Source organism: Lygodium microphyllum, chromosome 3, assembly GCF_053477565.2.
Source record: "Lygodium microphyllum isolate KBCC chromosome 3, Lygodium_microphyllum_v1.1.10, whole genome shotgun sequence".
In the NCBI taxonomy this organism is placed as follows: domain Eukaryota; kingdom Viridiplantae; phylum Streptophyta; class Polypodiopsida; order Schizaeales; family Lygodiaceae; genus Lygodium; species Lygodium microphyllum.
In genome coordinates, this window is record NC_141137.1 from 81,597,300 (window position 1) to 81,741,478 (window position 144,179).

Genomic DNA, 144,179 nt, shown 5'->3' on the forward strand with positions numbered 1-144,179 from the left:
TTGTCAAAGTCACCAAGGGCAATGTTACCAATGTCACCTATGGATCGTACTTGTGTGCCTTCTTGACCTACTCAGGTTTACAGAAGAGTATACCTCCACCTCCTCCATCTGATCCAGTACCTCCTCCTCCACCTTTAGATGAGTGAGAACCAATTGATATAGAGGATTTGGATTCTCCGCCTCCCCTGGTCATACAACGCAAACGCTTGAAGCGGGTAGCAGATAAAGCTCCTTCAGTTCTTCCTTCAGTGCCCATTCCTGCTACCTCTGGCAGTGATCTCCCTGGTTATCTCACATGTAATAACATGTTCAGAGCACATCGAGAAGGTTCATTGGATATATCAATCCCCTCACTGAACAGTCTAGTCTCAGGAGATGCCATTCCTTTCTTATGTAAAGACATTTAGAGTTCCATTGAACTGTCAGTGACAGCCTATGTTCAACAGCTGTACTCTTCCTTTTATGAAGAACTGATGCAGTCTAAGGACCAGTTGCATAAGGCAACATCCGAGTTAGCCTCTGCTAAGGATACCCTGTTGATGTCATATATGTATCTACGAGGAGACTTATTGATTCTAGATGAAGTGGATATGGCTTGGTATGTGGGAGACGTGGTTTTACAAGCTGTTTTGTATGTCAACCATTTGGAGTTGCGAACAGATGACATGTTTCAGAGTTAATCCTCCAAAGTGGCTACTTGCCCTGATAATTCCTGGCATACTATGATTGATTCTGTGGTCCTGAATCAAAGACAGAACATAGCCCCTACCTATGTCCAGAGCACTAACCAACTGAGGGTGGATCTCTTAGCTTATCTTTCCAAACATAATCCATTTGATTCTACCTTTTTTTATGCCTATCAGAGAATATCTCTCTTAGGTCCTTCTGTTCCTACCCTACTGTATTACCAACAAATGGCTCACCGTTATGATATATATCTTTCCCTCTATCAAACCAATTCCACAACCATCTTATCCCTTCTTTTCCAACCTCAATCTTTTCCTCAAATTCCCATATTTACATATTGTTCTTTTATCGAGGATAGAGTATTTTCCCCTTCTCCACCGTGTCCTTCTCCATCCATTCATGTACCTTCTACCTTTCCTATTTATGAGTTAACACCCTTCCTAAGTGATTCCCTACAATTTTCAGCCACTCCTTCCTTAAATCATTCCTCATTTTATGATTTTTCCTATCCATCTCTTCATCCACTTTTCCTTATTCCATTTCCATCTCCTGTCACTTCTATATCTCAACCACCTCAGTTGGTTAGTGACTCTGACGAGTTTGATCATCAGATTTCCAGAAGAAGGGGATGGAGCTCGAATGATTCTCTTATAGGACCTCAGATAAACTGGCCATTAATTCCAGGAGAATGGATAACTGCCAGTCACGCATATCATAACTATATTTATTTTGCTCAGCAGTATTTACAGTCTCTCGATCCTTCTGTGAGATTAACAGCTCATTTTGCTTGGTATCTAGCGTATATGCATAGGCATTCTCATAATGATTCAAAGCCTATTCCAAAGTTGTGCATGAATGTCAATGTGAGCATTGATTCCCAACAGCTGGATATATTGTATTTTCATGCCCTGTGTTTGCCTAGCAGATACCTTGTCTTGTTGGAAAGGATGTGCTGTCTTCAGTTTTTTCAGAATCCTCCCAAGACATTTGTAGATGAATCCTTGTCTATGGATCGTTTTCAAAATCACCAATCTTTCAAGAGGGATCATCTTCATTGATACCTTTCCAATGTATGGTGGATGATTTTTAATGATCAAATCTCTCTTTTTGGAGGAGTCATTCAGATGGTTGTGTTGTGTGTAGTATTTGTGTTGTGGGTTAATTTATGTAATAAGATCGTGGTGGTTGCCTATTCACTTGGCTTTCGTGCGAGCTACATTTTTGGAGATTTGTGGTGATGGGGTCGTGGTTGGATAGTTGAAGATGCTGATGCGAAAAAAGAAGAAACCTCTTATATCCTTTACAAGTTTGTTGTGATTTTCAATTGGATAAGAAGTGTTAATGTATAAAGGGTTTTCCTTTCGTTGTATTTTTATATCAGATACAGGTGATAAGTTGGGGTCGTGGTTGGATGGACTATTTTTGAAGATATATTGAAAATTAAAGTTGAGCTTTTGAATGAACTTGTATTCCCTTTTTCCTGGGTCACGAGGACGCTTCCTTATTAAGTGTGGGGATATGTTGAGTGTTGAAATGACTTGTTTTTTGGCTGATTTTTGTTGTTTTTGAGAGCTGAATGGTTGATTTTATGAGATGATTGATTGGTTTGAAAGTGGTTTGAGAGTGTTTTGGATGATATTGATTATGTTTTGGAAGTTCATGATATTTATTAGTAGAGATGTGAAGTTCTGATGAGGTTCTGTGATATTCTGATAGGTTCTGATTGGTTCTGTATACCTTCTGTATAGCTTCTGTTTTGTTCTGATTGTCTTCTGTATGAAACATGGATTGATGATTGATGAAGATTGAGATCTTGTGAAAGCTTATTGAATAGTTTTTGAGAGTTTGGAATGGTTTGAGTATGAGTTATGAGGTTTTGATGACCTTCTGTGACCTTCTGTAGATCTTCTGTAGAGCTTCTGTCTCTGTACTGTAGCTGTTCTGGTACTGTACTGTGACTATTCTGTATGCTTCTGTATGTGTTCTGTTGAATGAGTGTAGCTTGGAAAATTTTTCTAGCTTTGGAAAGAGGTGAATACAAGTGCAAAAGAGCTAAAAAGAGGTGGAAGAAGTAGTTGCTGAAGACTCAAGTAAAGACTGGAGTGAAGTGATAGTGGTGAGCTATGAAAGGACACTGTAGTGGCTCTGGTGACTCTTCATATCAGACATACCTCTTGGGAGGGGTATCCACGACCTAAGAAGGATTATTGTGAGTGATTATGGGAGATTGTAGTGAGAATATGATGTATTATTGATGGAGAGAGAGAGAGAGAGAGTCAGAGATAGCCAATTCTACTAAAATAGAGTGATTGTATATGAGAGATTGAGAGAGAAGACTATGAAGATATTGAAGATGAATACTATGTGATGTATTTCCATTCAAAGATGGTGTATTCCTTTGATTTCTTTGTTATATTGATGGATTTTGTGAAGATATTGAATAATATGGTTGATTCTATCAAATCTGTGGGAGATCTACATGATGTTGCATGAAGATTTGTTGTGCCTGGTGTTCTTTTCTTCATTATGATCATATAAAACCTAATAAAAAATCTTGTTGATGTTACAAGATAGATTTTCTTGCAAGAGAATTCCCTTTTCCTTGGTGTTCCTCTTGGGGCTCCACCATATCATACAAACAATATCAAAATGGCCCATTTTGTGGACCCCTTGATATCTACAAAGGAAAGTCCAATAGATTTAAATTTTTTCTTACACAGATTGAGCCATGATGATTTATAATATGTTATCATTGCATATCATGAAGGATAATTAAAATATTTTTGTTTTTATTTTATATAACTAAATGGAAAGTCTTTTGGAAATTTCAAACCAAGCATAGTTTTTGTTAACAATAGATCACACTAGAGTGGTGTCATCCTTGACATAAAATTCAAGAAAATCTACTTTATGAATTCACTCCATGGTTTTCATGGAGTAGTGATGTAAATCTTGAAGTACTTAGCCTTAGCAGTTTTTGAGTAGCTTGATGCATGTGAGTGGTCTATTACTATATTTTTTTCAACAAGTTTTCCAAAAGGGTACTTGTTGCCTTAAAGGAGATATATACATCCTTGAAAAGGGACAATGAGCTTGTTTTGTACAACCTTCAAGTGCCTCAAACGCCTCCTTTATGGAAAGAGGGAAATCGCCAACAAATAGAGCTTTTTAGAGGAAAATTTTATGCTTGAAGACAAGAGAATAACTATAAGTTGTAGACTCACTTCTTTCACACAAAAGAATATACCTTTCAATGTTTCTAACAACATGTACACATTCATTCTTGTAATTTAATGAAGATGGCTACAATGATGCGTACATTTGGCGAGTAAGGCCTCAAGCTAATAAAATTATCATTAAAAGTATACTAACTTGCCACTAATTCTAGATTCTTCTAAGAGTGGGGGAGTGCCTATGCCTACAAGGAATGGAATTGTAGCTAAGAAAGCAACTACAACCAAGAATAGCACATTCCAAAAAGCTTATTACTTCCAAGAAGCTAACTGCTTGCTGCTACCAAGAAGCCTATTGCTGCAAAAATCATACTACTATCAAGAAGGGCACTTGATGGGACCTAAAATGGGCCGGCACTGGCTATAGCACTAGCCGGACCTCTAACATGCACAAGACAACCCCATGGCCTTGCGGTCAGGAGCGTCTACAAGACACATTGCCCTTCCATCGTACATACATTTTACGTTTGTATCGTGTTTATAGTCCAACCCTTCACCTTCTCAGACTCCTCAAAGGGAGACCCTACACATTTTGGTATAATTCACCACATAGAACAACATAGGAGGCACCCCTCGGCTAATTACCGTGGCCCCACTACGACCCTCCTACACCTTGGGGATTGGCCCCTTGATGTGTCCCAAATACATATAACACATACGAAATAGACTCCGCACTTGGTACCAACATTATATCATTCCAGGAATGTACTAGTCCTCACTTACTTGTCCCCTTGGACCCACCGTCTAGACCTACAGCTTGGGTGTCTTACTCTCTCCAGCGTGGGTCATTTATCATTCAACCAAGTGCTATGCATGCCATGAATAGATACCATGTGTATATGATTCATGCAATGGTGTATGATTTATTATGCACAAACAATTATGGTTTTAAATTAGCCTATGTGTCGTGCAAAAATAGCCATTTTAATGAATTTTTGCTAATACGCAATACTTCATTGTAGGAACCTAGCACCAAGGCTAATCTCATGCTGCTAAATCAATTATTTCTAAATAAACTGCATCCCAAATGTTATGCATAAAGAGATCAATCAGACTTTTTTTTATTTCAGCATTTAAACTATGGTATAACATCATCCTCCCCCTCACCGTTTAAATTTACTACGGTGCATAGGTATATAGGGTTTTTAATGTCATTTTTTCTAATGTAAAAGCAATAAATACGTACTTTAACATAAAGGACAAGGGCCAAACTGAGGCTTAATCTCATGCTTCACCCTCATCAGACATTCACATACATAGATCTTATTTTTCGATTTTTTTCCAACGTAAAAAATACTTTTTTCTGTTTCTCTATTTATTTTTAATATAAAATAGATATTTTCTGGTTTTTTTTTAATGACTGATCATTGAAATTGAAACTCAGCATTTTCCTCCATTTTATCCCATGTCCACTCATTTTTCCCTACTCAAAATCAAAGAAACTATCAATTTCCATCAAAATTAGTGGTTTTTTGGGTTTTAAAATTTATAATTGTTTTAAATCAATACGGGTTCTGCATAATAGTGATTGCAGCCCTAAACATAATGCAAGGAACTTTCAAATAAAATTTCAGCCCATGTACACACCATTTAGACCATGAACGATCAAAAACAAGCAAATTTCTTTCATAAAATAGAGCATACTGCCTTCTTGCGTGTTTTGGGTTTTTTAAATAATTAATTGGGACTGTGTATCGACCAACCAACCATGGATTTCAGCATAGATCTTTAGCCTTCATCCTCCTTAGCCTCTTGGAACAATCCAGTGCCTCCCGGACAAGCATCCATCTCCCGATTCTCTTCTTGATTCTTGCCACATGAAGTGTCTCTATGCAGGAGAGAGAGGGAGGCGAGAGAAAGACTGGTTTTTTATCTCTTTGCTTAGTGCATCAATTCTTGATCAGATTCTGGCGATGGAGGGCGAAGAATAGAGGCATCTCAAGCCCAAGAGGATTCTCTCTCTCTCTATAGATCAGAAAATGGCCTGGCCAATCATTGCCAAGATGGGAGGCGCCAAAAAAAATGCGCCTCCCCCCCCCCCCCCATGGCGTTTCATTTCTTGTCATTAAGCTCTTTGTTAAGAGCTTTTAAGCTTTAAACCAAATATCTAGTTCATGGCTTGTTGGTTTCACACTTCCGGCAAGTGGTTTTTTCAGTTTTGAGGGGGTAAACGACATCAAAATCGAGATCTATCTGGATGGGTCGTTCCATGACATCAAAATATATAAAGCCGGGGCCCGTCACTCTCTTTCCGGCTTCCAAATCCAGTAGCCACTTTACAACCTCGAACCTTGTGGGGATTAAATGGGGGATCAAACGACCTCAGAATGGAGATCCGAGACTTGCATTGGATTCCTGCATAATCTGACAAAAAGCCCAAGCTAGTCACTAACCAACTACTCCAACACAACCAAGCTAAAAAGAACTATCAAAGAGGTCATCCTAAGTGGTGGTCTGAACTACCTACCTAACTAAGGACAACTCAACTAGGAGCTTCTACAAGGCAAGAACTCCTATAGCCTGATCAAGAAATAGTTTCTTTTAGCACATTGGGTCTTTAGCCTCTTATTTTCCATACTCGGGCGTGTAAAAAGGAGGGAGATGAGAGTAGTGACCCAAGGAGAACAGGGCATCGGCCTCAGGTCATGTCTCGGTACCCAAGAACCTACCAAGCCCTTGCAAGGCGACACTATTCATTTTCCTTTTGTATCTTCTGCTCACTTTTATTTTCACTCCAACCTTCTTGTATTCTTTGTTTTTCAACTAGATGCCACCCCTCGAAAGACAAGGCATCAGCCCTGAGGCTTTTCTCGTCCCTAGGAACCTACCAGGCCTTCGCAAGGCGATAAACAACAGCTCAAGGATTTTTCTTTCTTTCCTTTTCTAGTTTTATAGGGGTTAGAACCCCTTTTTACACACCTCTGTATATTCATATATTGTCTTTCAGATATTGAGGGTTTTGCCTCTTTTCATCATTATTTTAGTAGGCTTCTCTAACTGCCTCACAACTAACAGGAACTCCTAGAACAGCCGCCTAGCAGGTCAACAGAACACGGTCACTAGAATTGCCTTCTAAAACAGGTCTTCCAATGCCTAACAATGCCTTGGTAGGAGGCAATGACTACTTAGGCCTCCCCCAAACATATAGAGCCTAAACCTGGGACTTCATACCTCAATTTTCGGTCCCCAACAAAGAAAAGAAAGTAACCCTTACATGCACATATATCATTAATTGCTTAAGGGAAAAGACTTGAAAGGGGACGAAACCACCTGGAATGACCACAAGAAGCTCCTTCATAGAAAAGGCTCCCTCTAGCAACTTCGTTAACCTGTATGATGCAATCACTACAACAAAAAACCATTAACTGTACCTGCACTAAACAGACGAATGGCCCTCTTGGCCTAAAGAAATAGCACATTTCACTGCAAAACTAGCTGGCCCTCTTGGCCTAAAGATGGATAGGTCATTCTTATCCATGCAATACAGGGTCAACTTGACATATACATCACATCCTATCAAACTAACCAGGATACCAAGGATAGCAACAATTGGACGGCGAGCCCCATGCTACTCATGCCACACAGCTCAAGGCTTGATCTTAGGCTTTTGTAAATCCACTAGCCCAAGTCTTTCTACTGATATAACCTCGATATGGCCTATCCTTCCTTGGATACCATTGGCTAGGTGAATGACATCATTGGGCTTGCATGTCCCACATTTATTGCCATCCAAATGAACTGGCCGTTCAAGCGGCTTAGAGGCTCCTTCGTCAGAAAGAATCACAACTTGGTGCTCATTCGAACCTTCCCTATTTGGGTTTTGACATAAGTCAGTGTTGCAACCAAAACTAGGTAGGGTTTGGATCCGAGACCCATCACATGGCTATATCCTAGGATGGTACATATTGTCAGACGTATCATTATGGCCTTTTATCACACCTACATGGGAATTGATCACAATATATCCGCATGGTGTTATTGACCTTGTATCTAACACACCAGCCACATTTTTAGAGATCTTGGGTTTCCAAACCCATCTCACATCCCTTCTTGCATTCTTAGGCTACCTTGACTGCCCACATTGGTCCAATGGACTCACTGTGGATTTATTGCTATAGCCAGATGGCCTCACATCCTTATGACTTCTATTTAGTACAGTTGGACCTTTGTCATCATGCATCTTCTTCATACGAGAGGTCTTTACTTGCTTTTGTCCACTCTACAACTACTTAGCCATAGGAACCATGCTTTTACTAAAAGGAATAGCATCTACTCGAAAGCATGATTCATCACTAAACTGAAAAGGTTTCTTAAGAGCCTTACTAGTAGCACAACTAGGACCACTCACAACACACTTATTCATACTCATAGGCCTGATGGTCCTATCAATGCCGCCATCGCAACTACCTCTCATGGGAGCATTACAAGCCTTGATGGGACTTACTGGGATTGGAATATTTTTATCCCCAAGGGGTATATTATCCCTACTATTGCCATTCTCTACTTGGAGATTTTGGCTACCAAGGTTCCCCTCATAGACTGCCATGGTATCAACAAGTGAGCTATCTCCTTATAGAAATGGTTGTACTGAGCATGGAAAACTCTAAAAGTTTTCCCAACATCTCTGAATATGTCCCTCATAATCAATGGCATGCATCTTTGCTTCCCTTAACAACATAGGATTCCACATTCCCACTTGGATTTGCACGTTAATCTCTAAGCCACTCAAAAAGAGCTCACATAGCACATCACTTGGCAATGCAGAAGCTCTTCTTGGCCAAAACCTCAGAAGATCATCAAAGGCTCTAGCGTATTCTTTAACAAAAGGATAGGACTCGTACCTAATCTACATCAGCTGCCCTAAAACTTGGGTCATAGGCACCTTCTTCTCATATTCATCTAAAATTTTATCACATAGCTCATCAAAGGATTTAACCGACCCTCTTGGGAGGCTCCAGTACCATTTCCTAGCTTCTCCCTTCAGGGTACTTGAGAATACGAGCACCTGATGAATATCATTGAACCCACTTGCAAGGCAAGTTAGGCTGTATTCTCGTAAATGCACCATCGAATCCTCATTAATCAGCCCATGAAACACTGGGAGATCTCTATAAGGAGGAGGGCATTTAGTCCTTTCCTTCAGGATTAGCACTGGGCCATTGAAATCCTCGTATTCCTCTTAACCTAGTACCAGTGCATTAGGGTCTTTAATTTTGTCCACTTCCACCTTTACTGGTGTTGAAAGGTCATTGCCTCCATGAACTTCCCTTTTCGCCAACTCATAAAGTGGTTTAGGGAGATATATAGCTCCTAGCATGTCATTCTGATCCTTTCTCAAAGGATCATCCATATCTTGCCCCTTCCTAGGCAGTTCCATGATGACTCTATCTAGGAGCTTCTGCCCCTCATCAAAAGAAAACTTATCCCTAGCACTTAGGACCTGGGGACCGTGCCTTTTAAGCAACGACTTTCGCTTTACAGCTAGGACTTCTAACATCCTTGTGATACCTGAAATTTTGGCACGATGCCCCACCACATGGGATGTTTCATCCATAAATGCACTCCACTGTATGTCGATTTTTTCCCATGGCACTACGGTTTTAGCATAATCACTTGTTGATGCCATGACCACCATAGCTTCCAACATGTCAGTTCCATGCCCTCTAGGTTGATGGATGGTTATACATGATTTCTCTTGGGTAGAGACCACACCAAGGTGAACCTCGGCCCATGCCATCGCATTAGAGGATGGGGTAACCACTAATTGGTTACTCTTCTCATCACCTAGATCATCTTCTGTAGAGGACTCATGCTCCACATAACTAACTAAGTCCATCAGTACGTTTTGTATAGGGAAAGCCAAGGTTTTCCATCCTTGAACAAACCCCATTTTATGGTTAGCTTAGCACACTCCTAATGAAAATTATAAACATAGGTCCCTTCACGACCTAGATTCAAAGACCGCCACTTATAGGCAGCTCCCAACAGACGCACCACTGATGGGACCTAAAATGGGCCGGCACTGGCTATAGCACTAGCCGGACCTCTAACATGCACAAGACAACCCCACGGCCTCGCAGTCAGGAGCGTCTACAGGAGACATTGCCCTTTCAACGTATACACATTTTACGTTTGTGTCGTGTTTATACTCCAACCCTTCCTTCTCAAACTCCTCAGAGGGAGACCCTACACATTTTGGTATAATTTACCACGTTGAACAACATAGAAGGCACCCCTCGACTGATTGTTGCGGCCCCACTGTGACCCTCTTACACCTTGGGGATTGGCCCCTCGATGCGTCCCAGACACATATAACACATACGAAATAGACTCCGCTCTTGGTACCAACATTATATCATTCCAGGAATGTACTAGTCCACACTTACTTGTTCCCTTGGACCCACCGTCTAGACCTACAGCTTGGGTGCCTTACTCTCTCCAGCGTGGGTCATTTATCATTCAACCAAGTGCTATGCATGCCAGGAATAGATACCATGTGTTTATGATTCATGCAATGGTGTATGATTTATTGTGCACAAACAATCATGGTTTAAAATCAACCTATGTGTCATCCAAAAACAACCTTTTTAATGAATTTTCGCTAATACGCAATGCTTCGTTGTAGGAACCTAGCACCAAGGCTAACCTCGTGCTGTCAGATCTATTATTTCTAAATAAACCGCATCCCAAATGTTATGCATAAAGAGAACAATCAAATTTTTTATTATTTCAGCGTTTAAACTATGGTATAACATCATCCTCCCTCTCACCGTTTAAATTTTGTTGTAGTGCATAGGTGGAGAACAATCAAAATTTTTATTATTTCAGCGTTTAAACTATGGTATAACATCATCCTCCCTCTCATCGTTTAAATTTTGCTGTAGTGCATAAGTGGAGGGTTTTTTATGTCATTTTTTTGTATGTAAAAGCCATAAATACGCACTTTAACACAAAGGACAAGGGACAAACTGAGGCTTAACCTCATGCTTCAGTCCCGTCAAATATTCATATACATAGATCTTATTTTTTCTTTTTTTTCCAACGTAAGAAACCCTTTTTTTCTATTTTTTTCATATTTGTTCTATTTATTTTTAATAGAAAATAGATATTTTTTGGGTTTTTTTTATGACTAATCATTGGAACTAAAACTCGGCATTTTCTCCCATTTTATCCCATGTCCACTCACTTTTCCCCACTCAAAATCAAAGAAACTATCAATTTCCATCAAAATTAGTGGTTTTTCGGGTTTTGAAAATTTATAATTGTTGTAAATCAATACGGGTTCTACATAATAGTGATTGCAACCCTCAAACATATAGCAAGGAACATTCAAATAAAATTTCAGCCCATGTACACAGCATTTAGACCATGAACGATCAAAAACAAGCAAAATTTCTTTTATAAAATAGAGCATACCACTTTTTTGCGTGTTTCAGGTTTTTTGAATAATTAATTGGGACTGTGTATCGACCAACCAACCATGGATTTCAACATAGATCTTCAGCCTTTAGCCTCCTCAGCCTCTTAGAACAATCCAGTGCCTCCCGGACAAGCATCCATCTCTCGATTCTCTTCTTAATTCTTGCCACATGAAGTGCCTCTATGGAGGAGAGGGAGGGAGGAGAGAGAAATACTAGTTTTTTATCTCTTTGCTCAGTGCATCAATTCTTGATCGGATTCTGGTGATGGAGGATGAAGAATAGAGACATCTCAGACCCAAGAGGATTCTCTCTCTCTGTAGATCATAAAATGGCCAATCATTGCCAAGATGGGAGGCACCAAAAAAATGCGCCCCCCCCCCCCCCCCCCCCCGCCCCCCCCCATGGCATTTCATTTCTTGTCATTAAGCTCTTTGTTAAGAGCTTTTAAGCTTTAAACCAAATATTTAGTTCATGGCTTGTTGGTTTCACACTTCTGGCAAGTGGTTTTTTCAGTTTTGAGGGGGTAAACGACATCGAAATCCAGATCTGTCTAGACGGGTGGTTCCGTGACGTTGAAATCTACAAAGCTGGGGGCCGTCATGCTCTTCCAGCTTCCAAATGTAGTAGCCACTTCACAACCCCGAACCTAGCGGGGATTAAATGGGGAATCAAACGACCTCGAAATGGAGATCTGAGACTTGCGTTGGATTCCTGACATTGTTTTGCATCTAGGAAAACTCCAGCTTGGCCATCCACCATCATTTGATTTTCCATGAAAATAAGCACTAGCACTCTAGGGACTTGCCACTTAAAATCGTATTGATTGCAACCACCGCCTTCGATGAAGTCTATTTTTTCCCTAAAATTCGAAATTTTTGGCTATTTGTAAGCACTTCTCAGCATCAAAAATCATCTGTCACCATTGCTGCTAAAAAGCCATCTGTTGCCACCACAAACTAGGCCCCTGAAAATGACAAAGGGGAAAAGGCCTATTATAGATGAGGGTGCACATCAAAAATCACCTAACAAGAAGCAAAAGAAAGCTTTAAAAAATAGTGCAAACGACAAGGATCAAGAGAGGAATGAAGGATAAGAGACTCTAGCTATGGTAGTCCAAAGGAGGATCCCAAGGAAGGGATAAGAAGGGTGGGAAACTCCAACTAGGGAAGACCAAAGAAATGGCCCAAAGAAGACCCAAGTGTGCAAAACACCCACAGCAAGCCACAGAAGACACCCCAAAGAAGGCCCTAGAAAAGACTCCCCAAAAGGCCTTAAAATAGAAACCCCACCAAGAGAGAGGATCCCAAGCAACCCCTAGAAGGACTCCTAGGACACCAAACAAACCCCAACTAGGGATAATTAGGCCAAACATGTAAACATTTCCTTGTATAAATATTACCTACTATTGATATAAAAATCAATGCAAGCCCAATGATTTTTGTTGATTGTCTCATTTGTCATTGTATTCCTTGTAAATGGTTGGTTCTATATGTTATCCATGTCTTTTATATAAGGGAAGCCACTTTCATATCCTCAAAATTTTGCTAGATATGTTAGCCTATGCAAAGAGAATGTTATAAATCCCACAAAATTGACAATTTTTACTAAGGCACATGAAAATTGATAAAATTGCTCAATTAGGGATTTGAAAATCTCTTACAATACCCTATTGGGGTGACTCATCACATGGATAAGATTTTCCTACCCTTATTCTAATAAATTCACTATTTATACTAAATCGAGATCTCATATCCATGATTGTAGATAGACTTTGAAGGGTCTCTCAAACATCAACTAACGTCCATTTCTTATTTGCTTGTAGATTCTTTGGAACATTATCCTTCAAATAAATAGTCAAAGTAAAGTTAGCATCGCTTTCCTCCGAGTCTAAAGGAGCCTATGCACTCTTAGTGTTAAAAGTATGGAGCTAGAATCAGTGCTACATGTGCAACAATGTAAAGGTTCAAAAGTGACAAGTGCTATCGGCAAAGAGAGTTGTATCCCATAAGTAAAGAGAGGAAAGAGTAATATAGTTGAAAAGATATAAAACAATGTACTAGCTTCACTATCAAATCAATCAAGTCTATGTCATATCATCATAATTCTCTACCTATTCTTCTTCTTTCCCCCATATCTCATCTTCTTGCTCCACCATGTTTTGTAACATAGCATCATAGCCTCTTTTCTAAAGGTTGCATGGTTGTGGACGTGTCCATAAAGCTGTGATTCAAGGTTTGGGAGTCCAAGTATTGGTGGTGCTATTATATACAAGAAGCTCTTAAAGTGGAGATTAAAGGTTGGGAGCTACAAACCCCATTAAGGAAGGTCATCATCATCAAGGTATAACTCATTTTGGTTATTTGGTTCAATTTGAAGGCATTCATTACCAAGAAAAGAGGAGTGGAAACAAGCTAGGAAATTTTTTATTATGCTAGAACGTTCATAAAAATACTTTGATATGTATAGCATGTATTTTCATTAAGAGATTTGGAAGTAGATAAAAATTGTTAACTTTTTAAAGAGCACCAAGTAGCATTATTGAGTGTTGTTTTGACAAATTTTGATGCACTTTTGAAAATTCAATTTTTATAGAAAATGAATTTCCACTTGAAACTTGCTCCAAATCTTTTACTCTACGATCTCTTATAATGTTGGTAAAGTCACATCCCATTTTGATGATGATATCATATGCACATGTTATTTCAAGTATAGTGAAATAGGACCTAAGCCATTAAAGTATCTTGCAACCACTTTTGTGGAAAATTACTAGTGTTAAAGACCCAACCTTTTTAAAAGTCGTATCATGATGTTGAAAGAAAGAAAATGGTTTTAAAATATCAATATAAATGGCAAACATTTTGGTTGGAATTACCTCATGAGAATATGTTTAGAGGCTCCTTTTACACTTTTTGCTAAAGGTAAATGAGGTTTTTCCAAATTAGTAGAAAGTCAAATGTTACATCAGATTGCACATGGCAATGTCCTATTGGCCTATGTGCTAACCTTGTCATTAGTGAATCCTAATTAAAGGGCCCTTTTTGGCTCAAATTTTTCCCTAATGTTAAGAGCAATCCAATTGATCAAGGCTGACCCTAAGGATCAATCAACTATACCACTGGTGTATGTTAGAGTTAAGTCATAAACAAGAGAGAGTTTCCATTTATCAACCCTCTCAGTAGTAGCAAAGGAGATAACCACGACACCCTAATGTATGAGACTTGGACTAAAATAGAACAACTCAAACTTTATTATCAATCCATATGGTGCCATATCATACTCATTGTTAGAAAAGTGTATAACTATGAGAATTGTTCAAACCAAAATGTGTGTTTATACTTTCTTCATTTTGCACAACCATTGAGGATGTTTGGAAAGAGGTATGGCTTATTCTATGTTTTTCCTCATGATGAGGATATTGAAAACAAGATGATGCTTATCAAAAATTTCAAAATGTGAATAAGCTACAATGTGGATAACATAGGGTAAAGAGGCCAATAGAGTGTCATCTAACAATTCCCCATTATAACTTCTTTTTCAAAGTGAGTTACATAAATGTTTCTAAATAGTCCAACTATATGTATCATATGGATCTCATAATAAATAGTCCAACTATATGTATCAAATAGCCCTAGTTATAAATGAAAGGTTCACAAAAGATTGACGATGCATGCCAATAAAGTGACACTCAAGTATGCATTGTTTCAAGGTTTTATAAAATCCAAAATATTAAAAAATCTACATGGCTCAATTGTTTACGTAACATTAAGCTTATATGTAGTATGAAAAAGTTTGTATCATAATGTTGAACTACTAAAAAAATATGTATCTTTTTTGCAAAATTGTCACTCAATTGGGGTAGGGTGTATCTTGCTTTTGGGGGCATCACTTTATTGGCCCCTTTACCCTAGCAATGAGGATTCACTTGAACCTACTAGGAGCTAAGATTATTGCATCCTTCAGCCAAGGGAACCGTGAACAACCACAAGGATAGAACATCAAAAAGATCCCTCATACTAGTGCTTCTACTTATCAACTAAAGAAAGTGAAAAGGAAAATTATGCAAGTAAATTATGGTTTTCTCTTCCTTCTTACATCCCAAGGGCAATACATTCTCCTATGATAGAAATAGAGCTCAAGCTAACCAGCATCACATGGATGTTGCCACTCACTATCATATTACTCTATTTAGCTATATTACTCTTTACTCTCACTCTTGTTTGGTACAGGATGTTGAGGATTTAACATGAAATCATTTTTTATCAATTGAATATTGTGTCTTACATTGATATTTGTGTTTAAGGGATGCCCAAACCCTAACCATGCATTTTAGAAATAATCACAGCACAACCTCCATCTTGGTGACCAACCAAGTGAAGCCATATTCAAATTCTTGCATCATACATTATACAAGGTGCCGCATTGCTCCTTGCAAGAATGGAACCCATGACCTTAGGTTTACACCATTTTACTATCACTTGAGCTAGCGATTCTTGGCACAAGATGTTGAGGATTACCTTAAGTCTCAAGAAAGATATCGTATTGATGGTGTTAAAACTCGAATGAAGGCCAAGTTACATGTGGAAGAAGAGGCAAACTACCCTTTTTCTTTCCCCTCTAAACCCTATGGTAGAAATTGAGCTCAAGCTAATAAGCATCACATGGATGTAGCCACTTAGTGTTGCAATACTCTCTACTTAGTTGTGTTACTCTTCACCCTAATGATCTCACTCTCATTTAGCTCATACAGCATGTTGAGGGTTACCTTAAGGCTCAAGAAAGATACAAAGTTGATGGTGTTCAAACTTATCTAAAGGCCGTGTTTGATCTGGAAAGAGAGGAAAAATACCCCAATTTTGTGCCAATTGGTGTAAAAAAGAGAAAGAAGGAGACTATCTCTAAGATATAGAATGGAGATATGAGTGCTCCATAGGGATGACTTTAGCATTGCGTAGGCCTTTGTCAAATACCTCTCTTCCATTATGCATCACAGCCATAGCAATAGCATGTGCATAGGATATCATGAGGTTGTTGATCAAGTTCTTTCACCACATGTAAATAAGGTGCCCCAAGACACTACCACTCTAATTGCATGTCCATTTAGTAAAAACGAACTCAAATTTGTGATCAAGAAGATGAAGAGCAGTAAATCCCCTAGCCACCATGATAAGCTTCCAATGTAATTATACAAGTCTATTTGGGATCCTTGCAATCAAGACTTATGCAACTTTACCAATCACTTCAAAAGGAGGGGCTACTTCTCAAAACCCATTAATCATGGACTAATTAAACTTATCCCCAAATACCTTGATTGGTTGTTACTTCTCATAATGGCACCCTCTCACCATGTTGAATGTGTGCTATAAAATTGTCACAAAATCCTTAGCTCTTTAGATCAAATTTCTCTTGCACACAATCCTCCACAAGAACCCATATGGACTTCTATGGCAGGCACCACATCCATAATGCAATCCTATATCTAGCTCTATCATTAGATTTGGCACTTGAGAAGGATATCAAGTTTGTTCTTATAAACATGGATATGGATAAGGCTTACAATAGAATCGGGTGGGATTGTATCCTTGCAAATTTAGGATGGATGCGCTTTTGGGGCCCCATGCTGCAAGATGATAGAGGATCTATTTACTAATGCTACAATAGGTGTAGGAGTGAATGGCTTGGTTTCACATAGTTTTCAACTTAGAAGATCAATGAGACAAGGGTTTCTCCTTGCCCCTTTGCTTTTTTTTATCATTACTAATCCCCTTCTCAAACTAATTGACTCCAAGGTGAAACAAGGGACCTTAAAGGGGCAACCAATAGTACTAAATGGAACAAACCTTTGCACTCAAATATTTGTAGATGACAATTCGAACATTGCTGAGGCCAGCAAACAAACATAGATTCATTAATGAATGCTTATAATCTTTTTGTTTTTCCTTAGTTATGTTCTAAGATCAAAGAAGATAGAACTATTGCTTATCTCTATTGATAAAGAAGGAGATTGGATTAAAAATTATGGCATTAGGGGAGTTTTGAGGTCTTGAAACTCTCTTTTAGGATATAGAGAGAGAGTGCTCTAGACCAATGAGCGCAAAGCCTCTGTAATAGAAGTTCTATTTTTGAAAAAGTAAAAGATCATTTTGTAAATAGATATAGATACAATATTACTATGAGTTTTTATTAGGAATATATTGTGATTATGACATCATTTACATTCATGGTATACAATCTCGATCACTTTGTATTAATAACATATCTGGGATTGTATGACAATGACAATTAAAACTAAATTCAAATTACTAAAAATCTTAGTGTTTATCTCTTTTCTCTCCCTTGTTTTGTTACTCTCATCTCTTTCATTCCTTGTTGTAGCTTTTTTCTCTCTCCCCCTCTCTTTGCCATCATGGATACAGAAATTCGACCTTCGACAAGGCACCCAAGCTCTGAAATCAAAACCATATCTATGTTTAATTCATTCCATAGATGGAAGGTTGATTCCTTCCATTATTAGCAAATGTATTTGGATTACTACACAACAAGCAAAATGTAAGGAAAGGACGCACATGTGAGAGCTCCATCATCCCTACTTGGAAGGGTAGGATCAAAGATTTTAGACTTGGAGCAAACAAGAAAAGCATAAAAGAGATTTTACTACAACATGTATTTATGTATAGAGAGTTGCACTTGAAACTTGGATCTTCAAGTCTTCCATTGCATAGACTGAATTATAAGTATTTAATTATTAATGACTTTATTTTATTAAACTTGATATTCAGTATTATTATGAATTTTTTTACTTTTATTTGTAGATGTCTATATTTCTAAGAATGGTAGTCTATCAAGTCTATTATTGATGTTATTGATGCTACACATGGTTTGATTGGAAATATATATATACAAAAACAAGATAGAAACATAGATCATAGAGAATGGATTTTTTTTAATGACCATTATTGTATTATCCATATCCATAATGGTGAATGGAGAGTAATATCACTACTTCCTTTGCCTGATTTCTGAAGCCTTGAGTGATCTTTACTAAGTTTGCCACTAGCAAGAGCTATAGATATGAAAAAAAATTTAAGATATAGAGAATATTAAAACCTAATATCTCAAGTAGGCTAAGTAAGATTACTTTTAAATGCCTATTAATGTATTTATTGATTTCTTTTCCAATGTTGAGATAAGAATATGAAAGGCTATGGTGTTAGCCAGCATATGGTCATGTCTTATAATTTGTTGATGAGGGATGGGATAGCAAGGTAGAAGATAAGATTACTTGTAAGATAGATCAACACTCTATTGCTTGCAAATTCATACTTGCTACTCAAAATTTCATCCTTGGATTTTATTACAGTAGATGGCATTATGTTGGTGGTAGTCTAGTTGCTTTGGATTAGAATCCTCAAATCATATCCTTATCCATAAGTATCACCCTATGTGCCTGGGTAGCACATATGTATATATCCTGAAAATTTTCAATCAAGAAATCCTCTATAGCCTCATGGATGCAAGTAAGGATACTCCTTATCCATTTGTAACTATTGAGACTATGCTTGTCACATATCTCCCTAACCACCCTTTGGAATGGCAACTTCAGAACTACATTATTAAAAGCTTTCATTGCCTTCCGTATCTCCCTAAGACATCTCACACCCTATGAGGATCTCCTTTTATACTTCTTTGGTGGCTTGGATGGTTTAGAATAATAATGGATCTTCTCAACAATATTCATAGGATCAATCTTATGCTTCCTTCTTTTAGTTATAGCTCAACAAAATCAACTGCAAGACAATGGTAGGACAATATAGTTATCAACCACAAAATTGTGTCATATTGTATGAAATGCAAAAATGTTACCATGCAACAAAAAGAAGCACTTAAGTTTTTGTTTCATCTAATAGTAGACAAACACAAACCAATCAATGTATGAAACGTGAAAATAAAGCAGTGTGAGAATGAACTAGGCAAGCAAATTCATATTTCACACGATAGGAGAAAATCAAGTAAATATGAGGACTAAGACCTATTAAATGCGAGTATTCTGCTACAAGATGAAGACTAACTACTACATCGTGTTCCATTTGACAATTTCACATCAAAATATCAAAAAAAGTAGATTTCTATATGCATAGCTAATGGATTGCTGAAAATTTTACCTTGGAGAATTAAGGCATGCCTGTAGAGGGGGTTGATCTTACTTGAATACTCTTGCTACTATAGATGGAAATCTTACTATATCCGAAATTAGCTTCTCTAAGAATAGCGCGATGAAAATGAGTCTCTTTACTAGAAAGGATGGGGTAAAATCTCGAGTTTATCCCAAGTAAAAATAAATAAAATTGTAATTACTAATTAGGATGGTACTTCTAGTAAGACGTGATCTCATTAATCACTTTTTGTAGGCCCAAAAAAGAGTCTCACATGTGAAAGTTGCCTTAAAAATAGTCAAAAAAGTTAGAGCCCTCTTTTCGAGTGAGAAAATGTCATTTTTAACACAATTCCAAGAACAATTGCTCTATTATTAAATGCCTTTTTTGGAGTCTTTTTAAATACAATATCTCCCAATCATCAACCATTTTGACCTATAATATTTTCTATCTCCATCAAACTAAAGCTAAGCCCTCCTATGCTCTATTGAAGGAAAAGGCAACCATCCATTATTAATTAAATCAAACAATATAAGTGGTCAAATGAACTCATTTTTCATCTTAGTGTTGAATGAAATGCAATTTTTTCAAGCCTTGCCATGGATGCACTTTAGTGACTTCCAATTGCATTTTATCCAAAGTTTTAGTTCCTTAAGGTTCCTAGGATTGTCATATGAAAGGCAAATTCAATGGTGTTGTTATCTGTTGGTTGCAACTAATCTCATGTCTCATATCTAAGCCTTGGTTCTGTGCGTACTTGATTTTTCAATTTTTATTGCTCATAAGGATATGCTTTGCATTTTTTGACTTTTTCAGGGTTATGATGTCAAAGAGAAAGCTATCTCTTGAGAGAATGGAGTAGGAGGAGTTGAAGGACAATTGTAATAACATGCTTTTTGATTTTCTTTAAAATATAGGAAACTCATCCAAATTTACATACATTAGGGATAAGCTCAATGTCCCTTTTGACTTGTAAGAGCTCATGGGAGATCTTGATGAGAAACTTAAGTACTACAAAAAATTCTATGCTAAACATGCAAAGCCTCTCACAATTGACAATTATATTCATTTTAATTATCTGATCCAAGTAAGCAATGCTCCCAAGATAACTTTGATTACCATGTATTATCTTATAGCCTTTTGAGGATCTTAGAAGGCTTAAAATTAAGTATCTTTTTAATAGGGATCAACAATATTGTCTTTTGATTCAAAAAGACATCGGTTTTCTTATGTTTCTCCAATATATGGAGGGCTTTTCTTTAAAGAAAGTGAAAGAGAATAAGATAGAAGCTAGTGCATGTATAAGTAAGGAGATTGAAGAGAAGACAGAGATATTTCAAGAGGATGTTGAGAGCCAATTGGTGCAAGGTTTTGATCTTGTTGTGTTTAAGAGTTAGAACATTCCAAAAGTAGAAGAAGATGAAATGGAATTTAATATAGAGATTGAAGTAGGCCCTTTGGATTGTATCCTCACATTTCATACCTACCTTATCAACAAAAAAAGATATATATTGCTCAATGATATTCAACCTCTTTTTTATCTTAGAGAAGATGATTACTTAAACATCCTAAAGCATGGGCCTAGATTGAGATGGATTCATAAGTTCTAAACCATGCCCATTGGGAGCTCTAGATATTGAGGGGGAGAATTTTCAAGATTGATCCATGGCCATACACATACGTATTAATCAGATTGTGGAATATGAAAAGAAGTGGCCACCCTCACAGAATAAGAGTGCCTAGATATCCAAGAAATACTTAACATTTAGGGCATGGGATAGATCAATGCACTAAAGCAGCCATCAAAAGAGAAGCCAAAGAACTTAATAAATCTTTATGATGAGAACCTTCTTGAGGATATTGAAAACCCAAAGGTATAAAAGATATTTCCAAGGCCTTCATGCGCTTAACACTAGAGTTTTGTTTGTGCTTAATGCATAAAAGACTTAGTATTTTCATCTATTGACAGGAAAACCTTTTTTTTTCTTATACAGACTGAAATTGATGATCTTGATAACTTTCTTGAAAGAAGAGTCAAGGGTTCTAGACCACTAAAGCTTGGGACTTGGCCACTATATTGGAAGCTTAAATAATCAAACTATTGCAATTTATTACAACAAATTCTCAAGCTCTCCAAGTTTGCCAATGATGGCTTAAAAATTTATTTGTGAAGTCATTGGATCTAATGTTTTCAACAGAGGAATAGAGAATATAATTTTGGTGGAGAAGGAAAAAGCCATAAGGGTTTTTGTCTACATGCCTAGTTACAATGGATCTAAAATTGGATACTTTGGAGTTCTAGGCTTCTATTTGCTCTCCCATGTAGGAAACACACAAGATTTAAAGCTTCTCCCAAGTTATAGAAAGCAAGATTTTTTGAAATGAAAAATCCTTATTAAGTGAGATAAAGCCAAAGATTCATCTACAATCAGCAAAGAAAGATTGAGGGATCTTAAAGAATCAAGGGTTACTTGAAACCCATCTTTTGCATTCTCTTTGTTTAGTTTGTAACCATTTTTTAAAGTCTCCACTTTGCACAAGAATTTAAATATCCCTCTTTTCTTTTTTGGGTAACCATTGTATGGTTTTTACCAAAGATGATGTATCACATAATGTGCTTGTATCTTTATGCTTGAATTTAGATCAAAAGTATGTGTAAATTCATTGAAAGACCTCTAATAAATTGTTTGCTTTGACTCTTCCTCCTCCATGTCTTATGTGTCTAAAGTATTTTGTCCTTTCTTGATAATGTGATATTTCCACGCCTTGGGTTGGCCAGATAGATATGCTTCCATATTGTTTGATTAAATATGAAGCATGGTTATATAAAATATATTGCATAGTTAAAAAATACAGAGAGTTAGTTAAAAATCTTATATGAGTTAAACAATGTAGAAACATAACAACTTCTTACCATAGACACATAACTTCTTACCATATATAGTGAGTGAAGTGTTGATTACTCCAAGCTTCTATCATTGACACATAACTTCTTACCATATATAGTGAGTGAAGTGTTGATTACTCCAAGCTTCTATCTATTGGTCATTGAAGTCTTTGAGATCATCATCTTTCCAATCAATTTTATCACAATAAAAAAATATTTATCTACTATTTTTCAAACTTTAGCTTTTCTATTCCAAGCTTGTCCGTTATTAGCATGATCCTTAACTACATTATGTAGGGATTTTCCTTTAATATATTTAATGCTTGAACTCCCATTTTTAGAGTTAATCTTGCCCAGCTTTCCATGAAATCCTAGAATCCTTCTAGCCTTTACCCCTTCAATAGATGGCTTTTGGGAAACACAATTTCTATTATTTCACTTTTGAACATTTGATTTAATAACAACATTAACCCGATGAGAACCAATTTTGTAGATAAAACTTACTTGATCTTTGTTATAGCATCTTGTCTAGTTGATAAGAGTTTTAGCTTTCAAGAAAACCCTATATGAAGATGAATGAGCATTTGAATTATTCTGCAGAGTGCATTGTGTACATATGTGAGCATTAGCCAAAGAAATATCTAAAACTAGCTTGAAGTGTGGGTCTTTGATATACTTGGAAGGGGCTCTATTCTAGTTGCTTGAGCTCAAGTGTGCAGTTAGAGACATGCAATATAGGAAGGGACATCTAGAATTTTCTCTGTTAGATACATTGTGCATGGATGTAAGTGTCTTTAAGTCACTAGCTATGTGCCATTTTACCTTGTAGTTTCCAAAATCCCTCGACAAATAGCTCTTCTCCTGCTTATTGGCTCTTAATCGCATCATGCATTGAAGTTTGATGGAAAACCCAATACAATATACTAAAATCCTCTATGTCTACTTCAAAAGCTCTTAATCATTGGACATTGTGTTTAGATTGAATACTAAATGACATTGAATCACTATAATGACTTGATGAGAGTGCTCTATTCATCAAGATGATGGAGATCCTTTCTAATTTTGTACACTTTAAAATCTCACTTTCATCAAGTTCAATTACAAACATGGCTACTGCTTGTGTCTCTTTTAAAGACAAGTTATAGAATCTAATCATCAAACATTGCAGGGTAGGCAAATCAAGGAAAATTTTGTTAAATTCATCATGAAGAACCTCTTTTTTCTTGCTCTTGAAGCTAGCCTTGATATGGAAAGGCTCATGCAAAAATTCAATCAACTTTCCATTAACTCTTCATCTTATAGTCTTCACTATAGATGGCCTTAGAAGTAAACAATTGTATACCTGACCTTGTTTCATATTTGATTATGTTAGCTAGCAAATTCATATATATCTATCTCAACTAATACCAATGCTAGTCAAAGCCTTCTACATTAGCTCAGAATCCAAAGAATTATGCTCAATAAAAGATTCCAAGCATTGTCTCTTTACTTTTTTGAACTTCTTCTTCTTAAGAATATCCTTTGGGATTCCTAAGGGCAAGAGATGATAGTAAAACTGAGATATCTTTGAATTATCTCTCTCACTTATATTTGGCTAAAGAAGGAAGCTAAACAAGATCAACATCATAAGTCAAATACTATTATAAGCAAAGTTATATTCAACATTTCTTAAGTAAAAAGATATGCACTACTACTTGGATTCTTTTACTACAACCATCTCCTCTTCATTTGAGATGCTTAATATTCTTGAGAGTTCTTTGTTGATTTTGAATATCTAAAATAGTTTGTTTTTAATAATATACTTTGATATGCTTTTCCAATGAATGATTCTTCCACTGATAATCTTGTAATTTTTACAGCAACTTATCTCTTTGTTTTGTTAACAAGTGATTCTCCAATCTAAAAACATCCTTCTTTTCAATAAGATTAAGTGTATATAGCCTAAATCTCCCATTATGGCCATCACCAATAAACCGCATCAGCCATCATAGCTATTATAAAAATGAGAATTACTGTTTTTGATAGGATCTCTGGGGTATAACCTTTCATCCAACCAAAGATCACAAAAATTTTTCTTTAAATCAAAACACATGTTCCCATGGACTCTAAAACAGTATTTTGTTTTGTTCTTTTCTTGATTAATACTCACATTCTATCTCAACATGAAGATGATAGAGAGCTCTTTTATTAGCGTTACAAGGATCATTGGATAATTAATCCACAACTAAAGATGTGGTTTGTATCTTTGAGTAGTAGGAAAATTGTGTGAATTCCAAAAAACAAAAGAATGAGTAAGTAACTAACAAGGAGAAGAAGAAGGAAAAGAGAGAATAAGGATGGAGAGAGGTAACCAAATGTTGAAAAATTGAAATTGAATTGTTCAATTTCACTTTTATCAAGACAAGATAGAATCTTCATTAAGCCAATCATCATCATCTTTACAACAGCCTACATTTCTAGATTTGATGTAAGCCACAAGAGTATTATGATAATAACCTTTTAATTGTTTTTTTATTTACTAAAAAACTCTAAAATAATTTTTATTTCTTAAAATATTTTCTCTCTCTAAGATCTCTTACATGGTATTTTTGAGACCTCAAATCTACCCTAATGCTTTAAAGAGATTCATTCATTATGAAAATTTTAGATTCAAAAATGGGCCCTTAAAAATAATACACTTTAAGATGAGGACCTTTTGGATTATCCAATAGAAAGGCTAGATGTTGATATCTAGAGGGTAAATCTTTTCTCTCCAAATCTTGGGTTTTTTATTTTAAAATGGGTAGTGTGAGATTTATAAAATGGGTGAATGAATAGTACACAAAATTCAACTTTCTCTCACCTTTTGTTTACTTTTTAAGTTTACTTTTTTCTCTCTCACAAAATCATTTTGATCCAAAAGTTTAATAGCAAACTACTTTCCCTCTCTTTTCCATTCAGGTAAATTTTCATCTCGATTAAAGCTCTCTAGTGAGAGTAATTAGGGTTTTGATCGTTCTACTTACCTCTCCACTTTCTTCTCCTTGCAGCTCTAGAATTGGGCAAGACGTAGGTCTCTCTTTCCATTTTCTAATGCTTGTTGTTTTTTAGTAGGCTTTGATATCATTTCTTACTATTATTATTGTTTTGTTGCACAAGTTATTTTGGATAGGAGGCACATGTGCTCTCTCTCTCTCTCTCTCTCTCTCTCTCTCTCTCTCTCTCTCTCTCTCTCTCTCTCTCTCTCTCTCTCTCTCTCTCTCTCTCTCTCTCTCTCTCTCTCTCTCTCTCTCTCTCTCTCTCTCTCTCTCTCTCTTGCTACTATCTTTTCAATACGTCATAATATTGATTCTAACCCTTGTTGTTTTATTGTAGAGATCATTTTGGGTGAGTTTGCATAATTGCTCATCTCTCTCTTCCTCTTTTTTCTCTCTCTATGTTTTCTCCTTTTCTATTTTTTTCAATATACATTTATGTAAATACAAACTCTTGCTATTATCTTTTTGTAGACACCAATTTGGGCAAGATTGGATCGATTCTTATTGCATCTTTTCTCCTATTCACTCACACAAACATTTCTTTCCTCCTCTTTGTGTTTTTCCCTTTTCTGCTATCTTTACAATAAGGTTTGATTCTAGCTCTAACTTTCAAATCAATTGTTGTTGCAACACTTAACAAAAGGTAAGGCAAAGATTTTGTGGCTCTAGGTTTTTTTCAACAACGACTCAATCTTATCTTCAATAAATCAACTTATAGGTAAATTCGCCCAATTTTAAGTTACTTTTATTCATGCAACTATCTCGATATTTTTTGTTAAAATAGATTCATCAATTGAAAAATCTAATCATAGTTTGCTCACGTCTATAATTTTAATAGATTTTGATTATCATAAGTTTCAAGTCTATTGTTGTTACTACAATCAACAAAGTAGTGTAGATATTCTACCTTATAGATAAATTCACTCTTTTATATTACAAAAACTCATGAATAAATTAGTTATTTTGGTTGTTATTGAAGTGCTATGTTTCACTGACATGTAGGTATTGTGCAAGGTTTAGGTGAAGCACAAAACTCTTAATCAACTATTTTGTTGTAGTGACCGATTCCTTTGTGTTGGACGATATAGATCTATTGGAAGTTGAGGCTCAATAATCCTTTGATTTGTTGATACTGCATGTCCATTTGGATCTCCATGCCAATTGGCTATTATCCTTGAATCTCTTGTATCATATCATCCATATAATGCACAATTTGTTGAGTCATAGAATATATTAGGTGTCAACCCAATGTGCCTATTCAAATTCGCATGTCACCATATGGCTGCCACCCTTGTATCAACTACTCATTAATACTTATGTTTTTATGCAATGTATTGAGTCACATAGGACTTTTATTCATTATAATGCAATTTCTTTTTGTGAAATTCTATTTGTACTACTCTTTTCATTCTGTTTCATGTAAATGGTATGATTAAAGTGATGCCTTGAAATTGAATCTTTACTTTTGTTGGTGTACATACCTATATATGTTTTGATGTCAATGTTTGTGTCTATTACCAAAGTGCAAACATCTCTCAATGCCATGTTGATCTGTACAGCATATTGGTGATTACTAGTTGGACCCAAGATGCTTACTATTTAGGGCTTAACACATACTTCTTTACATCTACTGCCTAAGTTATAATACCTGAGAGAAGAATAAGCATTCTCTCAATAGAAGCATGTAGAAAGAAAGATGAAGAAGGAAGTTGGAATAGGGATACATATCATTGCTTATCTTGGATACCTATGAGTCCACGTATCACGGATGCTTTCATGGTGAAAGCATTTGCAATTGCAAATATATCAAAGTCCTAGAAGGGTAAAATGTTAGCTCTTAGACAAATGAAGGTTGATTCTCACCTTGTAACAAAGGTATTAGTACAACATCTATTCATGCAAAAGTAAATACATATTGCACTCGTTGTAACCATTTAATGAAACATTGTAAATAGTAAGTCTTTGCAACATATGAATGAGAATTTTCATGGTATCTATATAACTAATTATCTTGTATTTACAAAAGTATATGCTTTAGATTGTTGTGAGTGGAAAAATGTTGTAAGCTTCACAAGTTCTTTTAAGTGCTACCACCTCAAAATTGGTAGAATGCTCTTTGAGAGACATATATCCAAGTAGCTCGTAGAGAACCTTGTATTTTTCTATGACTCCAAGTACATATTGCCCAAGGGGGGTCAACAATATGGAACCCTTAAGTCTATACGCATACCGAATCTTAATAGCATAGAATGGCCATTGTGTAGTAGCGGCATTTTGCACATATATAGCGCAAAAATTTTGGCAAACATATTGAGCTCTATGAAGACAAGCACTAGCTCAAAAAATATATACCTAAGTTGGTTCATACCAATTGCAATTTTTGCACATATGTTTAAGAAACATGAGGGTTTGAGACATACCAAAAGCATGTACATCATAAAAAGTGCATTAGAGGATTATGTAACAAGTATTATAGGCAAAACTTGGACGTTGAAAATCACTCTAGTCTTGGCACGGTAGAGTGTCAAGTTAAAACAAGGGATACGGCTTTTCAAGGAAAATTTTACTCTCTTGGTTGACTATTTTCTTACTTTGGGATGAATTAGCTAACTTTCCTTCCCAATTGTCGGTACTTTGTTATATGATAGACTTTATGCCTAGTGTTCATAGATGGAGGATGCTCAAGGTTGAATGATTGCACCCTTGATCAAGATATACATAAAAGTACAGTTGTGGATATTATTATTATCTTTGAGCTGTGAGGGTTGCGACCCCCAAGTGTTATAGATGGTGGATGATTGGCCCTTAAGTAAAATGCACCACAAAATCACAATGTTAATTGAGAATCCACTTACTAGCTTCTATTTTAAATTAGATGGTAGAAAGATTCGAAGCTCAGTTGAGGATACTATTCCCAATGGAAAGTGTGTGGCTCCACATATTTTAGAATTGTAGAGTCTTCTTAAAATTCCAACTCCATAAGTTGTAATATCCAACACTTGTAATCTTTCGGATTTTTTTGGCTAATGAAATATTATCACTTTGCAAAACCATACACTTGTAATATTTTAAATTTTTGTTATTTTTTAAGTTATCGTGTGTTTATGTAATAATATTCAAAACTATTTGAACATATGTAATGTGTAAATGTACTTTAAATTTTGAGATAAGATGCATACACCCAATTGCACGCCAAGGGAGAGAAATGTCTACTCTAACCTTGATTCTTTTGAAAACATATACGCATTTTTGGAATCGAGATAGGACGCATACATCTAAGCATCCACTTGTGGATGAGGAGAAGGCGCTCCTTTCCATGTTAATTGGCAAAGTGCATGTGTATTCTTGAAATTTACAATAAATTTTTTGAGCATATATAACATCGTTTTATTGACATCTTATATACACGTGTACACCTACATAATGAGGAGGGGGGGTTCCTTCCAGATCATAGCTGACACAACGTGCAATTGTCACATCGACACGTTTACATATGCATGTGAACTTTACAAATATATTAAGTAAAGCTATAACTAAACATTGTATGTGAGCAGTCCTTTAATGATTTAAACCTTAGGGTTTTTAAGGTGGATTTTAGTTCTTGTTTCTTTGTTTCATTTCACACATTCTCCCTTCATCTCTCTACATTCACCACTTCCCTCCTCCTTGCTACTGTAATGGATGCTCGCATACACTCTAACACATGAATCCATGAGACTCTCTTTGCCAACCAAGGTGACAAGATCTTTGAGGTCTTCTCAAAGAACATCTTAAACATGTACTCTCACTACTGGATCCCCCCCCTTCAAGTCTTGGAAGACTTTGTGACTACAATTATCACATGTATAGACTACATCAAGGGATCTAACATGACTTGGGTGCCTTTGGAATAGGTCATGGTATTTCGCGCAAGGAAGAACTACCAAAAAGTGGTGAATAGGTGTATATTCCATGTGGATCCTTTGCATAGAGTATGCATTGTTCCCATGGGCAATGCACCAGATACAACACCTTTGAAGCTCTTGGAGCATGATTGTGCATTGTCAATTCACCTCATTGCATTGGATATAGCCAAAGAGGAGGAGAGCGATAAAGATAGAACTTCATAGGTTGTTTCTATCACATACAAGGGAGAAGAGACGATTGAAGAGCTAATAAATATTCAAGAGGAACGTTGGGTGATGGCGGAGCAAGAATTAGCTCTCATGATGTTATCCTCTTTAGAAGAGCCACAAGCTAACAAACCCAACTTCACCCCCTTGACACCCACCATTGAAGTAGATGGTGCAATACTTGCTTCTACCGAATGTGAAATAATACTTGAAATTGAAGGAAGAAGAGTTGTACTTTGTCCTAGCCACAATTTAATGGAAGACCTCATCGATTATGATTATATGGATATGCATCCAATGATGGCAAAGTCTAGAAGATATGGTGGCACAAGTTAAGATACAATGAGTGCCAACATAGCAACACATGAGCAAATTTCCTTAGCTAAAGAATATTATATTGTGCCAGATGCTGATTTTGAAGCACTACAACACTATCTATTCAGACCAAGGCCCCCACTTCCTACCGAGGAGTTTGTGGATTCCTCTATCCAAAGAGGTGCCTCGTTGATACACAAGGAAACTAAGATATAAGATTATCTAGAAAATGTGAGATTTCTAACTATCATACATTTTTACATGATGAAACTTGACCGTAGGGGTGCATTGGGTCCCCTAGAGTCCATCGCTGAAATCTTGGAAAAAATGATGCATACAGCTACCATGTTCAAATGGCACAAAAGTGGCTCCAAACACCAAACTTCGAACAGGGCAGCTCCATGCATCATTTTTTTCCAAGATTTCATCGATGGACTCTTGAGGACCCAATGCACCCTATGGTCAAGTTTTGTCACATTCGTATAATATGTATAATATGTAACATCTATACTCTTGGAAAAACCTATAGAGGAGTCTCCTTGTTGAAGCTGAATAATAGAGTTCATATCTTTATCTATGATTGTGACGTGCTTTGCATGGATGGTTGCTAGCTATGTATCATCACATAGGTCAATGAGAAATTCTTCTGTGGCTGTTTACAGGGCCTCCATGGCTACAGCACTCCACTCGCATAGCAATGGGCAATTAGCCACTCGTGCCCAAAACCTCCCCAACCCTTCCAACTATATATCTTGCAAAAATTATTGAACGGCCTTTTGGAATGAACTTTTTGGGATGAGAAGCTCATACCCACATTGTATTCTCCTTATCTCTCGAGGAGAAACAGTCCCTAGTCTCCATCTCCTCTTCTTCTATGGTAGTCTTTGTGGTTGAGGGGGAGAACCTACTACTGTACTAGAGGAGAATCCACCTACTACTCTACTAGAGGCCATAGCGTCGAGGCAAAAGAATGAGTAGCTTGCTTGGTGCATGCCATGCAAGCTCAAGGAGGGTGGGATGGAGAAGAGACAAGGGTTGGGATGTGAGAACGGAGAAAGAAATGAAAACAAGATGTGAAATTGAGAAGAAGAATGAACTTTTAATCCATTTCAACATAAAAATCAAGTTAATATAACTGTATACATATAGTACATCATGTGATCATGAATCTGTAGCCTTTTATTGGAATGTGATGAAACTTCATATGCATACATGTTAGGTGGCCAAGAGCCCTTTTTTTCTACCCAAAAAAGCTAGGAGACCCCCTGTTTGAAGTTTGGCACATCTAGAGTCACTTTCCTATCTCCTCGTATTTTTTGTCGAAAAAATATATTGGGCTATTGGCCACCTAATGGATATGCATGTGAAGTTTCATCATATTCCAATATAGTTTGATATTCTTAAAATTATCTTGTGCCAATATTATGGATGTATTGATAATTGAGAAATTAACATTGTGATTAGGAACCCTTAGAAACTTTGCACCACATAGACTATACAAAGGTATCAGGAATACAGTCTGCAATGAGAAACGGTAAATTTTCACATGTTTTTTGTATTTAAATCAACAATGCTAGCAAAAACTATAGCAAATACATATATTGAAGTTGAGAGTGAAGGACGAGAGTAAAAACTTAATTCATATTTTTAGGTGAGTACAACAGTTTTGCATTGGAACATAGTCACGTGTCCAGTGCACAAGGAGAACACTATTCCAAAAAAAATAACATTACAAACTATGTTCATTCCATTTGAAAGAACACATCCTTCCCAACTCGAAGATTTCTTACAAGTTGAAAGTCCTTGGGAGTTACAGTTTACATACATTGCACAACACTAAGCATCAATCATCAAGTCTACCAAAAAGATCTCTATAACACATTACAAAGCATGAAGACATTCTATTGTGAAGCAATCTGATATGTTCTAACCCTATGTCAAAAGTCACCTCTTGCTTTTTGTGTGGTAGAGGTCTTGCACAATCTCGCAAACAAGTCTTGAGAAACTTGCCTTCAAAATGACGAGATTAAAGGAAAGCTTATACTTCCTAATTTCTCTCAGGGCCACTATACCTAGCTTCCACTTGTGTTTCTTGTGGTGATGTTGAGAATGACCCCTCTCATGGTGGCTTGAGAAAGCTAGGTTAGGATGAGAAGGAGGTGATCCATTCTCATAGGCTATGAAGTGCCATTGTCCAAGACTATATCTGAGCTAGTAAATACTCTATAAAGCTAAATGTAATGCAGGGCTCTTTGTGGCTACCTTAGACCTAGTCATCTTTCATACACATCAAGAGATTTTAAATCTCAATTAATAAGATAGAAAGTAAAGCCCTCTTATATAGTGCTTAAACTTTAAGAATCATTCACATAGATGCACTCTCTCTTTCTCTCTTAAATACTATATTGCATTCACATTGAACGCATTCTTCATCTTACTATCTTAGCTCTTTTTAAATCCAATTACCGCTTTCTTGAAGTATTGTTTCTAGCCACTTGGCATGGTTTTCTTTGGCAGATGAGGCATTATAACATGCTCTTTTAATGACACGAAGCGGTTCAATCACATCTGCAACAATTGATACATCGACACTTCTATTTGCTCTCTTCTGCAAGAGTTGAGCTTCATTTGCTACTATGATCTTGTACCACCAAGATAGCAATTGGATTATTGGATTGCTATAATTCACCCCTCCACCATGATCAATTTTTCTTTGGTATACACCACGCACTATCCAATGTGAATTTTCCATCCCTTGCGTGGACCAAAACTTTCATTTTCTGCAAAATATGGCCCATGTGCCTCAAGGATATGCTACAAATGCACATATCACACATGAGTAAAAATATGCTCAATAATTTATACAATTCGTATAGATTTAAAATATTGACTTAGTACATACCATGTAATGTGTGATAGAACTTTTGCCCCATGCTTCCACCATGTTTTCATAGAAGCTATACATAACATCGATAAACTCTTACTTATCTCCATTATCAAATACCATCTTTTAAAGCAAGGGGGCCAATTTATTGAGACTAATCCAAACCTTGGCTTTAGTCAACTATTTTTTACCTCTGTTACTTTAATCAAGAACTGCAGTATGCAACTTTTTTCACCTTTTGTAATCTTGTGGCCTACAAATTATGGCATTTCCTTCCTCACTAATGAGTTCTGAAAGAAACTTCCTAGCCTTTGCTCCTCCAAAGCAAGGCTTTTTTGGCAAGTTACCATTTTTTTCTAATTCTTCTCATCTTTTTTAATCATTACTTGCTGCTTATGTAGCCTAATTTTTTATAACACTCGCTCCACATTCCTACACATTACAATGGCTTCTTTTTTCGATTGCATCCTGTAAGCAAAAAATGTATACTCTTTCATCATTTTCTCTATGATTCTAACAAAAGCATGCAATAAACAAATATGAACATGATCTAATGGATATTGATGATGGGCTTCCAAGTGGGATCTTCTTTATCGTGCATCAGTGCAACACTTGTCACCCTCTGCTAGTTCTTCTTCCTATCATTCCTTCCACCCTGTCTGTCAAGCAATATAAGCATGGATACTTTGCATTTGTACCATTGGAGATTCCACACATGCATTTTAAAGTTTTCAAGTCTCTTACTATTGTCATTCTACCAAATATTGACCATACCCTTCAATTGAGAGCATCTCGCCATGTTCCTAACAATGGATGATGTTTGGAATACTATATGTATAAAGAACAAGTGTAGCACCTCAATTGTTTCCTTAGGAACCTCAAGTGCATCAAGCCACCACACATGGCTCTTTGATTGAATACTAAAGTTCCACAGGTTGCTCTTGTCAAATTATAAAGCTGTGTTCATCAAAGTTACACTAACTCTTTCAAGCTTTATTCCTTTAATGACTTCCCTTTCATCTTATTTTATGATAAATTGCAATTACATTCCTCAACACATATATTTTAGTACATTACCATTGTCATCTACAACTTTTATAGATCTAGATAATAATTGTTGAGTTCGGTGAACTTCACCTCATATGCATTTTTGGTCCCAACCTTGAGTGTTTTCATACCTTAAACATGGATCGGATCTTCTATCAACTCCAAAACCTTTGCATTAAGTTTTCATTTGGTCTCTATTAACTTTTATAGTCTGGGAAGTGGCATGATTATATTTCTCTTTAGCACATGACCAAACCTACCCTTCACACACTTAAATATTTTTTAGTAAGTCATCATACTATTACCAGCCCTGTCACAAATGGATTGTGCATCCAGAGCTAGTCAACACATCTTTCAATGTGGACTCAATCACCTTCTCCTTCACAACCTTGAACTTTGGATTGCTCAAAGTGTTTTACAATGTACTCTCCTTTAGCAATCTTTTAATAGATGATCGAAGCTCACTCTCACCTAGGTTTTCATTATGAGCTTCTTTGCATGCTTTAATAAATCACTTACACTAGCCATGATTCACAATTAACTCATTGATTGGCTTCTTCTATCATTTGCACTCCTGCATTAGCTTGCTAATGATCTTTCTAAGGTCATCCAATTGTGCCTTTGCCTCTTCATATGAGATACCAATGTCATGGATAGTGTCCTGCATTGTGACAATCTGATTATTTTGTTGAATTATAGTCTCATTTAGTTGTGTCACTTGTCCCATGAGCTATTGTATATGAAGTTGATGTGCAGTGCTCACATCATGATAATTTTTTATGGTTTCTTGGCAAGTTGTAAACACTTTGAATGCTTGATCATCATGCCGCTTAGTGCAACCGAGCAACCCATTATTATCCTCACACACATACTTCAAAAAAGGTTTATTGGTTAGGGGATCAATTGGGAAGATTCCCCTATCAACCCACAAGTCCATGTGCTTCAAACCTATTTGCCTATAACTTTGTAGAACCTAGGATTTTCACCGGTGTGCTAGTCCTTTAAAACGATGGCATGTATTTGGCTTCTACTGCAATATGCAGCTCCTATTTTAAGGAGGAGAAGGGGGGGGGGGGGGGGGGGGGGGGGGGCGGCTAAAAGGCCCATTTCTAAGTTCAATTTTTTCCTAATGCTTGCCAAATCTTCAAGTACGTAGGTTTCCCCTCTTGGAAATAGCCTTAACTAAGAAACAAAGTTTAATTAGCTTTTAAGCAAGGTCAAAGGCATGGGGTGCTTGGAGTTGAAGCTATGAAAGACAGAGTAGCTAATATGATTTTAAAGTAACTATGAGCCTAGACTAGAGAATTCTATGGGTGTCAATTATGAAGAATTAGGTCTTTCCAAGGGAACATTTAAAAATATGTTATCAAAGAATAAGAAGAGCATGGACAAGCATGCCATTCAACAAGTTTAACGTGCTAAAGTGGAAGCTTTGTGTAAAAAAAGATAAGCACTAAAGACAGGTTAGTGAAATTGAAGAATTTTCTGCAATTGTTTCATATGTGTTTCTAGGGGAATGAATATTTTCCCCATGTCTTTCCACATTGTGCTACAAGTTGAATCAATATGAAAGGTGATCAAAACATGACTAGCAAGAGCCAAAGTGAATGGTGGCATTAGACTAAAAGGAGCCCTTTTTGGGGATGGGGGGAAACAAATGAGGAGATAATGAAGGTCTAGAATTTAATCCAAGTCATGAACATTAGGGCTCTGTGGACCACAGAATTGAGGTGGTCATAAAAAGGGAGTGAGTTTGAAGACTCAAGTAGTATGTGGCCAAATTGTTAGAGAAGTTTTGGGCCTAATCATTGTTGGTTGAAGGAGGAGTAAATTTTTGAGATAAGCCTTAGGCTACTTAGAAAGATTGTGTTTTGAGTCAATTAGGGCATCCTCTTTTTTTTACCCCTAAAAGCATCTAAAGGGTGCATTTGTAAATCTTTTTGAGAGCAACATCAATATAATTCATACGCTTTTTTTAAAAATGTGTTTTCTTTTTCTTTTTTCTTTTTGGTGGGGGGATATAGGCAATGATGCAATTAGTACTTTAGTTGGGAGGGTTGAAAGCATGGGACCTCCACAGTAGCCTATAGAAGATAAGAAAACCACCACAAAGATGGCAAATCAAGCAAAGAAAGTAGCACAAAGGCGGCAATCATGCGAACACTTAAAACAGGATCAAGATTGCCACTAGCAAGGACTATTACTTCAAAATCACCAAGTGAAATCAAATGCTACAATTTTCCTCAATTTTTCCTTTTACAATGTTGTGGCAACTTGCACACTCAGACTGGCCCCTCATTCTCAACTTTCTCATGGTGAGGCTATTGTCCCATCCACTTCTACAATGGCTGAGAGAGAGAGAGAGAGAGAGAGAGAGAGAGAGAGAGAGAGAGAGAGAGAGAGAGAGAGAGAGAGAGAGAGAGAGAGAGAGAGAGAGTGTGTGTGTGTGTGTGTGTGTGTGTGTGTGTGTGTGTGTGATATTAAATACCTCTAAGATGCCTCATGGGGTAGTCCGTGGTGCATGGGATGGTGAACTAACCTTGACAACTCGCACAAAATTTGTTCTTTCTCAAATGACTCCTCATGCACTTACTTTAATGTAATTGGCTCCTACTCTTATCCTTCTATTTTAACAAGGTATCTACTTCTCTTGAAAAAGAAGAGAAGCATTCAAGTAATACAATTTGATTATCTTTTTTGGTAAATGGCTTCTGCTTTTATGCTATAGTTTAACAAGGTATCTACTTCTCTTGAAAAAGAAGAAAAGCATTCAAGTAATATAATTTGAGCATTTGTTATCTTACATTTGTGCATAGCCTCCTTTTCTATTTGGATAGTATCCCCTTGTGCTCACATATATATGTGTTAACACATGCATGTTGTTCATAAAACCATGGCAAACAAACATTACAACATGGTCTACTAGTCATACATCTCGCCATGTTGCATCATTGTGAAGTTCACAAGGCTTTGATTTGCTTGCTTCGTGTTTTTTTTTTGTGAGCACAGAGAATTAGCAATACTTCTTCCCTTGCTCATAGAAAATAAAGCGTCCTTTGCATGGTAAAAATTACAACCCTCACATAATAATGTGTAATCAATCACACCAATCTAACAATAAAAAGGAGATTATGCTTGCAGCAAGGTCAGGTAACAATACTTCCAAGTAGAATAGATGGCTCATTTTGTATGCTATGATATAGTCCTATTGTAGCTCTATGTGTGTGTCTACGTTTGTGTGCGCGTGCATGGGTGGAGAGAGGAGAGAGAAAGAAAGAAAGTTGTACCTCACAGTAAATAGATACTCCATATGCTATAATTCACTTTGGAATGATGCCCAGCATCCAAAGTAAGTTAATCAAATTTCCTATTTGTATGAGAGAGAGAGAGAGAGAGAGAGAGAGAGAGAGAGAGAGAGAGAGATCTCCCAAGCAAGAGGCCTATGCAACACATCACACAACAATTTAAAAGGGAGGCCAAGGACAAGGAGAAATCACATGAGACAACGACCTCCTTCCCAACTCGCATGCCAAAATGTACTTCAAACCATCAATGTTAAAAGGCACCACCATCTTCTATAGCACACAATCATCACCAACCTCTTTACCATCTCCATCCAAGTAAGATGTAATGTTGTTATACTCAATCAATCTCATGCACAACTCTACATCACAACGATATAAATGACTACACAACACTCAAGGTGTTGTTAAGTCTAGTGTTTTGGTTCCCAAAAATGACAAGAAAGTGCCACAAAAGAAGGCAGGGCTACTCTTTTTCATGAGAAGCAAACCAAGCTTGTCACCCTCAAGAGCTACAGATTGACCACAAATGGCAAGGAACCTAATCATGTCCACAATTTGTTTGCCAAGTGGTCATCAATCTCCAAGATACGGTAAAGGGGCCATCAGTGGAATAGATAAGACTTGGTAGCTTGATCTTCATAATCATGATGAAGTTTGTCACCATACCAAGAGCCATATCGATCTACACCACCAAAACAAATATGAGCTCGCCTTGATTGGCAATCCATAGTCAAAATATAACTTACTAATTTTCTTTGATAAAAATAGAGCCACCTAATTCATAACAATTGTGTGTCAATGCCAAAAATTGGCAAGAGCCAGTAATAGAACAATATTTGAACCCTCAACCCTCCAATCTAAAGATGTCATAATATGTTACAAAACCATTTCTCCATCTCAATTGTGCTGTAAATTCTATAGAAATGTCTCTCCCCCCCCAATAGTGCAAAGAAGTGTACCATTATTGGGCATGTTCACTAATTGATCCCTTTACCCTAGCTATGCTATGGGCAAAATTCATCATGCCTCTCCTCTTTGTTATTGCATAACCAAGAGCTATGCAAGTCTCAAAACTACATTTGTACTCATTGCACGTGCACAAAGCAATTAAGGAAAATACAAGGGGTGGATTACCAAGAGCTATGCAAGTCTCAAAACTACATTTGTACTCATTGCGTGTGCACAAAGCAACTAAGGAAACTACAGGAGGTGGGCTACCAATGGCCTTTAAGGAGGCACACATGAGAGCTATAAACATGACGATGTTGTTGCAAGTCATAAGCATGATTGCTCTCACCATACAAAGTATTGTAGCTAACGGTATTAATGGTTCCACAAAACACTACTTCTAGCACGTAATCCAAATTTAGCACACTTGCAAGGAAATTCCCTAATTTTAACCGAAACACATTTTTCATCTAAATGGCTTGAGGTTTGGATTCATCCTCTGCTTGCTTCATATATTTTATGTGACTCAATCTCTCTTTTCATTATAACGTCTAATAGATGATAAGTAGATAAATGCACACATACAAAGATGCCCTGTTTTATACAACGATAATGCATACAAATAAGAGCATGCATACGTGTACACAAACATGCAAACATGCAAAAAGTTTTCATTAATGCATCATATTACTGCTGGAAAATACCAAAAGGAGTGTAAGACTGCAACCAAGCATTATCCAAGAACTGTAAAAACGAATGTAGCAAAGTTTCAATGAAGGTGATTGTTTATATGTTGTTAGGTCAACAGTCCAAAAATCCTCAGATAATTGTGCTAATGGTTGATCTTACAATGTTCTGACCATCTACTCCACGTCCAATGACAGGCTGCTAGGGACCCTTTATTGTAGTTTTCCTGGGAGGAACTTTCCCTTTATTTAGCCCCCTTCCCTTCTTTCTTACTTTCGGAGCAGGCATGGTTTAGTTTCTGTGCTGCAGTTCTGCAAGTTACGTACAGAAGAGAACCGACTTCTAAGTATGTTTCACAACTTACAACCTTCAAAAAGGGATGAGAAGGTGTTAACAATGACTCAAAGAAGAAAACAAAAGTTGAAGGTTGATACAGAAGACATCACCCAGTAGAGTAGCAGTATTTGAAGATAAACAAGCATGCAAATTATTGCTACAAAAGGAATATTGATATCAGTCTCTTCAATTCTCTCTGCTTTGTACATAGTAATGACAAGATCCCATGTTGGGATGTATAGATCATGATACAGGTCTGTTCAAACTTCGGTCAAAATTTGTCAAACTTGTACATCACAGCTTACAATATTTTCATTCAAAAGGGTATAACAAATACAACTCATCAGAAAACACAAGGCAAGAAACCCTCCAAGCCCGTAGCATTGTATGAAAACCAGTGACACTGTATACTTGATGTGTGGATCAATTAACCGCAAGGTACTCGCAGAAACAACGTGCCGGTAGAAGAATGGGGGAGCTGACGGTTATGTGTACTTTGATCAGCGGCACGTGCATTCACAGGCAGTGATTAACAGATGCATGGAGGAACTCAATAGCCTCTATTGAACTAAAAACATTTGCAGAAAAATAGATTTCAGTCACAAGAGGCCTGGATTGCCAAATGGGTTGTGTTGATACTGCTCTTGTGGTGTAGCTCCAACCCCATAAAGTGCATAAGGATTCATAAAAGGGTTTAATCCTGACTGCATTTGCTGCTGTTGGAGGAAACTCTGCTGCTGTTGTAGCATCAGCATTTGCTGTTTTTGTGCCATTGCAGCCAGCTGCACATTTGATGGTGGTGCTATTCCGTTTGATGCAATGAAAGGATCTTGAACTCCAACTGCCAGGCCAGGGCTTGTATCAAATGGGTTATTACTGCTTCCATAACTAGCATATGCAGCACGTCGCATCGCTTCATCTTCATACAGACTATCCAGAGTGAGCTGATCGAAGCCCCCACCCTATACGAACAAAAAAAAAATGAAATCAGACCCAATCGAGTTGCTTTACACACATACACATACATCAAAAACACACGCACGCACACGCAGATAAAATACTCAGGCTCAATGCTACACTTTTAACATCAGTTTCATACCATTCACCCATTCTGGAACGCATAGAGTAATCAAGGAACAAAGAGTGGTATTCAAAGCATATGAAGTATGAGTAATGCAAATAGGACTTCAAGTAACACAATTGCAATAATTTCAGCATTGTGCAGGTGTAGAATCTGAGTGTAAACTCACGAGAGACTATCCCCTCATTTTAAACAAACTAACTGCAACAGCATTCCCTCAACTTGCACATAGTAATAACAATCAGAATTTATATGTTCAATCCTAGAGCAGTGATGTACCTTCAAGATTCAGGGCAGTAAAAAAGTAGCAACAGATAAATAATACAGTAAAAAGGCTCCCCCAAGCGCCCCCCCTGGAGGAAATTTCACCCACTTGGTCAACTTACCTCACCAGTCAATGTACCTTCCACAGTTTGGTGGAGTCACCTATCCTCTCTGTATACCTTCCAAGCAAATAACACCCCAAAACTCATGCTATCAAATTAGTCAGAGTCTCATACTAGGTATAATGAGCCTCACATGCTCAGCACATTATGTCATGGTCCTTGCTCATGTGACCCCCCTTGTGTCCCCTTTCCCACCTCCATGATGTTATTAGAGCCCTGGCAAGAGTGCAACATATGAACTTTTCAGGAGATAAGTGCAGGGTGCCTATAGAATGTATATGCATTGCACAGAACACTCAGATACACTTGATTACCAGAGAGATTTGAGCTACAAAGCACTACTTCGATTATAGAGTAGGACAACAACCACACTTATAATGAAACTGACGTGTTCCTTAAATAGACTTGACTGCAACAAGATTCAACATTGTAGAGAAACTTATATACCTTCTTATAAACTCAGATGATTTTAATTTCTACACCTCTAATGTGCTCATACTACATAATGCATGAAGGGGCTCACTTGTAACTTGGCAATAGCCTGACTTAAAGATTGACTGTAGCCAATACAGCCCTGACAAATTTCCATGTGGCATTCAAGATGGCTTGTCAAAATGACAAGCAAAAAGCAAACAAACCACAAACTAGCAAAACACAAGTGTTTTGCAAGTAAGAAGTGCAGTCAAAAGATGCTGACCAAAATTATCGAATGCCTATATAGGTAGAGCAGTATACAGGTTGATAAAAGCAGCCAAAAGACCCAATAATTGAACAATTAACTGGCTAAGAACACAGCTACCGCTCCAAATGTCCATGACTGACTCAGTCATGAGAATAGCCATAATTCTGACAATGATGTGCACAGAATGGGTGGTTTAAAGAAGCCAAAAGACTCGGATCATTCAATGAAAGGGCAGAGCTGACTCGGTCATAAGGCCCATAAGCAGGAGAAGTCCATGCTCTTGACAATACCATGCACATGACCATCCTTCACATGTCAAATTGAAAAACAAGAAGTCCATAGATTTGACTTAATATTGTGCCCACATCTTAGCCGTTCAATAGTTTCCCTGATTTCAGATCATCAAAAATGAGGAACCTACCTCTGCTTGTTTCGTTTTAACGCTTCAACCACAATAAAAGGGCTTGGTAGTCAGGGAATTATGAAGCTTGTTTATTTATCTCAATACACCTTAAATATGAACACTTCTAGTCTCTGTGTTTAAGTTGCCCCTTTTCTAAAAACTCATGTGAGACGCAGATAAGCTATGAGTGTGTAATCATGTGACACAGATCATACATCTCAAAAGTACGGCTTCACCTTAACCATGTTGATATAGTGAATCACATCAGAATCAAACCAATGAAATGTTTGTAAGCCACTGAAGCGTGCCTCTCTTCCATTTTCAACAACCTTACCCATGTTAGTATAGGGAGTCACATCGCAATCGAATCAATGAAACATCTGTCAGCCACTGAAGTGTGCCTCTCTTCCATTTTCAACAACCTCCATTTTCAATCTTGCATTACCTAAGCATGTTCTTTTTCTAGCTTTCCAAAAATATATTTGTTTTCCCTTCCCCTATGCCTGCTTTCACTTCCACTAGAAAGCACAAAGGTCAGCTTTGGGAATCTCAACAGTCAACACAAAGAAACATTTCCAACTTGCCATTAAATTAGAGGACTAGAACTGGGCTTGATACTTTTATTCATTAACTTGCCTATGTATGAGACTTGTTTAAAAGTGTAAGTCTACAACTGTGACAATCATTTGCTTCATCTGCTTCCATAGCATTAGTCACTAATCACTGACCATTACATCATTAGGTCTGAATGCACTCTAACTCTAGGGCAGTTAAGCCTCTTGCGGAGTGAACGCTCAATTGTGCACTTTCATACATCAGGATAGTGTGGGTTGATGGTATGGGACATCAGCCCTTGCAATAGTGATTTGGCCTGATGTTGCTGATGATTGACCCCAAGCTCGGGGTTTGGCTCTATGCCCGGAAGGTGTGCCTTATGTCCATCCCTTTTATGTTTCTTACAATATTTGTATGGCTTGTGCCATGTCACATGTGCATGTTGGAGGCCTATGTGGCGTTTATTACTATGGAGTGCACAACTTAAATATTGGCTCGACAGTCGGTTCTCTGGAACTTTGCCTTTTTATGAGGCTTGTTTGGAAACAGAAATCAACAAATTTGTTCATCTTTCAATTTCATTTGAGCGGCAAAAGCACCTAACACTTCCAATTCACCAAGAAAGTTGACCTGCCTGAAATCCCTCCAGACAGTTAACGATTTATTTTGCCCTTTCTTTAGACATCATCTTTCTTTGCATTTCAGTCTGCTTTGTTAGTCAACTACCACTATAAATCCTCCAAGGCAAGTCGTCTTATACATTTTTGTCCAGTTTCTTCTTTTTTATTGAACAATATTTATTTGCATTTCACAGCTTGGTTACTATCACCAATATATTAAACCAGATTTGTTGTCGGCCACCTTTTCCACAAAGGCAGAGGCATTATTGACATCAAGTGCATAAACAGATGCTCACAGAAACCAAAACCTGCTTACATGCTATCATTGCGCTTTGTTGTTTTTCCTACAATAACCTCTTAGACTGTAAATCCACCAGAAACCAATGAAAGAGTCCACGTCCTTCAGCATCACTATTACACATGAAACCAGGATGTATGCAAATCTTAAAATACAACTCACCAATTTGCTGTTGCTTGAAGCAGTACTGCTACTGCTTGGGTTGGTAACCAATGCAAGCTCCCATCCAGTGGCCCCAGGATCACTTGAGCTGTAATTAACATTCCCATTTGAAGTCGTTCCTGTTAAAAGAACCAAGAACACAACCTGAGTCACATGTTATATAGAAAAAAATATACTGATCTTTGCAGCATGCTCTATCACAGTATTATAACCTGATGGTACTATGGCAAGGGCCAAGGCATTGCTCTCTTCTAGGGCAGAAGCATCAGCATGAAATTCGCCTAGACCCTGAGACCATGAACATATAATCTTATCCCTTTAAGGATCATATAAGGACTTATTATGATCATTAACAAACTGAACAGGACAATAAGCCATATTTCAAAGTAAACTTGCCAGAAGATCAATACTGCCAGGAGTTGTGGCTCCCTCTTTTAATGGAGGTGAGGGAGCTGCAGGTGCAGGTGTATGGGCGGTCATGTCTCCAACTGCTGGTGAAATCTCCAATTCTGGTTCTGGTTCTGGTTCCTCCCCTTTCTCATAATAGGTAATGCGCAATCTACCCATTGGGATTTCGTCATTGTAGTCCTGATTTGAAAACAGAGCCCACAAAAGCTTAACATCGGCATGCAAACACTTTTCAGCATATGACCTCACACCATTAGCACTCACCACGAAATCCCTTGGAATGGGCATGAGACGTGGTGCATCCTTCACGTAATCTTCCATAGTTGCAAGAAAAGATTGTGGTGGCTGTATATCAGCAGTAACATGGTTCAACTTTACTTGAGATGTGTCTGCAGTTTACATTCCAACTAGAGAAGACACCAAACATAGTTGACAAGTATTGCAAGCACTATAAAAAGACCTGAGCAAGCGAGGGGAACTGAAAATTCCGTGCCAGCTCCAGACTCTTGCAGACTTCATAAAATTCAGACAGCTTGTCGGCCTGCCACACAAGAAGAGCCAATCCTGAAAACCGAAAATTTTGATATTGCTAATACAACATCCAAAAAGACTGCTAACGCAACCTTGAAAAAGGGAATAAATCAAAGGATTTACTTCCAAACCTCATTGTTTTGACCACACTAGGGTATGTAACTTTAACTTTTCAAGGTTTCACATCATACCTGTTGTGATGCTCTCTTGTATATATCAAGTGCTTTCATTGCATCATGCCGTTGCATATCAAAAAACTGGCACGAGAACATCGTCAATGATAAGGGAATGATGCATTCATATACACTAACAGTTTATAAGAAGCAAAACCTTACCTTGTCTAGTAAATTAATTATCCCATCATTTATTGCACAGTACAGCTTAAAACTCTCCTTCAATACCTGTTCAAATAGATTTAAATTTCACTTCAGATTGGACTGACATAAAGTTTGTGATGACATATAATGAAAGAAGCAAAGTAAGACTCCCCATACCAAAGCAAGAGCATACTGAATAACATAATTTCTCCTGGCTGCCCCCTCAGGCTGTATATCACACAGAGCCTGTCAGAAACTTCCAAGTTCCATTCTGTGCTTAATTATTACTGCAGACATACTGCGGCTACTGGGAGGCTGGACTTCAATGTTCCGACATACCTGGCATCCTACCAGGCGGTAAAGTAACTGTTGCAGAGCTGGTAGCTGCTCCAGAAGATCTTCGGTCTCAAGATCCCTTGTTCTACTGTGACCCTGAACGAGCACATAAACTTAATTACATGGAGCTGTTTTAGAAGGAAAAAAAAGAGCAAAATAACGTTATAAACTCCAAACCTTCTAAAAACAGATAAACTTAAGACAGGGATTTTTCAGAACATAATGGGCTAAGACTCCAACCACTGCAGAAAGACATACACAATTGATTTGAAAATAAGATGCTCCAAATATGATTGCCCTCAAAAAGGATATGACATGATTGTCAGTCTACACAGAAAGAAGTAAGAGAATAAGCATTCAGCTTTCATTATCCAAAGGCCATAGACGGTCAACTCATACTTTCAACATAAAAAGTATTATTTGCAAGGAGCTGGCCACAGCTGGGAAAGCTGCTCTACACCTACCATGAAAAACAGAACGATCTGCCTGCCATGCTTGCTCATTACAATGGTGTCTGTTGGATCCAAGCTAGAGCTGGAAGACTCAACATGTGTGTGTGCACACACATGTGCATGCGTCTGAGAGGAAGAGAGATAAAATGAAATGATTTATTAGCATTTGTAGAAGGCCAAATTGACCTATGAGATCATGAGTTACAGTCATTTGTAGAGTGATACTATTAGCATTTCATGTATTTCATGCCGGTCATGTCGTAGATGTGAGCTCCATCAAATTTTGACACAGATATTGGAGCTCTAGCAGACTTTGCATTTTGTTTTCATTGTGTCACTTTTGTTTTGAGTGTGTTCACACGGTGTACAGTGGTCTGATTTCAATGCATTTCAAATTTTAGCAGGCTGCGTTCACTGGAGCTATTGAGCAGCTCAACCTCCCACTCCTCTTCCAAATGATTGGGACCAAGAAAACCATGAGGAAGTTGTGCTTACATGGGATTCTAATGATGCCCATGTGTATTCTGCTCTTCTCCAATGTCTCTCTAAAGAGGTTCTACTTGCAGTCACCTCTTGCAAGACAGCTTCAATAGTATGGGAGAAGCTTCAAATGTTGTACAAGGCTCCCTCAACTATGCGTGATGTGACCCTCTATAGCTAGCTGCAGCAGATGAAGTTTGAGCCTAAGGATACTATCCAGTCATTCTTACTTCATGTTACACACGTACAGGATCAACTTCGGCACATGCACTCTGCGTTTCCAAAGACTCGTCTAGTTGGGATTGTACTCTATAAGCTCTCTCCAGAGTTTGATAGAGTAGCCAATGTTTTGCCAGCCCAGACATCACCAACACCAATGAGCTTTATGCATATGTCCTCAATGTTGCTTAAGCATGACGCATCTTTGAGATTACAGGGGAGGCTTCCATCCTAGCATGGTGGCCAAGATGAGGCATTTGTAGCTTCAAAGAGAGGTGACAAAAAGAAGTTGAAGGCATAATGCTATCACTATGGTAAGAAGGGACATTTGCGCAATGATTATAAGGAGTTAGCAACTTCGAGGAAGAAAAAGAAGAGAAGAAGAAGCAGTTTACTAACTCCTCTAACAAGTCATCCTCCTCTTCCAACTCCAAATCGGATCCTTCGGCCAAGGCGTAAAGCAGTCATCTTTTTCATACCAAGGAAAGAGCTTGGTTGCTCCTTCTTGATGCTCCCTAGTGCATGTGATGCAATCATTCCTCACAACTCTCCAATGCCAAAGAGGGAGTGTGAGAGGGTAGTGAGGTGGGGCATGCGATCCTCATCTATACATGTATATAGGTGCAAAGGATCCAAAGAGAGACTTCTCATCCGTATCAACTAAGTTCGGCACGTTTTGAAATCCTAGAGCTAGAATTGAGTTCCAGGTTCATGATGGGCTGTTTTTTGACAGAGAGCAAAATTGACTCCTAGTCCAAGCTCACGTGTGGATATACTATGGCAATTTGGTCAAACGCAAGGAATTCATAGTCACGTATGCTCAAAGGCATTGTTAACACGATGGTCATGTATACTATTGCAAGTGTTGGGAATAAAGGCTCACCATCCCTTTTACAATGTTCGGGTATGCATGCACCCTTACACTTGCACCTTATATATATTATCAAAAACCTAAAGTGGTACTTGTCATTGTACCCACACATTGAGTGTCATGCCTTCACTCTCTACTCTGCACTCACTCACTCTCTCTCACACTGTGCACATCTCAGCTGTGCTCTGTCTCGATCCTCGTGCACTCTTGTCATCAAACTGGTATCAAAGCGGACAAGCGGCCGCTTAACAATTGGTCAATTGCTACAAGCGCCACAAGCCAGCAAGTGGGCAACAGGAGGTGCAAGTCCAGCAATCGACACATAGGACCAGCGAGCAACATGCAGCAAATCAAGTCGCATGCAACACGGCAGGTCAACACAACACCAATGGGTGACACGCAGTAAGTCACGTCGGAAGCGTCAGGACAGGTCAACACAAGCAGCATGCCAAACGAACCAGTTAACAAGGGCTGCGACGACCAAGCAACAAGGCACACACAAGGCGCAACGGGCAACGAGTGACACGCAATAGGTCAATGCCATCACAGCACTGATTCGACAAACAGTCTTCATCATTTTTTTTAATTATTTCCTGCAATTTTTTCTTCTCCCACTGACGGCCATTCGCATGTCCAAGCACGATGTGCAATTTTGACCCGGAATATTGGAGCTTTCCTCTAAATTGGGGACTTTGATGCAAAACAAGAGAATCTAACTCAAAATTTGCAAAATCAGTGCACATTTGACTGGGGAATTTTGAGGCTTTTCACACTTTAGTGAAATTTTTTCAATTTCACTAAATTTTGTGCACACCGGACCCAAGAAAATTGGGGCTTTTGCAGAATTTCATCAATTTGTGCAAGAATTGCCTAGTGTATGCACTTCGGTACATGTACTGATGCAATCTGGGCAGATTTCCTTTTGAGAGTTTGGGGCTTTTGATTGAAACTATCAAATTTGTGCCCGAGAATGTTTTTGGAGCAAAAATTGTAGTTGAATTTTGGGGATTTCACATGTAATTAGTGCATTGGTCTATAAATGTGGCTGTAATTGCTTGTGGAGTGCAGTAGCAAACACTCTAATTCTTGAAAACAATTTTGCAGATCTGAAATTTCTGTAATTTTTTTATTTTCACAGCTGATTGTACTTGTAATACACCATGGTCATTTAAGTGACATTTGGGCTTGCATTTGTTGACTTTTGAGTCAATTTAGTGCTACAAATCATAGCTGGAAACAGTAACAGCAACAACCTTTTGCATATCAAGAAGCTTGAGGGTGCACACAATTTTGCAATATGGCAAAAACAATGCTACAATGACTTGGTGCAAAAGAAACAGGTGAAGCCCATCAAAGCGAAGGGAATAAGACCAGCAGGTATAGAACAAGAAGAGTGGGATAATTTGGATGAGCTTGCACGCTCTACCGTTGAGCTGTCAGTGTCAGACAACTTGCTCTTTAATATTGAGAAGCTGAATTCAGCATATGCAATGTGGCAAAGACTTGAAGAATAACTCAAATGCTCAGTTGTTATATTCTAATGTTAAGAGTTCTTTGGTGATAGAAAAACTCAACAAGCAAAATAATTCAGCAAACAAGTCTTCTAATGCATTGCACACTAGGGACAGATTTCAGCAAAAGGGCAATTCTGAAAATAGAGCACGCAACAAGTCTCATGGCAAAAATGTAAAGTGTCATCATTGTGGCAAGAAAGGGCACTATCAACGGGACTGTTTTCAATTGAAGAAAGAGAGGGAAAACAAAAACACTGAAGACAACAAGGCTGAGAAAAAGAACAGCCACCTTGCAAAGAAGACCAATGTGAAGATTGAGGTAAATGTAGTCACTCATGAGAATGACAGTGACGGTGATGTACTTCTTGCTTCTTCTTTGAGTGCACATACATTGATTGCAGATTCTAAGGATGACATGCACACTTGGATACTTGATTCAAATGTGTCTTTTCATGTTACACCACATCATGAGAGGTTTTCTGACTACACTGGTTGTGCACGTGGTGTTGTCCACTTAGGGAATAACTATGCATGTAAAATTGCAAGTATTGGCAATGTGAAATTGGAATTTCAAAATGGCTCTGTGATTTGTTTTGCATGATGTTAGGCATGTACCTCAGCTCAAGAAGAGCTTAATAAGCACAGGGCAGCTAGATGATGAAGGCTATTACACCACCTTTGGAGACAGCAAATGGAAAATTTGTAAGGGCTCTCGCATTGTTGCTAGGGCTCCAAAAGTGATACTTTGTATCCTTTGCATGTATCTAGCGTGTGTGACTATGTAGCCGCCATAACCAAGCAACCAAGTGTTCCTTTGTGGCATAACCGGTTGAGACACGAGTCAAGCTGGAATGAAAGTGATTTCTCGTTTGTGTTATTTGCCATCTTTGAGGTATGTTGATGAACAATGTGATCATTGTGTTTATGGTAAGCATGCTCAAACGTCATTTCTTCTATTCTCTCTCCTCTTGTGTTGTGCAATCTATTACAATACTCTTTTGTGCTTTCATCGTTGCACCCACTTCTCACATATTGAAGTGATTGGACATGAGGAGCAACATTGCCCATCATATATGCAGGTATAAAGAGATGAGGGGGCTGAAAGGACATTGTGTGAACCTATATGCATGAAGTTAAGGGCAATAAATAAAAATAGGAAAAAAACATGATTTTTCAGTTGTTAGTGATCAGCACATGCAGTCGTGGACAGGGCAGTGTAACAATGCAATTTTGCACCACATTTTTTGGGCTGTTGATAAGCCTCTTCTTTTTTGCATTAGACAGGGCATACATGGCATACTTGACAGGCTGAATATTGAAGATTCGGGAGAGCTGTTTTGTGCATGAACAGGGCAGGTCTGAGGATGCTTCGCAGCCAAACATTGAAGCTGAATACATGGTATTATGGAGCTGAACTACAGCAGGCACTGCTGTCCTGAATCCTACTACTGCAATACATGTCCTGTTGTCTTGAATCAAGGGAGTTTGTGGGATAAATTGACATATATGCAGTTCACTGCTGTAGCTAAACCAAAGATTGATTTTTTGGCCTGATCAAGAGGCTTATTTATGATGGAGTGCAGGGGATTTCATGAATTTATGGGCTGAATAGATCCAAGGATGTTCCTATACATGTACAGGACAGATTTTGCTCCATAAAAGCATTGTTTGCTATCCATATTCATGTATGGTTGCTTATCTACATTCAAGGCTAATTATAGTCAAGTTAATGCTGTTCAAAAGTTTCAAAACTGATGTTTATGCAGACATATATGCTGAATATGTATCGGTTGCAAGCTTTGATGGAATATAGAGATGCTAAAGTATGCTTTGAACCCATCTATTTCCTTGTATACAATCTCTCAACTTTTCTCTTCTCTTTTCTTCTTTCTACCCCAAAAATCATTTCTCCCTAACCTGAACTCTCTATCTCAGACTTGGTGTCTTTTGGCCATACACAATAAGTCTCTCGACAACGCTCACCTTGAGGGCCAAGCTGGTGTCGTCTACTATGCAAAAGCATTATAGCTCTCATGTCCTTTGTGTCATTTACTTTCTATGCTGAACTGTTTCTTCAGACCTGAAGGGCTGCCTAACAGTAGCCTGTCTGCAGCCACTTACATGGAAAGACCATCATCAGATATTCTTGCGTTTTCTTCTCCAGCATATCCTTCATCTCTGACAGCTCTTGAGGAATGTGTTTCTCTCCCTCTACGGCTGGCTGTCCTTTCCCTCATGGCATTACCTTTTACACCCTACTGCCCAAAGGACTCTGTTTCGCTCCCTCTAAAGTGCAAGTTTCCTTCAGGTGCTACCGCCTGATCAAACAGGACAATGCAGTTATCTTCAAAGCTTTGGCTCCACTGTATCAGCTTGATTCACTTAGCATGATTCAGCGATTCATCATTCTTCTTCTTCTTCTTTGCTTTCAGTTGGCAGCCACTTCTCCACTATTGCCCAAACCCCATTTGGTGGATATCTCAGTTCATGGTATATTGTCCAGCCCTAAATCAGCCAGACGACCTCTCCAAACCTGTTTGGAGACTTCATGTGCTGATCACACCCGGCTGCCACCCTTCCCGGTTTTTCCAGCAGCTGTCACCTCTTCTGTAGGCTGCATTTGCAGCTTCTGCAGGCCACCCAACAGCTAGCATCATCATGTCAGCACTCGCCTTCATCATACAGCCTACAATTTGCTGCATGCACACCTCCGAGGCTGTTGTACATTGCCTTTACCGAGCCAGACTGGCCACTTTGCTGCCGCTCAATCTTCTGCTGCTACCAAGATCGGCTAGCATCATCATTGGACCAGGTAAACTTGCATTTTCAATAGTCTAGGCCGAAATTGTACTGCCATGTCTTCATTGACACCATCAGAGATTATCTACTACATTTCGGGATCTGTGGAGGTACAACACACTCTTAGAGTTGTCATCAATGTCTCTGACTCCTCTTCCAACTCACCCAAACACCAGTCCACCCAAGACACTAAGGTTTGAGGCTCACTATATTTATATCAACATAGTCTGTTTATTCATTCATTTTCTATTCATTGTAAGTCTCTTCACCTTGAGTTCTATTGTGTTCATGGTGTTCTTATGGTACATTTTTAAGTTTTCATTCTTTACTCAAACACTTCTTTATAATATCTCTACAAAAGACAATGCTTTGACACCTCCTATACATCATCTGCATACTGAGATACATCCTTTCCAACAGATCTCCAACCATCCAACAAAACCGACTTCTTTTGTTTGGCTAAGTTTAAGATTTAAGCCCTTACACTAGAGCAACTGGAAACTCATAAAATACAAACTAACAACAATGAAGCCATGAAATTTGCCATTAGTGAACCAAAGGGCAAATAGAATTTGACTTGCAAGCACTTAATCTTAAGAACTAAAATTCAGTAAGAAAAGAGCAAATAAATAGTGAAGCCTTGTGCCTGCTGCGATATTTCTTTATCATTCCTAAATTGTTGATACAACTATGTGCAAAGTCTTGCTCGTTGGATCTCCAATCTCAAGACAACTAATTTATCTGCTCAATGGACCTGCAGTGCCCAAGAGCCTATCTCCAACTACTCTCACTAACTAAGACCAAGAACACCATATTTGGGAGTAATTGGCATGAATCCACAAAGCACAAGAAAACCAAATCTGCCCGAACCCAAGATCTTACCAAATTCTCCTGTTGACCAACCAAATCCATTAAGTGCCTTAACAAATGATTTCACTATAGTAATCCTTATTTATGGTCTACAATTACATCCCCAAAAAGGCTTCCTATATTATTCAGACAATGACCTCATCCTCTTGCTGATCCTCACTGCACTTTTTGCTAGGCTAGTTAGTAGTAACTGCACCAAGCAGAATGTGACCAGTTTCAGCTGGTTTATGCCTATGCTTGCTTTCTAGGAGGACGTGCAACAGATGGTGAAATCATTTCCTAGTCTCTAGCTCATTGATCTTCCACAGCCTATCTATGTTAGCAATCATGTTTTTCATGCTTTGTCATCTCTTGCCTATGTGCCTCAGTCTGAATCAGAAGAGGATTTTAGGAGTTTTGACCTATCTATCACATGTTTTGACGAAGGAAGTAGCTCATTCTAGAGCACTCAAGTTATTTCCTTGTAGTGCATTTTCTTCTCTAGTCAAGAATTTGTGTGTATTTCCAAGGCAATTTTTGCATACGTCAATTTGTCTCACCTATCGGACACTGTCCACTATTTCCGGGATTTTTCTAAGTATTTCTTTACCAACATTAAATGCTGATCGGCCATATTTTGGCCCCAGATTTGGGGATATTTGGCTATTTATAGCCTCCCCTATAGAGAAATACCCTAACACAGAAACACAAATAACACCATACGACAAAGCACACACTGATAGAAAAACAAGTTAGGGTCAAGGTAGCTCAAGACAATGAAGACAAAGAATGAATGAAATGATATGACTATTGAATATACAATGCTCATGCAACAAACACACTGTAGTGAATGAATATTGTACCTCGAACTCCTGTATCTCAAGGATCAAGGCGGGCGGGGGTAATGAGCTAGAGAGTATGTCGTACTCTGAATGGATCCCAAATCACAGCAAGGCAACCTCCGGATATCGAACACTAGCAAACGCAGCCAAGGAAGGCTGGATTTGATGCAAATGGTAGTGCAAGAGAGAGAAAGACTAGAAATGCAAGTGAGGAGAGAGAAATACTAAAAACATTGGCTGTTGCAGGAGAGAGAAAACAGCAAACGTAGGCTGCAAGAGAGAGAAAGACTAAAAACGCAAGAAAAACCAGCAACAGCAGCAATCAACATGCTGAAATCAGCTCCAAAAAGTGTGTGGTAGGTTGAAAACAAGCGCCAAACTATTGTAGACAGCAATGACCAGCTTGGACCGCAATGTCCTCCGCGTCTAGAGTGTGGGCAGCAAGCTGAAATACCTGAAGTCTACAAAAACAAGATTAGGGCTAAATGGAGGGCAGCATACCTATTTATAGAAAGTTTGGGCCCTCCCAAGTGGGTTTGTGCTTATGGGATACAAACACTCTCAGGAACAAGTTTCTTTTTAAATAAACAAGGTTTCTTCCTTCAGCATGTTTTGGGGCTGATTAAGTGAAGCTAATGCATTTTTAGCTCAACATCCCCCACTCAATTGGCACGTCATTCATTCATCTTCCTCCTTCCTTGGCAGCACACTTCCAACTCTATCATCTTCCTCCATCTCCAATGCTACCGTCATCATCAACCTAATCCGGTGCCCTGACTAACAATGTGGGTTGGGTGCAAGGACTAATCAATCCTCCTTCTGTATTCAGCATTCTTTCTTTGTTCAGTGCAGATTTCTTCCTTCTTTTCTTGCAATCTCTCTCAGTTCCTTTATCTCAATGTTCATCTTTCTTCTTCCATTGTCCACTCTCACAGTCTACACCTACATTTATAGCCTATTAACTCCCCTGATAGCTGACAATATCACCCTCAACTTGCTCGTCCAATTTGCAACCCTTCTGCTGCTATGTTTAGTAGACAATTTGAAGAGATTTCAGCACCTCCTTTGTCACTGACAACACCAAAGGACTGTGTTTTGCTCCTGTAATAACACGATCCCCCTCCCCCCCGTGTTTGAAGAAGGAGGGGCGGGGGGGGGGGGGGGGGGGGGGGGGGGGGGGGGGGGGGGGGGGGGGGGGGGGGGGGGGGGGGGGGGTGGGGGAGGGGGGGTTGGTTGTTGGCGGGGGAACAGATCACAGCTGTCTATTGCACGTCGCCATCATCAATCTCATCGCCACCTACTCCACTACCGAGGCCTCCATGCCACCACCCGTTCAACCTGACACTCGACATTTGCAAGATGAGAGGAGGAGAAGAAATCAAACGACTATCAAAAGGCTTAATAATAAAAGAGAAAAAAAATCGCAGCTGCCAGCTACTGCACGTCGTCATCGTTGCCTTCATCGAGCTCATCGCCACCTACTCCACCATCACACAATCCTACCAAGGCCTCCATGCCACCACCTATTCAACCTGACACTCGGCATTCGCGGGATGAGAGGAGGAGGAGAAATCAAATGACTATCAAAAGGCTTGATACCTTAAACATTAAGCCTATATAGGCTAGAGATAGCCGATAGAAAGGCTAATACCATTCTGCGTGCCCGTTGCTAGGGGGCGAGAGAGAGAGAGAGAGAGAGAGAGAGAGAGAGAGAGAGAGAGAAGGAGAAGGAAGGAAAAGAAAGATGAAAGGAGGAGAGGAGAAGAGGAGAAGAGGAGAAGAGAAGAGAGGAAGAAATTGAGGAGAGTGAAGAGAAGAGAAGGGAGAGAGAGAGAAAAAAAAAGTGGAGAAGAGGAGAAAGGAAGAAGAGTAGCAGAAGTAGAGAAGAAGAGGAGGATGGAAGTAGAAGAGGTGAGGAGGAGGAGAGGAGAAAGGGAGTTGAAGAAGTGAAGGATAAAGAGAGAGGGGAAGTGAGAATAAAAAAGGCATCCCGAAGCACAAGAGGAGTACCACCGTGACATCTTCGATACAAATCCTTCCTACCTAGCAAGAATGCAACCCACAAGGAACCGCGAAAATCCGTTTGGAGCTCAAGACCATCAAAGTCGGAGCTAGTGCCGCAGACATCTTCTTGCGATGGCCCCAAAGAGGAGATATTGCGGAGCAAGGAGCGAGGGAGCTACCAACACGGTTGCGAACGTAGTCGACACGCCACTTCACGTGGCACAAGATCAAGTTCCTTCGTAAATTTAGCTCGTTCAATGAGTCAAATTTGCATAAACTAAAAGCTAGGATAATTTATATAATATCGCATTGGATAATTATCTTAAGATCCTTATAAACAAATATTTGCATCATGAATAAAACTATTTTTGTATTTATAAATCGTGTTAATAAAAATCATGGAAATATAAAGTCGCATTGAGATTATTATTTTTTTGCATAAAAACATTGAAAATGATAAAAGCCACATTGAGAAAGCAATTTTTTCTACGTTTATAAATTATGTAAAACTAGGATAATTGAAGCTACATTAGTTTTTACAAATCATATGAATATAAAGAATGGCAAAAATTGTATCAAAGATAATTCTTTTTATGCTTACAAACTTCTTAAATATTCCCTTAGTATTTATAAACAAGGAAAAATAACTTTAACTTGTAACAAGCAAATGAAGAAGGATAAAATAGATAATCAAGATCATCAATTAGGGATACTTCTTGAGAAAGAAGAATCCCACTATAAAATTTTTTAAAATCCGATAAATTTTCTCCCAAATTTAGGATAATCTCTATGATTCTTGATGGGATTAATGACCAATCCTTGACAAGAAATATGAACAAATGATCATACTTAAAGACCTGCAATAATCAAGAAAAACGATCAAGAAGAGGGAAGTTAATCGAGGGTTAAGAGAAAGGAAAGCTAGAAAAATCCAAGCCGAAAGGAAATTGGAAAAAACCTAAGAGTTAAAGGACAGTCAAGTTAGAAAGAATTGCCTCTAAGTTAAGACCTTGCTAAATTGCCTCTTGTTAAGAAATTGTTTGAAAGAAATTGCTTATGTTTGTAGCAATGCATACAAGCTTAACTCAATGCATTTAGGAAATTGATTGGATAATAGAAAATTCTTAATACTCTAGGTTTGCAACGGGATAAAAAAAAAGCGCACTAGACCTCCCCCAAGGCTAGTTGTGGGTTCCTTCCCTAGGGGAAAACAAATCACCGCCTCGAAGAGTTTTTGGACCAACCTTGATGGCAAGAGGTTACTCCATAAAAAGTCCTTGGGCAAGAGAAGTAAGGGTGCCAAGGGGGACTCTGGCCGATAAACTCTTAGACTCCTAGGAACTGCCCAAATTCCTATGTGACTCAGGATGGATTTCCTGAGGCCCCGGTATTGTGCTAAGAATTGCTCTTAGCCACTTAAACAGCCCCAAAACATGCTTATTTTAGGCTTATTTTAGCCAAAACCCTAAAACGGGGAGCGGATCGAGAGAGTTAAGTGGGAGAGGATCTAGAACCCTAATTTTCTATAAACTGGCAACCAGCCCTCCACTCTTCCTCCAATCTCGTTTTTGCAAGTTTCAAGTGTTATCAACTTGCTACCCACACCTCGTTCGCGAAGAACATCTCAACCCTTGCGATCCATCACTGTTCCCTACAATCTGACGCATGTTTCCAACCCTCCACACACTAATTGCTGTTGTTTCTGCCTGCCTGGCGACTGACTGCTGATCATATGCGCTGCTGTTGTACAGCCTGCCATGTCAACAAACTGCTGTGTTTGCAGGCCCCAGCTGCTGCCCTGACAGTTTTCTCTCCTGCTACAGTCGCTGCAGTTTTTCTCTCTCTTGCAGGCTGTCCTGCTTGCGTTTTTAGTCTTTCTCTCTACTGCAGGCTGTCCTGCCTACGTTTTTAGTCTTTCTCTCTCCTCACTGTTGTCTGCATCAGATCCAGCTTCTCAATGCTGCGTTTGCTAGTGTTCGACATCCGGAGGCTACCTTGCTGTGATTTGGGATCCGTTCGGAGTACGACACACTCTCCAACTCATTACCCCTGCCTAATCCTTGAGATACAGGAGTTTGAGGTACAGTATTCATTCACTGCATAGTGTGTTTGCTGCATGAGCATCGTATTATTAGTAGTCATATCATTTCATTTATTCATTGTATTCATTGTCTCTGAGTTACCCTAACCCTAACCCTAACTATATTATTTTATCAATTTGTGCTTTGTCGTACGGTTTCTGTTTATGCTTCTGTGTTAGGGTATTTTGTTTACATGGTAACAGAGCCAAGTCCCATAAACAAAAACCATACGACAAAGCACAAACTGATAAAAGAACACAGTTACGGTTAGGGTTAGGGTTAGGGTAGCTCAGAGACAATGAACACAGTGAATAAATGAAATGATATGACTACTAATAATACGATGCTCATGCAACAACACACTATGTAGTGAATGAATACTGTACCTTGAACTCTCGTATCTCAAGGATTAGGACAGGGATAATGAATTGGAGAGTGTGTCGCACTCCGAATGGATCCCGAATCGCAGCAAGGCAGCCTCCGGATATCAAACACCAGCAAACGTAGCAATGAGAAGCTGAATCTGATGCAGACAGCAGTGAGGAGAGAGAAATACTAAAAACGCACGCAATAGGTGAGAGAGACTAAAAACGCAGGCAGGACAGCCTGCAAGAGAGAGAAAAACTGCAGCAACTGCAACAGGAGAGAAAAAATTGTCAAGGCGGCAGCTAGGGCCTGCAAACGCAGCAGTTTGTTGATGTGGCAGGCTGTATGACAGCAATGTAGATGATCAGCAGTCAATCGCTAGGCAAAAACAACAGCAATCGGCGTGTGGAGGGCTGGAAACAATCGCCAGACTATAGGGAACAGTGATGGACAGCAAGGGCTGAGATGTCCTCCACGAACGGGATGTGGGCAGCAAGCTGATAACACCTGAAACCTGCAAAAGCGAGATTGGGAAAAGAGTGGAGGGCTAGCTACCAATTTATAGAAAATTAGGATTCTAGATCCTCTCCCACTTAACTCTCTCGATCTGCTCCCCGTTTCAGGGTTTTGGCTAAACTAAGCATGAAATAAGCATGTTTTGGGGCTGTTTAAGTGGCTAAGAGCAATTCTTAGCACAACACCTGGTACTCCTTAGAGACGGAAATCTTGGGTAAATAATGGCCATTGTGCCATTCTTCCATATGGGCGGAAGGTGAAGATTTGTATAAGGAATTTTATTAATAAAAGAATCTGTCTTTCAAAGAGTTGTTTTCTTTGTTTGTGTGTTGTGACTTTAAATTACATAAATGAACACTGTGATTCAAAAGGCTAATTAAGGAAGCTGATTTTATGTGTACAACTTAAATGTGTTAGATAAGTAGATAATTAAACCCTCGAATCAACTAGGACCCTTGACTCCGTATTGTTATAGGGGAACAAAGTGAAACTTTACCTTATGGGTAGAGAGGTAGACGTTTTCATAGTCCCCCTATTTTCTCACTCTCCTTGAACCAAGTGCAATATGAGTCAGCTTTGGCTCGAGTAATCTAGCACAAGTAGTTGTTTGAAAACTGATGCTAGTTAACTCCAAATAGGAGACTTTAATTTACATAGAAAAATGAAAAAATTCAGGTCGATTCTCGTAGGAACGGCTAGGACCTTCCGTTGCGAAGTGGACCTGAGAGAGTCTATGCAACAACCCTCGTCTTATTCAAAAGAGCATAGAGCAGCATTGCCTGGGACGAATCATCTCAAAGAACTACTAAATCGTGCCACCAAGGATACCTTAAGTAGACACGTCACAGCTCCGTTTAGTCCTATCTCTCGTCATTAGGTGTCTTCTCCAACATCCCTCTACCCACAAGAGAAGCCATATCATTCCGTACAGTTTTCCTTCTCCATTCCTATTTTTTGTTTCCGTTTCCAATCCCAAAAACGCTTTCTAGGGCCCTTTGAGAGAGTCGAGGAGCTGCTTGAGAGACTTTGATAGGCGGGACTCGAGACTATTCATGCCTATATATTCAGCATCTCCCATTCATTCTTCACCACTTCACACTTCTCTCACTCACTTTGTGAGACCATCTCTCTCTCTCTCTCTCTCTCTCTCTCTCTCTCCAGGTACCCTGTCTTCTTGGCATCAAGTTTGCATTTAAAACCCATCCTACTGGCATCAGCTTCTCCACCCTAGCAATAACTCATCTCAGGCTAGCATCAGCATCGCTAGCTTGGCGACAACTTCCTTCATCTTGGCGTCACCCAGCACACACATGGCATCATCCACAAAGTCCCTTGATTTGCATTTGCAACCTGTGGACACTCCCAACCATCTTCTTGCATTAGCATTTGGGCTGCTCTTCCTATGTTTATAGCTCACCTCTTCCAAGCGGCATCATCTATCTACGTTTTTGTAGCTTGGACCTCTCTTCTCTACCTGTTGTTTATATCCAACAGCTGATGTCAACTCATCAATCATGCGTTTGCAGGATCAAAGGCTCCTCACCCTTCGACAACAGTCTCCCTGCTCCAAGAGACACCTCATCATTCCTACATTTGCACACTCAAAGGCTTCAACAGCAGCAAACTCCTCGCTCTAGGGCATCTTTCATGCTACATCACCCTTGTATTAGATTCACTTCATTATTTTATTCATTCATATGAGTGTCTCTTCTCTTCTCAATGTTTGCCATAGACGCTTTGCGGTTCTCCTGCAAACTATCACGAGGACATATATTTTTGAAACCTCACTTGACATGTGGATTAATTTAATCACATGGTTAAGTAAATGTAGCACATGTGAGGTGTAACTCGGGTTAAATTTACGATGCCCGAGACTCGAGGAAATCACGGGATGTTAAAGGCAAAAGTCGCTATAAGTTATGCCATACAAGTACTTAATGGTATCTCGTATTAGTTGTTGGCTTAGGTCATTCAGTTGGCCATAAGTGTCAGTTGGTAACACTAGAGAAGTGGCATTTAATGGTACTTAACGCCAATCCGATAATCAAAGATGGCACAAAGACACTCAAGAATGGAAGTTGCCTAGCTAATTTAATTATTAGCCAATCAGATTATTTTTTAGGGTATCGAAATAATTATTAGATTAATTTTTAGTATTTAAAGATTGAAAATTAATATTTAATTATGGATAATGCTAGAAAAACCATTTGGGAATCTTGCCACTTGTCCAAAATGCCCATGCAAGACTAAAAAACGTCTTTAGAGGCTAGAGAGAGACATATTGAGTGTATTCAGCTTGGGAGAGAGAGGGAGGAGATGTTGCTGGTCCGATTTGCAGCCATTGCAGGATCTTTTGAGGCAGCCACGGGCACAAGAAGACCAATCAACAACAAGTGACAACATCTACAAGCTCTTGAGATAAGGCAGCAACAATAAATGATTGATTTTCTTCAATTCTTTATATCTACAAGCTATTGAAATAGAGCAGCAACAACAAATGATAGATTTTCTTCAATTCTTCGCGAAGAAAGTCTGAATTTTCTCTCTCCTCAGTATTCTCTCTCATCTCCCAACCTTTCTACAACCTTGCTTCAAAGATTACAGCATTGAGATCACCAGAGGCTGAGAATTTTCAGATTCTCTGCTGTAAACCCTAATTTGCAGCGGAAAGTAAGGTTTAGCAACAACCTCGGGAAGCGTGCCAAAAATTGGAAGCTCCAAGACTTGGATTCAACAGGGCTAAAGCTGTTTTTAGTCAAATTCAAGTGGAGGGACTAGCAAATCAATGAATTTGGGACATTTTTCATTTCCATCAAAGCCGGTGAAGGCCAATTGACTACCCAAATCACGGGGCAAATCAGATTGAAGACTTACTGGTCATTTTGGACAGCAAGGGGAGTTGGAATACCGAAAGAGATTGGGAGAATCCCAATGTGCATCAACTTCTTCTTCAATTAAGTTAAAGAAATACCGAAAGGGGTACTAGTTTTAGGGTAGTTTTAGGGCCAACAAGGTATCAATTGTCCAAGATTATATGGTAAAGTGTGCATTTCAGTTTTGTGAATTTGTTAATTGCTGTAAATAGTGCTTAATCAAGTTATTTACCACCCTATCCAAGGAGGAAGGCTGGTTACACACAAATCCTACTGCCTCTCTAGTTGCTCAATTATTTCTTGACATGGTAACAGAGCAAACAGCACTCAATGAGTTGTAAATATCCTTTGCATCAAAGAAGGCAAAGTCAGGTTGGAGATTCGGCATCAACATCTAATTATTCCTCTACTTCCGCTACATCGCTGTGGGAGGTATCCTTTTTCTCCCCCCCACGCTCCCTTTTAATAGGTTGCCACTCCCGTATCATGGCATCTCTACCAACAAATGGCCTATTTATTGGGTACTCCTATTGCGATAAGAATGGTCACACCCCTGAAGATTGTCAACATCGACCTTTGCTTCTTACCCCACCGAAGTATGTGCATCCTCCACCAAGCACTCCTTGTGCTACCTCTCCTTTCTGAGCCACAGAGATCATTCTACATCGGCTCTCAACTTACTATGCTCAAGGCCATAAGATGCATCCGATCCCACACTAAGTCCTCACGAGCAAACGGAGGCTCTAAGACTTCACGAGGCAATCAATCCTCCTGGAGGCCACCACACTGTATGGAGGTTTCTCCCACCCATTTTTGGATCGAGTGGTTACCATGGCCCACATCTCCTCCACAATCCACTCCTTTGAGAACCCACGACTGCTACCCGCCCTTGGCTCACCTTGAGCCTCATATCCACCCTCTTCTACTCAGGTTCAAGAAGACATCTCTAGGCAATCTCCGACTTTTGTTCCTTTCGAGCCCCAACTACCTTCTTCGGTATACTCGACGGCACTTCATCATCAGAAGTTTTGGAGTCTGTGTTCCTTGGGTTGGAGTCCCTCTCTCTCTCAAAGGGGGTTATAGAGAGGGATCATCTCCTTTTTCTTCAGTTTCAAAGGAGGACCCTACTACTCTCGAAGTTCTTCGCACACCATCTTTTACTTCTGAGGTTTGGCTCTCTTTCAAGTAGTTTTACCTCCACTGAAACCGGACATCTAGAGAATCTATCTTCGATCAAGGCCCTTGGATTTTTAGTAACAACTTTATGGCTAGGCCTTCATATTTCTTCCAGTATGGTGTTACGAGTAATGGAGCTAGTGGCTTCTCACCATAGGTTGTGTTTCAACTTCTACTACTCATACAATCTCCTGACTATCTTCACAAGTCTCCTTTAAGATGGCATTCTCAGATTACAGGGTGGAACTTCTTCTCTTCGCCTCACTCCTTTGTGCTCTTTTTTTGGAGCTTGAGAGGGGATGTTGAGAAACCACATCATTCCGTACACTTTCTCTTTTTCATTTCCATTTTTTGTTTCCATTTTCAACTCAAAAAAGGTGTTCTAGGGCCGTTCGAGAGTCAAAGTGCTGCTTGAGAGATCTCCATGGGCAAGACTTGAGATTATTTGTGCTTATACATTCAGCACCTCCCATTCATTATCACCACTTCACACTTCTTTCACTCACTTCATGAGATCATCATCTCTCTCTCTCTCTCTCCTCTCCTTCCATCATTTTCATCAGGCACCCTATCTCCTCAGCATCACGTTTGCGTTTGGAGCGGATCCTGCTGGCATCAACTTCTCCACCCTGGCAACAACTGATCTCAGCCTAGCGTCAGGATCCCTAGCTTGGCAACAACTTCCGCCATCTTGGCGTCACCTACCACACATTTGGCATCATCCACATAGTCCCTTGATGTGCATTTGCAACCTCTGGACTTGTAGCTTGAACCCCTCTTCTCCACCTGGTGTCACATCCAACAGTTGGCGTCAGCTCATCAGGCTTGCATTTGCAAACTCAGAGGATCCTCACCCTTAGACACCAATCTCCCTGCTTCATGAGACACCTTATCATTCCTACATTTGCACACTCAGAGGCTTCTTCAGTAGTGTCCTTGCTCAAGGGCATCTTTCGTGCTACAACACCCTTGTATTAGATTCACTTCATTACTTCATTCATTCATATGAGTTTCTCTTCTCTTCTCAATGTTTACCATATACACTCTGTGTTTCTCCCCGCAAACCCTATTGCCTCTCTACTTGTTAAGTGGTTTCTTGACAGCCACCTAATCAGCCAAGATAAGGATGTTGTCTCTGAACTCTAATTGGAGTCATTGACTCAACTCTGCTCGCCTCAATATTGATCCTAGAGGCACGGCACCCTAAGGCTCTCTTCCTCTCTCAAACCATTGTATCAACATTCAGCATGAGTCATATGAGAATTAATCAGTACTGCTTAACTCTTCTTCATCTCTGTTCCTAAGTTATTTGACAAAGTGTTTGCTATACACATTGTCCCCCCTACAAACACTACCATTTCTCAATATCTCCTTCTACACTATTGAGAAAGCCCAAACTAGACAGGATCTTCACTTACCGCGTACCCAGCACTCTACTTTGCATAGCAGATCAAAATCTTCCCAAATCCTTCACGATTAGAGTAAAAGAAAAGCCACTGACAAGATAATGAATCTAACCTTTTGAAGTTGGCTAATCGCCTCTTATCCATTTGCCAAGTCCCAATGAACTTGGCATACTTGCCACTTAGTAGTTGTGTGATATACAGTTGGAACTAAGATGATGTCACCACATTCTCAACTTTCTCAAAATGATCCCGATCCCATCTAGACAGCAGAAATTACACTTTGGGTTCTCCAATATATTTTTGGAATATGTGATGAGTATGATATGTGCAAAAGAATCAACACATGCAATGTGTTTGTTTCTCATATATGATTAATTGACTATTATGAAAGTATGATATTTAGTAATTATGTTTATTGGTTGCTTATTATTTTACAATAATGTTTTATCATGTTAGCTCTTGCTAAAAATAGGGTAAGGTGCAAAAGGTTAACCTAAATATACTAGAACATGAAAACTTAAAATTTTTCTTGTTTTATAAAGTGCATATAGATTCCTTGCAAGTCGCCACATTTAAAAACCTAAAAGGCACCGATAGTAAACTTGTGTAAAGCAGAGTCACCATCTCTCTTTGAGTTAGTTCGCTTGTTTTGTCACACTCTGTGAGCTGCTTTTGCAAAGCACACTTAAGAATGGCCACAAAGTATACACTATATTACTTCACATATGCTGCTGTAACTGCAGGACACCATCAAATCCTTCATTTCAAGTGCAGAGGCAATTACAGAGAACCATATTGCAAGTCTGCCAAATATCTCACATGGATATCAGCACAATGAGTTCGGCACCTTTAGTCTTTCCCTTCACCATCATTATAATGGTAGGACACCTATGGGTATCGAAATATCAAGGGAAGCAACTTGCAAGTACCAGAATAATGATGGCATGCATTGGCATGATACAATAGTAAAATCCTTTAGATCCCCCAAAGATCCCCCTTCTGGAATTATTTGGTATCCATTGTAGTTGTAAATCTGCCATAACAAGGATTATCCAGTCTCCAACATATAAATAGACATCAGTCTTCATGATGAACAGTTATCATCCAACAGTGCCAAAAAGTTGGTCTTCATGACAAAGTCAAATTATTGTCCAACACTGCTGAAAGGTAATTGACAAATATATGATCCTTACAGTTTTAACACTTTGAGCTTTACATCGGTCATTGAAAAGCCTTTCTTTGCCATAGGCAACCACAAGATGATGAAATTTCATATTGTTTTTGCCTTTATAAACCATCAAACCACATCTTTATGAACTGTCAAACCATTTACTGCACAGGGAATGGAACTGCAGGAACCAGAATGTCGTGTCTTCTCTAAATGCAAGCTTGTATTGATAAGATCACATACAAACTTAAGAGGACTTCTTATGCAATCAATAATGAGCACCTGTATACGCTCTGCTTCAACATCATATCTAAGAATACGGTAACACTCCAAGCGTTCCTCCAAATACAAAGCATAAGTCCTCACCCATGCAGAGTAATCCCAAGCTACAACACAAATCAAATCTATCAGCACAGGGGACACCCGTCCTGTTGAAGAGTTGCAAAACCTTAAAAGACTTGAGATTCACCGTTGGGACTTGAATCATCTTTAAAATTGGAAAGGTTTAGAATGTGTCCACGACTGTGTGTATAACCACTGATCTCATCCCTAAAGGTTGGATCACCTTCCCTTAAGATTCTGTGAACCACAATCAAAGCTTTTAAAGCAACCTGCAGCATTCAACAATCATAGATGAGATCAACAAACCAATGATGAAAATGCAATGCAAACAAACATTTTTGAAATGATGAGATTTTAATACATGGTATCATATTTATTATCCAAGAGCTGTACAAGAAGATCAAAACAAATTATGTATAGTGAGTCCAGCTTTAAATTGTTAGTAGAACATTAACTGAAAACCCAACTCGTCATCAGAAATTTAAAAATCCAAAATGTTGTCAAGGCAAACACTTTGATAGATTGTCTGAAACTTCAAAAGATTACCAATCAATATTTCATTATAGTACACACACACACATGTATCTATAGACATATACATGTATATGCATATACATACATACATATCTATATACATATAAATATGTACATGTATGCATGTGCACATGCGCGCGCATGCACAATGTATGTATGTAAAATAAGCTTTACAGTGAAAACCACGACAATAACTTACTGTCCAGTTGTGTGTCTTTGCAAGACGTCTGGCAAGAGCTTGCAAGCAGTAAGCAACATCCACGCGTGGCCTGGAAGCTGATGTTGCAGCAAATATGACTGCAAAGTACCAAAGATGGTCAGAATTCTCCCTCCATCCTTGTATCATGTCACAAAGATCCCAGCCTCTCTCTCTCTCTTTTTCTTTTTCGTAATCCTCTCTCTCTCTCTCTCTCTCTCTCTCAAACCAAAAAAAAAAAAAGAGCTGGTATGTTAAGTACAATAATACATGAACCTCATTACAGGAGGAGATTTCACTAGACATCAGACAGGTGAGGATGCTCTTTTGACGCCTAGTGCAAAGGAAGAAGTGTGAGCAGGCTTGAGTTAGAGATTTACCGCCTATTCTTGAAGCAGAACAGTAAAAATGCTAGAGCTTTTTATGATGTACTAGGACAGCCACATGTCACACCCACTGATGCCTAGGCCAGCTGATAGGGCTGAGAGAAAATGATTGCTAGTCTGAGCTCTAGTTAGGGTTTTTGGCAGTGAAGTCAAGTGAAGAAAAGAGCAAGTGTGTGCATGTGTGTAAAGTGTCCATTAAAATTTCTATCCCAATCAAAAACGATAATTTTTGGAAGGCCCTACAATCAGTATACATTTTCTATAAACAATCTAGCCAATCCTGAAGGTTTAAAATTTTATGAAGTTGGAATAAACCTAGCTATTCTGCTCAATCTGTTCATAATTACCCATGAAATCATAACCCCTCTCAGTCCTAGGTAATCAAACAATGAAATCCACGGAGATACTCTCCCATTTTCATAAAGGAAGGGTGGAGAAATCCACCCATATTTAATCATTCAGCTTTGTTGACCTAGCACTTATTACAAATGACTATATAGTCCAAGATGTCCTTAAAAATTCGAAGCCAATAAATTAACTCTTAACAGGACTATAAGTCTTTTAACTCCTAGGTGTCCGCACGAGAACTATCATGACACTCATAGAGTACTTGATGCCAAAATGATATTTTAGGACACGTACTCTACTTTTATAGAGTAAATATCCATCTCTATGGCAAAATTTTCACTTAAATGCCTTTTGAAAATCCCTCGATGTTCCTTTGTACAAAAAAATGGCCATTACATAAAAAGACAAGGGCAATTAAATGAGATGGAAACCAAATGGGCAACAAAGATTTCTTAAGAAAAAAACCATATAACGTCTTCATGGGTGAAGGCCCTTTCTAAACCCAACCTTCCTCCTCAGATAGGGTGCCAAATAACCTGATAAGCACTAATTATAGAAAGCACAAAATTCATGCAAACTGAAACGCACACTTTACCACTTTAATCTTGGACATTGGACACCCTATTGACCACAAAACTAGTGCTTCTTGTAGTATTTCTTTATCTTATATTGCAAATGGAAGGAGTACAACTGAGATCCTTTCATCTCTTCTACTAATCCAAGTGCCTCTTGCTGTGAAAACTAACCAACAAGACTCAAAACAAATTTGCTCCTTGGTTTGCTTGGGAATTGGCCTTCACCTTGCTCCTTGAAAGACAAATTCACCCCCAAATCTGATATTAGTTGGTTGGCCTTTTGAATCTCCCTAAAATTCGAGGGAATTCAAGACCTAGGCTCTCGATTCTAAGAGTGCATCCCGAGGTGGCTGTCAAACCCTAATTTCTGCCTGCAAATTAGGGTTTACAACAGAGATTAACTAAAATCTCTTCCTCTGATGGCTCAAATTGTTGGAAAACGCTGAGATAACTTGAGAGATGGTTAGGGGATGAGAAAGAATCCTGTAGAGAGCGAAATTTCAAAGTTTCATCGCGAGAAACGGTGAAATGCTATTGCTGCCCTTCTCAAACAACCATGGAAGCTGTCATCTATAACTTAGGACCGCCAAAAAGATTGCTACCTCCTCCTATATGCTGTCATCTGTACCATAAGGACCTTCGACTGTTGTCACCTGCTCTTAGAGTGCTCCAAGCTGCTGTCACATGTGTGGAACTAATCCCTAGTGGATGCAAATCACATCAGCAACCTCTCCTTGCTTTCTAACAGTCTCCTCATGTAACCAATCTATGACTCACATAAAGCGGTAGTTCCTTCAATTAACATATGGTCTTTACACACACACACACATAAAAACAGAGACCTCGCTCCCTCGCTCAACACCAGATTGGCCCAGAAGACCAGCGCCCCTCTTAGTATTTCTTTATCAATTTGGAAATTTACAAAAATGATAATTTTCCAAAATGCATAACCTGTGAACAGTTGATTTTCATCTCTTATGAGTAGATCCTAGCTGCATAAGAATAGTATAGCATGTCCAGATCAACATCCCTTTTAGGAAAGCATTTTTTATGAGATCAAAACTCAAAGATTCCTGTGCAGAATTGCAATCTGCAGATCTTTGAATTCGCTATTCTTAATGTCTAGCATGTCCAAAATTCACTCTTCTTACTATCCAACATGTGACCAAAACTCGATGATTCTTGTGCAGAATTACAGTCTGCAGATCTCTGAAGTCGCTGTTTTTACTGTCCAGAATTCACTGTTCCTACTGTCTAGCACACTGTTCTTACTTCGATGGAATCAGCCCATCATGAAAGCATTTCCTCCGAGAATAGAGAGACAGTTGATCAAAGGGAGTAAGCTCTACCTCCATACTTGAGTCAGAGACGTAGAAGTACTCTCCATGGCTGATTTTCTTGCAGCAATCTGCCCTCAGCTCCTCAAAACTTCATTCTCCCATCTCCTTATGCCTATTACGTTTCTTTAAAATGCTCTCTCTCTCTCTCTCTCTCTCTCTCTCTCTCTCTCTCTCTCTCTCTCTCTCTCTCATTTGTGCCACATGTCATACATATAACAATTTTCCCGTGTAAACCTTCTGGTCTAAATTTCTCCATGATCGGTGCAAAATTTGACCTCTGCACACCAGAGAATTAAACTTGGTGCAAAAACGAAGATAATGACGCGAACAAATTTTGGGATCCAAAAATAGTAACTCCCTAAATTTTAGGATTGTGACCCCTACATTCCTCAAGTTGTTCTGAGTAACTTTTACCATTGTGACCACATCAAAAAGTTTAATTGGCTCAGTTACAGTGACTTTTATTCCATGAGCATTCTCACGTATGCATCTTCTGTCTTGGCCAAGCTCATTGTTTTGCACCATCTTCAGTGGCTAAACACACAGTCCCAAACTACTAGCATTCTATTCTTCAATGCCCGTTTAATATGGAACCGGTCCTAAGGCTCAGACAAACCATTAGTCCAATTTGTCCCAATGGCTGCCTCTTCTAGCCATACAAAGATCCTGGCTTATTCCAAGAGAACTCTGGGAGTAAGAAGCAACAACAACAAAAGAAAAGAAAAATAAATATTTATATAAGTAAATAAGAAAAGCAATTGTAAAAAGTATCACCACCTGGTGACACCTCTCTCGCAATGGTTGATATAGACTTCCACCAGTCCCTAAAAACGTTTTTCCCTGTTGCATGGACAAGCTTTACCAAGTAGCAGCCTTCTAATCCTATTTTCCACCATTATCCAGTTTATTAAATAAATTTTTAGAATATCAATTCTAAAAATTAATTTAATAATTATTCTAGTGATCAAAAAATCAATTTCACCAATCAATAATTAAATTGGCTAGACCAATTTGTCTTCCAAGTATCCCTGAGCAATCATTGACCCTTAGACTGGCATTAATTAATTAATTAATGCCTAGTCTCTAATGTCACCATCGACATTAGTTTCTAATAAATTGGTCTAGGTCCAAATCAGACACCAAGTACTGCCTAGTACCTGTCAGGCATAACCTATTTGCCTTTGGCACCAACTGATATCTCGGGGTCTTAGGTCCCAAACTGTGAAATAATTGACTTGCATCCCACATGAGCAAGTGACATTAGCACATTTGATTAACTTTTAATTAAACGATTAGCAAAGCAATAAAATTTCACGTTCTCCTAATACTTTCATTTGGATCTCCTTGTTCAATGGTCTCCTATGCTTTGGAATATGTATAATCAATCTAATATTTTTCTCTAATGGATACAAATAGGACACCACAATGATGGTAAAATTCAAACGGTTAATTATAGGCATGCCCTTTATGCATCCCCTTTGCGTAGCATTTGTATACCATATTTCACTTTACCTCATTGAGAGGAGCATTATTAGCTTCCATTGCCCATCTTAGTATCCTAAGCAACTATTATACCCCTTGTAACATTCACTTTGACCTCATGATACCCTCTAGATTGACATTCTTGATGCTTGTTTTATACATTGGCTTTACTTTTGTACGACCCAATGAGCCAAACCATATATCAAAAATATATATATATATATATACAAGAAAAGAAAACAAGAAAGCTCAGTATCATAGGAGTATTCCATTGCCTTTGCAATCATTGCAAGCCCATAGTAGCCCTTTGTGGCACCCTTGGTCCAATGTCTTCATTTGACTAGGGGTCTCAAGTGGATCACATGGGCAACTCAAAATAAAATATCCATTGCCTCTATAGTGTTCTTAGGCCCCTAGGTAATCCTGAGTGACACCCTTGTTTCAATGTCTCAGTCTCTTTGTGAAATCTTTCAGGTTGAAGGATGTTAAGCCACCTAGAAATCACCATTGCTTGATCATATCTTTCTATCTTTCCTTTGGCTCTTAAAATAGTCCCAAAAATTTTAATATATTAGATGCAAGAATCTAGAATATTGTAGGACAATTCACTCAAAAAGTTCTATAAAGGGAATAATTATCATTCTACTTTTACTTTTTATACTCTCTTTGCATGCCAACTTTCCCTTATCTCATCATCATCATCAAGAGGTGTTGTCACCAACTACCATTGCCATCCCTTGGAGTGGCATCACCATCATTGGGAGGATTGTTAGTACAATTGTCATCTCCCATGGGCTAATGTCATCATTACTACTCCTGACATAACCATCCAACTAATGATGTCATTGACCTCAACTATGTTTCTTCATTAGACTTTTGTTGCCCACGTCGATAACTACATTTTGGCCCTACTTGTTGCCATATGCTTCCAATCTACTAGATTTGGTGTCTATAGCCATTGTGAGTGCTAGTCATCATCCCTTGAATGCTAGTCATCATCCCTGGAGACTCTCCCTTGACGTCGAACTGCCCATTATCAAAGTTGCTTCTGTGTTCTACAGTTTTGCACATCTCCACAGCCTCCACATCCCAAAAATTGTTGTTTCAGTTCCTCATCTTGCATAGCTAGCTAGCATTCATTTTCATCAACCAGCATTGAGCTTGGTGGTTTTATGCACTAGGGATCCATTCTAGAAGACAACAGTCTCTTAGTCCACTCTGTGAATATATGCAAGGGTTTGCACAGCTCAAACACAAAATGTACGAATACGACTGAAACACAATAAGTCAAAAAGTAACACAATAAATGCAAACACAAAATGCAAAAACACAAATACAAAAAAAAAAAAACTCTGAAGTAAGTGAATCAATGTTGTAAATGAATAAGAGAACATACAAAATGCTCAGAGGTAGAGCTGTCCAACAACTAGCAACTCTCATGGGAGTGGGCTGAGGGAGGTGTCAATGTGTGTCGTCCACCGAAGACAAATCGAAATTACAATAAACGCTAGTCAAAGTAAAGGATGATGCAAAAAAGTGTTGAAAACACAAAAACCACATGTTGTAGATACAAACGCAAATCACGCCCATAATAGAAATGGAAGGGCAGCAAATTGAAAACCAATACATAGTACTCTCTTGGGCTGGAACTAGTAAAGACAGCAATGTAACCTCTTGAAGATAATGTTTCTAAGGCTGAAACTAGTAAATGCAGCAATGTAACCGCCTGAAGATAATGGCAATTCATCACCGGCAATTGGAAAGTTGGACAACATTTGTAGACCATGTAGTACCAATCGCTAGGGACTAGATAGCTATTGAAAGATGAAAGATGGTTGATTGGCGAAAACTTGAAAGACAAGGATTGACTGAATTGTGGGCAGCCCGTCTATTTATAGCAAAAGGATCCTCCCAAATTAGAGTTTTGCATTTGGAACTGCCCACAGTTTAATGAAACTTTTGGAAATTTACATGTTTTGGGGCAATTTGTAGACCATGTAGTACCAATCACTAAGAACTGGACAACTAATAAAATAGGGCTGATGGCTGAAACTTGCAGACCGCCCGTTGTTTAATGAAACTTTTGGTAATTTGCATGTTTTGGGACTATTTTAAAGAGCTAAACAATTTGTAATGCATTTTTAGCTCGACACCCTCTCTCAAGCCTAAAACTAAAACCAAGCGTGAGAGTGCGCAATGGAAAGAGGAAAGTAAACACGGAGAGAAGAAGACAAAGAGAGAACGCATGAGAGAGAAGGAACAATGTGACTACAATGGCTAAAGGTACAAGGTTGCAACAGTCAGCCCCAACACGCAGCTCTACACATCAATGTGGGCGCTAGACGGTGACAGGGGCATGAGAGAATGAGGAGGGTTGGCTGATCATGAAGGACCAATGATGGATAATGAATAATGAAAGTGGGAGGGTAGGCCACCTATACATAAGCGAAAAAGAGGGAAAACCCTAAATGTGGTCAAACCCCTAAAAAGTATCCAAAGTGCACAAAAAGAAATGCACTAATGTGCTCTCCATCTAAAGTGTCTAAAACACATAAAATGAGAGAAAAATACAATGTTACAGCTCCTAATGTCCTCATCTAACTCAAACTGAGAGGCAAGAGATGACCACACTAGACACACGACTACTAACATCCCCTCTCAGATCTTGGATGTAGCAGAAGGCCAAAGGAGATGCAAATCCAAGGGTGGTAAGAAGAATGCCAATGCCGATGTAGTCCGTCAATGAAGAAAGCCAGCCAAGGAGCAAAACACCCTTTCCATAGAAAAATGTGATCAAACGGAAGGCCACCAAAGGGCAAAGGAAACGGAGAGGCCTCCAATGGATCATTCTTCAAAACTCTAGTCGAGGATAGGTGAGCCAAGCCTCTAATCTAACTATGAGGCAGCAAGGAACTAACAAAGGTGCCTTAAGCTACATAGAAACAACAAGGACCAAGGACCAAGCAGCAGGGAATGGTGACTCATGACAAAGAAAAGGGATTGCTACATAAAAGAAAGGCCCAAAGTAGATTGGAAACCCTAAAACAACTCCTCACGATCCTAGGAAGCCTCCTCTGAAACACAAAGGGCCAAGAAATCCACAACTACATCACCAATATCATCCCCCTTTGAAAGGTATGGGAGGTACAAGGGAATCAGTACAGGAGACGGTGGGGGATGGGATGGAACCTATGGTATAAAGGATGCGTGATCAAGAATGAGTGTGGCAATAGAAAGCTACCTTGGCGAGCCCTACACAATGGAAGGGGAATGGGGCATAGATAGCCCCATATCTTGCCAACCTGTCACAAAAGTGGCTCCTACAGAAGAATCCTCAACAAGACAGCTTGCTCGATGAAGACAACACGAGTCCAAGTCTAAGAAGGCCATGAACTAAGAGGAGAAAAACCGAAGTCAAGAACAAGTAGGGCCTCAAAAATGGAGCTTGATGGACAGGCAGACAATAGAGGCAAGATGCCAATACCACTAATAGGGATTGAAGAAATGTCACCAGTAGTGACAATACCCTCTAGTAGACGGAGAACTTGTAACAAATCACTCGGGGAGTCATAGGACTTGATGCACCACTAGTAATGAGTCAAGGCTGCTCAAAAGACAAGACAATCAAAGAAGGCTCCTCCACCTCATAAATGTGTAGAAACACTAACTTAGTGGGAATAGCGGGTGATGAAGTAGAGGTAGATAAAGGCTCTGAATTAGATCCACCCTTTTCTCCTGGACAAAGGTGAGCGTATATTCTCCAGCACTTCTCCTTTGGGTGTGAGGTCTTCCCACAATGAGAACATGTGGGATATCCTCTACACTTCCCCACAAAAGCGGTATCATAGCCAAAAGATGATTCCAACTTATGCTTCTTCCCTATCTTTTGCTTGGCTTGTCTTGTACCTCTACATAAAACCACATAAGCACCGCCATGTGCACGGATCCACAAAAATCTCTCACTGTGACATGCATCCTGCTCAAGCACCAATGGAACTAGCTCCTTCCAAATGAGAGTCTCCCGGCTACGAGAAGTGAGAAGACTAGTCTAGAACATACCATATATCGGTGATGGAAGATGTGAGAGAAGTGTCACAACTAGGTCCTCCGAAGAAATGTGTGTACCAAGGAATCAAAGCTCATCCTAAATCTCCTCGATCCTATGGAAGTGATCCCTCATCATAGGGGATTCTGCGAAAGAAAGCTTTCAACGTATGGATCTTGTACCAAGGAATGCAAGCTCATCTTGAATCTCCTCCATTCTGTGGATGTGATCCCTCATCATAGCAGATGTGAGAGAAGTATCACAGCTAGCTTCTCCCAAGAAATGTTTGTGCCAAGGAATGAAAGCTCATCCGAGTCTCCTCCATCCTATGGATGCGATCCCTCATCATAGGGGAATCTCCTCCGAATCTTTGCAACTGTACAAACACATCAAACATGCATGAGCACAAAATCTATACATCTCAATAAGAGAAAAGAGCGGCCTTTGGCATTCAACCAATCCCATAAAGCTACTGAATCTATGATCACACCATCATGAGGAGCCATGGTAGGTCGGGGTATAGGGACTATGACAAAATGCCAAAGGTCATAATCGTCAAGGAGGCACTCAATGCAGCACAACCATAGAGAATAGTTCGTCCCATCTAGCTTGTCAAATGCACAGAGAGAGAGAGAGAGAGAGAGAGAGAGTAGGACTAGCACCTACTCAAGAGATGCCATCAATGCCAATCGGAGACTAGAAGCCTCGGAAGAATATAGCAAAAAAGAGTAATAAGATAGTGGTTGGTGTGAATGATCCCAAACCACACAATCCCCTATAGCGTACACATCTCCCATAGATATCCTTCAATAAAGTACCTACAAGAAAACAAAAGAAGATGCTACCACTGGAATAAAGATGACCAATAAGAGGTATCTTCAAGATGATCGAGATCTGTTGGGCCATGATACAGAAGAAAACTGACTAAGACAAGGTAGATGAGGAGTATCTGATGCCAAAGGAAACACACAATGCCAAGCAGAGAGAAGGAGCAATAAATGCAAAGAAAAATAGGGCTTCAACCTGGAAACACAACCAATCTAGGGGCCGGTATAGAACCAAGAGTGCCCGAAAGTCAAGTCTCTGCAATAAATGCAAATCTGCCCTAATGTGGGCCTGTACCAAAGACCACCCAACACCAAAAAGAAGTCATCCTGGTCAGCAAAGACCAATCAACATGAGAACACAACAAAGAAAAAAGTATGTCTACCTATAAACAAGTCGTTGAGTAGAAAACTAATGCCGCCCAACCTACAAATGTGCCACCCAAGAGGACTAATGACCTGCCTGTACAAAAACGCAGGTAATGCAGGGCCTAGTTCTGCAGCACGTGTGCCAGAGGCTGCCTGCAAATAGCGTAGGTCTGTTTTGGTGTCACCTAACCAATAGAATGGCCACCCACCTTGTTTGATGACCCCACCCAAGTGTAGTAATGGTGCCACCCAACATAGTAGAGGCTGTCAAGAGCAACAAAACGCAAATCTACCTTGGTAAACATAGCCTAAAAAAAGACTCGAAACAAGCTGCCTTGCCCTACTTGACTCAAGGTAGAGAACTATCAGCCAACAACACGAGAGGTGTGTGATGATGTAGGCAGTCTACTAGACAACAAAAACGCGGATATTGCAACAATCCCATGGTGGGAGAGATAGCAACAGCCTGTCACATAGTACCAGATGCTGAAAACGTAGGCTGATGAGGTGCTATGATGACGTAGTAGATGGAGACCTCCAAACAGCAAGGCAATGCTAGAGATGGGACCCCTAGGGCTGGATGGTGATGAGCTGCAATAGATGATGACTAGACAACATATGGTAGGTGGCTAATGGCTGAAATCTACGTGGTAGAGTGAGGAACCTACACAAAAGAATAAAGATTAAATGGGACAATCTATCTATTTATAGATGTGGATGGAACCTCCCAAATGAGGGTTTCACAAAAACTCTATCAAACCCAGCACCGTTTTTGCGTTTTTCATGAAATAAGCATGTTTAAGACTATTTAAGAGGCTAATCAGCATGTAAAGCATTTTTTAGCTCAATACTCTCTCTCAGGCCCAAAACAAGGCTAGAAAGGAAGGCCAACCCAGTTTTGCCCAAGGCGTCCCATCCCAAAGCAACTAGGGCATCGAACAAAGGGTACACAATCAAGACTACAGAGGTGATGGTTATCCTATTGGCCTATCGAGACTACAAAGTGTTAGAATTTGCCTATTCTATGGGCAACGCCCAATGTAATTTGTGTGGTGTGGACACTTATTAAGGTGTCAATGTAAGGTGTGTACACCTAGTGTCTTAGAAACTTAAAGTAGTGACACTAGGCTTTAGAGTAAAATAAATCTAACTCTAGTTAGTTGGTGGAAGGCTGATTAGGCCAACCCTTGACCTAAACATAAGTTGTACTTTCACTCTATCTTTCATTCTAGCAAGTACACTACTTTTTTTGCTTCAGCTCACTCTCTTGCTATCATTGTCTCTCCTCTCTCTCTTCATAGCTGGCTGCCATTTTCCAACATTTGGTATCAGAGCAGCTCATACGCGCACATTCCGTTCAGCCACCATCAGCCAGTGCCATCCCGCCCAAGGTCCTACTGCTGCCAGCTTGGTTCTCAGCCCAAGGAAGAGTTTTCAGCTGCTGTGAGGTGCTGCTGAAGTGGAGGAGGAGCTGTAGCTGAGCCGTCTCTTGTCTACTTCAGATCTGTCCAGTTCAGCCATCAGCTCCAAATCTGTCCATTTGCTCCAGCTCAGTCATCTACTCCAGATCTGCTGTTTTCAGCTCCGCCCGCCATTTTCTCAGCTCTACCCATCGTTTTCTCTGTCCTGCCCACCAATTACTGCAAATCCTAAAAAGTGCAAAAACACTAATTTTCAGATTTGGGGTTTTCTCAAAATTTCTGGAATTTCTAGTCTATTTCAGCCATCTCTTCTCGAATCTCAGCTCGTGCTGCCCAAAAATTTGGGGCTTTTGCTAATTTTTACTCCCGGAGTTCGAATGGACAACCAATTCGAAGAAATTTCTCAATTTCTTGGACATTCCCACCAAAAATTTGGGGCTTTTGCCCGACTGGAGGCCCTTTGCGCAAATTGTTACCAAACTCATAGACATTGCATAATTTCTTCCACATTGGCTTAAGAAAATTTGGGGCTTTTCAGTTTTTTGGATTGGACATGCATCACGACAGATTTCAGCTACTGTTCACTGCTAACACACATCCCAAGGCGACTGTAAGGTACAAATTTCTTCAATTTCTTTGAAGTTTTAGAAAGAAATTTGGGGCTTTTGCCCGACACGCACTCCAAGGCAAGTAACAAGCAATGCAACAACATTTAATTGCTGTTACAGTCAAATTGGGTAGAGAATTTTGGGAAAATTCAATAAATTTTGGTAAGAATCAACATTAAGTTGCTGTATTTTGTACTTTTGTGGGCACACATTTCGAGGCAGGTGTGGTACAGTAGTATAGTGCTGTAATTTATTGGCTGAGTGCTGATTTGGGTGGCATTGTGCACACTTTGGCATTTGAGTGATAGTTTGGTACTTGTTTCTTAATCCTGTGGGGGATTTTGGTACTCTAAGGAGTATACTCTATACTTCAGTATTGAAGTATTTGGCTGTAGATTTTTGTCTATCATTGACAACATGGCACGTCAAGGTAATAATAATCAGAGCAACATCCTTGGTGTCCTCACTCAGGAGGACAAACTTGATGGCTCAAACTACCCACTGTGAAGTTTTATGGTCCATAACCTTCTTATGGCGAAGGACCTATGGAACTATGTTACAGGTGATTTGTAGCAACTAGGAGGTCTCGCACCTCGGACACCTCAACGTAACACTAGAGGACAGGTTGCTCGTGTTGTTGGTGATGGTATTGGTACTGCTACTGCTGCTGCCCCTCCTCTCCCTCCTACCAAGGATCAGAGGAAATGGGACTCAAAATATGTACATGCACTTTCTTTGATTGCCTTGTCCGTAAAAAGGGCAATTATTCCGCACATTCGGTCTTGTAAGACCTCAAAATCAACATGGGATGTACTTGAGCATATGTTTGCAGCACGCAATGAGGCCAGGATAGAGTTGGCCAATGTGACCATGGACGAAGGTGATAGCATGACAGAGCACCTTACTCACATACAGGATTTGTGTGAGCGGCTACTCAATGTTGATGAGGTCATTCAAGATGTTGAATTGGTAAACATCACATTGAACTCTCTTCCAAAGTCATATCTTGGTTTCCACACCTCTTCATGATGTCGTTGTGGTGATTGTTGGGGGGGGGGGGGGGGGGGAGGCCAAGCAGCAGCCCCTTACATTTGTGGAGTTGAAAGGCCTCTTGCTGCAAGAGGAACAGACTCCAAAGAATGTTGCGTTCAGGTGATAGGGCTATGCTTTCCAAGTTCAAAGGCAAAGAAAAAGTCAACCAAAATATAAAAAATCAGCAAAAGGGTGATACTAGACAGCCATCAAATAAGGTTGTCCAAGACACAAAAGACTAAAAAGAAGGGAAAATGCCATTATTGCAAGAAGCCCGGTCACTATATCAATGAATGCAGAAAGAGATTGGCCAAAGAGAAGAAAAAGAACTCCGGTTTGACTGTCCAAGAAACATCAGCTAGCAAATCTACTGATGATAATACTTCAACCAACTTTATAGAGGAGAACTATGCATTTCTCACAAGCAATTATGATTCTTCAATGGCTGATTCAGCATTTAATGCTGCTAAAACGCAACAAACATGGTATTTTGACAGTGGAGCGTCAAAGCACATCACTTCCAAGAAGTGTTTGTTTATCTCTTTGCATTCAGTCCCTGTTGGGAAACGTGTTACATGTGCGAACAACAGTTATGATGTATGTGGCATTGGGACAGTCACTATTACTACTGCTGCAAATGGTTGTGATTTCATGCTTCTACATGTCTTGTTTGTATCTGGCATTACAAAGAACTTGTTATCTATCTCTACTTTTAATAAGCATGGCTTTCATGTCATCTTTGAGGATGACAAATGCATTGTTAGAGACAGAGAGATGGATTATGCACTTAGGCTGTCCGGCACGCTGCATAAGGGTCTATTTTTGTTGGATACATATGACAGATGGTCTCATGATGCTTTAGCAATCACTACTCTTTCGCCCGCTATGCAAAATCCGGAGCTATGGCATGCCTGCTATGGACACGTGAGCTTTGGGAGTTTGATGACCCTTCAGAGATATCATATGGTAGATGCATTGCCTCCAGTGGGTGGAAACTCCACCTCCTCATGCATGTGAGGGATGTATTTTGGGCAAGATGCATAGGTTTGCCTTCAAAAAGGATAGTGCAATGCATGTTGTCCGAAGCAAGAAACCCAAAGTAGACTACTTTTGGGTGTTTGGTTGCATAGCCTATGCACATGTTCCAAAAGAGCTTCGTGGGAAGCTTGATGACAAGGCTATAAAATGCATATTTATTGGCTACAGTTCAGAGAGCAAGGGCTATCGCTTGTGTAACCCACGCACAAATAAATTCTTTGTCAGTAGGGATGTCCTATTTGCTGAAAATGTTGCATTTTCACATGATCAGTTTCAAATGCCAGCCACCCATGACATTGGTGATGTCTTTGAGGGTCTTTTGCCACTTACTTTAGAGTCTGTGCCTGCTGTAAATGGCAGGACTGACTTAATACAGCAAGCTATTGCTACACTATATGCTCCGGGACAGCAGGGTATGGATGATGGTTTGCCACATGCAGTGGAAGAAGTAGTACAGCATGAAAGAGTTGCTGTAAATGCAGCCAAAACAGCCCCACAATGGCTGTTACAAACTCTCCACGAGAGTAAAATGGATACTCCTATACCTCAACGCACTAAAAGGGCTGCCAGAAATGCAGCAAATGATGCAAGGGGGGGCACATTTGATTGATTTTACAGAAGTAGATGATTGTGATGAGCATGTGTTTATGAGCTCACTATTGGATGATGATGAGCCTACTTCCTTGGACGAAGCTCAGTAAGATGTACATTGGATGCAAGCCATGCAGGATGAGTTAGACTCTATTGCCACTAACTCTACATGGGATCTTGTGGATTTACCACCTGGCAAGAAGGCCATTGGCGCAAAATGGGTTTTTAAACTCAAACGTTGACAGGTACAAAGCAAGGTTGGTAGCGAAAGGCTATGCACAGAAGAAGAACATAGATTATAAAGAAACTTTGCTCCTACATTCCGTATGAGTACGGCGAGATGTATGATTGCTATGGCTGCAAATTATGGCTGGAAAGTACATCAGTTGGACATTAAGACAACGTTCTTGAATGGAGATTTGCACGAGGATGTTTATGTGTCACAACCTCCAAGGTTTGTGGTTAAAGGGAAAGAGCACATGGTATGCAAGCTGCATAAAGCTCTTTATGGTCTCATGGTACTCCAAAATTGATGCTTATTTAGCTAGCAAAGGGTTCAAAAATAGTCCAACTACTCCCACTATACATTAAGAATGAGAGGGGGGACTTGTTGATAATCATTCTTTATGTAGATGACATGCTACTCATTGGACCTACAGAAAAAAAATTTGCAGATTTTAAGGCTGAATTAAAACATGCGTTTGTTGTCAAATATGGGCTGCCTACACTATTATTTGGGGATTCAATTCCCAAAATAAGTATGGTATCATGATATCACAGTCACAATATGTGGATAAGCTATTATATAGGTTTAGTATGCAAGATTGCAAACCTATGTGCACTCCTATGGAGCCAGGCTTAAAGCTGTTGTCTATGCATGATGGTGAAGAGATGTCTGATGTTGCAATTTACAGCCAGGCTGTTGGCTATCTTATTTATCTTTGCAACACACGCCCTGACATTCAGTATGCAATATCTCAAGTGAGCAAGTATATGCATAGCCCACGGACCATACATTGGCAAGCTGTTGAGCGGATCTTCAGATATTTGCAAGGTACTCAGTCACATGCATTATTATTTCCTAAGGGAAAGACTTGCACTTACAGGCTTACAGTGATTCAGATTGGGCTGGTGATGCACACACTAGGCAATCTACTAGTGGACACTTTCTTTCTAGGCCGTTCACGCATTTTGTGGCTAAGCAAGAAACAGCCTACAGTGGCTACCGTGTCTTGTGAGGCTGAGTACAAGGCAGCCTTCAAGGCAACAGTCGAATGTGTATGGTTGCACAGATTATTGGTTAATCTACATTTACCATTGGAGGGTCCTACACCCATTCTTTCTGATACTCAGAGTGCTATTGCAGTAGCACGAAATCCTATGTTTCATGCTCGCACGAAACACAGAGGTGCATTACCATTATATCAAAGAGAGATGCTATGTAGGAGAGATCAGCTTGATGTATGTACCCACATAGAAAAATGTTGCAAACATTTTCACCAAGGCACTACCACACGAGAAGTTTGAGGCTTTTTAAAAGTCCTTAAACTTGTTACCCGTTGGTGATTGATCATCCTTGTACTTCATCACATTGGCATTGCACGAGGGTGTTAGAATTTGCCGATTCTATGGGCAGCGCCCAATGTAATTTGTGTGGTGTGGACACTTATTAAGTGTCAATGTAAGGTGTGTACACCTAGTGTCTTAGAAACTTAAAGTAGTGACATTGGGTCCTAGAGTAAAATAGACCTAGCTCTAGTTAGTTGGTGGAAGGTTGGTTAGGTCAACCCTTGACCTAAACATAAGTTGTACTTTCACTCTATCTTTCATTCTAGCAAGTACACTACTTTTTTTGCTTTAGCTCACTCTCTTGCTGTCATTGTCTCGCCTCTCTCTCTCCATAGCTGGCTGCCATTTTCCAACACAAAGGTGATGGTTATCCTACCAAGGGAGTCCAAGTAATCACCCCCAAAGAGGACACAACATCAAACAAAAGGTGCTCGTTGACTGTCCAATGCCTACAAAGGCAAATAAAACCACAATGAACCTTTCTTTTTAAATAAAAGAGGTATTGAGAGAGAATTTGCAGCCAATTAAGTAATTGTACCATATGAGAGAATGAGAAGGGATGTTTAGGTCCAACCCATCACAAAACAAACAAGCTACCCATCCACTCGAGGGTGTCAATAACGAGGAAAGGGTGATAAAGGAATGCTCATGTCATGTACAAACTACCAGTGGAAACAACTTAGGATCCATCCAGTGGTGCTCTACACAATGAGTATGTTGGATGCTATGAAATTTTCATGCAACGCGTGCCACTTGGACAATGTTCCTCACAAGAAAATTATTCACTTGCCCAAGTGTCCTTTACAAAGATGATGAAATCATGCAATGCAAAAGGAGAAGATACAACAAGGGGGGAAAGGCCGATATCAAAGACAAATGCCGAAACCAATAGAATACCAAGAAGGGAAGCAATTCCCTCTCAACCTTGGATGTCGATACCAAAAGAGGAAGAGAAGCCAAATGTCGGTCTTTGTGAGGTGTTGAGCACCATGATGTGAGAAAGCAACCCAATTGGAAGAACAAGGGCGAAGTCACCGCCACGATAGCATCAAGAGAGATGTTACACGATCCACCTCGAGAGGGTAAGCCTCCATGGCACATACTTGGAGAATATCAAAACTCCTAGAATTATGAAACCATCGATGGAATGGCGCCCATCCCAAGTCTCCAACCCATAGAACTAGTGCAAACTTGCATGTTAGCCCTATACTGAAAACAAAACCCTACAAAAGAGATGAAGATCTACAAGCACAAAGGTTAGTAGTGAAATGCTCCAAAAAACAAAACAAAATTGAAATGAAATGCTAACCGAAAGAACAATGTAATAATGCCAATGTGTATGTGTCAAAGAGTAAATATAGCAGAAGACTTAAGAATGAAAATCTAAGGACAAAATCCTATGGGCCCGACTCAAAAGCCAAACACCTAAAAGTGCAAAAATGGAGCTAATCTAAGGATGTGGCCACCATCCCATATGCTGACTAGCAGGTCTCTACTAATGAAATGCCTGACAAGGTGGTCAGGTAGTCCTAGATGGAAGTGAATGTGATGTAGATGTGTAAAGTGCAATGGCATCATAACTCGCAAACCAATCAACCAGCCTCTCAAGGGTAGTGAAAGAGACTATATGCCGAGGTTGTTTGCGTGCCACATGTCTAGTAGCTACGGGGGCCAAAGAAATAGATGGGGCAGCAGCAGGAGGCATAGCCCCGCTGGACTATCCAACAAGAATGGAGGCACTTGCAATAATCTGTTAAGGATTCTTAGGAGGAAGACCCTAGGTCTTGATACGACATTCCTCATCTACATGACCCAATCTCTAGCAGTGTGTGCAAAACCTATTTTTCTTAGAAAGTTGCTACCAAATGGGTTTGGTTTGAGGAAGAGGCATCACCCTTTGATTGACTTGCCTTTGCATCTTGCAAGTTCTAGCCACTATCGGTTTTCCCTCTTGAAGAAGAGACAACCGATCCCTTTTGCTTTGAGTAGGACTATGTGGAGACTTTCTTATGGACTTGGGATTGTGCAACCTTGCATAATGCAAGAATTGGCACTCAAAACTCGTTGAAATTTGGCAATCTAGGTAGTAAGATAATGTGTAGGATAAAATGGAAGTATTTTTCACAACTTGTTCAAGAAGAACATGACCTGATCATCGCCTCACTTTGGGAAGCCAGTAGTGGCAAACTCCACAAGTAACTGCCGATGTTCGGCCAACTTGACTTTCAAATCATCCCCTTTCTAAATGGAAAACTCCTGAAGCTTGAAATCAAGATTGATACGCCAAGTGCAATCTCGCACGACATAGTGGTTGATGAGATGACTCCAATGCTCAAATGCGAGAAGAAAATTATGTAACTAAGAGTGAAACTCTAGAAGCAAACCCTACGTTAACTCAACATTGGCTGTAGCATTGCGAACTCTCCATTGATGAATGTGATCAAGGTAAACTAATCGAGGGTACGGCATACACTCACCAACAACGAGGTCCCAAAGTCCTTATCCATTAAAATGAGTCTTATTCGTAAATGCATTCTTGGTTGTTGCAACAGGAGAGGCAATGGTCAAATAAGATGGATAGGGTGGGTAGAATCGGAAAATGGAGTACACTTGGGACTTGGTTTCAACGTGCCCACCATGCATACATGAAGTGTGCACAATGGATCCGAAGGTGGACATGGGTGGAAAGTGTAATGACGTTGTTGAGAAACCCTTCACCAGCAATTTGCGTTTTTGCGTTTCTGCATTTTGCATTTAGGGTTTGCAGCCCCAAAAAGGGGCACCATCCTAGACTAACTATGCCTATTTATAGGCCACTCTCTCATTCATTCCTCACAACTGATTCATTCAGTCCGTCACCTCTTTTCTCTAGCCTCTCCACTACCCTCACACCCCTTCAAGAGGACACTGCGGTTCGTGGTTCGTGGTTGTCTTCATCATCTTCCTTGTGCTGCGGCATCCTTGTGTTAGAGATCACAGCCAGGCAAGAGGCTGGTGCAGTCGGACAGTGTGCAGTCGGACTGCCACGTGGCAGTCCAACCCATTGCAGGCAATCGGCGCAGCCGACAGGGTATTTCTGGCGCCCTATTTTCTGGCAGATTCTGGCTATAAATTGCCGACATTCCCAGCAGTCTCCGGCACTTCTCTGCTCGCAGATTACAGACCACTGACACGCGCAGATTCTGTCTCTATTCGCAGATTTCAGACAGGAGACAGTGCAGACTGCAGCGGACTTCGAGGTGAACAGCAGGTTGCATCGTCGAGGTGGAGACACGCAGTCCAGCGCACTGCGCCCGTGTATATATCTGCATATCTTTGTATTCAGCACACTTTATACAGCAGATCTTCATCTTCCACTGTCTTTTTCTCTCTCCTCTCTCTGCGTTCTCTCTCTCTCAGTCCTACGCTTCCGCACCGTTGCACTCTGACATGGTATCAAAGCAGTGTTAGAGGGCTGACTGAGCGCAAAATCAACCTGAAGAGGAGTTTCCATCACGACACAAATTTGCGTTTTTTGCGTTTAAGGGCAGACAGGAGGGCTGCACCTTGGAACAAGGCTGAAACGAGTGTGGGCGTGCAGGAAAGGAGTCTAGGTGGTGGATTTGCTGCTGTTTACTGCTGTTTGACGCGGAGGAAGTTTGAGTTTTCAGCCTACAAGTGCAGGTTTTGCTTTTTCATCGCCTCCGGCAGGTGAAGAAAGTTCAAGACGCGGAAGAGCCTTAGCAGGCTGAGTTTTCCCAATCAGAGGGGGCTGCTTTTGCGTTTGTGAAGGTATTACAAGTGAAGATGTCTACAGAGATTGACTTGGAGTTCCAGTCGATTATGGACCGGAAGGTGCCTGTCTAACCGGCTCTTCCTGCAGATCAGAAGCTCGACGGCAACAACTACCGCATTTGGCGCGTCATGATGTTGGCCATCCTTGAGTCCTATGATTTGGCGTAGCTGGTACAGGAGGAGATCGACCGGCCTTCGATAAGAGATGAGTCCAAACTCTCTTCCGATGCTCGTGCGGAGTTGGCCAAGGCTCAGTCTCATTGGGACAAACTGAATGCCAGGATTCGTTCCTTTCTCTTTCTATCATGTACTACAGCCGTGATCGCTCACATCGAGCACTTGACGGTGGCTCGGGAGATATGGCTGGAGCTTGATCAGATGTACAATCGGATGACCCTTATGAAGCGGGTTTCTTTGGAGGTACAGATGTGGACCTTGTCCGTAAATAAGTCTTCTTCACTGCGGGAGCACATTAACAAGCTAAGGCAGCTTCAGATGCAGGTTCAGAATGCGGGGAAGCCGATTTCCTCCGAAGACATGGCGATCACACTTTTGTCCCAGTTGCCGCCACGATTCGGTACATTTTACTCTGCTCTTATTGCTTCGGGGCGCGAGTCTACTCTTCGGTGGGAAGAGTTGGTTCCTATGGTCTTGGACCAAGAGGAACAGTTAAAGGGACAGAATGCTTCCAAGTCGGAGGCATTGACAGGTCAAGCCTCTCAGAAGAAGGGGAAGGACCAAAAGAAGAAGAAGGGGGATAACAAGTCCAAGAAGGACAAGGAGAAGGACAAGGACAAAGACTCCACATGCCATATTTGTGGAAAGATTGGCCATTGGAAGAAGGATTGCCCTGACAAAGACAAGGACACCAACAAGAAGAACACCAAGGATTCTAGAGTGGTGGCTGCACCCTCATCAGCTGCATTTCTTCATCTAGCTCTCATTGAGGACGCTTCACCAAATGCTTCTGATGCTGCGATGACGGCTCCCCAGGCTCGAGAGTGGATCGTTGATAGTGGTGCCTCACGGCACATGACTCCTTCATCAGATGGTGTTGCCCAATTGCGACCCTCGCGTGGGCAGATTCTCATTGGAGACAGCTCTTCAGTATCTATTGCAGGTCGGGGTAAGATGCAGCTTATTCTCGATGGACGAGGTGGTACCCATATCTCAGAGGTTTTGCATGTACCAGGCTTAGGATACCATCTCCTTTCAGTTCATAAGATTTGCTCCCTTGGCCTTTTGGTGGAGTTTGACAGTACTACGGTGCAAGTCCTTGATCGTGGATCGAGGAAGGTTCTCTCATCTGGATATGAGGAGAACGGCATTTATAAACTGAAGTCTTCCACCGCCCTCTCTACTCTTCTTCTTACCTCTCAGTCACAGTCAGAACTATGGCATGCTCGGTTTGGTCACCTGAACTATGATTATCTTCGAAGGGCGTCACGTGGACGGCTTGTTCGAGGGTTGCTGGATATAGTGGTGAGCCAGCAGCCATGTGTCTCCTGCATTCGGGGGAAGCAGCATAGGGATGCCATTCCCCACACAACTTCACGGCGGTCTACTTCACCGATGGAGCTTGTATCTACGGATCTATGTGGCCCTATGAGGAATGAGTCCTTACGTGGGAGCTCGTACTTCATGCTGATCGTGGATGACTACAGCAGGATGACATGGGCCTACTTTTTGGCATTAAAGTCAGAAGCTTTCTCACACTTCAAGGATTGGCTTCTCTTTGAGGAGAACCGACCGGGCCGGAAGTTAAAGACCTTGTGCTCCGACAAGGGCGGTGAATTTGTTTCTAATGATTTTGCTCGGTTTTGTGCAGATAAAGAAATTCACCAGGAGTTTGCCAATACCAACACTCCTCAAGAAAATGGCATTCTTGAACGGAAAAACCGCAGTGTGATCGAGATGGCGCGCACCATGATGGAGCACCGACAGACCCCTCAGGTTCTGTGGGCCGAGGCCGTGGCTACTGCAATCCACATCCTTAATCGATCCCCTACTTCGGCCATGGAAGGGATGACCCCGTTTGAGGCTTATTTTGGGACGAAGCCAGATGTTTCTTACTTCCGGGTCTTTGGGTGTGATGCCTATGTTCACATTCCCAAGGCTCACCGTGATAAATTTGAAGCAGCTTCCCGAAAACAGGTATTTATTGGCTACAGCTCCCAGTCCCAAGGCTACCAATTGTATGATCCCGTCAAGCGGGATGTGTACACTAACCGCGATATGCGGTTTGTGGAGGTTCCGGCTACATCAACGGGTGAGGAGCATCCCGTTCTTGGAGATCCAAGGGAGAGTTGGGCTCCTTCTACAGTTCCACTGAAGCCCGTGCCTTTTGATTATGATTCTGTTTCCGACACAGAGTCTACTGCACCACCGGTCACCTCAGAGGAGTTACCACCGGTGGATATTCCAGAGTCCTCTGCTGATGGCGAGAGACGAGGGGAGGTTCGGCCTCCTCCTCGCTAGGCCCGTGACACACTCCGTGATTCAGGGATCGAGGGGGTTCCTGTGGAGTGGGGACCGCAAGATGGTCCGCGGCGGTCACGGCGGCACCAGGCACATTCTACGGAGCTTATTTGCTCTAACTATTGTTTGATGACCCGTGTTATGCAGGATCGAGAGCCCACCTCCGTGAAGGAGGCTTTACAGTCCGCACCATGGAAGAAAGCTATGGAAGCCGAGTTGGAGGCTATTGAGAGAAATGGCACTTGGTCACTCGTGCCCCGCCTCCCGAACAAAAAGGTGATTGGCATCAAGTGGGTCTTCAAGACCAAATACCTTAGCGACGGTTCTTTGGATAAGCACAAGGCTCGCCTTGTTGCTAAAGGTTTTGCACAGCGCCCAGGGATTGACTGTCATGATACTTTTGCCCCCACACCTTGTATGGCGACCATTAGAGCTGTTCTTGCTTTGGCTGGCCATAGGAGATGGCCTGTTTACCAGTTGGATGTGAAGTCGGCCTTCCTCAATGGTGATTTGAAGGAGAAGATCTATGTAAAGCAGCCTTCTGGCTTTGGATCTTCAAATGGAAAAGTATACAGGTTGAAGAAGGCCTTGTATGGCCTCAAGCAAGCTCCGAGGGCATGGAACGAGAAGATTGATTCGTTCCTCCAGTCTCAGTTGGGATATCGGCGTTCCAAGGCCGATCCGCAGCTTTATATTCACACTTCCGAGGATGGTTGTGTGCTTTTTGTCTTATATGTTGATGATTTGATTGTCACAAGTGATGGTGCACAGCAGGTCCAAGAGACGAAGTCAGCTTTCCATAGGACGTTCAAAATGACGGACTTGGGTCTACTCCATTTCTTTTTGGGCCATGAGATTTATCAGTCTAAGAGGGGGATCTTCATCTCTCAACAGAGTGCCAAGCAATAACCATATGGAACTTGAACACCATGCTTAGTGCAAGCATAAGGAAAGCTTTGTATCTTTGTGTACCAAGAGATCTTGGAATACCAACTCAATGCAAAAGCACAAGCTAGAAGCCGCTAAAGTCAAACACATGACTACACTAATCACGGTGTCCCTTCAATGCCAATAATTAAGGGAGATTTGGACTTGAGTTTGGGCCATGTAAGAAATTCCACATTAGCATTGAGAGAAGTAATTCAAAAATAATTAAAAATGGCATAAATTTTAATTTAATTATTTTTTCTTTTTAATTTTTTTATAAATTAGTATAAAGCTTTTAAGTTATCAATTACCATTAATTAAGACTCTAAAGATTAGTATCCCACAAAATAGACTAGTCAGTACTAAAAATTTGAGGATGAGTAAGATATTCATTATGACAATCTTTGTTACTTTTATGGCAACCTAGATTTCTAGGTTTGATGTGACCATGAGAATATCGCAATAATGACTTATTAACAATTTTTTATATATTTACTTACCAAAATTTAAAAAATAAAAAAATAAAAAAATACTTTATTTCCTAAAATATTTTCTCTCTCTAGGATCGCTTACAGGGCATTTTGGAGACCTCAAAACTCCCCTAATGTATAGACTCTAGAGGCATTCTCATTCATTCCTCACAGTTGATTCATTCAATCGGCCACCTCTTTTCTCCAACCTCTCCACTACCCTCGCACCCCTTTAAGAGGACATTGCGATTCGTAGTTCGTAGCTGTCTTCATCATCTTCCTTGTGCTACAACACCCTTGTTCCCTTGTATCACATTCACTCCATGATTCAGAACTTCATCATTCCATTCATCAGAGTTTCTTCTCTCTTCTCTTCTCTTCTCTTCTCCATGGTTGCCAAGTTCACTCTGTGTTCCTCCCCGCAAACCCTATTGTCTCGCTGGTACGTCATCTTTTGACACGCATCATAAAAAGAGGATGAAAATCCTTGCGTCTAAGAGGTCAAAGGAGGTGTGTGACTAGGTAGTGGGGGATGCCCATCACAACCATCCCAATGGGAAATGATGTGCTCACTTACGAAAAGATGGCTTACATGCTCAAATGAAATAGATGATATAGATATACCTAATGAAGCTTGGTTCATGCATTGGAAGATTTGAAGTTCCAGGCTTCAAATATAGCTCTCTATGTATAAACACATGTTGCGTCAGTACCTCTTTTATGCTATTTTTATTTGCTCCAAGCTTGAAATCTCAAATTTTACCCTTCTAAGCAGAGATGAATGAGCTCTCATATCTTCGTCTTTTCCCATATTTTGACCATTGCATGGTAATCTAATTGCCTTTGCTAATGATGTAGGAATCCATCTTCCATCTTTTTTGAATGAGTTAAACACTGATATGAATGTGATTTGGGAGCTTGGATACCTTGTTGAAGGTCGAATTTTTGTATCCTTGGCACGGAGAGAAAGAAAGAGAGAGAGAGAGAACATCCATTACGAATAAAAAGAGAGAGAGAGAGAGAGAGAGAGAGAAGACTAGGCTACCACAAAGAAGGGAAAAACACGAGAGGAATAAAAGAAGGAGTAAAACTAAGTGCCAAGCTTTTTTTTTAATTTAAATTTAGATTATACTAGTGATTATTATTAATCCAAACATATTATTAAATAAAAGTGGTCGAGACTGTATGCCATTAATACAAAGAATGTCATAATCACGAATATAAGAGACTAAAAGTAGATATTGATAATACAAATCCGTAATAGTATTCTATATTTATTTATTTATTTTGCAAGATAATTTTTTACATTTTTTTAATAGGAGTTTCGTTACAGAGGCTTTGCTCCTATTGGTCTAGAGCACTCTCCCTATCTCCTAAAAGGCCCCTAATGTCATGATGTACAATCAAAAGAAACATCTCATCTAAAGTGCTAGTAGAGATAAGGCTCTTTGTGAGAGCCAATATTATCTGCTTCAAGAGCCCCCTCAATTGAAGTTATATCATTTGGATCTTGCACACCAAAAAAAGAAATAAGAGAGGGTTTTCATTCATATGACTCAAAGTGGTTGTAGAACCTATCACTAGGCCTGATTGAGACAATGAAGATGGGTCGCCAATCGTCCCAAATATCGTATATTCTCCATGACCGTAGAGGTGGCCAACCTCACTAACCAATCTAGATGGAGTAGCGAAGCTGGTAGGAGGGTGTCAAAAGATGGCGTACTAGGGAGGCAGTAGGGTTTGCGGGAAGAAACACACAGTGAACTTGGCAAACATGAAGAAGAGAAGAGAAGAGAGAAGAAACTTTGATGAATGGAATGATGAAGATCTGAATCATGGAGTGAATGTGATATATGGAAACAAGGGTGCCATAGCACAACCACAAACCACGAACCACTGTCCTCCTGAAGGGGTGTGAGGACAATGGAGAGGCTGGAGAGAAGAGGTGACCGACTGAATGAATCAGTTGTGAGGAATGAATGAGAAAGTGGCCTATAAATAGGCACAGTTAGTCTAGGATGGCGTCCCTTTTTGGGGCTGCAAACCCTAAACGCAAAACGCAAAATGCAAAAACGCAAACTGCGGGCGAAGGGTTTCTGAACAAAGGGGTGTAAGTTCAACTATACGTAATACGCAAGTGTGCTTGAAACTTCTCTGTCATGAGACTGAAATCTGGAATAGGAGAAAACAAAGAAGGTGAAGGTGAAGGTAGGGTGTCATCTTCCTCACCGAGTCCATAAAGCCTCCTCATGGCCTCCAATGATGGAAAAGCTTGATAAGATATCATGGGGTCCCAAGAAGAAGGTGATTGAGACATTGTGATTTGGTTTCGATGTCATTCGTGTGCCTCGCACAAACCTAGCACTCCACAATATCCACAGGATACTCTTTCTCATAGCATAGGCTCTAAAACCACGTGAAGAAAATTGTACAATAGTTGCTAGTTTACACTAAGAAAACACAGAGTGTAGAACCACGATAGACAAACAACGATACAAATGTCAAACACAAACGTGCAAAACTCAAACCCTAAACCCAAAACTCAAAATGCAAAAACACAAACATAAGCAAAGAAAGAATGAGAACTCTGAAGTGAATGAATCAATGTAATAAATGAATGTAAGAGTGTACAAAATGCTCAAGGGTAGAGCAATAGAGTGTTGCAGTGTGACGTCCATCAGAGACGAATCCCAAGTGCGAGACGGATCCCAAGTGCTATAACCACTAGTCAAAGATGAGAGAGCGTTGAATAATGAAGGGCAGCAAGTTGGTCATTAAAACACAATAGTCAAAGGCTAAAATCTAGTAAATGCAACAATGTACCACCAAAGAAGGCTGAAAACAATCCACCCAAGGCAAAGAACTGTCAAGCGACAACATGAGAGGTGTGCACTGTTGTAGGCTGCCTATTGGTCAATAAAAACGCAAGTATTGCAGCAATCCCCTGGTGGGAGAGAGAGCAGCAACCTACCACACAACACCATATGCTGAGAACGTAGGCTGATGAGGTGCTATGATGACACAGTAGATGGAGACTTCCAAACAGCAGGGCAATGGCTGGAGACATGCCCCCTAAGGCTAGATAGTGATGGGCTGGAATCAATGATGGCTAGACAGCAAATGGTAGGTGGTGACTGAAATTTGCACGGTAGAGTGAGGAACCTACACAAAATAATAAAGACTAAATAGGGCAGCCCTTCTATTGATAAATATGGATGGACCCTCCTAAATTAGGGTTTTACAAAAACTCTCTCAAACCCAACACCATTTTTGCGTTTTTCATGAAATAAGCATGCTTTGGGCTATTAAGAGGCTAATCAGCATGTAACGCATTTTTTAGCTCAACAACCAATGGCCTACCAAGACTTGCAAAGGCAAATGGAACCACATTGAACTTTTTTTTTAGGAGAGTATCTGATTTGCAGCTTGTCAAGTAATTGTGCCTCGTAGGAAAAATGAAAAGGGATGGTTAGATCCACCACATCACAAAACAAACGAGCTATCCCAACCACTCAAAGGTGTGAAGAAAAAGGGAAAGAAGTATGGAAGGTATGGTGGTAAGATAGAAGAAGAATCACAGGTGGAAACAACTCAAGATTTACTCAAGGGTGCTCTGCACAATGAGATGCATAGGATGCGCATGCAACAAGTGCTAGTTGGACAGTGTCTCTCGTCAGAAAATTGTTTGCTTGCCCAAGCACCCTTTTACAAAGATGATGATGATCATGCAATACAAAGGGGAGGTACAATTGGGAAGGGAGGCCTACGTTGAGGACAAATGTCAAAATACCTAGAAAGGGTAGGAACCTCCTCTCAACCATAGATGTCAATGCCAAAGGAGCAAGAGGAACCTAATGTAAGTCTTTGTGTGGTACTAAGAACCATACAAAATTTGATGATGAAGGTAGACCTAACACCCCTTAGCCAGAATGCCCAAAGGAGAATCAGCAATCTCGATACACGAAATATGCATGTACTCAATCTCAAGAGAGGACTCCAATGTTGATCGAGTGGCATAAGCAAGGCCAAATCTATCCCTCAAGAGATGGCTCCGTGCTAGTCGAAAAAGTGCCACAATAGCAATCCACCATGCAAATAGATCAAATGGATAGAGGAAGACCTAACCCTCCCCAACAAGAGTAGGGAAAAGTTAGCCACCAAGGCAGTCGGGATGAGCTCGTACTCAATCTCGAGAGATGGCTCCAATGTTGACCAAGTGTCATAGGCATGCCTGATACTCAACCTCGGAATATGGCTCCTATGCCAATCAGCAAAGACACAACACCAAGATAGTAGTCCACCTATCATGAAAAAATAAACTAGAAGTGTAGAAAATGTTGGTTTAATGATTAAAACACCACAAATGAAAGGAAAGAAATAAGGCTACCAAGATAAGAAGGATGCCCAAGACCCAACCTCAGGAGAGAAAATACTAAAAGACAAACCTTCAATCTTGTAGGAATGGTAATATACTTGCAATGTTAGTCCTAATTGGCATACAAAACCTTACATGAAAAAATCAAGAAAGAAACCAACATACCAAATGTCATATTGAGATGCTTTGGATGTTGTGAAAGTGAGATGCAACAGAAGTAAATGAAAGAAGGAATTGTGTAGTAGAAGACTTGAAAAAGCATAGCTAGGCCTAAAGGAAACTAACCTAAGGTTCCCAAGAATGACCTAGAACTCCTATGAGACTACTAGCCTAGAGAAAGGTCATGACCAAACCTATCAAAGATGCTATGAGGTACTGACAAAAGGGGAGATCTAGGATCCACTCCACCGATGGGCCACTGATAAATATAGATACCAAGGTGTAGAGAAATTGTCCTACTTCCCTGCTAAAGATCCCCTCTCAACCTCCTTGGAGTTGTATTACCACTGCCAAAAGATACGCAGGTTGATTAAGGAATGGGAATTGGATTCAACTTTGGTGTGGATAAAACCCTTGGCTAGAAATGAGGTGATTTTGGGTGTGGATCTAGCACCCTTGGCCTTTGTGCGACAATTGTCATCCACATGGCCCAGTTTTTGGCAAAATGTACAAGGACAAAACACTACATATGCATATGCCAAGTGTATTATGAGATCAAAGGACACTTTCGTTACCTATATAGAGAGGGATTCAAGCCATTCTCCAAGGTGATGGATTTTTCAAATTAGAGATGTCTCAAGCTCTCCTTATTGGAGCTCATAGAAAGGGCCTCTTACTAGACTTGAGCAAGCACATGGAGACACATACCAACATTCTATCAGAAGTGGTGCAGCAATGAAAGCATAAACATAAGCTGTAATAAATTGCTGAAACACAAGACGAGAGAAAGGGAAAGCAAAAACATAATACAGATGAGAACTCAGATGTATGCTCAGGACATGGAATTCGTATATCAGACACGAGATTATCGTATACAACAATGAGTCACTAGCTGTGTGAGCACTGGCACCGGCTCCTCTCTCCATGGGAACTCCAAATGGTAAACTAACCAACTAAGGAGGAGCCCAAAATAAATAGGCACAAATAATGCCATAAAATATATCAAGTCAGTCAACAATAAATGCCCAATATGACCATAAAATGACACAATAAAAAATGCCTAAATAACCTAAATAATATGCCCAAGCCTCTACAGCTCAGACTCACACATGAGCTGATATATCTGCTAACACATAACCCTAAAAATGAGATCATTAATATTTATATAGTCACGGAGACGTGAAATTTAGAGATACTTTAATCTTATTGATAACATTTGATTGAGTTACTAATCAAATGTGCAAGGTTGTTTAGCACATGTGATGCATATGGCAGTTATTTCATGGTAACAAGCCAGGGATCCCTAGGAGGCAATGGGTATCAAAGGAAAAAGTTGTAAGAAGTTATGTCAACTAGGTTTTGGTGGTCAATTGGTGTCAATTTTGATCCTAGGGCAGTTGTTTGGCCAATAAGTGTCAGTCGTGACACTAGGGACTAGCATTAATTAATTAACTAATGCTAGTCTAAGGATCAACAAAGGTTTGGGATCACTCCACGTTATAAATGGCCCAACCAATTTAATTATCAATGGGCACATTTAATTTTGGGCAAGGTCCAAAGTACTGAAATTGATTTTCAAAATGATTTAATTCTGAAAATTGATTTAATGGTTGAATAATACTGAAAAATGGGTTTAAAAGGCTGCCACTTGGCAAAAATACCCATGCAAACTAAGAAAACGTTTTTGGGGGCTAGGTCTTAGCCGTTCAAGCAATTTTCAACTAATGGGAGGAAGAGAGAAGGCTATTGATCATTTTTTGAGTAGAGAAACAGCAATTGGTTGCAAGTGACAACCATCTCGAACCTTCCAAGGGCAAGCGACAGCAAGGAGACACCTTCCAGGGGCTAGCAATAGCATTGTTGATTAGGCAACAGCATTTTGGAGGTGCTAGCAATAGGTGATTGCATTAAGTGCAAACTCGAGTGTGTAGCAAGTAGATTCTAGGGTTTTTCCGCAAAGAAAATCAGATTTCTCTCTCATCTTGGCTTTCTCTCACCTTCTCTAGACCATTCTCAGTAGATCTCAACATTTCTCAGCCATTTGAAGCAGATCTCAACCAGATTTGGTGGACAAAAAGAGAATTTCTGCTGTAAACCCTAATCTACAACAGAAATTTAGATTTAGCACCCACCTCGAGACCCATGCCAACAAGAGAAGGCACTATATACTAAAATCAGCACCTGAAATTTGTGAAATTGTCAAGGATTTCATATGCTAAGCATCCATTGTGAATGTTTAACCAATTTGTTTATTGATTATTGGACAACAAGGGGCTTTTGGATTAGCCTAAGAGGTTGTGAAATCTCAGCTTGTAATTAATCCATTAGCAATTGAAGATAAAGACATACCAAAAGGGGCGCCAGTTTTTGGGCCGACAGGGTGTTCATTGTCCAAGAATTTTGATGGTTAAGTGCGCATTTCAATTTATGTAAGTATGTTAATGGTTGTAGTTAAGTGATTGATCAAGGAATTACCACCCTCTCCAAGAAGGAAGGTTGGTTTCATGGTTCCATTGCCAAGAGATCACTCAATCCCTTGATTTGGTGGGCTTGAGGCACCTAATTACACACCAAAGCTTTGTGCTAGTGCTGATTTTTGCTCTTAGCTAAGAAATTACAGTAATATGTATTTATATAATGAGATGGAATCAAGAAGTGATGATGCCTCTCAATATGGATACTCATGGGAAAGAAGGAAATGCAATGCTTGATCTTGGACAAGGCTCACACCATGCACAACAAGCTGAAAATGTTACAATTGGGCAAGATGCAAAGCCTTCAAGGCATAATGAGGTTGATGACCAACAAAGTGAAGAGGAATTTGCTGACCAGTTCAAGAATCGGATGAGGACAACAAGAAATCTCTTTGCTAAATTGGCAAAAGATCCTCAGTTCACCCAATTTTTGAATACTCTGAAGAAGGACAATGAGGGCAAGAGGAAAAAGTCATCTTCCACACCTTTGAGACAGCAAGATGCATCGAAGGTAATGCCAAAGCCTTCACTTGAAGCTTCCAAAGAAGCCAATGAAGCAAAACAATTGGTATCTACGAGGCAAGGAATGCAAATGCAAGGCCATCATGGAAGTGCAATTCCAATTGATTTTGGACTGCAAGGTATACATGCTATAACGGGGCAGCCAGGATAGGTTGGACAAGGATCGCATACAGGAATGTATGGCACAAATTCCTATGGTATGCAGCAGCCAATGCATGGTGTGCAAGGCCTGATGTATGCGGGTATGCATTGGCTTGATGCCTGGGGCACAAAGTAGCATGTTTGTTAATGCATCTACATCCCCAAATGCTTATGGGGCTCAAGAAATGAGTGTTGGTCATAAAAATGCTCTGTTTAGTGCTGGTTATGATGTAAATTCAGCAAATGCATCCTTTTGGCAGCAGCCAATGTACAAATCAATGGTAGATGAATGAATGAAAAGGAAAGACGTGCAATTGAGGGAAGCTCAAGGAGTGGAGACTATTCAATAACCATTCTCTCTCGTGGGAGTGGGCTGAGGGAGAGTTGCAGAGACTGGCATCCTCCAAGAACAGATCTGAAGTGCAGCAAACCACTGTCAGAGAAAAAACTGATGCAGAGAGCTGAAGCAGGCTGGATGTTGGGCATGCAACATTGTGAAAGGCTGGAACAAGGAAACACAGCAATGTATTGCTTGGCAACAGATTCTGGAGGAAGAAGAGGGCAGCAGATCAGAAACGAGCAGCCTGGAGTGTAGCGAATAAAAATGAAGAGTATGACAGAGTGGGGTAGCTGTCCAACAAGTTGCACAACATGCACAAGATGAAATGCAACCGATCATGACACATGACAGTCCTCCCGGGAGCACACAACAGTTCACTAGCAGGAGTGGCATGTTCCACAACAAGGCCGCAGCACCACCAACAAGGATGACAACTTCTAGAGGCGGGTGGAGCCTCCCACTGGCTGGGCAACATTCCAGCTCAGTGGGCAGCAGCCGGTGGTGAAGGCAGATAATGAGGACAAGACAGCTATATCACATCTCAGCATCTGGATGGAAGTACATGTAGTCCTTTAGCAAGAACAGCATATCGTTTTGTGTGATAAAAAAAGTGATTGCCAAACAAATCCATGCTGGGTAACAGAACATGAATCTCATACAGCCACTGTGCAAAAGGGGAAGGTTTTCCAGACGACATGTACAAATGAAAAGGCGTGATCTTATAGTACATAAGATATGATATATGTGTAGATGATGCATACATTCCAGCAAAGCTTTGAATTGGAAGGTCCAGGCAATGGTATGAGCTAGCTGGCATTGTGATTATGCTGGCACCTTGTAAATAGACTTATTGGCATTCGTGATTGTGGATAGTAGAGCATTTTCCAGTAAGATAATTTCAAAAGAGAAGCTCACCTCTCACATGCTTTTCCTTTGGTGGACATTCGACGTGATTTGTAGCTTTCACTAATGCAACATCTAAGTCCTGCCATCGAAAATATTAATATGAGGATTAATACAAGTTACAACTACCATTGCAAGGACGAGCCACTTTCAGTACAGTGCATACCTTAAATTCACTGTTAACCTTGGCAAGGCTCACTTTCGTTGTATCTTTCAAAGCACCCAGAGCCCTGCGAAGACTCTGCTGTGTTGCTCCACCGGCCATAAGTGATGTCCCAAATGTTTTCCCCTTGCCCCAAGTCGAACTCCACCATCAAAAAAAAACCACCTATGGGGAAAACACGCCTGTGCAAAGCCAGTATCCCTGCCTGCTTTTGTGGTTAGAGTACTTTTTACTATATGCAGGCGGCGGAAATAACAGACAGACCGTCAGGACCATTCAGGTCAAAGAGTGATGCTCCCAAGTTTTAAAAGGTTTAACTTGCATATGAAGCCTGTATATCCTGTATTGACCCGGATAACCCTAAAATGGATTGTGTCAGAAACGTATGAGGCAAAATAGTCGCCCTCCTAGAAACCGGCCATCGCTGCAAAGCTTAAAGCTGTATCGCTACTTCCGTAGCATGCCCTGAATATTGGGAATTGGCCACTGCAGAAGCTTTCTGATGTAGAGTCTCCTGCGAAAGACTAAAAATCCCACCCGATCTTTAACAGATTAACCTGTGCGCTGGTGCTTTCGTCTGTTGACAGAAGCGATTATCGTGATCGCGGGAGGTGCAGAAGAATCCACGCCTGCGTCTCCTTCCTCGTCGAACCGTCTCCTCGGTTTTTCTGCTCAGAGAGGCACTGTATGTGTGTGTGTATGCACATTGTTTTCTTTGAAGCGATGAAATCCTATGCTTTAGCAGGAAAGATCTGTCCCCCCTCGCCTACTTTTCTTTCCCTTTCCTGGCGTACTATTTTTTAACCACGTGGCTTGGCTTTAATGATGCTTTCTTTCACCACAAAAACTTTTTAAAACCTTTTTCTTTAAGAACCTTTCACCAGGCAAAAGACGAGAGATCAATCATTAGGCATAAGGACAAGGACACACGCAAATGGGCGCCCATTGTGTGGCCATAGAAATAAGTGATCATCTTCTTTCTTGTTCTTGTATATACATCAACTTGACGAATCCTTAATTTGTAATTTGGCCGAGTGCACTTATGTCTAGTGGTCTTTATAAACCGGTCAAGTACAAAAGCATAGCCCCTTTTTTGATTGATTAGTAGAATTCGCCCAGGGCCCCACCGAAAAGTGCACGGACAACTTATACACAGCAAACCTCATCTACCCACAAACTAGAAAAAAAAGGGCAAGGAATGTAGTAAAAGCGACCAAGAAAGCCACTGTGGGTTTAGCCATGTGTATAAAGGGGGGTGTGCCTACTAGATAAAAGCAAGGTTTTCATTTGTTCTTTAACCTACTAGTGGGCAACTGCGTGCATTATTGAAAACACCATTAACCATCTCCACCAGCTTGAATTCCGCCATAAGACCTTAGAAAAGTTGATGAAGGGGGTTAGTTTATGCAATTACTATAGTTCATTGCAAGTGGCCAACATTGATTGGATCACATATACCCTCATTCTCTCCTCTCTTACCTCTATCAACAAGAATCTAAAGGGCTCCAAGGATATGCCAACTTTCACATGCATAGTATTGCTTGGGTCCACTCAATCCCCTACATTGGTTATTAGACACAAGAATAGGACTTTAAGACAAGTTGGTTTCTTGCCTCAGCAGCCCACTGCATGTATATCAACCTTTAAAAGAGACAATAGGTCATAAAAGAAATCCACATAAACTATTCTTAATGATGCTTTCTTTCACCACAAATGAAAATGTTTAAGATCCTCTTACCAATAAGAGATTAGCCTTAAAGCCCATGACATGTACAATTGCAACACGTTGACTTAATCATCTCGGTCAACATGTAGAAAGCAACATAAAGTTGAAGGCACTTTACGAGAGTGTAGAGAAGTTGATGGAACAAAGAGGGACACTTCATGCACTCATAATAGTTCAATGCACACCAGCAATATCAATTGGTTCATGTCTCTCTCTTGCATTCTCTCCCTCTCTCTTGGGGTTGCAACAACATTCAACCACATATATGCCCTTTGTGCAAGGTGACCAATCACACTCGTGGTAATCAAGTGGAGCAAGATCTCTCCCCTCTAGAAACAAGAATCTGGTGGGCTCCACAACCACATCAACTTGTGTTATAAGATCCGAGATGCACGCTCTCGACCTTCTTATATACTTAAAAGATATATGGTGAATATTATGCTGGCGCAGAAAGAGAATAGACGAGAGAAAAGAAATATGTAGAGAGAAAGAGAGAGAGATAGAGAGATTAACAACACACTAAGGACTAGAAGATGGGCCAATCCCCCCCCTGTGGAGTTATATTATTGACAAGGAGCAAGCTCCTCCATTACACATAAACCAGTTCTTAACTTGTAGATCTTGGGAACAAGATCGTGGTTCCTTGCACGGTATACGGTCGTTTAATACTTGCACAACTTGAAAGTTGGCACCTTTTGATCCTTCTTGAGTCTCTCCTTCTCTCCTACACAATATGTGTAGGGATCTCCTCTTGGAGCTTGATTTCAACAGAGCTTTCGCAATACTTGCATCTTCTCTCCTCCTCTTACATGCATGCAAAGTGATGCTTCCGTCACCTCTTCCACCCCAAGGAGAGACTTCCTTTTATAGGCTCCAAGAGCTTCTCTTTTTGGAGAGAGACTTGAGTGCCAAGATTGGAAAGGTTGATCTTCATGCAAGATGTGGCTGTTCCAGGACCTACTCTGTAGCACCAATTTTGGAATATCTCTCTGTGCATTGCTCGGATGGAAAAACGTCCAACACAAAAGTTGTAGATCTCGTTGTTTCGATAATCTTCACAAGGCTATTTTTAGAGATCAGCTTTCTATCGTGAAATATTTTTAAAATAGATTCACCATGTCTATTTTAAGAAAAGTAGTTTTTTTAACTCTATTCTTAACTTATGGTCCATGCAACCACCTTGAGTCATAGATAAGGAGAGTTCATTAGATTGCCTTGGACCTCAACCTTAAGATTGACTTCCACACAAAATCTAGTGTCATCTTAGACCTTAGAAAGGGAAAATCACTTCTCTCCTCACTTCCAAAAGATCATGTCTCTCATCTTTCTTAGTGAGAGAATTACCTCTCTCGTCTTTCTTAGCGAAAGAATTACTTCTCTCCTTAATTCATTAAGAGAGAAAATACCTTAAACCTTGACTTGTAAGGGAGAGGGTGACCCCAAATGAATGCAATGCTCATTACACACAAGTAAACGTTCCCAAGCGTCCCGAATGCACACATAAATACATATACACAATGCTAATGAACTTCCTCTTCTTAAAACTCAATCCATATTCATTTATGTGTAACTCCTTGGTTCTTGTGTACACTCTTACACTTGGCAGATACTTCCTTCCCCCTTCATAACTTGTACTACCTGTACCAATTATCCCCATCACAGTGCTCTGATCACCCCATTAAGTGATGCACTAGGAATATTGGTCTCTAAATGGTCTCATGGCCATGCTAGATCATCATCAACACTTAAAGAAAAGTGGGTCATTAATTTATTGACATAAATTTACTAAATAGAGAATGTGTAATAAGCAATCAATTTAGTAATAACTTGCACATGGACAATCTAGGCCTTAGTCCACTCAATCCAACACAAGTCATTTAATCTATTCATGGAGGTACTCTTGATCTATGCATGGAGATACTCTAGGATGACTTAGCTATTTTCTCCTTAACAATCCTGCGTACACAACCCCATCAACCCCTAAAGGGATGGGAGGCCATGTGATAAGTTGACACATATTAATTAACTATGTGGTGGATCCTAGAAATACACACAAGTGCACACCACACACACACACACACACACACACGAGAGAGAGAGAGAGAGAGAGAGAGAGAGAGAGAGAGAGAGAGAGAGAGAGAGAGAGAGAGAGAGAGAGAGAGAGAGAGAGAGAGAGAGAGAGAGAGAGCATATGTCTCTCTTCATCATATAACTACTCCAAACATTTCATTTTTGGTCTAGCCAAAAAGCTAAGATGTGCCCCTTCTTATTAATGCAAAGTTTGTAAGCTTTATAATGTGGTGTCATTTATTTATATTATTGAATAAGGTTTCTAATGTGGTGCATATTATTAAAGTATTTGGGACATCCCTAGATCACCCAAAGGTCAAAGCCATCCTTTGATGATGGTGTCATAAAGTTGCCTATTAGGGATTTGAATTCAAAAACATATGAAACTTGCACACATACCCCTTGGATTGATTTATCACTCAATGAACAAGGGTGCACTATCATGCAAAAGAGCATTGCCCTTTTTTAGAGAGAGAGAGAGAGAGAGAGAGAGAGAAACAAAGACAAAGCGGGTGAGAGAGCACCATTTTTCTTTGTTTTTCTAAAATACTTGCTTATTTCTAAAAAAGCAAGATATCTACACATTTCAAGGCTAAGTGGACCATCGAGCTGAAGTTAACACTAGGTAATTTTTTTGGGACTTGCACCACCTTGTTACCATATTATTGCTAAGCATATGCCACAAAGAGCAGTACTAACAAATCATTAAACAGAGATTAGCCTTTAACCACTTACATTGCAATTTTTGATTGATTGTGAACTAATCATCAACATATACCAAGGTTTTTGGGTCATGTTTTTGTGGTTATTACTTTAATTTTTGTTGTCTTATTTAATATTAAATAAACTTGCTACAAGTATTGCTCTTACTTGTGACATCTCCATTAAATATGTGGCTACTTTTTCAATTGATCCTCTTTTTGCTAATAGTCTTTAAAATGCTATTTAAACTTGTTCCATAGTTATTACTTGCTTGGATCTTAGATGTATGGATGCCTTCCACATGATGTTTTAATCTTTGTTTGCTCATTTGGCATTCGACTCTTGTTCTATAATGGCAGCTGTTACTTGACACTTGGATATTACATTGAGCATTTGGTTATGCAGTTGAGCTTGAGGATCTTATAATGAAGCTGTGGGACTTGGTGACATGTACATGCTCTTGTCAAGCTTTATGTATGCAGTCGATGCTTAGTGGGCTTATCTAACATTACTTTTGGGCCGGCACCTATCTCTATCATGATGTTACCACTGACGTATGTATATTGGTTGGTTATGTATTGAGCTTTTATTACATTGCTTAGTCCATTGTGCCTTTGGTTAAAATGCCAACTTTAGGTAGGTGGTTACCTTAAGAGACATGACCAACCTTGCAACCTTCTAAGTTCCACTAATATAAGCCATCAGGCATTTTCCTCATGTAGATTATACATGTTTACAACCTCATTTGCACACAAAAAAACCATAGCAACACAGTTCCAAAGGTTTAACTCTTTCTTCCACCATATATGGTGAAGATTCATGGGCTATTTTAACAAACATTTAATAGAGAATCCTCTCCAATTAACTTCCTTGAATAAATTCAACTGTAAATTGACCGTTGAGTGAGTTGTCTCAAATTGCTTGATTTTCAATTTATAAGGCTTAAGAATTAATCTATCAAACCAATTTACCCATGGCTAGAGTTTTGTATTTCAACAAAACAGCCCAAGATTATGTCTATTTAATCTTCTATGACCACCTCCAATCAAAGTTGATAGCCCTATCCTACAACCATGAAATACCCAGACCACCCTATTCCTTACAATAAGGAGTAACTTATTGCTAGTGCCATTATTTCCTTGTTTTTTAACCTCATTAATAAAGGATAAAAAAATAGCACAAATAGTTGGGGGCGAGGGGGCATGATGGCATCCATGTCAAATGAATCCTTGAAGAATGAATCCCTCTTATGAATAACCATTGAAACATAGAATGGCACACATGTTAAAGGATAAGGCACTTGGCATTCAACAAAAGCTAATGTATATTACAATCCTCCATTTTAAAACATGTCAATTGATATGGAATTTGTAATTTAATGTATTTTGTCACTTAGCTAGCAACTTTATCCTATGTGTAGTAAACATACTCCTCTTTTGTGGGCCATTGTAGTAACCAACTAAAGGCTTTTGTGGTCAATGGAGTTCAAGTCAAGTAGAGCCATTCCAAATGACCAAGAGGACTTGTGCTAGTGAAATCAATCTATGTATGGAGAGGCTTGTGGTCCACTATAAATGATGTTTGTCAAACTTTTTCATATAGAATTGTGCTAATGTTACAAGGTGACCCCCACCCTTGATTTGAAACTAGTGTGTTTGGTTGGCATAGATCTTACCCTATGCTAATCTTAGTGTTTGGTGGTAATCTAAGCATTTCTACGAGAGGCTATTTTGGCATCTCATACATGTTCACATTGGTTGGACTTAGATCATTGTCATGGTGCGTTCACTTTTTGGGTTCCAATGATGCAAGTTTTTCAAAGGACTTACATCCAAAAAACTTGAAGTGTTTTTGTGTGATGAGCTATTGAGTCGATAGTTATGTGCTCATGTCACTCCGGTCATACCCATGCATACTTATCTTGTTGGAATTAGAGCTTTGATTGAGTGGAGTTTATAAGTGTTATGTACAACCTTGTTTGGATTTTGAAGATTATGGTTTTTCAAAGTTATTACATTCTCCTCTTTAGATTGGCTCTTGAAGGATTCTATTTTACATGCAAGTGATCTAGGACGTGTATTAGGGGAATCACTAACCTCCTTTCATGCTCTTTATTTGTTTTTGTCGATCATAGGTATTTGTGGTCCCACATGTTTTGTGGATAGTCTTCTTAATTGATCAATGGCTAAGGTAAACTATTTGTCTTGAGATGTGATGATTCCTTCATCTTTTCACACTCTTATTTAAAGAGGGACATAAGACGGGGTGGTGATAATGGGCATAATGATGCTTCCATTTTGATTCTCTTTTGTGGCTCCCTAGAGGCCAAGTATGTGGATGCAAAGAGTAATGTAAGATTTGCTAGCAGTGTTATAGAGTGTATTTACACATTGATCCAACTAAAGCGGGGCACATGTTGAAAATTAATAACGGAGGAATATGTTTGTTTCATACACAAAATTGTCATTGACATTGATGTTGTGATTCTCTTTATGCATGAGAACAACCTCTACAAATTGTCATATGTGTTGTCACTTTTATGTGACTTTTGTAAAAGGCATTGGCATGTTCACTTATATGAGGTTTCCACTAAGGTATTTCTAGGCACTCAACCATTTAAAGCTTATTTCTAGGCACTCAACCATATAAAGGTGTACACTCCACAAATTCACTTGCTGGTTTTGCACACTCTCTCGATCATGGGTCTTGTAAGTTGGCACCCGCCTTGGGTCCACAAGTGGTATCCAAGCACGTGGTTCCATTTCACGGGGCCTCCAACCAATGCATGACCCCAAGTTGTTAGGATTGTCACTAAAAAAAGACACACATCAAGTGTCAATCTAAGTAGAGAACTTGTACTTATTTATTGGACCATATATCGAGATAAAGAGAGAGGGTTTTTATCATAAGTCTTAAGAAAGGCATACTTGCCCACCAATGGCTCCAAGGACAAGGCATGGAAGATGCATCAACTAACATATACACAAGGTAATTCACGTCACCTCCTCCCTTGTCATCATCATTACTCTTCATCTCTCAAACCCCCCCTTTGAACATGAGTAGAGTTGTGACTACTGCAAGTCTATGCGCCAATATCCCCCCACCATTACCTCACCTTATCCTCATGTCTTCACCCATGCATGACCTCTCATGCCTTGCTATTACAATTAAAGGAGCAGGAGTAGGATGAGGAAGAGGAGGAGGCATTCCCCATAAATAGCTACCCTTTTATGTTTTAGATTTATTTTCCTTGGCATTAGCTCCTTATTGACTTTGGCCCCTTCATTCTCCATAGCAATATGTTGTCACTCTCCTCTAACAATGTGTTACCACTCTCAATCGTTTGAGGAGTATCCTACTTTTCTGTCATTGGCCCAACATCAACACAAACAACACCTATTCAAATAGCGAACATGTGTATGTTGTTTTATGGCCTACTATCATGCATGTATAAATGCCTTGCTTTAGTGAGCATATAAGTTAGAAAAAGCTTGGTTAACCTCCTAGCCACTCAAGAGGATAGCCTGATTTAGCATCACATTGGTATCTTTAAGCAAATCTATGGACTCTATATTTAGACTAACTTTTAGTAAGTCCATTCACACTAATCCCCTATCCTTTGACCCTTTTTTCCATACACCCTTGTGCCCTAATGTACTATATTCCTTAACCCCTAAACCCATCAATGCCTTAGCATATCAACCCATTGCTTGCTATTAGCACTGTGGTTGAGCAATCCTATAGACCATGTTTGCTCAATACCCTTGTCTTGTCATTATTCCTCCCTTTTAGAAGAGTTTTTGTCTTTGAGAATAAAAGTGGCAAATCTCGTATTGAGAAGAATAATGTTTTCCCAAGTAGAATCTTATTTAGGTCTATCCTTTGACTTGACCAAAACTTTTTTCCAAACAAAATAACATGTAAATTGCTCATGAAAATCCAAGATTTTTTTGGCTCTTGAGGTTGAGCTAATGGTTCAATAACATATACTAATGCTCCTCGGTCCACCATCCTATCATCATTACCAAGTTGCATTCACAATTGACTAACATGAAAGATTGGACGCACTCTACATGAGGATGGTAGATCTAATTTGTATGCAACTTCATCGACACAATTAAGGATTGTAAATGGGCCACAATACCTTCGAAATGACTCAGGGACTGGTTTGGACTTCAAACTATTTCAATGTTTTGAAATCCATAAGTAGACCTTATCACTTTGTTCAAAAGTGACCATATATCTATATTCATTTGCATATTTCTTATAGCAGTCTTGAGTTTGCTTAACATTCAAGCATGCTAGTTTTAGCATACCAAAAATGATATTAAAGAAAGTCATTTACCTGTTGGATTTTCTTGTTGGTCAATCCTATCCCAATTAGTGATCAAGGTTGAAACCCATACGTAAGCACGAACGAATTAAACCCTGTAGTCACCTATTGAGCACTATTGAAAGTAGACTCTAAGATGAGTAGATAAAATTTCCAATTAAATTGTTTTTGCTTACATGTGCTCATAGCATATCTTCTAGAGCTTGGTTTACTCATTTAGTTTACCCATTCATTTAAGGATGATCGGCATGTACTTAAATTGAGCATTACATCTAACCTTTTGAATAAGTACAACTCTCTAACAAACGCTATTAAACATTTGATCACGATCATTTAGGGTAGTGGTTGAAAGTTTAAATAGCTAATAAATATTCTCCACTAATAGCAATGGTAATTCGAGACTTTTAGTAGTTCTCTTTGCTAAAATAAATGTACACATCTTAGTGAGTCCGTCCATACTTGACCAAATTGCATCATGACCATAGTTGGTAGTAGGAAATCCAACAATGAAATCCATAGAGAGACATTCCAACTTGCCATTAGGAATCTCTAAAGGATGTAGAAACCCACCAACCTTTAGGCTCTTAGCTTTATTCACTTGAGATTTTTGGCATTGAATAACACATTGTTCTATATCCTTGTGCATTCTAGCCTAATAAAAGTGCCTATGAATATGTGCATAGGTCTTTCTTATCCCCGATAGAGCTACACTATGACTATCATGAAACTTATAATAAATTTGGTTTTGTTATGTCCAAGTCCTAGGGTATACATATCCAACCCTTATGAAGCAAGTATCCATCATTCATGGTAAAGTTATTCCATTGATTGAGCTCATTACTTGTAAGAGAGGAGCCCTATGTACAATTCACATCTTATGCATGGATTGGTGAGGAATCCCTTCTTTTAACTACATCCCACCATTGGACAAGATTGGTCATGTTCACATTTGCCTTGTGAGATCCGAATAGATTACTCTTCATACAATAAAAGAGAGTGCCAACCTCAAGCTTTCTACGTAGAGCATGAGCTATTAACCCTTGCAATACCATAGAGTGTAGTAAAACTCTTAAACAAATTCAGCCCATATAGACATTATTCCTTTCAAAACCTTTTGGGCAATAAACCACTTCTAGCACCATGCAATGTAAAAATTACACACCATAATGGGGATAGAATTTGAGCAAGGAATAGAGAATACACAAGAAATATGAGAAGCACAAAAATTGCTTTCATTTCAAATGAACTAATACAAAGATGGTAGTGTCTACCCATGTGCTTATTATGAAGCTTAGATGGTGATCCAAACAGATGATAGGTGAAGAGCTTAAGGCTAGCTGGAATAACTCTAACTAGATGAAAGATAGATTGACGATGTCTTAGGAGGGGTCTTCCTTTATAGCTTGGTTGGCATGTCCGACCATATTATGAGCCTTCCCTATCATCAAAATGAATATATGTTTTATTGTCAAGCCAAGGGCACTGACCTTGGACCCTTGCATCAAGGGGGTTCCTAAACCTCATGCAAAGATCCCCCAGCCACTAGGGGCCACTTTTGTAGCCCCCAAACCCCAAAATAAGAGTCCCTGATAGCTCCCACCACACACCACAACTCAATACATTGTGCCTTGAGTTACTACCAACATAACTACTCTCTCTAATCCGAACGCTAGATCCACAAAGGTCACATTTTCCCCATCCGGTCACATAGACCTCATTTGATATAAAAGTCAAGATCCAACCATCATGATCACACATGGCTTCTCCTCATAATGGGATACCTAAGAACTTAGAGCACCATGGAACATTGGTGGCACCTTATGAGGATGTGGCATAGACAATTGTATAGAGCTCATGTTTATAAGCAAAATAATTTTGTTGAGTCTTTTCTAGCATAAACAATTGTTTTGAGCTCGTGTTTATAATTCTAGTGAGCCTTATCTAGCTATTTTACTTTCAAAGGCCACATGCCTACCCTCTTAGAGTAGCATGCCATAATGTTTGTGGCACTACCATCCATTTATAATACAAATGTTTTGTGTGGATCCACGATAGCTAGCATCAGTATAGTGGTAATATTTGAAAGGTGGAGCAAGAGTGGAAGTGCAAGCGGAAGCAAGAGCTATTGAGATTTAAGTAAGAGAGAGCAAGATGGTATGTGGGAACTTCAACAGTTACAAATGTGTGACTTGCCTCCCCTTATTTTATATTGTCATGTAAAAAATAAAGAATAAAGTGACAATGATAGGTGCCCTCGACATGTAGTGTATAGGTGTGTTAGGTCTAGTGATGGCTAACATTGGATACATCAAGCTACCCATTGTGGATGCATACCGAATCTCAATCATCTTGGCCTTCTCATCATCTAACAGATGATAATCTACCTGACTAATCCTCACATATGAAGGTAAAATGGACACCCAATAGGCTTACCACCCTACTTATGGAACCACTCAAGGACTTTATGAATGTACACCTTCTATGATGGATAGAAGAGTCATTTAGAGCGATTGCGCATATTGTGCATACCAAGTATGTGAGAGGCATGCCCCATGTCCTATTGAGAATAGCAAATGATGTATGCCCATAGAGGCTGAATGTGTGCCCAAAAGAGGCTTGCCCATAAGTGGCTTTGTATGAGAGATATGACAAAGATGTATGCTCTAGAAGCTCTAAGAAGAGATGTCCAAAATCCCATATGCATAGTGAGGTACAGTGGTACTATCCAAAAATCTATAAAGGCATGTACTTGACACTCATTTCAAGTAATGGCACTATCAATTTGATTCACTCAAGATTGTGTTTATGAGTCCAAGCTAATCTATCTTGGAACCTAATTCACTTGAGTTACAATCTCTCATTTTGATAATGTATCGTGTGTTTGATTTGCGTCCACTATAGCTAACTAGCTCTAGATCCGTGTTTCTCAACATGATATCATAGCCATGGTCGAGCTAGTTGGCTAATGTGTGTGCACTTTTCCAATCTTCCTCTCTCCCATTCTCCCATTCTCTCCATCTCTCAAAGTCATCCAATGTTTTCTCTTCATTTCAAGATTAGGAGGTTCAAGTATTGAGGCTTTGCCAAGTTTTTTTTGGAAGTGTTGCAGTCCTAGAAATGGTGGAGAAGAGATAAAAACTTATTATAAAGGGTCATCATTTTTGAAGCATAGCTCTTCAGTCAGATCAGAAGTGCAGATGAGGCAAAAGAAAGCCATAAGGAGCTTCAGCGACCTGGCAACTTAATCTGACTAGGCGTGGCTTTAAGCTGATACAATCACAGGCTTTGCAAAACTCCATAAATGCATTTCTATGAGGTGAAGTCTGTGAGGACCTCATCAAACGGTGTTGTGTCGTCATCTTACTGTTGCTGACAGGGATGCAGACTTGGGGCGCCCTCCGCCTGAAGGAATTGGTGGGGATGGCAAGGAGGAATTAATTGTAGAACTGACCAACAGCGGTCTCTCCAGCCACAGCATTGCACGAGACGACAATCTAGAGCCATTTCTGTAACGTGTGAAAGCCATTGTTAAGGCAGGATAATCGACGGATGAATTGATGATGACCACCGAATGCAGAAGATGACATCATTTTTACTATATTAAACCTTATCATTAAAGGTTTTGAAGTCTCCCTTATTAAAGCCATGTTCACACCTTGTTTTATCCATTTTAAGAAAAAATTCATACTAGTCATTTCTTGAGAACCTCGTTCACACACACCTCTGGTTGCATTCAAACCTTCACTGAAATTCAATATCAATTTTTGAAATTGTAATCGGGATTAGACACTGCCATTGAGCAAGATTGCCAATTGGTAAGACCTTCCTGCATGAAATGATTTGCTTGCACAAGTGCTCAAAAGGAAAGTCAATGCCAAATGAAAACCCAAAAACCATGTATTCCGAAATTCATCTCATGTGTGAGAGTTTGTCAAACAAAGCTCATGTATCCATCAGTGTACTCACGTGTAAAAGCATGAAGCAAAACGACTGTGTCAAGAAGATTGAAGCAACAAGAGAAGTACCACACATCGAAAAAAGGGATAAGAAGCACAACAAAATCCAAGGAGCATGAAGAAAAAGAAGTCCAAAAAGTCAAAGAAGATCAAAGGTTGCCAATCAAGCAACAAAACAAAAAGGACAAAGAAAATATTTTTCCGCTACTGCAAACCAACAAAATGTTTTTGCAAAAAATTCCCATAGTGGATTTGTTTCCCAGAGTGGATTTAAAACCCTTACCAAGAATGTAAAGTTTCAAGCCTTAACTTGGCTAGGTTGCCAAAGAGCTAGTCTCCTAGTCCATGTCTACATGTAGGGGGGGCAAAAGCCAACAAGGGTAGAGACTCATCATTTGAGAGGGAGTGTTGAGAATAGCAAATGATGTATGCCCATAGAGACTGAATGTGTATCTAAAAGAGGCTTGCCCATAAGTGGCTTTGTATGAGAGATATGACAAAGATGTATGCTCTAGAAGCTCTAAGAAGAGATGTCCAAAATCCTATATGCACAGTGAGGTACAATGGTGCTATCCAAAAAGCTATAAAGGCATGTACTTGACACTCATTTCAAGTAATGGCACTATCAATTTGATTCACTCAAGATTGTGTTTGATTTGCGTCCACCATAGCTAACTAGCTCTAGATCCGTGTTTCTCAACATGTCCTTCACCTTAAAGCTTTTCTTGAGCTAAGTCTTCAAAGCATCCAACTCATCATGAGCACTCCTAGTAATTAGCATATCATCAACATATAGTACCAAAATGATAATGCTACCATCACGGGTCTTCTTCATGTAAAGATATGGATTTGTTTACTAAGGGAGTACCCATGTGAATGCATAAAGGCATCAAACTTATAATACCATTCTCTAGATACCTACTTAAGTCCATAAAGACTCTTCCTCAACTTGCACACTAGGTGTTTCCTACCCTTTTGCTCAAAGTCCTTAGAATGCTACGTATAAATGTCCTCATACAAGTCCCCATGAAGAAAAGTTGTTTTCACATCCATATGGTACAAGTCTAGAACCATTTGTGTAACTAAGGCCAATACCAAGCATAGGTAGCTATCTCAATCACAAGAGAGAATATCTCATCAAAATCAACTCCCTTTTTCTTGTTAAAACCCTTAGCAACCAATTTGGCCTTATAAGCTAACTTGGGGTGACCAAGGATACTCTTCAACTTGTACACCCACTTACATAGCAATGCATGTTTCCCAGTAGACAAAGGAACCAAATCCCATGTACATTTTTTTTATAGTGAATCATACTCAATTTACATGGCCCTCTTCCAAGAATGACTATCATCTTCATGCATAGCCTCCTCATAAGTAAGTGGCTCACCAAACTCTATCACCATGACATAATGCATAGAGAGCTCGAAATGATCACGAGGACATGACATTCTAGGTAGAGCATCTCAAAGTTGGTTGTGGGAGTTTTACGTCATGTCCTCTCTATTTAATTTCATAATCCTGTCTAATAAGATTCCTAGGCCACTATATTATTAGTATTACAATAGGCTATCTAATTGGGGTCGACTGTATTATGACATGAGACTTCTCCTGAAAGATGACCATGTGTACCTCAATCACCTGCTCTAGTCTCATATGCATATTTTTCTTATGGAATATAACATCGTGGCTATGAATAACATTCCAAGCATGTGGATCCCAAAGGTAATAGCCCATCTCACATGCAAGAATCATTGTATCCAAGAAACATGCATTTAAGAGACTTCATATCTAACTTATTACACTTATATTTAGAAATATGGTAGCAAGCCTCGCATCCAAAGACTTATAAGTGTGTACATGAGGGAGGTTTACTAGAATATACCTTCTTTGGAACTCTACCACCAAGAGTAGTGCATGGGGATCTATTAATGAGATACACAATAAGAGTAATTGCCTTAGTCCAAAAGTACTATAGTAAGTCTACCTAACTAAACATACTACAAACTATTTGTTGAATAGTTCTATTCATGTGCTTTGCAATACCATTCTATGGTGGGTTGTATGCGGTAGCTAACTGATGCTTAATACCCCTCTCATCACAAAGTTGCTCAAATGCCTTAGAGACATATTCACTCCCATTGTCACATCATAGGCATTTCAACCAATGCCTAGACTAGTTCTCACAACCATAGTAAGAAAGCACAGAAATATAGCCAAAACTTTGAGTTTCTATTGAATAGGATAGGCCCAAACCTTATGCAAATAATCATCTATGAATGTAACAAAATGCTTTGCATGACCCAATGACTGACAATACATGGGATCACAAACATCTAAACGCACAAGAGCCAACGACTCGCCCATGCACCTAGAACTAGACATTTTATGAGACATACATGTTTACTTGTATAAAGACAATGATCATATGAATCAAAACATGAGTGATCAAGAGGTAAAGCATACTGCAAACGAGTAAGTATTTTCATTTTTTTCAAATATATGTATCCAAGGTGATAATGCTATAAAGGTACATGTGGAAAATCATTCATGGCCAAAACATGGTCAACAAACCCAAAGATAAGCAAGGGATAGAGGGTGTTGACCTTGGCACCTTGAAAAAAAAAAACAAGGCTACTACGAGTTACCTTCCATGTAGAATCACCAAAAAGGCCAACCTTGTTTTTCCTCCATTACTTCAATCAAGAACTGCAAAATGTAACCTTTTCCACCCATCATAGTCTTGCGGCCTACAAACCATGACATTCCCTTCCTCATTGATGGGTGCTGAGAGAAACTTCCTAGCTTTTGCTCCTCCAAATCAAGGCTTTTTTGGTAAGTTACGAGATTTTCATAATCTCTTCTTATCTTTTTCAATCGTCACTCAATGCTTGTGTAGCCCAATTTCTGATAGCACTTGCTCCACATTCCTACACATTGCAATGGCTTCTTATTCTGGTTGCATCCTATAAGCAAAGAAAATGTATTCAAATACAAGTTTCTCCATGATTTTGACAAAAGCATGCAATGAACAAATGTGAATAAAGAGTCTCCCATTAGCTCAAAGAACCAAACTCTACAATATAAACACAAATGACCCCCACTAGAAGCAATTTCGGAATGCCCAAGATCATAACAAATCTCAATACATCAAGAACATAATATCCAGAAAGCTCAAGCACATCAATGATACATCCATAATATATACATCCAATATATCTTCAATATGTAACAAGTAAAGAATCATTGAAGCAAATAGCTAACATCCAAATACATCCAATTGAGCTCAAATCTAAGCTGCAAATATCGCCATAAATATATCCAAGCATAGATGTCAATGCCGAGCATCCAAATAAGCATATGGAAGATCCAAATAGCATGTAGCTATGTAATACAAAAAGCTATGTAGCTTGCAAGCTTGTTGTCCAAACCAAACCTATCCTATCATGTGTAAAATAGAGAATTGAAATTTTCATAGAATCAACTCTACAAGTACTTAGATATGTAGTTCTTGCTGTGCTTTTTGTTTTTAGCTATAGAACTCCTCAATCTGATATCATATGTAAAAGTTATGGATAAAATACGAAAGTGCTGTCAAGCTACCATAACTGTCCATGACTTTTGTAGCATTCTCTCAAATGGATTGAAATGGAGCTACAATGAAAGCGATGAGTCAAGCTCTCTTCCTAGGCTAAATGCAATATTAGTGAATCTCCTTGAATATCCATTCTGATACTAGTTGAAAGGTGGAGCAAGAGTGGAAGAAAGAGCTATGGAGGTTCAAGTAAGAGAGACCAACACGGTATGTGGAAACTCCAACAATCACAATGTGTGACCTACCTCCCCTTATTCTATTGTCATGTAAAGAATAAAGAATATAGCCACGGTGATGGGCACCTACCACCTACAGTACACATGTGTGCACGTATAGTATATAGAGTAAATATAGGGCAGTTAAGGCACATGCACTCACCACCTATAGTATATAGGTGTACGAGTATAGAATAAATATAGAGCATTCAAGGCACATGCTACTTTACCTCCAACAATAGTTATTATGAATTCATCAAAACTGCATAGTTGTTTCTCACACTCACCAAGAGAAAGTGCAACCTTGAGCTTTCAGTTCATTCATCATTGGAACTTTGATGAATTTGTAGTGAAATCTTTCCAACTTAAGGAAGATTTGTAACTTCTCCAATCTTGTAGGATGAGGACATTGTATGATAGTTTGGACCTTGTCCAAATTCATCCTAATATATTTCTCAAATATTATCTAGCTAAGGTAGTAAGCTTTTATCTTGAAAAAATCATATTTTCTTTCCCTTGTATAGAGTTCATGCTCTTAAGCAACTCAAAGACTAAGCAAAGTTGTTTCTGATGTTCTTCTCCAAAATGACTATAAATAAGAATATCACAAAGGAAAAAAACAACAAATTTTCAAGAAATGGACATGAGATACTATCCATAAGTGTCATGAATGTGGTACAAGAATTACTTCGGCCAAAGGGCATAAACAAAAACTCCTAATGGCCAAAATGCATTTGAAAGGCCACTTTGGACACATTCTTTATGTGTAATTGCACGATTGTATATTGATCTCAAGTTAATCTTAGTGAAGTATTGTGCTCATTCAAGTTGATCAAAATAACTCATCAACATGAGGAATGGATACCTATTCTTCATTAGGATCACATTTAGACAATGATAATCTATGCACATGTGCATGGACCTATTCTTCTTCTTCATAAACGATATTGGTGAAGCCCATAGACAAGATTTGGGTCAAATAAATCCTCATTGGAGAGATAACTAAATGATCACTTCTCCATGTTGCTAGCTTCAATACTAGAACAAAGACAATAAGGTGGTTAATTAATGGGCTTACTCCCTCATAGCATATCAATATTGTGCATTACAATATGTTTGGGAGGTAAATCTAGAGGAAATACATCCTCGTGTTCTTTGAAGCATTTGTTGCATCTTATCATGTAGACGTGGTAGAGAATGTGAAGAAAAGTCTATAAGAGAATGCTATAGTTGGGATTTTTCTTTTTCAATTAGAGAAGGGTAGTAGAAGAGATCTTATAATTAATTCATCATTAGATTCTTGTTTGAAAAATCCCCAACATTGTCAATATAGGAGACAAATTTGTGCATAAAAACAAAGGGAGATAATACATAATAGAAATAAAAATATTCTATTGTATCATGTTTGGCCAAATAATTAAGTTTCATTGTACATATAAGAGAGGATGTGAAACTTTCTGCTTACCCAATAACAAGACATGTATGCCATTGTCCTCAAGTACAATAGTGTTATGGTCATAGCCATCTTTTAGCATGCTACTTGAAAGGTGGAGTAGGAGTGGAAGCATGAATGGAAGTAAAAGAGAAGTAAGAGCTATGGAGGTTCAAGCAAGAAAGAGCAAGACGATATGTGGGAACTCCAATAATCACAACGTGTGACCTACCTTTCCTTATTCTAATGTTATGCAAAGAATAAAGAATAAAGTGATAGTGGTCACAAACGATTGCCACCTATAGTGTGCATGTGTGTGGGTACTAAGTACAAGTAAATGTAGGTGGCTAGTCATAGGTGGCCTTTAATCTCCAACAGTATGTAAATTGTGCAACCACTCTCAACCTAATACCACATCTGCCCTAGTCAATTTCACAGTATGCTTATAATTTGGAAATTCAGTTTCACAGTATGCCATTTCACCTCTAGTGAAGCATCAGGTACTTTCATATCCCATACATCCTTGTCACTCCCATTCATAAGAGAAATGGCATACGTATGAGTATTGGGCACCTGGAGCAAACATTGATTCTTAACCAACATATAGTTAAGAAATTTGAGTTGATTTGTCACCCACTAGAATACAAACTCCTCATCCTTTGATTATACCATGCAATACAAGCCAAGTCATGGGACTAAATGTGGATTGCCAAGGGGAAGTAGTCAAACAACACTCATGCTATCAATTCAATGGCTAACTTGTGTAGAAAAATTCTTAGAATAAGCTTCCAAAGAAAGTACTTGCACCATGTGCACAACTTTTTCTTTGTTCTTATTCTTATTAGGCTTATTGACTCTGTTCTTGTAGCCTTAGAGTTGTGGACAATCCTTATGTTCATGAAGGCCTAAGCAATTGAAGCGCGACTACTCCCTATGCGCTCTCAATAGCTCTTTGCTTGAGAATGCCCCTCTAGCCCTTTGGGCTTCTTAGTATTCTCCTATTTTGATGTAGCACTGAACTTTACCTTTCCTACTATTGTTGATGTAGATTTTAAACATGCATATACATATGCATATGTTTTCCCATCTAACATATCATAAATATCTATGCACTCTATATGGCCTCTTCTAACAAGAAGGCGTGGCTCACTAACAATGGATCCACTTCCCATATACTGATAAGATTGGGTTCAAGATCTTTGTTTCTTAGAGGGGGTTTAATTACTAACAACTCTTCCGAGCCAGTTCATGGAGTGGGGACTATTCCCATTTTGTCAATTTGAGAGGGTTCAATGACCAAAGTTCTGTATATCTTGGATCTAGGTTTTGGCCTTCATTCTATAAGTTCTTTATGTCTTGGATATAGGTTTTAGCCTTCTTTCTATCCATGGGTTGACACGTCTAGGTAATAGCATGGTTTTTACCTATGATGTTGTCATTGTTGAGGGTGCTTCCATAACTTTTATACTTTGGATATGTAATCACAAGGGTGGGTTTTATAAGCTTAGAGTCCTTGCTATGTGGACTTCCCATAAGCTTGGGCTACTTTGGCATGCCCATTACAGGCACCTGATTTTCATTTATTCATACTTTGTGCCTATTAGAGTAAAGGCCAATGTGGCCGCCCACCCATCTTACTCATAAACCCTAATTGTATATGTGCACACTCATTCTTTATTGTTTGAGAAATAAGACAACAAGGTGTTGCTCATAAAAAAGCTATTGGAGGCACCACAAACATAGTGTCTATTTTGTGTGTGTGCGTGTGTGCAATCTACATTCTCATTACAACTCCTATAGCAAGTATTAGAGCAACAGGGAGTCTCCAACCAATATAGCTAACAAAAATCTTCACAACTTGTGTTTTGGATGAGATTTCAATGTGCATGAAGTGATTGAATATTTCTCAAGGATAGAATGTAAGGGGACAACTTGCTTCATTTTCGATTTGAGGCTATTTCAAGTTTTGTTTTAGATCTATAAGTGTTGCACAAGATGTTTCATCTTTTTCTACAATTTTGCACAGGTTGCTCAAAAAGTACAAACAAGACAAGGGTTATAGTGTTTATAGAGACCATGCATACATGTTATTGGGCATTGGTAATTAGTGACAATCTACTAGAAACAAGTAGTTTTAGATTGCAAGTAGTTTGACATTAGTTGAAAATTACAGATCTTATAGTTTTGGAGGTTACTATTGGCTACTACTATATGTAGCAAATATTATTAGGGTTTTGATGTATATGTTGTAGCAATTTTTGAGCTACATATATAGTTATATTGTTCATGCATATTTGCTTGTGATAGCAATAACATTGTTTCTTGATGTATTATAGTGGTCTTAGGGAGATCAAATTTCCAATATATTTCTAAAAATTTGGATGATATTATGTTACTATGTATATAAGGAAGCACTGATGTTGTAGGACCATATTTTAACCATATGCATCAATTTTGATCATATTTGGACAATGATATATGCATTATTGTTGAACAATGGTTCATTTTCTAGCTTCTCTCAATTTTGATTATACTAAGTAGGTGTTGGAGAAAGTCAGCCAATTTTGTTATGCAATTGTTGATTTTTTGATTGTTGTTGTTGCTTGACAGCTTGTTGTTTTGCAAAATGGCTTCATCATCTACAATGGATAAGGAACTATACAACATCATGAAGTTTGATGGTACCAACTTTGATTTGTGGAAGGAACAAATCCAAATTGTCCTTATTCGGAAGAAGTACTTAAGCCCCATAAGAGGCATAGAAGGAAAACTAGTAGACATGTTTGAAGATGATTGGTGAAAGATTGATGCATTGGCCAAATCCACTATTAGGGTGCAATTGGTAGAATCAAAGCATTTTATAATTGTGTATGAGACTGCTACATATGATTTATGAAAGAAGCTATATAACATTTATGAGAAGCAAACTGCCTCTAATAAGGTGTATCTCATAAAAAAGTTGTTTGAGTTGAAGATGAAGGAGGGCTCTCCTCATCACCTCCCACCTCAAGGAATTTAACATAATATTCAAACATATGCAAGCTCAAAAGTTGAAGTTTGAAGATGAGGTTAAGGCAATCTTTTTGTTGTGCTCCTTGCGTACATGATGGGACACTTTTAGAATAGTAATTAGTAATTCAGTTCTAGATGTTGAGTTGAAGTTTAATAATGTTGTGAGTAGTTTATTGGCTAAATAATATACAATAAATGCATGTACATGGGCAACAATGGTCAAGCATTGGCAACTCAGGAAGAAAGAGGTAGAAAACAATATAAAGATAAGAACTAGGACTGCGAATGGCCACATAGTAAATCTAGGTCCAAGAAAGACATTTAATGCTTCCATTGTGGTAAAATAGGTCATATCAAGAAGGATCATAAATGGAAACAATAGCAAAATGATAAGAAAAAGAAGGATAAAGATGCCATGAAAGAAGGTAAATGAAAGATAAAGCTTAAAGAAATTAATGCGATGACTCTATATAATGATGATGGTGAGGCACTATTATTTCTACTCTTCCTGCACATATGCTAGTTGCAACAAATAGACAACTAGCTCAATATTAAATTCTTTATTCTTGTACATCTTTTCATGTGACTCTTCATAAGGAGTGGCTCTATTCATATGACAACAGTAGGTGTGGATCAATCCATCTTGGTAATTATTATGTATATGATATGGATCTTGCACACGTGATGCACAATTTGCTTTTCAGATAGGAGCTACTTTTACTCTTCGAAATGTATGCCGATACCTAAGCTCACTAAGAATAGGATATCTACTTGTTACAAGGATACAAGACATGTCATGGACAAGGATCACGTAGCCAAAAGGAAGTAGAGAAAGACCGAGGAAGCATAGAAAGGCTCATTGGCTAGGTGAGAGATAGCCATTTTTTTCTCGTTTGAAATGCTTGAAGCAATAAGCCACTGGGTCTTGGAGTTTGAGCATGAGCCCCCACTACATTTTGGTTTCATTGATGGGATCAATAGATTCAAACTTGAGCACTTGTGTGCCTCGAATCGAGCATCAAAGTAGGGTTAAATCCTCGAAACGGTGCTTGAGATAGGTAGGAGATTTGGGCTTTTAATATTCAAAACAAGTAAGTATTTTGGGTTTTTGATGAGTAGACAAGTAGGAGGATTCGTTTCAATATTTGTGTTTTGATCCTTGTTGCATTTAGAGTAGGATAGGAGCAAGAAATCGAAGCAAAAAGCTTTAGGGTTTATGTTGTAAAACATGCCAAAACAGGGCAAAATTAAGGGAAAAATGGGCTTGCATTCCATTGACAAGGCTTGATCACTAACATGACAACACTTGGATATTAGGACAAGGGCTTAAGACCTAAGGTGGGGGGTCGAAGGCTCATTTTTTGTTTTTGCAATATATATATAGAGAGAGAGAGAGAGAGAGAGAGAGAGAGAGAGAGAGAGAGAGAGAGAGAGAGAGAGAGAGAGAGAGAGAGAGAGAGAGAGAGAGAGAGAGAGAGAGAGAGAGAGAGAGAGAGAGAGAGAGAGAGAGAGAGAGAGAGAGAGAGAGAGAGCTTGAGATAGACCTGGAGCTTAGGGCAAATCAATCGGCTACCATAGGAGTTTTTCGTGCATGTATCAGGTATATACACTCCCTGTGTATGCATTCTTGCATTTTTGAGCTCCTTACTTGTGGACACGGCCAAAATCATTACCACGATTTGATTTTTTGTCATTGTTGTTTATGTGCCAACGGTATAAGACACGATCCACATGGGTCCGATTCCTAGAATGGGACACTCGGACGTCCGATTCCTGGAATTCGGACATTTGGACAACTAACTTGACTTGTCCGATCGAATGTTGTTTGTCCGATCTTGGAAATCAGATTATCCATCACTTGTACAATCGGACATTCACCCCGTTTGATTGGGACAATTAGAATCGGACACTTGGCCATCATCGACAAACGGCCACTCGGACGACAAAAATCAGACCTTGTCGAAATTGGATGCTTAGCACTCGGACATGCCAGAATTGGATACTTTGAAATTGAACAGCTAAGTCTAAGAATTGGACATTGTCAAATCGGACCAAAATTTTGATAGGAGAGGCTATCAAATATAGCATATCGCGAGTGAGGCAGAACACCTCCCGCAACTGGGGAAGGCTTTGAAAGCCTTTCAGACAAAATTGACCCTAGAAATTATAGCCAAACGACTAGACAAGACTGTTGATAGTGACGTCAGCTTTTAGCCCCTCGTTGAGCTGTAAACCAACCTATAGACCCCCATTTGACCTTGAACGAGCTGAACAACATAGCAGAGACCCTAGAGACGAGAGAGAGTGGCTTGCAACTGAGTGTAAATCCCTATTTGACCAAGAACTTAGACCAAAGTGTGGAAGCTGCAATTATTATCTTGTGTTCACACCCACATTGTTTTTGACACTTGAAGTGCAATTGGAAAATTTGAAAGCTTGATTGCGCATAATGTATGGAAAAGAGCAACGCACATGCATTGAGTGAACTAAAATTGATGGTTGGCTATCAATAAAAAGGAACACACTTAGACCTAATTAACAGAATGATCCCACCAATTGGAGGTGACACTCAAATGTAGACAGGGGATCAAGCGACCCCAATCGGTAGAGCCAAGTGATAGACACAATACGAAAGGCCAGATGCATCAAAGGAGCAACACTATTGGGAGTGCAACGCTGCCCAACCTGATCAACCTCATCGACAACTTGGTGGAGCAGGAAACCGCAGACATGGTGGAACTCAATGTAAACCGCAAAAATGAGGAGCACGACCTAGGAGATTTTCCAATTGAAATCCAGTGGATGGTGAATGCATAGGACACACAAATCAGGGTAGACCACCATGGCAAACCATCAGAAGACATCATAGCGGACCTTAAAGAGGAATGAAAGCTAGCACAGAAAGCCCTGCAGGGCATACTAGCGTACAATTAGCAATAACAAGCTAGGAGATTGCAACAGGACATAGATATGCAAAAAGTCCAGTGCATGCTAGCCCTAGCAAATAGACACCAAACAAGACCAAATGCAAAAAGGGAGAGAGCACTAGAGGCAGACTTAACTTTGAGTGAGCTTCTCATGAAGGGAGTGAAAGACAACACGTAGACAAAGTAAAGCCTTGTAGCACTAGCAACATCATTGCTGGCAAGATTAGGAGTTAACTAAGGCTCCAAGAGCCAATCGAGAATCCCTGTAGTTGCAAAACAACTAGAAAAGTACCAGCCGAGCAATGACATATATAGTTTTGTGGAGTAGTTTGAGCAAGTTTGCGAGGCTAATGGCCTCATGGATCTTGCCTAGCGCTTGGAAGCTTTCCGCCTATGCTTAGGTGACAAAGAACGGATGTGATACACCAGTTTGGATAATGCTGAATGTAATGACTTCAATACCCTCAAGAGTCTTCATCAAGAGGCTCTTTGAGGTGAGATACTCTAACAACCTCATAGTTAGATTGATGCATTTCAAGCAGAAGGACAATGAGGATATCCGAGACTACATCACCCATGTGCGGAGTCTTTTCAAGAGAATCCCAGCTTTGCAGAGAGACCTAGCGAATGAGCAATCTCCCCTGTGTTCATAAGTGGAATCCAAAGTGAATATCTTTATAAGGCCTTGGAGAGTAGCTCAACCCTATAAAGGGATGTGCTAGCTAGGGTCTTTGAACAAGCCATATGTGAGTGGATGATCTACTCAAAGAGAGGAGCTCAAGACTCACAATCTGAGACATCACTACTCCTGGAACCTCGGAACAACTCTAATAGCTAGTGATGGATCCAGCCAAGCACCCAAGACAAAGGAAAGAATGTCAATTAGAGCCAGGAGTTGGCAGATGCAAAGCTAGAGTTGGCCAAGCTGTAAGAGATTATTAGAAGGCCTATGCAGTTGCATATCCAATGTGTGTATTGTGGTGGAAACCACCTTCTAGTTGAGTGTCATGATCCAAGATCCTGACCTTGCACCAATTGTGGTAGATTCGGCCATGATGCCATGCATTGCAAACTATTGTGGCGGAGACTCCCATATTTGCAGCCTTACAACCACCCTTACCTAGGGAATAGACCTCCAAATTTCTTTGGGGGAGAGGAGCTCCATTGGCCCTCCCAGCACCTAATGATACAAAGCCAGCCATCCCTAGGATAGAGATTAATCCCACAGGCATACCTAGGCCACCTGGACCCTACATAACCCATCCACCGAGGGATGCTCCTGTCCACTATGTGAAGGAGCCTAACGATGAGGAGCCCTATGTGAACCCTTACGTCTCATATGACAAAGAGGGCAATCTAACCGCGATGGGTGCCTAAAGCCCTATTGCATGCTCAAGGCTACTACGAAGGTAACAACTGGATTTGGATGCCCAAGTCTAGAAACAGTATGAGTGCTCCTCAATCCAAGCCCTCCAACCCATCTCCACAAAGTAGTGAGCCAACTAGGGAGGAGAAATCCATTACCTCAAAAAGCACCAAATCCATAGAACCTCATGGAGCCTATCAACCAAAGCTGCAATCATTTTCCGGCCCTAGGCCAACTCAACCTAACACCCCCAGTGTCCCAACTGCTCTATAAGACATGAACAACACATCAACCGAGTTGCAGGACCAAGCTATTGCACAAGCAGTCGACAAACACCCCATTGAACTGCCCCTAAGGTAGGCACTAGTAGTTGAGCTACCCAACTCCACCAAACCCCAACCTCCCATAGGCCTTAAACTTCCTATAGGTGTCAATCTATCCTTACATTAGCCATGGACCTAGCTGCGAATATAGGGGACGACTTAGTCACCTGGATCATGTGTTTGGGTGCCACATTCGCCATGCTAGCTAGGAACTATGAATGGCTAGACTTAGGCCTCCTTGATGAGGCATTAGCAAGGGAAGTACTCTCCTTGCCATGAACTTGGGAGAACTATGAGTTCGTGTTCGTTAAGATTCCCAAGGTAGCCAAGGATATTATTGACAATGAGATCTCTCAAGAGCAAGCTTGCACACAACAGTTGATCATATCATATCGCAAGGGCAAAACCCTTGCAACATGCCAAGAATTAGGAGAGCTGACAAAGATACTCAACTCTGACTCTTCCTTTCTGCGGAAGTGGTATGCTTTGTGTCTCCAATGAAAGCAAGTGGGCTTCCAAATCATGACCAACGCCGAACAGAGACACACAATCAAAATCACTGAGTATGACCCTACCTATGTGGCTCCTACCTTGCTTTGAGTCTTGGCCACCAAGTGCAAATGCCATCTAGAGGAATATGTCATGGCCCATCCCTATTTTGATCAAATCCTAACCGAGGAAGAATTGCATGTTGCTAGCAGGGTGAACTTCAGTGACTTCCTCACTAATGTCCTAACCTACATCATGTAGGCATTAGACCTCATGATATGGACTATCACACCGACTTGGAGTATAACCCAAACTTCTACGATTGGCTCACAATGAAGTAAAGAACGGCAAGCACGTGCTTAAATGTCCTTAACCCTTCGTCCTCCAATCCTAAAAGGATTCTTATCATTCCTAGGGAGGGAGGGGGTAAGATGGAAAATAAAAAGGGAACATGACTTGAACTTCAAAACTTCAAACTGAATGCTGAAAGCAAGTGTGAATGGTATGAAACACCATGGAACATAAAAGGTGAGGAACATAAAAACAAACCCTAGAACCTCAATCAAAGTTCAAAAGCAGAAAAGAATGTGTAAAAATCAACCCATGATCGAGTAAAAGTGTCAATTTTTTTGAGAAATGTATGGATTGTTTATATTTTTAAAAAAACCTCTATTCCTAGTTAAGCATTTCAGTGTCCATAGGCATTTCTTCCATCGCCTACGTGTCTTCTACAAAGATGAACTGAAGAATACTGATGGTGAGCCATGGTGTTGTGATATACACCCACAATGGCAGGACAAGAGAAGAGCAACAAAATTCCATTCTCGGAAGATGAATAGACTAAATATGGTCTCTTAGTAGAGACAAGGGCCTTCGACCAATTTAGGTTTAGGGTTTAGGTATATCTGAACTTGGAGGATGTGGCCATGGAGGAACTAGCCATAAAATAGCTTGTAGAGCAATGCAATCTGCAGAAGTGTGTGGACAAACTCGGTCAAGTTGTGGACTATGAGAAATGCGCAGAATTCCTTTGAACTTTCCATAAGAATTAGGGTACTGTAACAGTGCGTGATGAAAATAAAACCTGCCAGAGTTGACCCCCAAATTGGTGTAGAAACATGGGGCCTACCCAACAAGGTCGAGAGACGGCCCAAAAAGAGACGTATATGATATGCTGAGGATGGACAAGATCTTAGTCCATACCAATGATGGTATCAGTCTCACAAACGTACCGAATCCGAAAGTCCACCAACTGCAGGCAAAGATGGTCCATGCGTTGTTCTTCTGTCACAGATACAATGCACTGATGAGCTGAATCAATGTGCCTATGTTGGAGAGCATTGCCCCAAATCCTTGGATGAAGTAAACCTGAACGACTTTGTGCGGAAAACAATAGAAACTTTAGTAAAAGAACTAGCCACAGGAGGAATACCCACATGGGGAGAGTCTCTAGCCTCCAAAGTTAGGAAGTCGTTGTCGTTAAAGGCCTCTACAATTGGCTTCGAAGGGGTCTTGATGGCCATCATAAGAGAGGCACTAGGGGAAGCACAAGAAGACGAGGAAGTCGGCAGACATGTCCCCTCCACCCTAAGAATAGGAGTAGTCCAGTGAAAGGATGAAGAACAAAGGAGAAGAAGGGGAGAGAAGCACAATCTGGCCAAGGAGGGGCCAAGAAAGCAAAGAAAGAGACTCCACTAAAGAAAGCAAAGGAAAGTAGGAAGAAAGAGGAAGCAGATCTACGAAGAGCCCACAAGGAGTCCAAAAGCATTGAAAAACGAAGAAAGAGAAAGAAAAGAACGAGGCAAAAAGAATGAAAGAGGAATCTAGGAAAGCTAAAGAGAGGAGAGAAAGAGAAAAGTTGAGGTAGAGGATGAGGAGCTTAGGAAGAAAGAGGAAGAAGACATAGCCCTAGCCATCCACCTCTCCATGGAGCAACCCTCTAGAGAGGAGAAGCTGGTTGCCATGAAACCTTGTGAAGAAGAACACCCAAGCATAAGCTCCCAAGCACCCAAAATCTTACTGCCCCTAGTAGTAGAAGGAAAGGGCAAGGGCCCACTTAATTCCCTCCCACCTATCCTAGTGCCCACCACCCCAATCTCTACACCTAGCTAGGGCTCTTCCACCACGGTGGATGTCAGCAACCTTGTGGCATGGGTGTAGTTTTTGGTCAATAAAGAGACAACTTAAGGCTCAAGTGGAGGAATTGACACGAGCAAAAAGATAGGCAACTGCGGATGCAGAATCCAAAGGAGACCCCAAAAGGTAGAAGATAGAAGCATCTACAACCATTGGTCCCACCACAATGTCGCTGTCTACAAACTACGATTCCTATGTGCAGGAACTCTTGTCATAGCTAGAGTGGGTGAAAGAAGACAAGAAAATAGCTGTCACTTAGCTTGAGACCGAAAAGGAGACAATGGAAGCCTCTCAATTAGAAAGAACCTATCGAGTGGCTATGTATTAAAGAGAGATCAAGGAGCTAAAGGAGAAGCTTGAGGCTAAGAGACAAGAAGAAGAGGTGGCAAGCAAAGCTCATAGCAAAAACACAAAGCCTCATGAGCCTACAATGCCATTATGATGAGTTGATTGTGCTGTATAAAGACCTACAAAAGGAAAATGAAAATATATAAAATACTGTGGAGCAGCTAGCAATAACAAAAGAAGAGAGAAACCGACGGCACTAAAAGCACATAGAATATCTGGAAAAGAGGATGGCCTCGAAGCTTGAAGAGCAACAACACTTGGAAAGAGAAATCAATGAATAGGAGAGGGGGCTAAGGGCATTTGCCTACAGGCATAATGAAAGCCTAGAAGAAATGAAGAAAAAAGCAGATGAATGGTGGATAGGAGCGAAGAGAGGGTGAGAAACTTAGTGTGTCGGCTAGCCCTTGTAGAAGGCGACAACGTGCTAGTAGAGAGCAGGGCACAGGCCACACAAGTAACTTTGGAAGCCCAACAATGCCCCTTCCTCCACACTCTCTTGGATGCCATGCAATCTGAGGAGGAGGAGGAGGCCGTTGAATTATAGAAAAGAAAGTTGGATCACCCACATGGCTCTAAGATAAGGGCTACACGTCCAACCACAATTTGCAGGGCCCAAAGAAGCAGAGTCACCATAACACAGGGGAGAAGAGAGGCAAAGTCCGACTAAAAACACAGGGCCAAGTTTTGAAAGGGGATAGTAAGACACGGCTCCTTAGAAGAAAGTTATTAAGACAAGACCCTACTTCGCAAGAATGCCACCTTCCGCCACTCTTTTTTAATCTCAACGCCGACAAATATATTTGTGTAATAGCTAGGTCAATGATGTGTGTGGGCTTCTTATCATCATCTTTGCAAGGCCCTTATTTATTTTAAAAAAGAACAAAAATAAGAAGAAGGATTGCAAACGAATAAGAGATCACAAGAATAACATCATGGGGACAATAACCAAATGATATCGCTCTATGTAGGCCATAGTCACTGCACCTAGGGGTCCTCAAGTTAGCAATGTCCAGTGGCTTCGATCGATCGACTCCACGGTCTCCAACCCCCTAGCTCATTTTGATTCCCCACATCACGCTTAGGGCATAGTAAGGACAGGACATACCTAGGGAGGTCACGCTTGCCTATGGTTAGACCTGTCTCCCTAAGCCACTCTCACTACACCACCCTTATGCACGAATTGGGTCCTCAAGTGTGGGACAACACCCATTAACATACGCCCAAGGCACCACACGGAAAGATAGACACACCCCTAGGCATTACACCTTCTTTTCTTTGTAGGTAACTCCAAACAATGCAAGCCACCAACTTTGAAGGCCCTCTCATCATCAATGCACACGACTACCTATAAACTCATTGAATCTTCCTCAATTCAAACCCTCAAGTGCCTTGGGACTAGCACTCGTCTAGGAGGGGGGTAATGTTACAATGATATAAGACACGTCACGGACAAGAATCACACAATCAAAAGGAAGCAGAGAAAGATCAAGGAAGCCCAAGTTAAAAAAAGTGAATGAAGAAGATCATTCTACCCAGGCAGGAAAAGTGGAGGAGAAGGCAAGATCAGAAAAAACATGGGAGACCACCAAAGATTCTAGCAAGGTGCTTTGAAGGATGAAGGGGAGCATTGAAGATTCTAGTAAGGTGCTCTCAAGGACAAAGGAGAGCACCGAATACTCCAGCAAGGCTAAGAAAGAATGTGGAAAAGCACTGAATATTCTAGCAAGGCTCTCTCAAGGATAAGGGAGAACCTCTGAGGGCTCTTGCAAAGTGCGAGCAGCAATGTAATTCATTTTATAAGAGTGCTAGGTTCCCTCCTGTGCAAGTTGTAAGGTCTAAACAGACATGGGTGAAGGGATAAGGCAACTAGAAGGGAATGGAGAATGGGGACCTTTGCAAGATACCCAATCATGTAAAAAAGGGGATGGATGCCCAAGGGATTTAGGATTTTGTATATAAACTCAAAAAGTGAATGAAAAGCTCATTCTTTGGTGTGTGGTAAAAGTGATATCTTTTTCTCTCCTTCTTGCTTGCTTATGTGTGCTTGAGAGAGGGAGTGTGAGAGTGTAAGTGAGTGAGTGTGTGAGGGTGAGGGATCAAGGAGAAGAAGCTCTCCATCATCTCCTCTCTTATTGTCTTATCTTCTCTTCTCTTGCCTCGCATGCTTATGTGTGCTTGAGAGAGGGTGTGAAAGTGTGAGGGAGTGAGTGTGTGAGGGTGAGGGATCAAGGAAAAGAAGCTCTCCATCAACTCCTCTCTTATTGTCTTATCTTCTCTTCTCTTGCCTCGCGTGCGGCTATGGAGGATGGAGTTTCAAGGTGGAGGCTTGAGGTTGCTTGATCTTGCATCTTGAATCATGTAGCTATTGGGTTGCTTGAGGGAGGAGGCTACTCATTTGGGCATCAAGGTAAGCTTACTACACCCCCGTAGGATCAAAGGCGTGTCGGCTAAGTAAGAGATAGCCATTTGTGCTCACTTGAAACACTTGAAGCAATAAGCGGTTTATAGGTCTTGGCGGTTGAGCGTGAGCTCCCACTACACTATTGGTCAGCGGATGGCTTAGGATACTCTACCACTTTTGGGAGTCAATGATGGAAAGTCCACAACATATCATTTGTTACTGCTAAAGAAGCCAAATATGTATATCTTTTGTTAAAAATCATGTGATTGCACTAACTAAGTAGCTAAATGTCTCTTGATGGCATCACTACTTAGAGGATATATCTAGAAAGCAATGGAAATGCTATCTCATTTGTGTTACTTGCCTTCTCTTGATTTTTCTAATCTATATATTTGAGAGCATTGTATATCTAGAAAGCATGCACATTCAATCCATAAGAAAAAACTTAAATAGGAAAAGGATTGAGTTACTTAACTTAGTGCATAAAGATATTAGTGGGTTTATGCCTACAAAGTCTATAGGGAAGCGTCCTATTTTGTCACATTTATTGACTGAGCAACTAAAAAAGTGTGAGCTTTCACTATGGGTAGAAAAGATGAGGCTTTGTCTTGTTTTCAAAATTTGTTGGCACTTGTAGAAATCAGTTAGCAAGAGACAAGTGTCTCAAAAATGATAATGGTGGTGAATATATCTCTCATGAGTTCAAAGAAGTTTTGTGAAGTATGTGGGAGAAAAAGAGAACTCACTACCCCTAATATTCTTGTCCAAAATTGTGCTGCAAAGTGTATGAATAGGATGATAAATGAAAGGATATTGGGTATGTTGTAGCATGTTGGTCTTACTCAAGGATTTTGAGCTGAGGCTATGATGGAATTCCTTGAGACCAACATCTTTAAATACATGTTTAGTTAAGGTTTGTTATTGTTTCTAGCATTGACATCATGCCATCTCGGAAATCCAAGTTTAAGGATTGACAATAGGTTTGGTACATGATTGTGAAGATCATGAACTTATGATATCTATCTTTTGTGTCTTGTCTAATAGCAATGTCTACAAGCTGTACTTGTCATAAAGTTTTCTTCAATCAAATCCTTAGTTCTTAATATTTCTCTCATAGTCTTATACCATACATTGATAATCCAAAAAGGAAACCTCTCAATAAGTTATTATGGTTCAAACTCCAAATCAATGTTATCTTGACCATTAGAGTCATGGACTTAGCCAACTTAGGGACCTTCACTCTACCTCACAGTAAAGTGGGGTATAACCTAGGGCCATCTAGCCTTGGAATCAAGCAAAATATTTGGCAATTGCCTAAGACCTTTGTTAAACCCAATGCAAGACCAAAAAAAAGAAAAGCAAAAATAAATCCAAGAAAATTTCAAAATGCAGACCAGTGAAGTCAACAAGAAGGAAAAAAGCACAAGGCACAAGGGCAACCTAAGAAAAATGCAAAAGATGGAAGGCACATTTTTAAATGACAAACACCTGTAAAATTTTGTAAAAGAGTGCCAGGCTCCCTCCTATGCAAATTGTAAAATCTAGAGAGGCAAAGGTGAACATATAAGGTAAATAAAAGGGAATAGGAAAAGAGGACCTTGGCAAGACACTCGGTCATGTAAAAAAGGGGATGGGTGCCCAAAGGATTTAGGGAAAAAAATATATAAACTCAAAAAGTGAATGAGAAGCTCATTCTTGGTGTGTGGCAAAAGTAGCTCTCTTCTTCTTTTCTTCTCTTCCTCTTACTTGTGCGTGTGCTTGTGCTTGAGAGAGGGGGTGTGAGAGTGTTAGGGAGTGAGTGTGTGAGGGTGAGGGACCGTGGTGGAGAAGCTCTCCATCTTCTCCTCTTTTCTTTTCTTCTATTCTCTTCTCTTGTCTCATGCGCGTAGCCTATGGTAGATGGATCTTGAAGGTAGAGGGTTGAGCTAGCTTGAGCTTGCATCATGGATCGTGGAGCTACTGGAGTGCTTGAGGAAGGAGGCTACTGGAGTGCTTGAGGAAGGAGCTACTGGAGTGCTTGAGGAAGGAGGCTACTCATTCGGGCATCAAGGTAAGCTCACTGCACTCATATGATCGGAAGAGCGTTGGGTAGGTGACAGATAGCCATTAGAGCTCACTTGAAATACTTGAAATAATAAGCGATCAGTGGGACTTGGTGGTCAAGCGTGAGCTCCCATCCACTTCATTTTGCCGAGACCAACGGATTCAAGCTTGAGCACTTATGCACTTCAAAATCGAGCATCGAAGTAGGGTTTCATCCCTGAACAATTGGCACTTACTGTAGGTAGAAGATTTGGGAGTTTAAACTTCAAAGCAAGTAAGTATTTTTAGTTTTTAATGACTAGGCAAGTAGAATAAATTATTTCAATACTTGAGCTTTGATTTTTGTTGCATTTAGAATAGGATAGGACTAAGAAATCAAAGTGAATCACTTTAGGGTTATTGCTTTAAATAGGCCCAAAATAGGGCAGAAAGAATGGAAAAAAAGGGTTGAAATCCATTGACAAGGCAAGACATGAACGGGGCAACACTTGAGCATTAGAACGAGGGTTTGAAACCTAAGGAAGAGGGGGAAAAGGCTCAGTTTTAGTCTCAACACAAAGAGAGAGAGAGAGAGAGAGAGAGAGAGAGAGAGAGAGAGAGAGAGAGAGAGAGAGAGAGAGAGAGAGAGAGAGAGAGAGAGAGAGAGAGAGAGAGAGAGAGAGAGAGAGAGAGAGAGAGAGAGAGAGAGAGAGAGAGAGAGAGAGAGAGAGAGAGAGTTCTAGGGCAAAGCACGGATAGATCATCACGTATGGGTGTTTTCCAACTGCATCAGGTATATACAAACCTTGCCCCTTGTCTATTCTTGCTCTAGAAGTTTGTGTAGCCTTGCATGCCCAAAATCATTGCCATCAATTCGATTTTCATCTTGAATGGAACCATGACCGCTGTCGAAATCGGACGTGCTTGATAGAGTCCGATTCTTAGAATGGGACTCGAACATCTGATTTTGCATAATAGGACGGTCTGATTTTTGGAAATCGAACCACTCAAATACCACCTAACCCATTCGATCGGACATGTGATTCATCCGATTTGGACAATCGGACACATTCGGACACTTGAGCAATTGGATTCAAACCTTCATAATTAGACACATCAGGATCGAACCACACATAATCGGACCACTCGGACTCAGGCCGTCAGAGTGGGCCAATCGCAGCTCTAGCTAGTAGGAATCGTATAGTACCTAATGCGGAGAGAGAGAGAGAGAGAGAGAGAGAGAGAGAGAGAGAGAGAGAGAGAGAGAGAGAGAGAGAGAGTGAGAGAGCAGTAGAGGTAGACTTGATGTTGAGCGAAGTGGCTCATAGACAATACGTCTGCAGAGCAAAGTGTGGCAGCCCTAGCAACCTCGTTGCTCGCACCTAGGGCTTCAAGAGCTAGTAAAAAATCCCCACATTGGTGAAGCAGCTAGACAAATACCAGCTGGGCATACAGTTTTGTAGAGCAATTCAAGCAAGTTTTAGAGGCTAATGGCCTCATTGATCTTGCCCAATGCTTGTAAGCCTTTGGCCTTTGCCTAGGTAACAAGGGTAGGACATGGTACATCAGCTGAGACGTGGCTAAGCACAACAACTTCAACAACCTCAAGAATCTCTTCATCAAGAGGTTCTCTGAGGCTGGATATTTCGACAATCTCATTGTTAGGTTGATGAATGTCAAGCAAAAGGACAAGGAGGATATTAGGGATTACATTACCCACATGTGGAGTCTCTTTAAGAGAATCCCAACTAATGAATGGCCCACTGAGAGAGCGGTCTCCATAGTCTTTATAAACGAAATTCACAGCGAGGAACTCTACAAGGCCTTGGCAGGCAGCTTGTTGAGGTTGCCGAGAGACATACTAGTTAGGGTCTTTGAAGAGGCCATACGAGTGGATGACCAACTCAAAGAGAGAAGTTCTAGGAACTCAAACCGAGACGATGCTAACTCCAGATCCTTAGAGAGAGCCATGACATCTAGTGAACAGTTAGTCTCGGGGCATCCAATATAAAGGGAAAAGCATTGACTAAAGCCAAGAGCTAGCAAAGATGAAGATAGATCTAGCAAGGCTACGAGAGATAATGAGGAGACCTACGTGCCCACATGTCCAGTGCGTACATTGTGGCAGAAATCACCTTTCAATAGAATGTCGGGACCTTAGATCTTGATCTTGGACCAATTGCGGTAGGTTTAACCATGATGCCATGCATTGCAGTCTACCAAGTAGGCTTGCATACTCGCAACTATACAACTAGCCATACCTAGGGAAAAGGCCACCAAACTTCTTCGGAAGGGGATCCCCATTGGCTCTTCCAACACCTAACAATGTGAAACTAGGCATCCCTAGAATGGAGATTAACCCCACAGGCATCCCTAGGCTACTTGGACCTTTTATAACCCACCCACTGAGCAATGCTCCTGTCCATTATGTGGAGGAATCAAATGATGAGGAGGCATATGTAAACCTTTATGTCTCATACAACGAAGAGGGAAACCCCATTTTCATGGACTATTGACTAGTGCCGGTGATGGCGTTAGGTAGAGGCAGAGGTAGAGGCCTGGGAGGGTAGAACTAAGAGCCAACCCAATGTTGGACTTGCGGTCACCCAGGGCATAATTCTTCATGCTGCCCTGAGAGGAGGAAGCCAATAGAGAGAAGGTTGACCTTAGATACCTAGAGTATGGAATCACCTAAGGCATATTTCTTCACGTTGCCGCGAGAGGGAGCAAGCCAATAGAGAGAAGTTGACCTTAGATACCTAGAGTATGGAATCACCCATCTGTTTTTCAATTGCCCTAGAAGGAAACCATCCTCTAGTTGGAGAGACTACACCCATTCCATTGCATGTTATGACATGAGCACAGATGAAGCGAGCCAACATATCATTGTTAGGGCCTAGTAGTTAAAACATAGCCATAATAGGAAAAAAGAGCCATAGGTGAAGGAAGAAGAGAACTGAGGCAAAGGCCACGCTTAAGTCAAAGAGTGCCATGACACTAGCCATAGGAAAAAGAGTCACATATGCATAGGCAGAAACATCTGTTGGTTTGAAGACTACAGAAAAAGGGAGTGCTAAGGTCGGGGAGTACCCTAACTTGAAGTGCCAGCTTGAAGCCATAGATAAGGTCAAGGAATGGATGAGAGAAGCCCAAGAGCACTTAAAGGACGCAAAGCCCATCTTAGAGGATGAAATCGATGAGCTCTCTATGAGCACACTAGTCTCACCGAATCAACTAAAGTCAAGAGACACATCTGCACCACAAGCAGTACCACATAGACAAAGCTTAAGCACCACGGGCTAGCAAACTAGCCAAGACCATTGGCAAAGAAGCATGGAATTAGGAGGGAAGTATGCAGTTGGTAACCTTCTTATGACACTAGTGTCAACCCTTGTGACTTTGCACTTAGGAGACCTGCTTAGGCAGCACCCAACATTGTGGTGAAGCAATGGGTAGAAGGACCAATCGAGTAGGGAGGAGCTAACCCGCATGACCTCAATGCAACGACTTAGATATCGAGCTTGATGTTGCACTCAATACCCAAATCCTTACATGTTAATGCTTTCTAGGAAGGCACTGAGATGCATGCAGTCTTGCATATCCTAGCCCTAGGAGATGCTACGAGGAAAGTAATCGTAGATAGGGGGCAGAAGTCAGTGTACTTAGCCTCGTAGTGATCCCATGCTTGGGGTAACCCGCCTGTTGAGAACGCTAGGTTCAATGTTACACTGGCCAATGGGATGAAAGTTAAGCCATTCGCGGTGTTGAAGAATTGGCCGTTGAAGATCGCAGGAGTCCAATTTTCAATGGATTTCATCATCATGAAGGGGGTAGACTATGACATCTTGCTAGGACAACCTTGGATGCAAAACACACGATTCATAGAAGATTGGGGAAAGGGTCTAATATTCTTGGGCACTTGAACAAAAGTAGTGAGGGTAGAGATGGATACCTGGAAGACCATGCCAGTCGACTTGGATACCATCTCCACCATGCTGAAGGGTGATGCTTAAGTTAGGAAATCTTACGTGCCACAAATGAAGTATATCCCTTGCCTTGATGATGAGTGGGATTGATGCATCTACTAGCCACAATCGATCTGCCATTCTCAGACAACAAGGAGGAATACAAGCAAGCCTCTAAGGCAGCCAATAAGCCCATGAAAAGTATTCTAAGATCTCATGGAGCTCTCGCATTATTTGGGATGTGGAACGTGACAAGGTTGGGCCGACTACAAGAGCTTCTAGCCATCATACATAAAGTTAGGTGGCAACCCAGCCGCTAATCTTAAACCCCTTAGGGATCTCTTGGATAGACCCAAGTGGAAATAGACTAAGGTACATGATCTGAACTTGATGTACAATTGGGCCTGGGTCATGGATGAGAAGAAAGAGGAGTGTAGAAACCTAGGAGATGATGAGCAGTCGGACGAGGATAGTTTGAGTATGAGGACTGTTATTTCTTCAATGAAGAGAGCGAAGAAGAGATTGACACAATAGAGTATGACAATGATGGACATGAGATTGAGCAAATACAAGTAGGTTCCAAGCCGTGAAAAGTGAGTACCTTTAGAATTGAGAGAGAAATCATGCAAATGGAGTGTGATCGCACGTGGTTGGAGCACATAGGAGAGATTGACTATGAACGGGTAGGGCTCACCCAACCAAGTGTCGCACCACTACTTAGGACGGAATCACCTTAGGAGCTATGACCACCATGAGAGACTCCCTCTTCTAGTGGAGACAGAGAGTTTGACTCTGAGTTGGAAGTAAGCTTAGATAGCGAGACTGTGAAATATCCCAACTGCCTAAGACCAAACAACACAATATTAGTGAGTTTGGGAATCTCCCAAGTCCCATTTTTTGAATACTAAAAAGGTGGCACCCGAAAAACATGCCCATCAATTTCTCAAAACCATATGATGTAACATCATTGGAAACCGCTTGAAAAATGGAATCTATTGAGCTATAAAGCACTTGATTTGGAGTTATAGTGTTCAAGTTATGACAAATCCAAATATTTAACCATGTATCCCAAACTTATGGGAAATTTCCATATTCCCCAATATAGTGTTAAACACACCAAGGGGGACTTGCCAGTCCACCTAAGGTGTAGACGGTTGAAGGAGGAAAGAAAGAGACAATCTAGGGAGTCGAATGCTAAGGAGTAGAAAAAATTGCAAGATCTACCTAAGCGATTCACGAAATTTAAGAAAGGTCACAATTTGACTGCCCCATTGAACTGGTCAGCGATTAAGGCACACACTTCATCAACAAAGTGATTGCCCACCCTCATGTCTACCTTCTTGATCATACATACAAAATCTTCACCCTACTACCCTCAAGCTAACAGCTAGGCTGAATCCACAAATATGATCTTAGTGAATATCCTGACCAAGGTAGTCTCTGCTTCTTATAGCGACTGGGACAACAAGTTGATGATAGCTTTATGGGCCCATCAAACAGCCTATAAAATAGCTATGGGGTAGACTCCCTTTAAGCTAACCTACAGAACTGAAGTCATTCTACAAGAAAAATTCTTTGTTCCTAGCCTGAGAGTGGCCATCCAAGAGAGATGCGATGGAAAAGAGGCATGGATGAGACACTTAGTTGAGTTAGAACGCCTATCAGAGACTCAACTTCTAGCCACCCATGCATTGATTTGTGAAAAGGCACGGCGTAAGAGCTAGTTTGACAAGCACGTCAAGTAGCGAGACTTCGATCAGGGTGACATAGTGTTGTTATACTCAGTGAAAGGCCATAAATAGAAGATGAAGTTTAGGGGATTAGGGTCTTTTAGAGTCCACACCATCAGTTGCGAACTACCAATATAGAGCTGGAGACCCTAGACGAAGAGGGCATAAGCTTCCTCAATGATAGTCGCATAAAGAAGTACTACCCTCCCATGCATCCATCACATGAGCCTCCGATGCTAGAGTCCCCTATGAATGTAGCATGAGTTGCCACAATCATAGAGATTGAGGATGAAGATGAGGAAGTAGTAGCACCTGCTTACCTATGCATAACTGTCACCACCCAACAGATGCATACCTTCAATACCTTGATCTCGATGAGGGAGCCAATTTTAATATCTTAGCTCACGATCATTGGACTCTAATTGGTCAACCACAACTACAACCCACGAATACTAAACTTAGCCCATTTGGGGGTCAATCATATACGATTTTTTGGGAAAGTGCAAAGTCACAGTCTCTATCAAGTTTGAGAGCATACCCATGGTGTTTTATGTGTTGCCAAACACAAAGGATGCTGGTATGGAATCACTGTTAGGACGTGCAATTGAGAAGCAAACACATTGCCATGTCAATTACGAGTCATAGCGCATTCATCTTGCCATTGGCAATGTATGTATATAGTGATATCTTTCAGCAAGGGTAGCACAACCACACCAAAGCCCGCAAAGCCATCAATAGAGAAACCTACAACCAAATCTAAGGAGGGGGGTCGTGACTTGTCACAACCCACCAAGCCAGCCTCAATGCCAGCACGCGACCAAGAGTGCAACCAAAGCCAATGAACCCAAATTCAAATGGATACCTAAACACCGAGTACCACCACCTAGAAATAAGCAGACATGATCTCGCAATGCTAAAAACTCATACTCAAGACCTAGGAGGCAAAAAAGGCACTATAGGCATTGACGCACGGTCAAAAGCCGAGACGGCTTCCCAAAACCCTATTGCAAGCACAAGGCTATTATGAGGGCAATACTTAGATATGGGTGCCTAAAGCCAAGAGTGCCAAGGGCATTACTCAAGCACAATCCTCAAACTGTCTAAAGAGGATAGCACAATAATTAAGGAGCTGAAGCTACAAAAGACTCAAGCTGTTGTGAAGCCCATAGAGACCAAACCCACTAAGCTTGCAAAGCCTCAACAAGTCTATCAATCAAACACGCAGTTGGCTATCTCCAAACCGTCTCAACCTAGCACTACTAGTGTTCTAAGAGCCTCACAAGCATCTAGCAGCACAACAACAAAACCGCAAACCATGCCTATCGCATAAGAATCTAAACCAACCCCTCCAAATCCATAGAAGCCATAGACATCAGCTATTGAGCTATCTAGTCTAGTCAAACCCCAACCTCCTCTTACAGACCTTAAACCCTCTTATGAGCGGCGATTTAACCTTTCCTTGGCCTCAGACTTAGCTGAGAATACGAGGGATGACTTGGTCACTTGCATTCATAGATGCTACATTTGCCATGCTTGCTAAAAGCTATGAATGATTAGACTTAGGTCTTTTAAAAGAGCCTTTAGCAATTGAAGTGCATATGATACCTTGCTCCTGGGAGGAATCTGAAATCGTATTTGTTAAGATTCCCACGGTAGCTGAAGAGTTAATCGACAATGAAATCTCTCGCAAGCAAGCACACAAATGATGACTCATCACATCTTATGATACATGTACGATCTCTTCTACGACCCAAGAAATTGAAGTGTTGAAACCCCTAACCAATACTAAGTCTACATTCTTGCGTAAATGGTATGCTCTCTAACTCCAATGGGAACAAGAGGGTTACCGCATTATGACCAATGTCAAGCAAAGACATGGAATCAAAACCTCAGAGTATAATCCAACTTATGTGAAACTACCTCATTTCAGAGTCTTAGCCATCACTCGTAGTAGATGATCATGAACTCGCCCATCCCTATGTAGACCATGTCCTAACTGAGGAGGAACTACATATTGCTAGCCAAATCACCTTTGGTGATTTTCTAATCGATGTCTTGACATACATAACAAGCATTGGCCTTCGACCTTTTGACATGGACTGCCATGCCTACTTGGAATACAACCAACAATTCTACACTTGGCTTATGCAGAAGTAAAGCATCGTGAATGTGTGTAGATTGCCCTTAACCCTTCAATCTCGAATCCTAGGAAGGATTCTTGTCATTTCCAAGGGGGGAAAGGATAAGGTGGAAAAACATACTTTAAGAAAAAGTGAAAAAACATACTTTAAGAAAAAAATTCATGGATTTTTATTGGATTGTGTGGATTTCTTGAAGAAAAATTCTCTTTCTGTACTTAAGCATTTCATGCCCACCATTTATACTATACAAATGTGAGGTCCGTATACAATAGATGTAGGTAACTAAGCACAAGTAGCCTTTAACCCCCAATAGATGCAATAGAAGAGTGGCAAAGGGAAACAAAAAGTCTCTCATAGAAAGTTGGAAAGGATATTATTGGTGGACCACAATCATTTTGCCTCCCTTGATGGACAGGATGAAGTATTTGGAGATGCAAGCATGGAGTACAAGTAGTATATGTGGCAGGTCAGGAGAAAAGCAACAAAATTCCATTCTTAGAAGAGGAACAAGCAAAGTACAGGCTATTAGTAGAGACAAGGGCCTTCATCTAGTTCAAGTCCAGGCATGTGTCTTGAACTTGGAAGATGTAGTTGGGGAAGAACAGGCTGTGAAATAGATTGTGGAACAATGCAATCAACAGAAGTATGTGGAGAAAGTGTAGTGGACTACGGCAAGTGCATGGAGTTCCTTCGAATCTTTAACAGGAACCGTGGGACTGTAATTGTGTGGCAAGGAGAGGAAACTGCCAGGCGGAGGTTGAGCTCAGCCCTGAGTTGGTGGAGAGAGCGTTGGGCCTCGCCAACAAAGTTGAGAGATGGCCTAAAAGGGATGTGTATAACATGCTAGGAATGGACAAGATTCTGGTCCACACCAATGATGGCATCAGCCTTGCCGATATCCTAGATCCGAAAGTCTAGTTGTAAGCAAAGATGGTACATGCCTTGTTCTCCAGTCAAAGGTCCAATGCACTAATGAGCAAGATCAACGTACCGATGTTGAAAGCATTGCACCCAAATCCCTAGACAAAGTGAACTTCAATGGCTTCTTGCAAAAAACGATCGAAACCTCAGCAAAAGCATTAGCCGTAGCAGGTGGAAGACCAGTAGGTGGCAAGAAAGAAGTCATCCTCTAAGGCCTCAACCATAGGATTTGGTGGGGTATTGACAACAATCATCTAGGAGGTAGTGGAAGAGGTGCAAGGCAAAGAACAAGTTGAAGAGACACCCAATAGGCCACCTTTTCATGAATAGGAACAATCTAGTCAGAGAACTATGACTGAGGAAGGAGAGTAGGAGACACAATCTAGCCAAGGAGGGGCTAAGAAGCAGAAGAAGAAAACTCCCAAAAAGAAGGCTAAAGAAGAGAGAAGGAAGAAAGAAAAAGCTGACTTGCTAAAGGCGCAAAAAGAGTCAAAGAAGATTGAAGAAGAAAGAAGGAGGAAGGAGAAAGAAGGAGGAAGGAAAAAACCGAATTAGAGAAGATAGAAGAGGAGTTCAAGAGAGTTGAAGAGGAGAGTAAAAAAAAAGGCAGATGAAGAGGTTGAAGAGCTTAGGAGGAAAGAAGATGAGGACATGGCTAGGGCCATCTGCATGTAGGTAGAGTAGCGCTCCAGGGAGGAGGAGCTGGTTGCCATGAGCCCTTTGTTGAGGGTTGAAATGACTTTTTTTTTGACTGATTTTTTATATTTTTTGTGGATTGAATGGTTGAATTTTGATAAATTTTGTATTATGTTTAGTTTTTTTGGAGATGTTTGGAATTTTTTTGCATAAGGATGATTATGTTTTGGAAGCTCATGATGGTTTATAGTGGAGATACGATGTTCTGACATGTTCTATTGATGGTTTATAGTGGAGATATGATGTTCTAACATGTTCTATTGATGTCTTGTTAGTGTCTGATTGTGTATATTGACCTTTTGTTTTGTTCTGTTTTCCTTCTGCATGAGGGGTTAGAATTATGATTGATGAATTTTGAAAGTGTTAGAAGATTATTGGTTGATTCTTTACAATTTTGAATGATTTAAGTGAGCTAAGGACTTTTTGATGCCTTCTATAGACCCTTTGTTGATCTTTTGTAGAGCCTCTATCTCTATTCTATTCTATTTTGTATCTCTGTTCTATTCTACTTTGTATGCCTCCATGAGTGTGATGATGGATGAATGTATAGCTTGGGAAAGTTTTCCAATCTTGGGAAGAGATAGCTCAAAGAAGTGGAGAAAGTAGTTGTTTAAGACTTGAAGTAAAGACTGAAGTGATAGTGACAATAGTGAGCTCTCAAGGGATACTGTAGTGGTCTTGGTGACCTTTCATACTAGACATACCTCTTGGGAGGGGTATCCATGACCAAAGAGGGGTTATGGATGATTATTCTTGATTATCTCATTGTAGTATTGAGAGAGAGAATGTATGAGAGAGAGAGAGAGAGAGAGAGAGAGAGAGAGAGAGAGAGAGAGAGAGAGAGAGAGAGAGAGAGAGAGAGAGAGAGAGAGAGAGAATAAAATCTATGCAAAACAATGTATCTATGAGTGAGAGATTGTGGGAGAAAGCTATGGAATCTTTGAAGAAGAATATTATGTGATGATTTCCATTCAAAGTGGTGTATTCTCTTGTGGCTTTTTTTGAAATGTATGGCTATGGTGGCTTGAAGTTATAGAGTGAACTCATGAAGACATAAAGTTGAAGGTAGAATGTCACATAAGTGAATTAGGTTCCAAGATTGAGACTTGGACTCATAAACATAGTCTTGTGTCGTTGGACAATGACTTAGGCACTTAACTGAAAGGAGAAAAGTACCATTATATTGCATTGAAAATGAAAGGCAAGTACAATGCTTTATAGCTTGAGGACAGGTGGTATTTTCCTGCTTTGTGCATATGGGATTCTGGATGGCCTACACATCCTTTACCCAGAAGACTGCTTCTCTCGGTGTGATTACCTAAATCTCAACACCCCTCCTTAATCACAACTAGAAGGGCACAAAGTGTGTAAGGCTTTAGTGAGTCACCACCTATAAAGTGTGAGCACACCACAAACATGGTAAACACTAGAGGTTGTCATAGAAAAAGCTAAGTGTAGGTACCAAACACATGGTGGACGTCCAGAGGCTATAATAGGGGCCCCATAAAGTGTACAGAGGCTGTAATGCCAGATTACATGAGAAGTTTACAAAGCTTATATAGAAGCATTAGGAAAAGGTTATACAAGGCTTTAAAAAAGTCTATCAGAAAATTGGAAATAGAAGGACTAGTGAGCTTGTCCTTCTGCTCTTGATGGTCTTTTTCTTCTCCTTCTCCTTCCTTTGCTTCACGATCTTCTTCTTCTTTTACAATTGCAAGGTAGGCCTTTCGAGTCCTCTTTTTGCCATGGCAAAACTTCTCAGTGTGTCTGGTCCTTTTGCAGAAGTCACAAAATAGCTGGTCCTTTCTTCCTTTGTTCATGTTGCTGCTGCTGACATACAACATTTGTTTCATCTTTAGAAGTACTTTATTATTCTTATTTTTTATCTTCTTTTCTTCTTCCAATAGAGAGGCCTTAATGTTAACCACTTTAGGGTTTGACATGTTGATTAAGGTGGTTGAAACATTATCATAATCAGAAGACAAAGTTTTTAGTAAAACTCCAATACAAATATCTTCATCCATTTTGAGATTTATCCTTGCAAGGTGAGATAGGAGACTTCCCATGAAGTTTAGATGAGATGCGAGGGATGTATCAGGCTTCATATTAAGTCGAAAGAATTCAATCAGTAAACCATAGTTTGAGGATTTGGACTACGCACCAAACAAGGTATCTAATCTATCCCAAGTGTCATGGGACGTGTCACATGTATCTACATGATGGATGTAGCTATCATCCAACTCCAATTTGATGATGACATGTGTTTTTTCATCATTCTTCTCCCAAGTAGTTGTAAGAATTGCATCCCGGGCTTCTTTTCTTGTCCATTGGTATTGGCCCATAGGCCTTCTTCATCAGGATGATTTTGATGTGGGTTTGCTAGGTGTGAAACCCCAATCCGTTGAATTGACATGTCACTAAATCTTTGCCCATGCTAGCTGGCTAGAGCAGTAGCAAATCATCACAAATTCTCAGATTTTGAGCAGCAGAAGAGTTGATTGTGTCAAAAAACACAAGTGCTAAGAGTACTAGATTAGTGTCAATAGACACCATGTTTGTATCTTCTTCCTTGATTCTTCCAAATCTTCAAAATCCTTCAAGATATTCCAAAACCAAATCTTCCCCTCCTTGATTTGATGTTGGGAACTTCAGATTTGAGTGGTAGGAACTTCAGAGTACTGGAGCTAGAGGGAAGATGAAGTGAAAAAAGCTTTGAGAAAAGTTGGCTATGGTAGATTAGGGTTTTCAGGATAGGGTTTGATTTTTTACTTATTGCAACTTACAGAGATGGCCATTTGGGAAACCCTCTGAGTGGGAGAGGGCTTGGGTGTGGTTCTTCAATTTCTCTATGGTAGACATTAGGAATGCAACCTTCACGCAACGCAGCAGCAGTATGAACATTGATAGGTGCAAATAGGGTAGCGATGGTAAATTTTTGCAATGCTGGAGCTATAGTCCACCAATATCATCAACTGAAGTGCCACAAAGAAGCTTTGGAAGTAGGGGAACAATTATCTAGAAGGAACCTTAGTGAGATATGGCCTAGTTTGAGAGATACGAAAGCTCCAAGCAGGGTAGGCACAGGTTAGCCAAGAAGGTTAAGTGGAGATAGAGGTGAAAGATGAAACCTTCAGCTGGAAGAGTAGAGAAGAAAGTTGAGCCATGCTCACCATGGCTCTAATACCATGTTGAAATACATGGATCTAAGCATGGCTATGGTGGCTTGAAGGTATAGAGTGAACTCATGAAGACATAGAGTTAAGGGTAGAATGTCACACAAGTGAATTAGGTTCCAAGTTTGAGACTTGGCCTCATAAACACAGTCTTGTGTGGTTAGACAATGATTCAGACACTTAATTGAAAGGACAAAAGTACCATCATATTGCATTGAAAATGAGAGGCAAGTACAATGCTTTATAGCTTGAGGATAGGTGCTATTTTCTTGCTTTGTGCATATGGGATTCTGGATGGCGTGCACATCCTTTACCCAGATTGCTTCTCAAAGAGGCTATACTAGGTGTGATTGCCTAAATCTCAATAAATTTGTGGTTTGTTGATGGATTCCATGAAGAATATGAACATCATAATCGATTTTGTTAAAGTTAAAGCCGTGAGAGAACTGTTTCTATGAAGCTGCATAAAGATTTATTATTCTTGGTGTTCTTTTTCTTGTTGTGGTCACATAAAATGTGAAGAACATGCTTGTTGATGATACAAGATAGTTTTTCTTGCAATAGATTCCCTATTTTCCTGATGTTCCTCTTGAGATGCCATGTATTAGTGTGCAGCCGAGGAATACTACCATCGACAAAGCATTACAAGATGC

The 144,179-nt window shown here is 40.0% G+C and overlaps 1 protein-coding gene across 1 annotated transcript; it reads right to left on the reverse strand.

Annotated features, from left to right (window-relative positions):
- Positions 1–39,180: 39,180 nt before the first annotated feature.
- Positions 39,181–98,606, reverse strand: LOC148038558 (putative clathrin assembly protein At4g25940). The gene is made up of 15 exons (XM_087673508.1): positions 97,854–98,606; positions 97,700–97,769; positions 65,500–65,597; positions 64,894–65,035; positions 64,707–64,810; positions 44,812–44,904; positions 44,650–44,700; positions 44,491–44,556; positions 44,347–44,412; positions 44,085–44,165; positions 43,889–43,969; positions 43,613–43,804; positions 43,429–43,504; positions 43,217–43,335; positions 39,181–39,991 (listed from the first exon to the last, which is right to left on the reverse strand). The coding sequence occupies exons 1-15, from the start codon at positions 97,950–97,952 to the stop codon at positions 39,629–39,631; spliced, it is 1,701 nt and encodes a 566-aa protein (XP_087529634.1). The 5' UTR covers positions 97,953–98,606; the 3' UTR covers positions 39,181–39,628.
- Between the last annotated feature and the right edge of the window lie 45,573 nt (positions 98,607–144,179).

What these genes read in the sequence shown, in the direction of transcription:
- LOC148038558 (XM_087673508.1), bottom strand. Translation starts at nt 97,952, where the DNA reads ATGGCCGGTGGAGCAACACAGCAGAGTCTTCGCAGGGCTCTGGGTGCT. An exon ending in AGGTTAACAGTGAATTTAAG is followed by an intron (nt 97,770 to 97,853) that starts GTATGCACTGTA and finishes TTTCGATGGCAG; the next exon opens with GACTTAGATGTTGCATTAGT. An exon ending in CCATTCCAAGGGATTTCGTG is followed by an intron (nt 43,805 to 43,888) that starts GTGAGTGCTAAT and finishes TTTTCAAATCAG; the next exon opens with GACTACAATGACGAAATCCC.